The sequence below is a fragment of the Nyctereutes procyonoides genome, unplaced genomic scaffold (assembly GCF_905146905.1).
Source record: "Nyctereutes procyonoides isolate TBG_1078 unplaced genomic scaffold, NYPRO_anot_genome, whole genome shotgun sequence".
Taxonomy (NCBI): Eukaryota; Metazoa; Chordata; class Mammalia; order Carnivora; family Canidae; genus Nyctereutes; species Nyctereutes procyonoides.
In genome coordinates this window covers 32,853,300-32,979,314 of record NW_026575049.1, presented here as the reverse complement: position 1 = coordinate 32,979,314, position 126,015 = coordinate 32,853,300, and the positions used below count along the sequence as shown (strand labels likewise).

The window sequence follows — 126,015 nt, the reverse complement described above, 5'->3', positions numbered from 1 at the left end:
GTCTCCTGAAACAGAGTCAGACTTGGTCAAGAGCCTCAAGTATGCAAATCATCATCACTGGAAGCTTAAGAGGAAACGATGGACATCCTCACGGGCTTCAAAGTCAGGTGGCACTGACATTAAGTCTTGGTCTCACCAAAGATGTCACAGGAAGGGCATTCCTGCCCTAAGGACTAGACTTCCATGGTTCTCAACTCTGGCTGCCCAGTAGAGTAATCCCATCAACTTTAAATTGTAAATAATTGGCCAGGAATGTGCCCCCCTCCCCCCAATATCAGCAGCTTTCAAGCAAACAGGCAACTCTAACATGCAGCCAAAGTTGAGAAACAACCCCTTCTACTTTGAAGCTCTAAGATCCAGGGACGGCTCTTCCCTGAGTGTGCACCCCAAGTTCTTTGGGTCAGGGTTCTGGTCCAGCCAAGGTGGAGAGGAATGCCACTCCCCATAACCTCTGCTGTCCGGTTTCCCTGCAGCTGACAAAGCTTTCCCTAAGGGCCCTGTTTTGTTTGCCCTTCAGCCCAGCCCAGCTCCCTACCACTCTGCCGCCTGCCCTCCTAACCTGGACCTTCTCTGCTTCAGTTCGTTGGCAGCCTCCCAAGCTGAGCCAGCTTGGACACGGCCCCTGTGGTTTCCTCTTCTTCCAAGGAGGTCAGAACCTTTTGTGCTTCGTCAGCCTCCTCCCTGAAGCTCTTCCCCCATCCCTCCCCCTGCACATCACCTACCCCCCCCAGGCTTCTTCACCCCCATATTTTGCTGCTGCCAGTGTAGGTGAGACGGAAGATGTGGGCCCCAAGAGTTGAGAAAGGAGCTGTTGCTAGGAAAGGAGTGTGGGTGAAGAGAGGTGGTGGGCGGGAGAAATAGGGCTCCCCAGCCGGATTCCTCCCTTTGCCATCAAAAATGCCTCAAGAGCTAAAACCAGTTGTTTGAGAACTCTGACGAGAAATAATGAGGTCTGACCATGACAGCAGGGGTGAGAGAATCAGCCCCAGGAACAGCTGCAGTGCTGCCACTTGGTATTTATAATAGTCTCCTGAGAGGAGGGAAGAGCCGTGGAGAGTTGAGAAGAGTGAATTCTCCGGGAACTGCCAGACTGTGCTCCCACCAGGGCTGGCATCCAACATGTCCTGGCCCGCGCTACCCCTCGCAGACCCAAGGGCGAGAACCAAACGCAGTCAAGGCCGAGTGCCAGTCTGAATGCAGAGCCTGCAACAAGCTCACCTCCCCTCGCTCTCAGCGATAGGTGGCACATTTCTGGAATGGGCCTGCCTTCATTTATGGAGGTTCCCATTTCTTGGATTCTGCTCTGTGCCGGGCACATCATCAGATGCCCCATCTCCATTTCTCACAACTTCCTTTGCAACATCAGTGGCATAATCCTTGCGCTGAGCCCTGCCCCAAGTCACACACAGTGGAACGGCAGGGTTGGGGCTTGAAGACAGAACTGCCCTACTCCACAGTCCATGCTCTTCCTACAACAGCGCTCGGCCTTCTTCCTCCTTCCTCCTTTTGTCTCCACTCCGCCCCACCCCCACGCCTCTCTCCTAAGCGCCTTTGGCCGTTGCAGTTTTTAAATCAACCTTGACCATGGTAATAGAACCTACTGGGGTTGAAAAGAGTTTCAGAAGTTCTGGGAAATTCTTGTGCGCGCTAAACGAAGGCAGTTTCTAAGCTGGGCACCAGATCTTTCCCCCACACCCGAGGTGGCATTCCACTCCCTGTAAGTTAACAGCATACTAGCTTTCCCTCTGTCATTTCCCAGGGAACATACAAACCAGTACATTATCAAGGACCAAGATTTGGTCATTCTATACAAAAACAGGAACAAAGGAAAATCAGTAATAATGTAAAAAAAAAAAAATACCAGGTCACAGGAGGATTTTTATTACCAGGTTGAAAAAAGACTCTGCAGGGGAGGTGCAATGAGCCAAGTATTCACTCGAATGAAGTCATTTGAAGGGGGGGAGACGGGTGGGGGCGGGGGGGGGGGCTGGCTACCTCTTGCTGTTCGGGTCACTACCCTTTGACAGCGGTGGCCTCTGACCTCAACAACCCTACAATTCTGTTCTGACTGACCCTGAAACCCATGAAATTCAGATGTAGGCACTGCCCAAAAGTTGAGATAAAGCTGACTAATATGGGAAAAGCTCCCGGTATGTGCCCCCAGCTGAAAGGAGCTGGCAGTTCTTTGGCGGTAGATGCAATTTATTCTGTCCTCCTCCTTTCAGGGAAATGCTAATCCTTCATAGGCAACAGGAGGGGAAGACTAAAATGTGTTGATGATGAATGACAATAATCCTTTGTACACTCCTGCCTCCTCCTAGGGTTGAACCTTAAGAGTTTAATCAAATGTTGGTAAGTAAATTAATGCTTTACTGCATAAAGAGTTAAAAAGGAAGTAGTGGGAAGAAGGGCTGTGAGAATGTTTCTGACGTGTGACACTCTCAAACACTTAATTGCAAAGACACTGATATGAGGTGTGTGTGTGTTTAAACTCCTTATTTACACATCTAGTCAGTATCCCCACACTGTCCTATGTTAAAGCATGTCAGTGTTAAAGTCATTAACCTCAAGGTTTAAAGACCAAAGCAGTGTGCTGGAATTACTTTTGTGGTTACACATGAGCAACACCAAAATTCCTGTGCTCGTGCATCTATTGTGCATCTATAGGAATAACGTGACCTTTATCTTCGAATCTTTGCGTCATTGCGAGGGAGGTTGCATTTTTCATTTCAGTTCAGCTAACATTTCAGTGGCTACTCCACGCCAGGTCTGTTGTGCTGGCCACTTGGACAGCCATCTCTTTGGACCCTTCTGACATCCTCCAAAGGAAGTATTATGATGCTCATTACAGTTGAGAAAATCAATGTTCAAAGAGGGCGAGTGACTTGTCCCTGAACGACCAGGGACAGAGTTAAAAATTCAAACTAGTCTCTTGGCTTTCAAGTTTACAAGAAATTGGTTGCCAGAAGGCTTTTAAAGACAATTTGACAGATGATGGGCCTCTGTGAGATGTACACAGAGTCAGGACTCAAACCCAGGTTTCCCAATCCCCAGTTCTGGGGCCTTTTGCCATATTACAGCATTGCCACCCAAAGCGCTGGGTTTTCCCCGAGAGGTGTTTTGGATGGGATTCCCAGCCAGTGAGATGCAAATAGGTCTGACCCACATTCCAGCTCTTGGATAAATAAAAACTCCTAAAGGGCAGAGCCCATTTTGTGTGCTTAATTTGAGAGTCCCACTGTGGACAGTCAATATTAAACAACGATGGGTACGTTTGCCAAGGACTAGCAGCATGGGTTCAATTTTAGCAATTAAAATACTGTGAATATGACTGAGGAACCTAATGAAGGTGCCGAAAGGCTGGATCAAGTAATTATAGGCTTTTAGGAGTTTAAAAAAACAAAACAAAACTTCGAAGTCATCTGGTCCAACTCTAATTTTATAAATGAGATCCTGAGAAGTTAAAATAATGTGCATAAGGATCGGACACCAGCTGGCACAGAACTTCTCCTGTCTCCCGGTGCTATTTACCTTTATGTCATATGGCATAGGAAGAGAATGTTTTCAGGAATGTAACATGCCATAAACTGAAGTTGGATTGGCTGGTTATGGAGTCATCATTGATTATGAAATGTCTCTCAGATTTAACTTTTACTTATCCCACTGACCAACTGACCTCTACTAGATCTCCACTGATGGCTTTCAAGTTTAACCAAGTTGGTATTTCTCAGTAAGTGTCTCGTTGATTTTGGTCTCCTAAACTTCTCTCATGTCCTTCCTCCCACCCCACGACCCCTCCCCAATCTGCCAAGACTTTGAGCTCTCTTCACTATTCTCTATGATTCACCTTCTCTGAGAAGCCTCCTCTGCTTCCTTGTCTTCCCATCAATGTTTATCTTGCTTTGATTTGCCCAGTACTTATGTTCAATTCTTTCCTTCCTATCAGAAAAGATTCATTTATTGTCTGGCTGTTTCTTAGATCCCCAAAGGACAAGATAAGTTGTTTCTACTTTTTTTTTTTTAAGATTTTATTTATTTATTCATGAGAGACACACAGAGAGGCAGAAACACAGGCAGAGGGAAAAGCAGGCTCCCTGTGGGGAGGCTGATGTGGGACTCCAGTCCCAGGACCCTGGATCACACCCTGAGCCGAAGGCAGCCACTCAACCACTGAGCTACCCAGGCGTCCCTGTCCCTCTACTCACTTTTATTTTTTATGGTGCCTGAGATAATGCTATGTTCCACTAAACACCAAATATTTGTTAAAGGAACAAACCATGTTAATTAACTGCTACCAAAGAGAGATTTGTTGGTAGAGAATGAACTAAAAATCACCTTCATCTGTTAAATTATTCTGAATTCTCAAAGACTAACAAGTCACATGCACATGAGTTTGATAGTCTGTCAAAAAACTACTTCAGTGGTTTTACTTTATCAAAATATTGGTCCAGTGGTTCTTAACCCTGGCTGCTCACTCAAATTAACTTGGAAGCATTTACAGCTATCAATACCTCACCACAGATCAACTGAATCAAAATCTTTGCAGGTATGCCCAAGCAATGATGTGCATATACCACATTGGTATTTGATTTGCACATACTGATTTATACAACCCCACCCTTATTAATACATTTTTCTAAAGAATAAGCATGATCTAACATGGTTTTGTTCTTAGAATCACAGAATTCTAGAACTGAAAGGGAACTAAGATATTATTTGAACTAACCCCTTATTTTACAGCTAAAGACTCTGTGACTTAAGAGAGATTGAAAGAGTAGCCTGACACAGCGGCAAGTGACTATTGAGTGACAGGTCATATCCTGAATTCGTGGAATTCTCAGAACTCCAGTCCTAGAGCTATAGCAAGTACATCAAACTTTTCAGTTTTTAAATTTCCACTTTCTTCTATAGAAAATGTGTAAAAATTAGTGTGTAAGATTCGGATTTTAAAAGCTGTTAGTACCAGGTACTCCTTAAAGACCAGTCTGACACATTCCGTCTAGCCCATTGTCATGGCAGAGGAAATGCCACAGCAGGACATATCAAAGTCCAAAAGAAATAACTAGTATTATTTGCAGGTTTTTTTCATTGGCCCTGATCCATAACATTTTACGCTATCAGAGCCCAGAGCACTTCTAGCCCTTAACTATACCACTTATTAGCAGACTTATTGCTTGTGAGCAAGCTAATCAACACCCTGAACTTCCCTTTTCTCTGTAAAAAAGATCTCTATAAAAAGGAAGATAATGCCTGTCCTCTTGACCTTGCATTTTTCAGCTATTAGAAAGATTAAATCAGATGTTCTACGTGGAGATAGGTGAAAATAGTAAAGCATTGTGTATATATATGTATAGAATTACATTACAATCTTTCAGAGCAATGATTTGTGAATAATTATGTGTTGCTTTGATTACCTGGGCTCTAAATCCTAATTCCTGGGTACCGTGCCACCCAAGAATCAACAGGAACTGGAGTTAGTGCTAGACTAGAAGCTCTAGTCACTGAAAGGATCACATAACTAAATATTCAGGGAGGTAAAGTGACGTAGCAACCAGGGTTTAGCTAGTCTAGGCTTTAGTCCCAGAGTCTGCTTCTAACTATTGATTTTGGACAAGCTACTTAATTTTTCTGGGACCAGAGTCTCGTCAGTGGTCAAAGGATGACTTGAATTAGAGTCAAAGATCCTTTTGATTTATAAAATCAGAATATTAGTGCTTAATTAAAATCACTAAAGTGCAATTTCCCAAGTTGTTAATTGATGTGGTTTCATGTTTTGTTTTTTTTTTTTTTAATATATCTCTTTTTAGAAGTACAGGGTTGGAGCCTAAAAACATAAGCCTATTTCTGGTAAACAGACATTTTGACCACATTTGTTAAGACCCTACTTAAAAGAAACATCTCAACTCAGATACTTTATGTTTGTTAGTATCCTGTCCTGGTGCCCTTGCTCCAAAAATAAACACGTTTGCCCAAAAGGCATGTGATACACTACTGGACACAGAGTAGGCACCCAAATACTGTTACCTTACAGCTCTCCATCTGAGTCCTAGCTCTTGTTACTTAGCTCATCTGGGACTGTTTTCTTATCTATAAATGGGAACAGTACCTTCCTCGATGATCCACTCAGATAGTTCATAAAATATTAAAATATTTTGTAAACTGTTAAAAACAATTGCAAGATATTACTATTACCTAAGGAATGTAGTTTATTATACTGTGACCTCTCTAAGAAGTCTACTTTTTTAAAAGAGATAGATTAAAATCTTTCGGCAGGGCAGGCCTGGTGGCGCAGCCGTTTAGCCTGGGGTGTGATCCTGGGGCCCCTGGATCCAGTCCCACGTCGGGCTCCCTGCACGGAGCCTGCTTCTCCCTCTGCCTGTGTCTCTGCCTCTCTCTCTCAATCTGTGTGTCTCTCATGCATAAATAAATAAAATCTTTAAAAAAATAATAAAATAAAATCTTTCTGCATTAGTTATGGACACAGCACCTGCTCCAGGGCCTGGCTCAACCGACACAACACGCTCAGAAAGTGTCTGCGCATGGAAAGTATACCCCACAGAAAGACCCAAACTCCATAGATTCCATAATTCTTTTTTTTTATCTCCAGACTCCTAGAGCTAGCACAGAATCTCTCACACACACACACACACACACACACACACAGAAGAAATACAACAGTTGGGAGATGAGTGAATTTCTGTCCCCTCTAGTTCCTCTTCAGCTCAAGAGGTAGACATGGGCAGAAGAGGCATCCGGGACGCGCTTTGGTAAAGGCTGCTTGGCATGGAACTGGCAATTACTTGGAAAATTCACCCACTAACGCTTAGCTTGGGAGAGCAAAGAGTGCAGACTCGGAGTTCACCCTCAGTCTCCAAACTGCCGAATCTTGGCCACTTAATCTGTTTCCCCGTTTGAAACGAGGATAAAATGAGAACAGGGTTAAGCAGCAGGGTGTTAGCTCGCTGGGAGGGGCTTCTCGGGCTCACTGCGCGACCAGGGCGCGGCACAGCCCAGGCTCCCCGGCGCTCGCCGGCCGACTCGGTGGGCCACCGCCCGAGGCGGCGGCACGGGCGACGCACGGAGCACACGCGAGCCCTCCACGCCCGCCTCCCGCCCGCGCCACCCTCACCGCTGGGGCGGCAGCCCACCCCGGCCGGCGGCGGGCGGGCGGGCGGGCGGGGCGGCGGGCGCGGGCGGCGGCGGGCGGGCGCGGGGCGGCGGGCGGGGGCGGGCGGGCGCGGGGCGGCAGCTGCCTCTGGGCAAAAAGACCCGGACTTCAATCGAATTCCCCGTTTACCAGCCCTGTGACTTAGGACAAACTGCGCAACCTATCCGGGCTCCTCGGGTTCCACAAAAAATCTCCGTGTCGGGAGAATCCGGTAAGCTGCACGGCGACCACCTGCCGCGGAGTCGTGGCAGCGACTACTGCTAAGGCAGAAAAAAAAAAAAAAAAAACAAAACATTTATCCAGATAATTGCCTGCAATTTCCCACATTACTGCAGCTGAATACATAACACGACCGCAAACAAGGGGAGGAAGGAAAGAATTTCAAAGAGACCGAAACCGCTAAATGAGAAAAAGAGGGAATTAAAACAGTGCCCGGCAGTTCCCACCAAGGGTGCCAGTTTCCGCGACTGTCAACCTGCCTGACCAGCCAGGGGAGAGCAGGACCGTCAGCTCCGACCGGAGCACAAAGGAGGCAGGGCCGCCGCTTACACCCTCCCCCTAACGGTCTCCTGGCCGCTGGCCTTCGGCGGCCGCGGGACTCCCGTTTCCGGCCCTAGCTGGACCACAGCTCCCGGCATGCCTTTGGCGGGAAGTCTTTCCCGCTGGATGACTACTAATCCCGGCATGCCATTCGGCACTCCAGTGAATTAGATGGGAGAGAGGCAGGACCCCCGCGAACGCAGGGAATTGTAGTCCACGTAGCTGCCGGCTCTTAGAGGGGCGGGAAGAGCCGGGTCGCTCCCGTCAGCTGAGGAGAATGATTCATAGAGGAGGGTCAGGAGAGAACAGTTGTGTGTGCAAGAGCCCACTTAAAAGGCTGGACTCTTCTTCGAGGGAGGGAGAGGCAGGAGAGTAAGCGAGGCCTCGGGCCTGACCCCGCCTCAGGCCGCTCGTCCGGCCTCTCCCGAGTCCTGGGCCTTGTCGGGGGCGGCCGCGAGGCGCCGGTTGCTGGGGGACCGTGACGTCGCGGGGTGAAAGTTGAGGGGCGGTGACGTCGGCCCTGCCCGGGCGGAGGCTGGCGGGTTGGAGGCAGGAGGGAGGGAGGGAAGGAGGGAAGGAAGGAAGCTGGGAACGAGCGAGCGAGCGGGGGCGCGAGGCGTTTACCTGGAGGCAGCGGCTTGGGCGCGCAGAGCGGCCGCGGCTCCCCCGCACCTGCGGCCATGGATGAGGAGCGCGCCCTCTACATCGTCCGGGCCGGCGAAGCGGGGGCTATCGAGCGGGTCCTGAGGGATTACAGCGATAAGGTAAAGAGCCCTGGCCCTGGGCGTGCGGTAGAGCACCCCCGGGCCGCCCTCGGGGCTTGCACATCGCATCCCTCCCAGCCCCCTTCATTCCGGGGATGCGCGTTGCTCTCCCCCGAAAACGTTTCCGGCTTGGGCATGCGTGTTTGTGCCCCCAGCCTTTCGCGTCCGTGCATCCTGCATCCCCCTGCCCCCACTCTGGCGCCCACTCCTCTGATTCCGGCCCAGCAGCCTGTCCTGCGGTCCTCCTCCCAAGCGTGCAAGTCACACCCCCGGAATCCGTAGATGTGCGTCTGTGCCCTGTGCCCCGCTCGGGGATGCATACATGCACGCGAGGCTTCCTCACCTGTATAGCATGAAAATCCGTGTTTCCGTGCTTAAACACGGCCCTTGACGTGCATAAAACCTATCAGCCACGATGGCAGTTCTTTGTATACCTACAGCACTATACAATTTCCAAGGCTTGATGTCTCATGTATGGTCTAACTTGATTCTCAGAGTGTTTATAGGGTAGATGGTGTCATCCTCCCCATTTTATAGATGAGAAAACCGAGGCGCTAAGAACTGAAATCACGCCAAGGTCATGGACATACTGTGTTGTAAGTGGGGGGGGGGAGATTCTGACTCCTAATAATACCTATTATTTGTATCGCATTAACAGCTTTCCCTCCATTATCTCATTTAATCTGGACAGCAGCCCTGCGAGGTTTTATCTTCGTTTTGCAATTGAGATTCTATATCAGTTAAGTAACTTGCCCAAGGTCATACTTGTGAGCTGGGATTCCAGCCTAGGTCTTCAAACCATTCATTGTTCTTTCCACTTTACAACTCTCCAGTAAAAAGATACCTTGTTATAAATCCCAGTCACTTCTCTGAATGTTTCTCCAAGAACCGTTAGCTCTCCATCACTTTTCCTTCCAGGCATTTTACATGCTTACTTCAAAAGGTAGCATATCACAACTTTGTTCTTCCATTTAGAAGACTACTTAATAGGAATGACTGACGACTCACTTCTGTGAAAATACACTCAACACCAAGTCTCAGCCTAGATAAAGCATCTTTCTTCCTTTCACTTGCTTCCACTCATAGCTTCCCCTTCTGGGTTTGCTATGTGTTCAGCACTGCACTGTCTTATACTTTGTATGATTGAGCTGCCAGTGTGCCATTTCTGCCCTGGGGGGGAGAAGATCCAAAAATAAGACAGCTTGATTTCCATTTAATCTTCCCAATAACCCTGTGAGGAAAGTGGTGGTATTCCCCATTTCATGAACAATATTTAGGATAATGTTGGCCCAAGTCCACACATTCATTGAGAGATGGGGCTGAGATTTGAATCTAGGTTGTCTGACTGCACTATCTACAGTACTGTGCTGCTTTCTTTGGGAGGATGTATGGATGGATTCAATTCTGTCTGTATCTTAGCTCCTTCACTTTCTAATATGCTTTACTGTTGCATGTCTGCCTAATTTAGGAACAATTCTTTTAATGAATACGTGTACATATTGTGAAGATTATATTCATTTAATTTGATTTATAACCCCTTTCAAAAAAAAATGTGAGGCAACTACAAACTGATTTTCAAAAGAAAGAGTGTTGAATCAATCAGTATTTATTTTTGCAATTACTATATGCCAGATATCCAACAATAAATAAGAACTTTCTTCTCTAGTAAAGGGAGGAGTTGAAAAACCTCCAACTGGATCTTACCACTTTCTTCAATATTTCTCCTTCCTTTCATGGCTAAACTGATTAGAACTCCAGAGTTGCTCCCTTGAATTTATCTCTTCCTCTCCTTGATCTCCCTCTAGGTTGGTTTCTACTGGCCAAGTGCTGTCAGAGCTTAGTTTCTGGGTATCTCCAGCTCCCCTTTCACATTGGGAATGTTTCTAAAGTTGTAATGCCCAGTGTATATCATTTAAGGTGGTATTCCTGAAGTACTTTTGGGCTGCGCCTAAGAATGCTCTGACTTGACGTGAACCAGGTCAGTCTGCTCCTTCAGAAAAGAGCTGTCATGTTTAATGCTGATTATAGTAGGGCTACCATACAAAGAAAATAGCTGAGGTTCATGTAGTCCGTGGGGCTTTGCCCCTCAAGGCAAGAGAGATCTTGGAGGCAGATGAATAGGAAGGAGAAGTGTGATTGCAGTGATCTGGCAATAAAAATGGGGAGGTGGAATTAAATTGCCTGGCTCTATGGGATATGGAGTCTGAAACCTGTGTGCTTGATTTTCCTTATCTGGAAAAACAGATTTGAGAAATGTTTAGAATAAAAGGTGATTATGGGGCATTGAGACACTATCTAACCAAGAACAGAAATGAATGATGTACAAAAAAAGTGACTTGTTCATTATTTGGAGGAGGAATTTCTTTATGCTACCTTTATTTCTCTAGTAAAGCTAGAACTTGGGACAGTTCTAGAAAAAGTAGCTGAATACTGTGTGCTTGATTTTCCTTATCTGGAAAAACAGATTTGAGAAATGTTTAGAATAAAAGGTGATTATGGGGCATTGAGACACTATCTAACCAAGAACAGAAATGAATGATGTACAAAAAAAGTGACTTGTTCATTATTTGGAGGAGGAATTTCTTTATGCTACCTTTATTTCTCTAGTAAAGCTAGAACTTGGGACAGTTCTAGAAATACAGCGTACACATTTGAGTAGAGTATGTAAATATCCTGGACCATGTAAGAGGGCTTTTTGCTTTCCACTTTGAGGTTGAATTCTGACTCTTTGAATTCATTCCACAGATTTTTGCAGAGGAGCATGTTTAATGGGTTATTGCCTCTAAATAGTGGAAAGAAGGTAGAATTTAAAGTCAGATAAATCTTGGTTCAAATCTGCCTTTTGGGCAGCCCCGGTGGCTCAGTGGTTTGGCGCCGCCTTCAGCCCAGGGTGTGATCCTGGAGACCCAAGATCAAGTCCCACATCGGGCTCCCTGCATGGAGCCTGCTTCTCTCTCTACCTGTCTCTTCTCTCTCTCTCTCTCTCTCTCTCTCTCTCTCTCTCTGTCTCTCATGAATAAATAAATAAAATCTTAAAAAAAAAAAACAAATCTGCCTTTTACTGGCTTCATGACTGTGGATGTTATTTTAAGCCTGAGTCTTGGCTTCCTTATCTGTAAAATAGGGATAATATTACCGAAGTTATTATGCAGCTAAGTTAACCAAAGTTTAATGCTGTACACTGAGCAGAGTGCATCTAGGAGGCATTTACTCAGTGAGTTTTAGTTCTAATGAGCAACGTACTCAAGAGGTCCTGTGGCTCTGGAGCCATACTGCCTGGACTCTAATCTTCAACTTATCATTCATTTGGCCTAGGACAAGTTACATGACTTTGTTGTGCCTCAGTTTCTTCACTTGTCAAACAGGGACAATAATAGTACCTACAGCATAGGTTTGTTGTCAGGATTAAGTGAGTTATATGTCTAAAGCACTTGTAACAGTGCCTGTTACTGTAACTGTTAGTTTTGAACAAAAAAGGCAGGAATTAAACATGTAGCACTGAGTTGATGTGGCTTGGTAAAAAAAAAAAAGAAAAAAGAAAGAAAATTGAAGAATATATATAAAAAAAAGAAAAAAAAGAAAATTGAAGAATATACTTCTATCCTTTCTCTTTTCCCCTGACCCTTACATTTTCTAAAGCGTAGCAAAATACCTTGTACCATGTTTAGAGCCACAGTTACCTATCTGGCTCCAGGTAGCAACATCTAATTTCTACTGTGTTACAGAGACTTTAATTTTCAAGCCTTCTTCCTTCATATACTGACTCTTGTTATTCTGGGGAGAGGGAAGATCTATCTATCTCAGAAAAAAAAAAAAGAAAGAAAGAAAGAAACTTGTCTGTTTTTCAAGGGCATAATGCAAGTTGACCCAGCACAGGAAAGTATTAAAAAACAAATAGGAAGAGTGGTTGTTCTTTTTCATTTGTCTCAATTCACCTGTTAACCTGTATTGAGTGCTTGCTGTGTACAACATATTACCTATCCCAAGCCCTTTCATATGTCATCACATAGAATCCTCATATTAAAACTTACAAGGGAGATAGCAGTATTCTCTTTTAGTGGGGCATAGGAAATTGAGGTTCAGAAAGACAAAGTGACTATCTATGGGCTCAAGGGCACAGCTAGAAGTGGCAGACCTAGTCTTTAGATTCCATATCCAGCGCTTTTTTTTTTTTTTTTTTTGCAAGGTCAGGTTGTCTTTATCCTGTCTATTCTATGTTTTTGAGCATGGAAGAGAAAAAGGTTTTCAGGACCAGTACATTTTTTCCTTTGGTTACTGTTAGGTCCTAATCACCTCCACTCCAGTTATAGAATGAGTTATTAATTATGGGTGGTATGGATTGTGCTAGTGTAGGCTGTTCAGGCTCCTCCTCCATCAAGGCCTGTTCTGATAACAGATGTAGTAGAGAGATTAGTTGCCATCATTATGATTATCAGAACAAACAATGATCAAGGGCCCCAAGGTGTATAGTAGTATCTTAGTTCCTTGAATCACAGGATATTTAGACTAGAAGGAATTTCAAAGGTAACTGGATCTGTCCCCCCCCTTCAGTTAAGAGGTGAAGAAGCTGAGACCTAGAGTCATCAATTATGATGATAGCCAGATAAATGGCTTGGTGGCCTTAGAGGCTCCCTGGGCATATGATTACTCCATATCAAACTCCAGCAGGATTCCATTTTGTAAAAATGGCAAATTTATGACGAAATTAAAGATAAAGTTATTTAAGATACAAGCAGATAGGTAGGTCTCCAAGAGTAGTCCTCATAGAGAGGAAAATGACACTGATAGCAGTGAGGTCTTCATTTATGTCCTAGAACAATCTGATTAATAGGGACCTAATATTGACACAGTTCTAGAAATGCAGACTACACATTTGAATAGGGTATGTAAATATCCTGGACCATGTAAGAGGACTTTTTGCTTTCCACTTTGGGGATGAGATCTGACTCTGAGCTCATTCCACAAATTTTTGCAGAGGAGCATGTTTAGTGAGGTGTTCCTTTGTTATACCTTGTTCTTGTTTCCAGACTGGATTATATAATCTCAGTTACTGGAATTTAGTTCTAGGAGTAATCTCTTCGTGAAACACAGCACACAACACACACACACACACACACACACACACACACACACCGCACCCCCGTTAGGCTAATTCCCTTATATCAGTACTGTTTTAATGTATCTTCTAAAATGTGAAATAACTCCTCTTAATTCACTGATAGGTCAGTACTTGGCTAGATGCCACATCACAGGCCATGCTATAATAACAATAGTGGCCACTTAATGAACACCTGCTATGTGCAAGGTGCCATACATAAAAGATAAGGAAACTCTGACAGGTAGTAAAGTTGAATAACTTGACCAAGGTCACACTTGTAGTAAACAGCGGAACTGTACTCAAACCCAGTGCTTTCTGACTCCTGAGCTTTTTAGAGCCTACTCATAGGATATAAAATCTATGGGGAGGAGTCCTCTTAAGTCTGGTGTGTCACTCAGCTGTTTCTACTTTACTTGGTCTCTAAATTGAACAATGGTTTTACTCTTTAGTTTATATTTGACTTGCTGCTCCTGTTCATCTGGAAATTAAGCACATAAAGCTGAGGTGGTTGACTGTTGGTTAGCAGTTCTGTAAAGGTATTTACAGCCAGAAATGCTAGTTCCCCTTCCCTTCCCGCCTTAGAAAAGGGATAGAATAAGGGCTAGAAGTACTGAATAGATTAGGTACAATCTAAGTTGTATAAAAGAAACCAGCCTTAGAGAGGCCAACATCTTTGGATCCAAACAGTCTTAGAGGGCTGAACTTCTGAATAGATTGGCACATTCAAAATTCAATTTGTATTGCCTCACATGCCAGTATATTTTCTAATTGAATTAAGCCCTCATGCTAGTTAGGACTTTTGAAAGCTTTTCTTTCTTTCTTTTTTAATGTTGTGGTTTTATGACCGGATCAGCCTTGCATTTAAAGGCAACAGAAGATTTAGTCCTTGGTACTCTTCTAAATTATCACCTTAAAAGATAAATTCTATGTAGAATCTGTTTAATAGATATATTTATAACTTAATGCGGGTCTTTCTAAAAGATGATTTCTTTCTCTGTTCCTTTACCATAAATGCCAGAGAAAGTTTAGGAAACCATTATATTGGCAACTAGGTTCATTTATTCCAGATAACTTATGGAATTAATATTTCACATATAATGGCAAAAAAATAGCTTTCTTGGTTTCTAAGTACAGTTTATTTTCACTTGTATTGGACTTTTTCTCAGCTTCAGTTTACAACCTTAGCCTGATGTCTGCTGCTTCTTTATCTAAAGTTAGTTTTTACTAAACCTCCCCTATAAATTCCTGAGTTATCTAATTCAGATTTACAGCTTGTTTTCCTTTCTTCTCTTTTCTTTCTTTCCTTATTCATTCATTTGTTTATCTTTTATTTTTAAAATTTCCCTTTTAATTTTAAAAATAATATACCAACAGTAAGTTTTGTCAAAGACATCACCAGAAACTCTACCACCCCTATACAGTTGCTTTTATTTTTGCATTTTAACACTCAAGCCTTTGTTCGAATGCATCCATATACTTATGCAGGTACTGTCATCATAGACATTTAGCTTGGTGTTTTACTATTTTTCCACTTGATGCCATTATAAGTAATTTTCTATGTTGTTACAGAGATCTTTAGCTATTTTTTGTTTTAATTGCAATATATTTCATCAGGTGGATGCATGGCAGTTTATTTCATCAGTCTCCTGTTGTTAGATATTCAGATTCTCTCTTTCTACCATAATATTAGATAACATTGTAGTAAATATGCTTATATTTTTCTCTCCTTCTGGATGATCTCATTAGGATAAATTCCTAGGAGAAGTTCTGCGTCAAAGGATATGAATATTTTTATGTTTTCTAGTATATGTTACCAAACTACTTTCCCTTTTAGAGTTTATGTCAGTTTATACTGCTGCCAGCAATATCACACCTAGATTATTGATGCCCATTTCTTAGAAGGCTTTGTGTCCTCAGTCTTGCTCTCCTTTGATCTGGTCTGTAGGCAACTGTCCAAAATATTCTTCCAGAATGCTCTACTGTTCACACCTCTCTAAGAATCTTCCTCTGGTTGCCTGTCACCTATCTTCCAGTTCAGTTATAAATTTTTAAAATCAAGCCATTCTTACTATGTTACATCATCCATTTTAATTGTTTTGCAAACCACATGTGAGGCCGCCTCTCTTCAGTTTCTTCAAATGGCCCTTCTCTCTTACCTCTAAGTCTTCCCTCTGACCATTTCTTACATCCAGAACTGCTTCTCTGTCAGCATTTCTCCATCTCATTTAATTTCAAAAATTGCTTCTTCTACAAAGCGGACAACACAGAACCACCTGTAATGATGCTATCTTGAGTACTTTGTGTACTTCTGATGAGTTGCCAATAAATGTCAGTGTGGCCAATGAGAAAAATGCAAAAGAAAGGCAGAGGTGTTCGGTGGAGATTTTTTTTTTAAAGGAAAACGTAGGATTCATGAGAGCACTTGGTTCTCTTGAATAAACCTGGAGAAAAGAATGCGAAATTTTGTGCTTTGTTTTTGGGTATTATCGCTGTTTATGTGACACTGAGCAAGTCAACTTACTCCATCCTCTGTTTCAGCTACAGAGTGGAAAATACAGTGTTGCCAATCATTTGGAGAGCTGTAACACTGTTCTCTTCCAATTATTTTTTCATCAATATCATTGACCTCATCATCATTATAATCCTAATATTTACAGAATATTTACTCAGCGCCAGGCACTGAGGTGGTATGTTATATGCCTTAGCTGTTTAACCTTCATAGCAGTTCTGTGAATAGGTCCCCCTTCTTTTCATAGGAGGAATCCACTGATAGAGATTTTGTTACTTGCTCAACTAGTTAGTGGTGGAGCCATATTTAAACCTTAATTCTTAGAGAATTACTTCTCTGAAATACCAATCTATCTTCCCTGTCTACAATTCTCTGATCATTTCTTACTGCATATGAAAAAGAAAACAACATTGGGTCTTAGCAACACTGGAAGACCCTTCCAAATTTCTGTCCAATTTACTTTTCCATTCCCCTCTTTTTCTATTCCCCTGTCCCCTCACATTTGTCCTATATTTCACTTTGAAAGACCTATTTATTTCACAAATATATCATATTTTCACACATCTGAGCCTTTGTTTCTGTCCTTAGAATGCTTTCTATTTGTCTCCTCGCAAACTCCTGTTCATCCCCCAAGGTCCAGCTCAAATGGTCTATACTCTATGCAAATCATTCCAAAAAAAAAAAAAAAACAAAAAAAAAACCATTCCAGATTTTCTTAGGCAGAGTTAGTGACTTAGTACTCTGTTATTTTGTCTGTTTTTCTGCTCTAGTCTTTTACACTGCTTAATAATTATTTACTTACATGCCTTTCCTGCTTTAATATGAATGTTGAAATACAATATGGGAATGCAACATTTTTACAGACATGTTTTTAAACATAACCAAAATGAAAAATCTGTGTAATTAAAATGACATTGTTTCCCTTTTTTTCCCCCCTCAGCATAGGGCTACTTTCAAATTTGAATCAACAGATGAAGATAAAAGAAAGGTAAGCCTTGGTGTGTGTGTGTGTGTGTGTGTGTGTGTGTGTGTGTGTGTTTCATTCATGGACTCTCTAAACAGTGAACTTGTTTTCATCTGATGATTGTTTAGTTTTTGGTTTCCTTTCACTTTGCTTTTAGGAATGCTAAGAAGAAGACAAGTACCAGGGTTAGTATGGATTACACACACCTTTCTCCTCTTCCATCCCCATAGGACCATTATACTTGCATAAATCAGGGGAATGGGAAGGGTTCAGAGGGGACTGTCCCGTGTGTTCTCACCTCCAGAGATTGACTTTATTTGGTGGCAGAACTGTAAGCTGCCCAAAATGCATTGCTAATATTGTGAAGCTTGGCTTTGGGTTAAGTTTTGGGAAAGCAGCTGCTTGTGCTGTTGCTCCTCAACCACACATTGTTCCCCGTACTGGCAGTAATTTATATTGTTGTCAGCAATTGTCTTGGTCACTGACTTAACAGGCATAGAGAAAAATGGAGTCAAGAGCCTCACCAGTAGGGGAGTTATTATAAGAAAAGGTGAATCAGAGGGGCACCTGGGTGGCTCAGTCGGTTAAGTGTCTGCCTCTTGATTTTGGCTCAGACCATGATCTCAGAGTCTTAAGATTGAGTCCTGCATTGGGCTCTGCAGTAGGCTTAAAGCCTGCTTGAGGTTCTCTTTCCCCTTTTCCCTCTCTCTAAAAACAACCAAAAAATAAAAGTAAATAAATAAAAATTTAAAAAGATTTTATTTATTTATTCACTAGAGACACACAGAGAGGCAGAGACACAGGCAGAGGGAGAAACAGACTACCCGCAGGGAGCCCAGTGTGGGACTTGATTCTCGGACCCTGGGGATCATGCCCTGAGCTGAAGGCAGATGCTCAACCACTAAGCCACCTAGGCATCCCTAAATAAATAATTTTTTTAAAGGGTGCATCAGAGATATGACCATGTAGTTTATGTTTGCCTTTTGGGGTTGCCTGTGGTTGCTTTTATAGCTGATTAGAGCATGATGCTAAAGAAGAAGCTCACTAGCTTCCCTTGACCATTTTGCTGGGCAAAATGACTGGGCACCTGGGTGGCTCAGCAGTTGAGCGTTCACCTTTGGCTCAGGGCGTGATCCCAGAGTGCTGGGATCGAGTCCCACATCAGGCTTCCTGTATGGAGTCTGCTTCTCCCTCTGCCTATGTCTCTGCTTCTCTCATGAATAAATAAATAAAATATTTAAAAAATAATAATGTCAAGACCAAGTGAGAGAATATGTCTGAACCAGTGTAAACCTACCACTGCTGCTGAAAAAATAGCTTAAAACCAGTGCTTTGCTGGGAATAGTCTGATAATACCTTGAAATCATCCCTTTACCTCCACCCCTACCCCCACCTGATGTCTACATTTCACTCATTTTACCTCTTAAGATTCCTACCATCCATTCTCTCCTTAATCCCTGCCCTAATTCACACCTTCATCTGAGTTACTGTACCAGTTTCCTGACTGTTCTTTCTTTTTCCAGTTATGTGCCCTTTCAGTCTGTTGTCCATAATTCTAAAACAACAGTATAATCATATCACTCCCAACCTTAATACCCATGAGTGACTTTCTTTGCCTATAGAATAAAGTCAAGCGTCTTAACATGATATAATACATGTCCAGTGATCTGATGTCTGTCCACTTTTGCAGTCTATTAGATACTACTCTCTATTGTATTTTATGCTTTAACAATATAAAATATTTCCAGCTACATACATATCTGTATCCCTTCTGCTTTCTTTCTAACTTTCCACATGTTGTGTTCTACCTAGAATACCCTCTCCTTCTTTATATACTACTTCCTCTTTTCACCTGGTTAATTCCCACTCAGCTCTAGGAGCACCTCCTTTAGGAAGCCTCCTCTGGCATTCTATCAGGGTGAAGTAGGGTGAAGTATCCCTCTTCAATAGTCCCATAAAATTCTATGTAAATCTCTAACATTATGTTTGTACATTGTCTCTTCATTATATATTGAGGTCTCTCATTGATAGACCCTGCAAACTCCAATGATAGATACTATTGCTTATGTTTATATCCTCGACATCTAGAATGCCCAGCACATAGTAGGTTAGCCAAAAAGTATTTATTGAATGAGTGACATGGAGTATAAACTTTGAAGGGTAAAGGTTTAAGTCTGATTTTCTTTTGGATACTCTGGTTTCTCTTCAGATCACATAAATCTTTTGCCTTTTACTGATTTTCTTTTGGATTTGAATAATGTAAACAAGACTCAAGTACCTTGTAGAACTAATTTGCAACTACGGTTATGCTGTTTGAAGAGTCTGTTCAAGATAGGCCTGCTCAGGCCTGACCCCTTATCTACTGAGTCAGAATTTGCTGAGTGGAATCCAGGCATATGTATTTTTATAAATGGTCTTTGGGAAATAAGTACTCACACATTGGGTGGGAGTACAAAATGGCACAATTCCTATGGAACAGAAACTGGCACTATCTACCAAAATTACAAATGCATTTTGCCCTTTGACCGAGCAACATCACTTTTAGAAATCTATTCTGTGGATAGCTTCAACCCAAGTAAACATAGTTATTCATTGAAAATTGTAAATAATAGCAGAAGATTAGAAACTAACAAGTGTCCAGCAATTAGGGAGCATTTGAAGAAACTAGGGTACATCTACATAATGGAATACTGTGATGTAGTAAAGAGGGGGGCGGGGGAGAGGGAGAAAGATAGGTATGTGCTAATGGGAGAGTTAAATGAAAAAAAAGGAGTAAGGTGTTAAAAAGAACAATTTTGATACATTCATGATAGGTGTTCAGGCTAGGGAGGCAGCTGCTATTTTTATTTTATTTGAGAGAATTTATACTATATCTGTTGATTCACTGTACCTTGGGATTCTGACACTAGAATCTTTGATAGTGCGCTTTTACTGGTCAAAATAAGCACAATAAGACAGATTCTCCGTACTCCATATAAGTTTCAGTTGATGGAGAATAATTTCCCATTTAGTTTTAATTTAAGCATGTGTGTTTTCTGTAGGATAGTAGCAAAACCTAACATTTCAAAGTGTTGTCTTTTACTGCCTGCTAGATCTTTGGAGACAGTAGCTTCTGTGCTGGTATTATTTTCAGTGACTCTGTGTAGATTCCTGGGAGATCTGATATAAACATAAGCAGTTAGGGACCTAGTTAGCTGTCTTATTAATGGAAAAAGATGGGCAAACAAAATCATTTTAGTCTCTGAGGGTTAAAATCATTAGTGACTCTGTGTAAGGCCCTAAGACTATCGGAATACTCTAAAGGATCTACATCCTAACAGCTTTTTAGGTTCTCCGTGTAGAGAGACATAGAATAGTAGGCATGTCTCGACATTAAACCCAGTCTGAAATTAAGAGGAACTCAAGTTACTGTCTAATTTGTTTTGCTGCCCTAGTATTCTTCTCTTTCCTAAACGTGTCTCTGGAGCCTTCTGCCACCAGCTCCGTGGTAACAGCAGCGCCCCTTTTGATAAACTAACTACAGGTGCTGTCTTTCTGAAAAACATACCTTTCTTCTGAAAAGTTTTATGACCACTTAGAAGTAAATGTAAAGGAATAGACAGAACCTTTCAAAAAATAAAACATGATTGTACTGTGTTTTTTAGGAAATGGTTATAAATTAATGATCCTTAGGCCTAATTCCAAACACTTACGTAGTGTTTTGCATTTTTACAAAGATTTACTTTGCAACAGTAATGCAGCAATTCTGTAAGTCTGGTGAGAATATCACCAATCCTATTTTATAGATAAGAAAACTGAGGCTTATGTTAATGATAACTTGCTAACACTCACATAACTAGTAAATGGCAGATCCTCAAATAGAGAATGGATTTTCTGATTGTAAAGTGCAGTTCTGCCACTGCTCAGTGCTCCATAGCTGCCACTCATTCCGACTTGAGATATATTTTCAGAAGGTTTGAAATTGTGACCCACTACCTTGTTTTATCTCTTATTCTTGAGAAACCATTTAGGCAACCAGACTTAAATTGGAAAATAGCAAAGGAAATTACCAAAAAGGAGAGCTTAAGTTTTTCTAGAGAAGTAAAGTCAGATACAACTGTTATTTTGCATATAATGCAAATAGTTCCAGGTGCATATGAATCATTGTATAGTTAGATATAAGCACCTGTGCTTATTGAAGCATTTGCCTTATATCCTCTACCTCTAGGCTGTGATTGTTTACCTGCACAAAACAAATACACCATGCAAATCGGTAGGATGGAGGGAAGTAATCTGAAAATTTACATCTTGAGGAAATGAAAGCTCTTATATTTGGCTTCTAAAACACAACTGATCTCCACACCGATAAAGAGTACTAATTGCAATAAATGTTGAAACATACATGTCGTTTAATGAGTAAAAAAATTGCAGCTCTTTCACCTGTGAGATAAGAATACAGCCATATCAAATATAGAAAACCTCAGTTGTCTAAGATAAATCTTTGTGTACATAGTGATTTTCCTCAAAAGAATAAAGTAAAAAATAGCCAAATTTCAAGCATTTATCTCATTACCTTTAAACTCGTATAGATAAGCCCATTTTCTATAAAGGCAGAGGATAATTGCTGAGTTGAGAACTCTTAAGAACAAGAACTCTGGCTTAGTTTTCTTTACATATATATTTCAGCCTCCCAGATGGCAGAAAATAGGCACCTATAGTAAACACCTGTTAAATAAATGGAGGGACTTGTAGATTGAATGGGAGCCAGAATTACAACGACTTGTACATATTGTTTGACTTTGATATTTTCTTAATTACACAGAATCTCAGTGTAATGTTATTTACGGGAAAAAATGGATACAAAAGCATTCAAACAGTATGATCACAGTCATGTAAAAGTAATAACTATACAAAGAAAAATGATCATAAGGAAATTTACTAAATTTACTAAATGGTGGCTATCTGAATATTATTACTGTAGGTGATATTTTTCCCTTTTCTATATTTAAATAGAAAATTACAGTAGATGATAGTGATTTAAGAATGTGATAATTACATAACATGTTACATATGCTACTCTATAGTAGTGTGGTTAGAGGCATAAGCAAAGATCAGTACTTTTTAATCATTTTCCTTAAAATTGAGCCTTTTTGATTACCTTATATATACCTTTGGAGGGGAACTTTAAAAATGCTACTAGTTTGGAAATAATATTGCCTATGGAGTCAATTTATGGTGTGAAATAAATTTATATGAACATGAAAGTTCATTCTACCATTTGAAATTTTCTTCTTTTTACTTCCCCCTCCCCTCCCGCCAGATCTGAATGTGCTTGGCATATTAGTAGAGATCTCTGTAGTCCACAGATATTTTTTCAGTAATTCCTGTGTGCCAGGTCCTGTGTTAGACCTTGGTTGCTAAGTTGGCTATTTGCCTTGTGGTGTGTGGTTTGGTACATTCTCAGCTACAGATGCATACTGAAGATTGCCATTGTGGACTCTAGAAAATGAATGGATAAATTTCCATATTAGATTCTCCTCAGGAAATGTGCCAAGACAGAATCATCAATTCTATACTGTGAATCCATGCTTAGGAATAGCTCAAGGCATGATGCTTGCTCTGAAAGCCTTTTATGCTTATTTTAGTTACTTGAAATTTTAAACTCCAGTTTTCACTAAAACAGAATGAGCTTCATATGCCTTATAAATTTGACTCAAATTTTATTGTCTCACCTTAAGGAATACTTTGATACAAGTACATCTCTTATTTAGAAGATAATAACTTTAAAGATAATCATTTTCAACATCTTGATTTCTTTGAAACACATATACACACACAGTCACACACACACATATACAACCAAAAGCATCCTAAACCTTTTACTTTTTAAAGTTCCTGTGTCCAGCTGGGATCTGGCATAAAACTTGGTAGAAGGGCTGAATTGTATCATAGATCAAGGTGAATGCCTCATAGTAGTTTAATAATTTGGTATAAAATAATTTAAATTTCATTTCAGACTCCATTTTTTATTTTGGATGTTTGCAAAGGCATTGAGAGACTAAATGTAGGGAAAAAGGACAAAACAGCTCTTCTGACTTAGCAGGCCATAGATGTGGCAGCCCACATAAGGTCTTTGGATCACTTTTTAAGATTTCTTTCTCAGAATTATAAGAATAGATCTCCAGTTTGTACTTTAGAATTTCAGATTCATTTTCTCTTACAAGAAAACAAAAACAAAAAAACCTCAACAAGAAGTTCCACTTCCAGCCATGATAGTATGAGTAGTTCTACAGACCTGCTCCCCACTGAAACTGATAAAAATTATTTTTAAAAACAATCATTTAAAGTCTTGGAAGGAGCATCTGGGTGGTTCAGTCAGTTAAGTGTCTGCCTTCTACTCAGATCATAATCCCATGGTCCTGGAATTGAGCCCTGTATTGGGCTCTCTGCCTGCTCCTCTCTCTCCCTCTGCAGCTCTCCCTGCTTGTGCTTTTGCTCTCTCTCAAATAATTTTTTTAAAATCTTAAATATAAATAAATAAGTAAATAAATACATACATACATACATACATACAGTGTCTGGAAATACTCCTAAGAACATAGAGTCAATGAAGAAATACTTGTTCAAGAAAATCTACTAAAACTCAGTAAGAAAAGTGAAAATCTGTGGTATTAGAACTGAGACCTGCTCCCTCCTCCCATTAGTTGAGTGAGATGGAAACTGTTCTTCAAACTGATGAATTCACGAACATAGAGCTCTCTCTTTCCTCAGTTCTCAGGTGGAAGGCTCTCTTCCAGTAGAAAGGTAAGATCAGTGTTTCTCATCCTGCCCCACTTACCTGTTGCTGAGACTAAATTCTAGGTGAGTGCAGCTGAGAGGTGGGTCCTCCTCCTTTTACCCAGCCCCCACACAAGACAGAGGCTCTACCATGGATATGGCACCATGGAAAATAGAGGAGCCCCAATTGCCCTTGCCCTGGCCTGTGGGATGCAGATTCTACTCTGGGAGAGGCAAGTTGAGGATAGCTGGGACTGCTGTTCCTCTGTCCCCTCTTCAAGCTCTCCAGGAGATATCACCCAGGGAGAAGCATGACATTGTCTTTGCCCCCTAGCATCAGAACCAGAGCTCAGAAATTTTGTCTAGAGAACAAGCAGACCTAATAGCAGAGACCTGAATCTCTCCCAAAAGGAACCAACATCATTTGCAACGGAGTGTGAAGTGCATGCCTAAGGGGACAGGTTGTGGTGAAAGGAGGAGCTAGAGGGAGATTGATAGTCACTGGAGATGCAGGCTAACCAGAAGACTGGCTAATTTGCTAGAGAGAAAAGGGGAAAGAGGCAGCTGGGAGGAACCCTCCTGTGGTTAGAACAAATTCTAAATACTGACCTCAGGGACTATCCCTTCAAAGGAGCCCTAATAGATTGGTTCAGTTTGTGGAGCAATTTATGCCCAGGGTATTGTTGAAGACAATAGATCAATCAGCTGGTAGTTGTTGGAACTTAACAGCTGGGTGTGGTCAGAGAAAGAGAAGGTCAAGGAGGGGCCAGCCAAAGCCACTGTCATTTTAGGATGAGCCCCCTGAGGAGCAATATTTGCAGAGAGGGAGGGGGAAAATATACTTAACTAAAATAATTCATCCAGTCACTGAACAAGTAACAATAGCAAATCTTGGAGAGTAGATTCAGTATCCATTGTTGCTACTACTTATTACGTAAAATGTCCAGTTCCCCCCCCCAAAAGAAAATTATATATGAGACATGTGAAGAAACAGGGAAAGAATGACCTATATACAGTGGGGGAAAAGCAGGTGACAGAAACTGTCCTTGTGAGAATGACAAGATGCTGAGTTTAATGGACAAAGACTTCAAAGTAGCCATTATAATTATATTCAGAGAACTAAAGGAAGCCATGATTTAAAAAGTAATGCAAGGGGGATCCCTGGGTGGCGCAGCGGTTTGGCGCCTGCCTTTGGCTCAGGGCGCGATCCTGGAGACCCGGGATCGAATCCCGTATCGGGCTCCCGGTGCATGGAGCCTGCTTCTCCCTCTGCCTATGTCTCTGCCTCTCTCTCTCTCTGTGACTATCATAAATAAATAAATTTAAAAAAAAATTAAAAAAAAAAGTAATGCAAGGGTTGATGACAATGTCACATCAAATGAAGAATATCAGTATGAAGAGAGAAATTGTTAAAAGGAAAAAGAAGAACCAAATGGAAATTTTGATGTTGAAAGGTATAATAAAATATAATAACTGAGATAAAAATTCCCTAAAGGGGCTCAACATTAGGTTGAAACTGGCAGAAGAAAGAATAAACAAACCTGACAGTAGAACACTAGAGAGTGTACAAGATAAATAACAGAGAATAAAGAATAAAGAAAAGTAAAGAAAGACTTAGAAATATGGGGCAACATTAATGCCAACAGCTATATATAATGGGAGTCCCAGAAGGAGAGGAGAGGGAGAATGAAGAAAAAATATTGAAAGAAATGATGGCTAAAATTTTCCTAAATTTATTGGAAAACAACCTACACATCCAGGAAGCTTAATAATTCTGAGTAGGATAAAGTCAAAGAGATCCACAAACAGATACATCATTAGTAAAAACCCTAAAAGCCAAAGACAAGGAAAAAATCTTGAAAGCTGCAAGAGAAACATGACTCATCACAAGGGAAGCTCTATAAAACACAGCTGACTTCTCAAAAATGTAGGCCAGAGGCAGTGGAATAACATATTCAAATAGCAGAAAGAAAAAAACCTCAACCAAGAATCCTATTACCAGCAGAGTTATCTTAACAGTGCAAGGAAGATAAAGACATTTCCAGATAAGTGAAAAACTGAAAGACCTTGTTCCAGACCCACCTTATAAGAATTATACTAAAAGTTCTTTAGACTATAGTTTGAATTTACATGAAGAAATAAGAAGCACTGGAAAAGGTAATTTTGTAATTGTAAAAGACAATATAAATGCATATATTTCTCCCTTCTTAACTGATTTTAAAAGCATTTATATAAAACAATATGTATATAATGTATTATTGAGCCGATAACATATAGAAATGTAATATTTGCCGAACAGCACAAAGGTAGATAAGAGCAAAACTGTATTAGGCTAAGGAAATGACTCCAGATACTAATTCAGATCCTCAAAAACAAATCAAGAAAATCAGAAATGATAAATAAGAAGGCAAATATAACAAAATATCTAAGTAGATGCTTGATGTTTTCTTTTTCTCCTCAGGGTCTTTAAAAGACAAAATTATACAAAGTAATAGTTATGATATATTGTTGGGTTTGCAACATTCATAGATGTATATATAACAGTAATGCCACAAAAAGAGGAGAAGGGAATAGCATCATATAGAAATAATGTTTCTGTAGCTTGTTGGAACTAAGTTAATATAAATCTGGAGCTGATTCTGATAAGATGTATATGCTAAGTAAGCCCTTGAGCAACAACTAAGAAAACTCAGACTTAGGAAATAACTCAGTTTTTAGAAAAGCCACAAAACCTTGTTGAAAGAAATTAAATAAAATCTAAATAAATGGGAAGATATTTCATGCCCATGGATTGGGAAACTGACTTTCAATAAAATGTCAGTACTTCCCATATTGATCTACAGATTTAATGAATTACTTTTTAGAATCCCAGGTAACGTCTTTGTAGAAATTGACAAGCCAATTCTAAGATTCATGGAATTGAAAGGGATTCAGAATAGCCAGATTAATCTTGGCTCACAATTCCCAATTTCAAAATGTACTACCAAGCAACAATATTCAAGAGAGTGTGGTACTGGCATGAGGACAAAGTAAATATAAATATATGTGTATAGACATAGGTCAGTGAAATAATATCAAGAGTCTAGAAGTAAACACATGTCTCTGGTCAACTAATTTTTGACAAGGATGCCAAAACCATTCAATGGGGAAAGAACAGTTATTTAACAAATGGTGCTATGACACCTAGATAGTCTCATATAAAAAAATGAAGTTAAACCTTTACCTCACACTGTAGGCAAAAGTTAACTCAATGGATTAGACCCTAATGGATTAAGAGCTAAAACCATAAAATTCTTAGAAGAAAACAAAGATAAATATTCATGACCCAGGATTTGGCAATGGATTGTTAGATATGACCCCAAAAACACAAGCAACAAAAGAAAAAAACAGATAAATTGGACTTCATCAAAGTTAATTTGTTCTTCTAAGAACACTATTAAGAAAGTGAAAAGACTGCCCACAGGATAGGAGACAATATTTTCAAATCATGTATCTGGTAAGAGACTTGTATCTAGACTATATAGAGAACTCAATAAAGAGAAACCCAATTCAAAAATGGCAAAGAGGGATCCCCGGGTGGCTCAGGGGTTTGGAGCCTGCCTTTGGCCTGGGGTGTGATCCTGGAGTCCCGGGATCAGGTCCCACATCAGGCTCCCTGCATGGAGACTGCTTCTCCCTCTGCCTGTGTCTCTGCCTCTCTCTCTGTGTGTCTCATGAATAAATAAATAAAATCTTTTAAAAAACAAAAACAAAAAAAAACAAAACAAAAAATCAAAAATGGCAAAGGATCTACATAGACATTTTTCCAAAGATACACAATTGACCAGTGAACACATGATCAAAATGATAACTTGACATCATTAATCATCAGGGAAATGCAAATAAAAGCCACAGTGAGATTCTGGTTCACACTCACTGGTATGGCTAAAATAAAAATCAATAACAAGTGTGGGAAAGGATGTGGAGAATAAACCCTCATACCTTCCTAGTGAGAATATAAAATTGTGCAGCCACTTTAGAAAACAGTCTGGCAGTTTCTCAAAAGGTTAAACTCAACAATTCTACTCCTAGGTATAATTGCTGAGGTATAATAAGAAAAAGGTATAATCCTTTTCTTACACAAAAGAAATGAAGATATATATCCATGCAAAAACTTGTATGTGAATATTTACAGCAGCATCATTCATAATAGCCAAAAGGTAGAAACAACCTAAATGTCTTTCAGTTTGTAAATGAATAAACAAAACATGTTAACCATGCAATGAAATATTACTCAGCCAAGAAAAATAATAAAGTAATTGATAAGTGCTACAACATGAATATACCTTGAAAACATTATGCTAAGTGAAAGAAGCCAGACACAAGGGCTACGTAATGTATGATTCCATTTGTATGAAATGTCTAAAGTAGGCGGATCATAGTAACGAAGTTGATTAGATGTTGCATTGGGGCTAGAGAAAGAGGGGAGTGGGGAGTTATTTCTGACTTTGGATTTCTTTTTTTGATAATGAGAATATTCTAAAATGAGACAGTGATGATGATGATGGTCATACATATGTGAATATACTAAACCAATGCATTACATGCTTTTAGCAGGGTGAACTTTATGATATGTGAATTGTATCTCAATAAAGCTTGTTATTAAATACTAGTCAGTAACATACACTGTCCATCATCATTCTAAGCAGTATATGAATTGGATTGGACATGGATTAACATGTCTAATCCTCACAAGGCTATAAAGTAGGTGTTGTTTGGCTTTGCAGATAAGGAAACTAAGGCATACAGGAAATTACTTTTCCTAAACTAATGAAGTAGGAGGCCATGACCCAAGCCCAGACAGTCTGGCTTCACAGCCCAAGTGCTACACTGTACTGCCACTCATTAATAATTGAATTGACCTGTTGTATAGCTTAGGAATTGATTCTATTCATTTTCTGATTTTAGGCTTCTAAAATTTGAGACTTGATGCAGAACATAAACAAAGCTTTGATGCTGAGCTAATTATCAGCATTGACAGGAAACAGAAAAGTAGCATGCTTTGCAGTGTGACTGAATAGGATAGTATGTCGTGTACAATTTCTTTTTCTTAGGAGTTAGCTCTTCCTTACAAAGTCTGATCATGTACTAAGGAAAGGAGAGAACATGTATGTCTTTGACTAATTAAAAATTCTTAGGGATCTGAAAGAGTTACTGACTGAACAGACATCTCCACTTTCCCAGCTTCCCCATTTATAGATGAAAAATTGAGAAGTTGATTTATCCAATGTCACAGTTAACAAATGGAAGAGCTAAGACTCAAACCAGGTCCTCTGTCTCCTTTTCTGCCTTCAGTGATGATATTTACAGGCCTCTTTCTCAGAGAACTCACACCTAAAGTAAGGGACCCCAGAATATCTTCCAGTACTGTGATTCTTCTAAGGTATCCTGCACCAAGGGTCATTAGACTCTGAATACTTTCAGTAATGGGAAGCTCACAGCAGCCACTCTGCTGTCAGATAGCTTTAATTATTAGAAAGCTTTTACTTGTATGAACTCTAAATCTGCTTTGGTTGATCCCCCTACTTACCCATGTCCCTCTCTGCCTCTACCTTTGTTCACTGTTTGTTTTGTCTTCTTGCCTCCTTTCTGCCACACCATCTCTATCATTCCTCCGCCCCCCCTCCCCCCACTGACTGACTAACATTTATATTTATCAAAAAGCTTTCTTTGGCTGAATTCTGCATAACTTATCCCTTCAGTCTTTTAATACACAGCTTAAATCACTATACACTGAAATACATTTACATTCCTTATTCATTCATTATACATATGTTCAATCTTCCTAATATATAAACAACTTTGAGTTTTTTAGCTTTTAGCTCCCCAACCCAAAATAGACTTCTTGTCACTTAGAATTTATTTCTCTTGAATAATATGCATGTACTTGAATTTTAAGTGGGGAACATTTTGAGTTGTGTGCCTATATGGGGGCTGAGTACACAAGTGCTCAGTAATGGACACTACAGATTCTGAGTGAACACCATAGAATCTATAAAATTAATGCATAATTACAATGTTATGTTTTTAACATTGACATTTTCCTTTTTTAGGTAGCTTTGCTATGAAAAGACAAATACAGAAAAAAATTTCCTAGCCATATTGTGCCTGTGTAGAGTATTCCTGTTAATGTTTCTCAATCTCTTTGTCCATCTGGCCATCTTTATGATGTAAGGTGCATTAACCTCTCCTCTACCCCAGGCAAAAGATTTTTAAATATATAATCTCATTTAATATTTATAAGCCCTAGATGTTATTCCTAATTTTAGAAATGAGGAAATGAGGCACAAATGATTTCAAGAAATTTGCCCAAGATCACATAGCCACAAGGACAAAGCTAATGCTTGAAATCAAGAGCTTTCTTCACTTCAATTGTACTGTTTCCCAATAAATAACATATAAGGTGAATTATATCCTACAGTATGTTCTTTTAGATATTATCTGTATTGAGTAATTATAGCAACTCTGTGATAGATACATTTCTATATTACACATGAGGAAATTTAGTTTCAGATAGATGAACAAAATTGCTCCAGATCCAAGTTCAGAAAATAGTAGTACTAGGGACTAGAGAGAAACCAAATAGTCTGTTATGTGCTTTTTATGCTACATCACTAGTGTCTTCTTATGACTTTGAGGATCTCTGAAATCTCATAGCTATCTCTTTGGGACACCTTAACTTCCCTTTTGTCCCTCTTCTCAACTATCTTAGTCCACTCTGGTTGCCATTAACAAAATACCATAGACTGGGTTGCTTAAACAACAGAAATTTATTTCTCACAGTTTTGAGAGAAATAAACAAATTGTTTTTTGAAAATAAATATATTAAAACTCACAATATAATAAGTCACATGAATTTTTAAGATTAAAAAAAATAAGGTATGAAAGGAATATTGTAGCTAAGGCAGGATCTGTTGGATGGTACCTCCCTGGCCTCTCAAGGTACACCTCTCTCCTGAGGAAGGTCAGGATGCCAGCAATAGGTTTCATCCTGAGGCCTTTTCTCTTGGCTTGTAGGTGGCTGCCATCTCACTGTGTGCTAACATGACCTCTTTGTGCAGAGAGTGGGGGAGGGGATATGTAAGTGAGCTAGCTCTCTAATGTTTCTTCTTATAAAGACACTAACTCCATTGGACCAGGGCCCCTCCCTAATGACCCCATCTAACCCTAATTACCTCGCCAAAGCCCCATCTCTAAATACCAACACACTGGGGGTTAGGGCTTCAACATATGAATTTAATGGGGACACAAACATTCAGTCCATAACATCAGCTTACCATCAGAGCGCCCCTGACTGTCCTCTGTACATACCTGGGCCATTAGAGCTGAGAACCAGGGATTCAGAGTTAGATTAGTTAGTACAGAGCGAATAGTTGTGGGCTATAGGGTAGATGGCAATGGACGCAAAGCAAGGAAATCCTAAAGAGACTGTATAGGAAAGACCTTGATAAACTGAAAAAGGCAAAAAGGCAAAGGAGCTCTAGAGATCTGTGGAACCATAATCTATATTAGCCACTAAGATACAAGGTATATGTCATGACAGTGTCTGTCTTCCAGCCTTATTAGAACACTGCATAACCAGACTATAGCTTATGCTAAGAATTCACTGAAGGCTAAATGAGATAATGACCCTTATTTGGCAAGTTATAATAAGCAACAACTGATGATATGTTTGTATTTGCCAATATGTAAAACATACTTAAGTATTTTAATACAGGTAGTGGAGAAAAGGGCTTTCTGAAAAATAAAAAAACTCTTAAGTAGTAAGAGAAGCAGAGTTGGCTGGTACTGTATTTGAATAAAAATAAAAAGTTTGAAATGCCTATTTCTGCCCTCTGTCAGAAAAGGATGGGCAACTGATTGATTTTGTATTTCCATTTACATCTAAGTGGTCTTTCCTATCCCTTAATGAACTCTTGATGATGCAACATGTCTTTCTCAGGATTGCTAATTAGCAAAAAAACTTGAGCCAGACTTACATAATTATTGTTCCTCTGCACTCTCTTTTCAGCCTTTTTGGCAGGATTACCCTGGTATAGAACATAGCCAGAAGGATTGTCTTACTAAAAAATGTACATGTGCAGTAAGGGAGACTAGAGGTGAAATTTAGGAAGCGAGATAAACCTTACTCACAAGGACAGTATCCATGACATAAAAAATGAGAATTACTATCACTTCCCAAGTGTGTGTGGGGGAGACCACAAAAGTCCACAGATAAAATATTAAGCTAAATATCAAATGGACCCAACTGCATGAGTACTCATTTAAAAATTTTCATCTTTAGTTTTTTATAAAGAAATTCCAAATTTGACCTTCAGAATCCTTTCTTCAACTTTTATTAAAAGCACAGTTTAGAATTCTGGCAATGAGTCAGTGATTGTTTAATATTTTTGTAAAATACAAACTTTTAATAGGTCTGTCTTGTAGAACTGACAACATTGTTTCAACTGTTAATTATAGTAAGCTTATTTTAGAATTTAGTACCTCTCTTTCTCTGTCTTGCATGCATGCACGCACACACACACACTCACGTGTGCTGTACACAGAGGGCAAAAGTTTAGACCTATCAGATTTAGGTGGCTGACCTTCAACTCCAGTTACAAACTAAAATTAGATCCTTGTGGAATATATATCCAGTGACATCCATCAGAGGAGAGAATAGGTACAACCTTGAGAGGCCAGGGAGGTACCATCCAACAGATCCTGCCTAGCTACAATATTCCTTTCATACCTTATTTTTTTAATCTTAAAAATTCATGTGACTTATTATATTGTGAGTTTTATTATATTGTGAGTTTTAATATATTTGTTTATTTTCATGTAGAAATTCTTTCCCATCCTACCCCCGCTAAATCTTTTAGTAAACCAGTGGTTAAAGAGGATGTACTAGGATTGTCCTGTGACTTTAAGTATCCCTGGCATTGTGCCACATCTCCCAGATGAATGTGCATAGTTTATTTTAAGAGCAGGGTCCTATCCCACCACTATAGGAGCCCTGGTTGGAGCAAGAACATAAATTAAGCATGTGGTTAATGTTGTAGACATAAAAGACAAAAAGTGGGTGGGCGGGAGTCCATTCTTATTAAAGAGAAAGTAGCAGACTCTAAGAATAGGTATTCACTACTATGAAAATAGAAGAACAGAAGCATTAAATAATAATTAAAAAGTGATCACAAATGAGACCATGTTTAAAGACTTAAGTCTATTTAAGGAGGAAAAAAAAAAGTCCTCAAAATTCCTTTTACAGGCCTAGCTTAACCCAGAATTGCTTTGAATGTTGGAACACCCACTTTTGCTTTATTTCTTATACATCACCAGATAGCAGTAGAATGAGAAAAGAGGAGGACTGAGAGGTAAACAGCTGAGTCCCCTTTCCCACTGTAGCTTTCTGTGCTACATTTAGCAAATAATGCAGCCTCTCTTAGAGTCAGTTTCCATATCTGTAAAATAAAAGAAATATTCCCTAGTCCTGAGTGTATTATTAGGTATTTTTCAAAAGGATTCTGTGATCAAATAAAGGAAAAATCAGTTTTGAAAAATTAAACAGATTTATCTTCCATGGTACATCTGAGAATCTTTAATATTTTAGTAAGCTTTATAAGTTTCTCAGACTTATTCTCCCCAATAGCCACTTTTTTATAGAACCTTTTGTACTGCTAATGTATGTTAATATTAAATAATCACTTTAGCCCCTTCTAACTCTTAATATTCTGATTCTGTCAGTTACACTCATTTTGTTTGGCTCTTCAGCTGTTTTGTGGCCTGTAATTATCATAGGGTTACTGCCAAGTTGAACTCAGTGCTTGTGCTGTGTGTGTACCCTGCACCTCTTTCCAGCCTGAGCTGGAAGGTTATTACATTTTCCTGTTTCTTATAAATAAAACAGACATTAGTCTATGTCTTTGGCAATGTTCACTTTGTTCCCTGTTGTTTCATTTTGATTTAGTTATTCAATCACTGGCCTATTTTTATTCTAAATTAATCTATAAATTTTTACCTGAATTTTCCAACTAATAGTAAAGATTTTTGAAAATCTCAGTTCATTAAATCCTTTTGATAAGCACTGATGTTAGAAAATTACATGTCAAATCTACATATAGGCTTTTTATTTCAATCAGAAAAATGTGCCTCCTTCAAGATAACTGCTGTTGGCTGAGATCTTTAATTATAGGTCTTGTTCTTGGAAGTGTACAGTTTTAGCCCTTACTGTGTACTGTCATCTCGTTTACTAAAACAATACTATAATGCATATTATTCCCATTTTACACATAATGAAACTAAAGCTTGGAAAAAACAAATAACTTGCCTAGATCTCACAGGTTAAAAAAAAAAAAGGCAAAGTGAAGACTGACTCTGGATGTCTTAAGTCATGTTTTTGTTTGTTTTGTTTTTTTAAGAGAGTGCACCATGAGCAGGGGGAGGGTGGTGCAGAGGGATAAGGAGGAAGAGAGAATCTTAGGCAGGTTCCACCCCCAGGCTGGAGCCCAACATGGGGCTGGATCTCACGACCCTGAGGTCATGACATGAGCTGAAATAAAGAGTCAGATGCTTAACTGACTGAGCTGTCCATGCGCCCCTGAAAGTCATATTCTTTACAACATGTAGCCTCTTACTAAGCATATTATAATAGTACTATACTGTAATGCATGCATTACAGTAATAATATTAAATAACATTTATTATTTATTCTCTTGTAGGGCAGCACATACACACTGTCTGATTTAATTCCCCTGACAACCCTATGAAGTAGGTACTATCATACTCATTTTATAGATCAGGAAATTTTAAAAGTTGACCATTTTATTCAAAATCATACAAATAAATAAATGGCACCTAGGCCCAGAGCTTTAAAGATATATCTGGACATAATACTTTGTATCTAATACATAGTGCTTTGAAGGTCGCATTTAGTATGTATGTGTGTAAGTATATATTCAGCATATTTGACAGTATCTTTGTACCTGTGGAACAAAAAGAAATAATCTCAGACACATTCTGCCCCCTCAAAGTTGATAACAGAGATATGAAGTCTCCATAAAGTATAATTCAAGGTCAGAGATGTGTCAAGTGCCATAAAACTGGTAGAGGTAGAAGAGGTTACTTCCTAAAGATTACAAAAATGACATTTGCCTTGAAAATGCAAGGCAAAGTCCTGGGAAGGTCAGGGTTTAAGAAGACATTCCAAATATAGGAAATAACATGAGAAAAGGCACATATATTTACATAGGTAGTAGAGAGTAGGTTTCTCAGCCCAGATCAAGGATAATTGTGACAATAGATAGTTGAATATGAGTTTTGGAAAGGTGGACCTTGGGGGACTTATGATCTGACCCCTTCCTAGTTAATGAGTTTAGATGTATTTTATTTGAGGTATCCACTGTGGAGCAATTAGAGAGAAATGTCTACCAAGCAATATCATTTTGTTTTTGCTGCCAGCTTTAGGAAACGAGTCCCCTATCTCCTAAATGACTGATACCTCCATCAACCAATTTGTCCAAGTTAGAAATCTGAGAGGCTCCTTGTCTCCTCTCCTCTACACTTGACATCCAGTCATTCCACCAATCATTCAGTCAGTTTTACTTCCTTAAAATCTCTTTGATTTCATTTTTTTTTAAGTAGGCTCTATTCCCATTGTGGGGCTTGAACTCAGGACCCAAGATCAAGAGTCACATGCTCTACCAACTGAGCCAGCTAAGCATCCCTTAAAAATCTCGTAGCTTTCTATTTCTCTGCCTTAGTTCACACCACCATCATTTTTCACCTTATTTCTTTTTTTTTCTTTTTTTTAAAGATTATTTATTTATTTACTCGTAAGAGACACACAGAGAGAGAGGCAGAGACACAGGCAGAGGGAGAAGCAGGCTCCATGCAGGGAGCCTGATGCGGGACTCGATCCTGGGACCCCAGGATCATGCCCTGGACCAAAGGTAGACGCCAAACTGCTGAGCCACCCAGGGATCCCCTTTCACCTTATTTCTGATTCTGTTCCCTTTCTTGTGCATTCTCCATTATTACCATCAGGATGATAATCCAAAACACAGATCAGATATCATCCCCTTGCAAAAAGTTCCCCATTTCCCTCTGGATTAATTCCAACACTTCGTTCTCTTCGTCATACAGACATGGACTAGTATATCCTCTCTTTAAACAAAAAACAAACAAAAAAACCTCTCTTGATCTTACAATCCCTCTTATTACTGTCCTATTTATCTGTTTCCTATAGTCACATGTATTGAAAGGTATGTATTTCTCTCTGCACTCCTCATCTCCCAAATACTTTGCAGAAACTGTTTTTATGAAAAGTCATTGGTGATCTAGCATTGCCAAATCATTATGCTACTTGATCTTTCATCAGATTTGAAATAGTTAACTATCCCCTCTATAAAATACTGCCCTATCTTGTCTTCAGGATACCACACTCCTAAATTTCCTCTTCTAAGTACAACTCTGATCTCTCTTATCAGGTTCTCCTCCTCTGAGCCTCTCTCAGTGGTGGCATTTTTTTTAGCACTCTATCTTAGTCCCTCTATTTTCTATTTATTTTATTCTAAGTGATTTATTCCTATACTTCCAAGCACTTACTCCTAGAGAAGACAGAGCCCTGATGACTGCTTAAGGCTTCACCACATACATTCAGCTTTCTACTTGACATCTTTGTAGGCATTGCAAACTTAATGTATCTATACATAATTTTCTCCAAAACCTGTTCTTCCTCCAGTCATCTCATTCTCAGTAAATGACACTGGATTGCTCACACCAGAAACTTCCTTTTCCCCCACAAGCAGCGAGTTTTGTCACTTTTTTCTCAAAAATACATGTCAAACCTATCTACTTCTCTACTGCTTCCATTCTAGTTGAAGCTGCATTTGTTCCCCTCCATTTTCCACACAGCAGCCAGTGTGATTTCTTAAAAATTTTTAATTGAGTTGTATTTCTCTTTGCTTTAACTTCTCTAGGGACTTTTCATAGTGTTTAAAGTCCAATCTCCTTATCATAGCCTATAAAACTCCATGTAATCTGGTGCCAGTTTACTTTCCAGTTAGATCTCAGAGCACTATACCACTAACATCACCCACTCTGACTTTCAGGACCTTAAACACATGAGGCTCTTCCTGCAATACTTTCTTTACATATTTAGCACCATCTCACCATCAGAAATTGTCTTAAATGTCACTCTGAAGTAGATCCAGTTATTTTCTATCATACCATCCTGTCAATTTCTCATAACATGTAAATTTTTGTTCATTTATCTTGCTCATTAGACTGTCATCCCCATAACACATAACAGAATTATGTTTGTTTTGTTCACCGGTGTACACCTATCATATAACACAATGATATAGTAGACATTCAAGTATTTGTTAAATGACTGAATGGAAATTGAACGTGTATGTTTCAGATCTCACCTTAGATGCCACTTCGTTAGGGTGTCTTTCCCCGAATTGGTCTACTTCCCTCCCATAGGACTTAGATTTGTCCTGTCATAGTTTTTTACATTTAAATCAGTGATTCTCAGTAGGGGGTGATTTTGTTCCTCAGGATATATTTGGCAGTTTCTGGGGACATTTTTGATTGCTGTGATTGAGGAGTGGTAGTGTGAAGGTGTTACTGGCATCTAGTGGGTGGAGGCCAAAGATGCTATTAAATATCTTATAATATACATATCCTTGGAGAATTATCCAGTCCAAAATGTCAGTAGTGCTGAGGCTAAGAAATCCTGGCTTAGACCTATCAGAGCACTTACTACACTAATGTATGGCTTGTGTTTCTTTGTAATTCTCACCTATTTTAAGTTCCTTGGAAGTTTGCCTTTGTCTACCTAGTACCAAGGACATTGCCTTGGATTTATTCAATAGATACTTGGTGTATTCTTGATGAATGAATAACAAATGAACATACATTCATTTGATAACAAATGAAGATAAACAAATGAAGATGATAACAAATGATAACAAATGAAGATAAACAAATGAAGATACAGACCAACCATGGCACAACTAGGCCAACTTGGTCTAACTCTTGGTATTAGATATAGAGGATTGTTCCTTAGTCACTGAGGTGAAATGTAACTTCCGTTACTTATGGAATGATGGTGCGAGAGGTTCTGTATATGAGGTATTCATGAGACATTGTATTTGAAAGGTGCGTTTTATTTAAGTTTAAAGCTAAGCTTGTAAAAAAATAAATAAATATAGCTAAGCTTGTTGCAACAAAGGGACCCCAAGATAGAAGTGATTTAAGGAATAGTGGTGTTTTATTACCTTTTAAAGTAATAGTTCTGAGGTGATCAGTTCTAGTTAGGTAGGTGGGTGACTCTGCTCCATAAATTTATTTAGTTGCCCTATTTCCTTCTAAGCTGTCAAGTCATGCTTCACCATCTGAGCATCGTCTTAGTCTATACTGGGCTGCCACTTCCAAGATCTGGGCTACAGAATGGAAGAAGAAAATGGAGAAGATATGCCCACTGTCTTAGAGACCCAAACCTGAAAATGGCAGGCAACGTGTCCACATACATTCCATTGGCAAGTGTTCAGTCAAGTCATATGGCCACAAAGAGCAGCTGAGGAGTGTCATATGGCTAGGCAGTCGTGGGCCTTGCCACAGTTCTGTTACTATATAAGAAGGGAAGAATGGATTTTGGTGGACAATTATCAGTTATCAATACAATGCCCAGCAATTAAACTAAATCTTAGATAGGCATACTTATGAGACTTGTATTGTTCTCTCATTACTCTAGGCTCTGAGTTAGTTTTACTATTTTGGTTATAGAGTGGAAGAAAACTTATATAGTATAAAATGCATTCTCTGGAACAGTGCTTCTTAAATTAATTGTGGTCAAGGTTTTGTTATTTTTTCCCTAATTTGTAGTAGACCAGTGCTTTCATAAAATACAATAAAAATGAAACATTAAAAGAAATAATCATATCCTTTGATGGTCACAGCAAAGTCAGATTACTATAAATGTTTCTAAATGCAAACTCATTTTCTAATACCTATCTCTGTGTACCTTTCTCAACACAGTGTACTAACAAAGTTTGTGAATTGGCACCAATCTGTAGACACTTTTGAATAGCATTTACCTTTTGGTTTGCCAGAGTATAGTAAATTATGATGTCTGTATTTTAAACAAAGACCTTTTTTATGTATAAAATTTGATTTTTAGTTTTGAAATATTTTTAGAAATCACCTTTTAAAACTATGTAAATCATGATAGATCATTTGAATGCTCATATATGCTTTATAGCATGTTCTGCTTGTTTCATGGTTAAAGCCAAAGCTGATCTTAGTTTTAAAGATTCATAGTTCAGCTTACCATTTTAGAGCTAGAAGAAGATTGCCTTAGAGAGTCTTCCAATTTTAGTGTATGTGCTGCTGAAGCAAGCACTGCCTTAGAGAGTCTTAATGCATGTACAGATGAAGAAAGAGGCCTAATAGAGTGTCATGTCATGCTCAAGATTATAGTTAATAAATGAGAGACAGCTAACAGTACAACCATTGACTTGGAGTGGAAATCACATTGGAATCAGATGATCTAGATTAAGTTGTGGCCTTCTGCTTTTTTTTTTTTTTAAGATTTTATTTATTTATTCATGAGACACAGAGAGAGAGAGAGACAGAGACACAGGCAGAAGGAGAAGCAGGCTCCATGTAGGGAGCCTGACGTGCGACTCAATCCCAGGACTCCAGGATCAGGCCCTGGGCTGAAGGCGGTGCTAAACCCCTGAGCCACCCGGGCTGCCCCTGACCTTCTACTTCTTAGTTACGTGTCTGTAGGTTATAATTTAGTAAGTGTTTAATGAGCATTTCTTAGACTGAAGGATATGTATGAGAAGTTTTTTGTAAACCATACAGCACATAAGCAAGCAATATCACTATAATTATTAAAATTATGAGACCACCTCTTCTGATGGTAATAAGTCCAATACTCCTTCTGGATTCTGCTGTATATCATACTAGAGGCTTACTGAGAACAGAAGTCATTTAATAATGCATCAATTTAATACATTTTTTAAAGATTTTATTCATTTGAGAGAGAGAAAGAGCCAAGCAGGGGGAGGGGCAGAGGGAGAAGCAGACTTCCCACTGAGCAGGTAGACCAAGATGGGGCTCTATCCCAGGACCCTGAGATGGTGACCTGAGCCAAAGGCAGATGCTTAACTGAGTGAGTTACCCTGGTGCCCTAAAATTATTTTTATAAGTACTCTAGCATTGTGGGAAAATACTGATAATTAAGAATTAAAAAGTCAGGACACAGAGTGATAAACACATGATGATTGTAACTGTATTGAAGTAATATGCATATGTTACTGATAATCAAGTATATTGACTAAGGATAAATCCTTCTGTCTACTGTATATAAAATATACTAGCTAGTGTAATTATGAATATGTTTTATATTTTCTTAATTTTTTTAAAGATTTTATTTATTTACTCATGAGAGTCACAGAGAGGCAGAAACATAGGCAGAGGGAGAAGCAGGCTTCCTGTGGGGAATCCGATGCAGGACTGGATTCCAGAACCCCAGGATCATTCCCTGAGCCGAAGGCAGATGTTCAACCACTGAGCCACCCAGGCATCCCTTCTATTTTCTTTAATAGTTTAATAGTTTGGTGCATTTTACATATTAAAGAACACATATATAGGGGCGCCTGGGTGGCTCAGTTGAATGTCTGACTCTTGATTTCGGCTTAGGTCATGATCTCATGGGTCATGGGATCAAGCCCCTTAGCAGGCTCTGAACTTAGGGTGTCTGCTTGAGACCCTCTCCCTCTGCCTCTCCTTCTCCCTCATGTGCACGGGTGTGCATGTGCACTGTCTCTGTAAAATAAATAAATCTTAAAAAAAAAAACAATAAAGAACACACATACCTATATATGTATAAATTTTAAAAAACTTTATATGAAGACATGTGAGTTCTGCTCCTCACATAAAAGACTTTTTTACCCAAAAGGGCAAACCATCTTATTAGTCCAGTCACAAGAATAGCCTTTACTACTGCTCTTTCCTTCTTAGAAGACAACATTAATGGATCTCTACTAATTCTTTTGATTTGAAGAACTTAATCTAGCCCATTTATATTTTAGGTGCTAACTTGTGTGCAAGTTGCTCTGCTAAGGGCTACAATGATCATGAAGAAATAAAACATAATAATTACCATTTATAGAGCACTTACTACAATCCTAGAGTCTCTTTCACAATAGCCTTATCCACTATAGGTGATATTATTCCCATTTTAGAAATGAGAAAGCAAGGCTCAAAGAAGTTAAATAGCATGTCTGAATCACACAGTAACAAAGCCTGGTATTAAACCCAGCTCTTTCTGATTCAAAGGCACTGCAGTATATATTTTCTTTTGTCTTAAAAAAAAAAAAGCTTTCTGTCATCAGAGAGCTCTTAGTAGTTAACAGGAAGAATGTATTGAGTACCAAATGATTGCTACAAATTGTGGTTTGGGTATTTCTTGGACAGGAAGAATATTGGGGGCTGAAGTGGTTAGAAAAAAAATTATATCAAAAGTGAATTTTAAGGCTATCTTTGGAGAATCTTTAAAACTTGAATAGTCAAAGAGGAAGAAGAACTGATACAAAGAGGGAGGCAATAAGAAAGCAAAAGAGCTCAATGTGAGATAATTTGGAAAGGAATTTAGCTAGAGAAGAGGGTTTGATAGGGGCATAGCAATGAAAGAGAAACCTGAGAAAGCAGATTGGAGGATCTTACCTTTGAGATTTTATCTTATAATACTATGTAAAACCTGTACTGAACACTTATCACATGCCAGGCACTATTCAAAGTGCTATACATGTGGCTATCATTTAACTCTTATAGTAAATGAGGCCCAGGGAGGCCAGGTTTGCCACAGTCTCACTGTTAGAAGATGGTAGACAAGCCAAGGTTGGAATACAAGAAATTTAAATCCAGAACCTATGCCCTTAATCACAACACTGCTCTGGTTCTAGAGTCTATGGTAAGTTGAACAAGTTTTAAGCCCAGGACCACTGACCTTAAATAAGTAATATATTTCACACCTGGTGTAGTTTCTAATATTTAAGATAATTAAGGTTATGTGACCAGACAGTGACATCCCATTCCTATCCCTGCCACCCTATACATCATCAGGACAGTCAAGGAGAAGTTAAAGTATTGGCTAATGGCTTTCAACTCTACCTACTTATCTATGCTTATCTGGTGCATTGCTCTCAATTAACCCCTACCCTCTAACATCCAAGTTACGTGAGGCCATTGTTAACCATAGTTCAGTGGTTCTGAGTGTGGCTCCTGAATCATAAGCAGCAATTAGGAACTTGTTAAATATCCCAATTCTGGAGCCTCACTCAAGACCTACTGAATCAGAATTACTGGGGGCAAAGTTCAACAATGTGTTTTAATAATCCCTTTAGCTTATTATGATGCATGATGAAGTTTGAGAACCCACTGCTATAGTAAATTCCAGGGTTTCAGTTTAGGAGCAAACTTTTTTTGGCAGTACTAGTATTAATACTGAGGAACCATTTGGGATCTTACTCTTGAGTTTATGCTGGTGGGTGTGCAGTCTAACTTTATAGAAATAGCCATGACTTGCTAAGCTAGTGAGCATTTTAAAAGAGCATTTTAAAGCATTTTAATCTCAGACTCATTATTAGTCATTATACTTTGTAAGCATACCTAGTCTTAGCTTTATGATTTTAGTTCTTTATAGAGAACCAGACCTCTAAGTGAAAGTTATTAAATCAGAAATTATTTCCATTAATTTTGATGGAAAAAATTGGGTTCCATGATAATCTAATGTACCAAAATAATTTTCAAATTAAAATATGTATCAGTTGAACAATGAAAACAAGTTTGTATAAATAAATATTTTCAAAGTAAATAAAAACAGTCTGTACCTAACATATAATGTAGTGACAGTTTGTTGTACTTGCAAAAAGAAGAAAAGACTTGATAGTAAGTGGTGGCTGGTGGAGGAGAAATACAAAGAAGTCATTCTTTGGAAGATGCTGGAGAGTCAGGTGGTAGGTTTTAAGGTTGGGAATTTGTGGTTATCTTGCACTTAAAAATAGTTATAGCACACCTGAGCCAGCCACATGGCTACAAATGAAACATAGCTTCTGTTCTCAAGGAGCCTGGAAAAGGAGTGAAATGCCCTAACAACTTACTCTCCACAAAAAGCAAAAATTTCTTGTTGGAAGCACAAATAGCAAAAGATGGAGTGACTGGGGAAGCATATAAACCCCCTCAGTATTCAAACTAAACCTGAGAAAAAGAGTGGGCTCCTGACGGGTGGACATGGTAGCTGGACATGCCATGGAAGGAGCAGCAGGGGAGAGGTTCAGGACGAATGGTCAGATGCCTGGGAGTCAGTTTGGAACACTTGAAAAATCAGGGGAATGGTGGGTGACAGAGATAGCAATGGAAAAGGAAGCAGTAGACTCATTTCAACTGCATTCTGTGGGCAAGAAGGAGCTATGGAAAGTGAAGAGAGGAGAACATGTTTTAGGAAGAGTAAAATCAATTGAAAAAAATAGTTACAGCACAGAAAAATGCTGTTGGGGCAAAGTAAAGGTGAAACACAAGAGCACCTTTGAAACATAAAAGTAGAGCATGTACTCAGCAGATGGAGAAAGTGTAGAATGCTCCCTCTTCAGTTTTCTGGCTTGGTGTACCTAGGCAAAACAAAATTTCTCTGATTCACCCAGATGTACATGATTTATTAATTTGCTCTTTATAATGTTCTCTGAATAAAAATGATTATATTTAGTACAGCAATAAGTGTATATAAGTATCACTTTTGTTATATTTTGAATATGTCTTTATTTTTTTTTTTGAGTTATAATAAAAAAAAGCCAGGAAGGAAAGGGTCATTATCCAAAAAGTGGTTTAATTTTCAAGGTATGTTACAATTATAGCAAAAATCTACCTAATGGTCATTATGTAAGGCACATCTATAAAGAGAAATGGCATGTTTAAGAACAACTATGATTGAAAATGGTGCTTTAAAGCTAGAACTCTTGTCTTTGTTTGCCAGTTGATCTCCAGAAAGCCTAGAGATGAGATAGTTTTTAAGTTTAAATTTTGTAGACTCTCTAATCTCGTTCATGTAGCCTCTTATGTTTGAGAGTTTCAATCCTTTTGATTTATAGCCTTGTCTACTCCTGTTTGTAATGCATGCTTTGCTCTTTTTCTTTCTTGAGTCTGAAGGTGGAGCAAGAAAGGACCCATACTGTCTGTAGATTTGGGGGGATTTTATTGTTGCTGTTGTTATCTTTGGTTTAGAAAGGAAGTAAAGATGTCTTTTTAATTAGATACGTACAACTCCAAATTCACATATATAATATTTTATAATACCTTATTTATTACATGTTTCTTTTTTTAAGATTTTATTTATTTATTCATAGAGACAGAGAGAGAGGGAGAAGCAGGCCCAATGCAGGGAGCCTGATGTGGGACTCGATCCCGGGTCTCCGGGATCACACCCTGGACTGAAGGTGGCGCTAAATCGCTGAGCCACCTGGGCTGCCCTATTACATGTTTCTTAACTTAAACAGTAACACAGATGATTTCTCTCCTGAGTAAAGTTATGTGGGAGCAAAGGTTATCTGACTCCACTCCCAGAAATAGACTTCATTGAAAATAGTATATAGAATGTGGTTTTGTTTTGTTTTTTGTTTTTTGAGTCTTTTTTTGTCTTAGATGTGAAAGATCAGAAATTGGAGAAAACTTTCTGTTTTTTATATTTTTATAATGGGCACATTATATTTACCCGCAAACTTGTGTTCATTTTTTAAATGTTTTAATGATGATAATAAGATTAAATGAAAGTCCCTTGTAGTTATCAGAGATGGCAGGGATAGAGTTGACATTGTTATAAAATTTTTTCAGTTTGTAATGTTAATCTCCTTCCTACTTCCATCTAGAAAACATAGTGTAGTTGACCATTGAACAACATGGAGGTTAGGGGCACTAGCCTATAGCACAGTCAAAAAACTGCGTATAATTTTTAACTCCTTAAAAACTTAACTACTGATAGCCTACTATAACCAGAAGAAGGCTTACCAACATAGTCAATTAACACATATTTTATCTTATATATTATTGTATATTTTATTTTACAATAAAATAAACTAGAGAAAGGTGTTATTAGGAACATCATAAGGAAAATACAGTACTGTACTATATTTATCCAAAAAATCCATGCACTAGTGGATCCATGCAGTTCAAACCCATGTTGTTCAAGGATCAACTATACCTTTAAAGTTGGTACTTCCATACCTGTACAACTAGGATGTACAGAGACGGTATACACAGCATGGGATTTTTGCCTAGATCATAATGCTCGACCCACAGATAGCCTCTTTTTAGAGAGTTAAAGTCTGATGATTGGTTAATACAAACTTTGTAAAATATGATGTTAATCCTAGTTGTTGCTGTTGTTTTTATAAGGTGTAACAGGTACAGAAGTGGTCAGCAGTTGAACAGTTATTATACCTGCTAGCTTCACGTATAAGGTGTGAGCTTGAGAGACCCAGACCACAGTCTATGGATAAGAAAGCTGGACATTGAATTTTGAAAGAATCACCAGGTTCCTAAATTTAGCAATGATAGGAATAATTACTTTTTTAAAAATGCAAGATAGATATGTACACTTTGGGTCCATTATCTATAATTCAGATTAATTGCCTTCCATCCTAATATTATATGTAGTCTGATATTAAAAATCTGTTGAGAACAACGTTATATAAGACCTGACTGATTCATTATGGCCTCTCTAGCCTTCAATTTTCATATCTATAAGTGAAAGAAGTGCAGCAAATATAAGATCTCTTTCAGTTCTAACATTCTGTGACTTAAAAAAAAAAAAGTAAAAATCCTTTTTAGCCAGAATCTAACTGATATTACATACATTGGAAGAGAACTACTCTGTTTTAAATCATTTAAGCCAAATAATGATTTGTGCATACTTGTTCTTGTTTTTCAGAAACTCTGTGAGGGGATATTTAAAATCCTTGCAAAGGACATCCCAACAACATGTCAAGTGTCCTGCCTGGAAGTTCTCCGCATTCTCTCCAGAGACAAAAAGATTTTAGTTCCTGTAACAACCAAGGAAAATATGCAGATACTGCTGCGACTAGCCAAGCTAAATGAGTCGGATGATTCTTTGGAGAAGGTGTCAGAGTTCCCAGTTATTGTGGAGTCATTAAAATGTCTGTGTAACATAGTGTTCAACAGTCAGATGGCACAGCAGCTTAGTCTGGAACTTAACCTTGCTGCAAAGCTCTGTAACCTCCTGAGAAAGTGCAAGGACCGAAAGTTTATCAATGACATTAAGTGCTTTGACTTGCGCTTGCTCTTCCTCCTATCACTTTTGCACACCGACATCAGATCACAATTGCGCTATGAGCTCCAGGGACTACCGCTGCTGACCCAGATCTTGGAAAGTGCCTTTAGCATCAAGTGGACCGATGAATATGAATCGGCCATAGACCATAATGGACCTCCTCTCTCACCTCAGGAGACAGACTGTGCCATTGAGGCCCTCAAAGCTCTCTTCAATGTGACAGTAGACAGTTGGAAGGTGCATAAAGAGGTAAAGTTGAGAAGGATGTTCTTAATCTACCTGTAATTTAATTGGTCTGGGGCATCCCTAGAGCTGCCTGCAAGGGAGGAATGAATGCTCACTTTCCATTTGTGTAACACCAGAAAAATAGGATAAAAATTAGCTATTATTTCATTTTTTTTTGTTTTTCATAGATTTTTAAAATTTTAATTCCAATATAGTTAATTATGGATTATTATTTCATAAGGTGCTAAGTATAGTTACTTTTCTGAGTTGTACTATCACCTATCTTTTTTTTTTTTTAAGTGACTCTTTTAGGAACAAGGTCCTGAAGCAGATTTGATAGTTTATATCTAAGTACTCAAAAGAACAATACACTAAACAAGAAACTTAGTTCAAGGAAGGCAACAATTATAAGTGAAGTGCACATAAACTTTTTTCCTTTCTTCTAGAATGTTAACATTTAACATTACCCTCTTTCTTTAACCTTAAACAATGAGTGACTTTGAGCTCCTGCCTTAGAAAGAAAGAGCAAGAAAGAAACAAATGAGTGAATGAATGAATGAATGAAGTATTTTGATGCCAGAGTAAATAAATTATCTTTTCTGACAATTGACTTGAGGACTTAGACTAACATTTTGCTCTGTCCATTTGAAAGAGTGCTCACCATGAATACAGATCTGTTTTTGACAGCAGCCTACTTTGAAAGGATTATCTAAGTGCAGTGCTATAGTGAGAGTATGCAGGCATCTGAGTTTTAAAGTGCAAATAGGTCTATATTTGAAACCAAATATTTGAAGATCAGTCCTAACAGCTGTTTTAGATGACTGTAGTACGGTCAGTTTTTCCTGAGACTTGGCAGGAAAAGATGTGGAAAGCCCACATGCTCCATTTATGCTTTGAAACCAAATATTTGGAAGTATTTAAAATATTATGTCTCTATGCTTATTTGGTACCTTCTATGGTTATTTTTCTTACACAGTTTGTTTTGGTGTTTTTAAGTTCTCTATTTAGTTGCAAGAGCTCTTCTGAATCTGTTGGTTTGCCATTATTGGAGCCCCTGTTATTTAAATTGTGCCGAAAATAGTAGCTCACACTGTTCAGATTCCTGACCAAAAGGGTTTATAGTTCAATGGCTTCACATCAGTATATGTATAGAATGACATGTAATATGTATCAGTAAATTGAGATTAGCCTTCATTAGTCTAATAGCAGGGCTGGAAGAAGCCTTAGAAGATGTTGAAGCAGCAATTACTCATTCTGGGTTATAGAAAGTTTATTCTCCAAAAGATACATGAGAAAGGATCAGTAATCCTGAAGTAGGCAGCTCAGCGGACTGAGAGCTTCTTTTGAGTTGTGGATCAGTAAATAAAGCCATTATAAAATGTGCCCAGTTATTGTGACTCTGGGCTATTACTACTGAAGTCACCAGGAATTTAAACAGTACTGAATACAGGATCCTGCCAACCCATTTAGGCAAGAGTATGAGAAAGGTTTTTGTGGGTTTTTTTTTTTTTTAAGATTTATTTATTTCTTCATGAGAGGCAGAGACATAGGCAGAGGGTAAAGAAGGCTCCCTGCAGTGAGCCTTAATGCAGGACTCAATCCCAGGACCCCACCCCAGAAACCTAGGATCATGACCTGAGCCAAAGACAGATGCTCAACCACTGAGCCACCCAGGTGCCCCTGAGAAAGTTTTTTTTTTTTTTAAACTAGTTGAGTTTCCATGAGTCTCCAAATTCAAATTTTGTCAAACATTTGGTCAGTCAGTCAATAAATATTTTTGACCAATTGCTACATATTCCGGCATTGTTGCAAGTAATAGACATAGTCTCTGCCTTCAGTTTTGTTGGTAAGACAAGTAATAAGTAAACAAATATATAATTCAAATTGTGTTAAGTGCTAGGAGAGAAATAGTGCAATGATTGAGAATGCATAGCATAGTTAGGGAAAACCTGTGAAGTTATCTCCTGAGATAGAAAACTGAGAATGATGGAATAGTCATTTGAAGATTGGGGGATGGACATTTCTCAGAAATTGAACAACATGTGAAAAGACCCAGATATCAGAGCATAGGGAGGTAGGTACCCACAGCATAGCATAGGGAAAATCTAATAAGGATACGGATAAACTTGCTAATAAGAGACCATTTACTTGGATTTTAATAATGCCTTGATTGTCAGATGAATGGCATCTTTCTCCAACTAAGCAAGCGCCTCAAGAATTGTTAATTCTTTAAAATACCAATTTAAATAAAGAGATATTGAAAACTTATTGTACAGAAGAATCCAACTTTAAAGGTTAATTTTAAAAATAACTAATATTATTTTCCTTATACTGAAAATACATGCTCATCATAGAAGATCTAAGGAAAAAAGCATACAAGCAATAAAAAAGTACAAATCCCGTATAAACCTACTACTCAAAGATAAGCACTGTTTGCATTTGATGCATATCTTTCTAACCATTCTTCATTGTATAATATATAAACATATGTATAATTTCTTCTTACAAAAATGTAGTCATTTTATAATCTTGATTCTTTTTTCCACAGTAAATGTCCCTGAAGAGTAGTGGTTTACAAAATGTTCCTTGAAGCCATAAAGTTCCTAGGAGTAGGATAAGTTCCAGGTTCCCCACCCTCACTTTCAAAAAAGCATCTTTGTTGTTGTTCTTGTTTTTTCTTTTTAAATTTAGGTTGTAACTAGATATCATTTGAGGATAAAAAGAATTCTGCAACCAAAAATAACAGCTGATTTATTTTCCTCTTTGCCAAAGGTTGATAAATCCTTATGAAGAAAAAATCTCCAGAAGTCATTTTATTATACTTAGGGAATACTTGAATATTCCTTCATAAGGATCTGTCAACTTTTAACAAATTCCCTATGTGTAGGCATAGATTGTTTGCAGTTGTTTGCTATTTTACAAAGTAGTACAGTGAATTTTCTTATTGTAATATTTTGTAGATAAATTCCTGAAATTGTTGAGCTAGAGTATTTTTTAAAACTAAGCGTTTTTGATATATATTGCCAAATTGCCCTTCAGAAGAAAAGTGCTAGTTTATACCTTTGCAGACTCGGGGCATATCACCTCTATCTAACTGTTAACAGAGATAGAGATGTTTGGTTTTGGTTTTAACTGTTCTAGTAAGTATTATTTATCACTGTTCATTTATAATTCATCAAAAAGAGAAAATCAATGTCCATTTTAGGTTCATATCTCAGTGTTACATTCCTGCCTGCCTGCTGATATCATCAGCAGATTAATTTGGAGATTCCTTTCCATTCAGTAGGAAATGTAGATGGCCTTATTTCCACATGGTGCCCTTCTGTCTCCCTCACTTTCTCCTTCCCTCCCTGTCTCATTTTCTCTCTTTCCTAAAGGTAGTACAAAGTGTGAGAAGGTCAAAAAGCTACTTTAGCAGGACCTGAAGTCAATTCTAGAAAAGTTAACTGAAATGGTCTTGTCTTCCTCCTGCTTTAACAGTTTGCTAAATCTCTTTGTTGATGGAGGAAAGCACATCATTCTCGAAATCCCTTGCCTAGCACACATTCCCTTCTGCTTCCCAGGTTATCAGTGCAGTTTAATGAGAAAACACAAGGACCAACAGACATTTTAGAGTCAGACAACGAAGTGCGAACAGAGCAGTAAGTACAAGTTTCTGAGTAGTCAAAAGATGCATTTGAGTCAGATAAAAAAGTGAATATCCAATATGAGACATTAATTGGGAATGTCACAGTGTAACAGAAAAGGTTAGTTTCATAGTTTCATGATTATTTTAGATACATTAAAGGAAATGTGGGAAGAGGACATGGTATTAAACAAAAATAAATCTTCAAGCTGTGCCATGTTTTTTTGCTGAATCATCTTTTTAATAAGCATTGAGTGCCCAATATGTGCCAAGTTCTACATTAGACATACAAGATACAAGATGAAGAAAACATCACTGCCCTCAAAAAACAGTCTAATAGGAAAATCAGATATGTGAACACAGATAGATATACACGTTTGTTACATTATTTATTATTCTTCTCTATATATTCTATATCTTTAGAAATAAGAATCACCTCAGTAATGCATAGATTCTTTAAATACAATATGTTCTAGATCTTTAGGGGTATGTCTAACTTCACTGCATAGTCTTTCTGCTAAGCAGCAGAACCCAGGACAGAATAGACAATCAATAAATATTTGTTTAATGAAAAATAAAATGTTATATACAGAAATATATAGGAGAAAAAGTCCGAAGTTAGCAGAGAGGAAGGAAAAGTTTATGATACCTTTTAAAATGCCAAAGCTGTTGGGGCATGTGGGTGGCTAAGTTGGTTAAGCATCTGCCTTCATCTTAGGTCATAATCTCAGGGTCCTGGGATCAAGCCCTGAGTTTGGCTCCCCCCTCAGCAGGGAGTCTGCTTCTCCCTCTCCCTCTGCCCCTCCCCTCTCTTCTCATTCACTTTATTTCTTTCTGTCTCTCAGATAAATAAAAATCTTAAAAAAAAATTCAAAGCTATTAAAAAATTCTCTAGAAGCCTAAACCTTTAATAACACTGTTTAGAGCAGATTTCTAGCCATTTTAAAGTTATAGCACTCTACTTTATAACATTTATATCTCCCCTTGTAAATAATTCAAAAAGGCATTTATTACTCTCTGCCCAGAATCATGTTAGATGCAAAAGATGCAGAGGTAAAAGTATATTATCTTTGCCTCAAAGTAGGCAGAGGTTTTTGAACATAAACAATTTGGTAGGGCAAATAATCATGGTAAAGGTAAGCAAAAGGACCAGGGTGAAACATAGGATAAAATGCTACCCGAGATATAGCTGTATTTCTAGGTAATTGTGCATAAATTTGTGTGTATGTATATTTCTGTGTCTGAGTGTCTTTCACTTTATATAGAATTGAAATTACATTTTCATAAGACAAGTTTCCTAAACCTTCTTGAAGAAATTAGAACTACCCTGGGGTAACAATACCCTATTAGGACTCATTGCTGTGCAGTATTCTCCCTTCAGACTTTCTCAGGCATTGACACTTTGAATGAAAAGATGTGAGGAAATTGATACCTTTACCAAACAAAAGTGTAATCTTCCACAGTTTGCACAGGAGAAAAAAAGCAACAGGACAGTAGTAGATTTGTAATTAAGAAGTAAGGGCTAAATTGAACACCAATAAAAAATAAATTTATTATTAAAAAAAAGAAGTAAGGGCTATATATAAAGAGATCCCAAAGAATTTCCTTTTTTTTTTTTTAAAGATTTTATTTATTCATGAGAGACAGAGAGAGAGAGAGAGAGAGAGAGAGGCAGAGATACAGGCAGAGGGAGAAGCAGGCTCCATGCAGGGAGCCTGACATGGGACTCGATCCCGGGTCCCCAGGATCAGGCCCTGGGCTGAAGTCGACCCTAAACCGCTGTGCCACCGGGGCTGCCCGAGATCTCAAAGAATTTCCTGAGTTTTTAATCTCCGTTTTAATTGAATGTTCTCTCATTTTGGATTTCCACTGTCACAGCAAGCCTGTTTGCTTTCTCTTTCTCCTCCCTTCATCCTTGATGACTTTTTTTCTTCTCAACCTTTGGAGATAATATGATTTCAGAGGAGAGAATATTGATATCTTAAAGATATCAAAGCTAAGATGAAACAAGTAAATTATAGTTATATAAACTGTATTTATATAATGTTTTATGAAGAACAATTATATTTAATCTTTCCAGCATCCTTGTGCTACAAGAGCATTCACCCCATTTGACAAATGAGGATACGGAAGATCAGAAAGAATGAATTACTTATGGAAGGTCATACAGCAGAATAGCCAACGCTAGGAAATAGTATTCAGGCCAGACTTCTTGAATGGGAGCACTCATTCAACAAATTTTGACTGAGACATAGACTAGTAGACTAGAGTCGAGTCTAGAAATAAACCTATACATATATAGTCAACTGGATTATGCCACAGGTAGTGTGGGAATGCAGTTGGGAAAAAGTGGACTTTTTAATAAGTTGCACTGAATTAATTTTATGGCTGTATGGAAGAAAAATGAATTTGAATTCCTATCTTATACCATTTGCAAAAAATTAATTTGAGATGGATGAGAACCTAAATATGAAAGGTAAAACAATAAAGCTTTTAAAAGGAAACAGATTATCTTCATGACTTTAAGTTATACATTTCTTAAGTAGGCAAAGGTTTCTAAAACAGGACAGAATAAAAATCAAATCTTAAAAGGAAAAGTTGACAGCTTGGTCTTCATTAAAATATGCTCATCAAGAGAAGGAAGTAAAAAAGCAGACCACCAAATGGGAGAAGATTTTTTAAGACATCTATAAATAAATGACTGTATCCAGAATATTCTATCAAGAATATCCAGAAAAAGTTATAAAGTCAGCCAACCTAATAGAAGAATTGACAAAAGGCTTGAACAGGCAATTCACAAAAGAGGTATTCAAATGACCAGTAGTTGTATGAAACTTCATTACTCATCAGGAAAATAAATGCAAAATAAAACCAAGAGACCATTGCACACCCACAAGAATGACTAAATTTTAAAAGGCTGACAATACCAAGTGTTAACCACAACTGTAGAGCAAGTAGTGAGAGTATAAATTGGTATAAACACTTTGAAATGCTATTTGGGAATATATTCTAAAGCTTGGCATATGTATATGCCCTATGACACAGCAAATGAGATGTAAGAAAGTATACTCAACAGCAGTCTTCATGAATATAGCCCCAAACTGGAAACATCACAAGTAGGATAGATAAGTAAATTGTAATATATTCATTATATTCAGCAGTGCTTTCTTCACCTAACTAGAATTTTTTTGCATTAGCTATCAGAATAAAACTTTCATATAGTACAATATTACACACAGTGTCAAACTGGAAAAGTCTTTAAGTGTTCATGCACACCTTTGGCACTTGTGGCACTGCAGATCATTAGCAAATGGTATGGACCAGCCCAGCGCTGGTCCATAGACTGCACCTCGAATAGCACTGCTCTCAAGTGATGAAAATGAAGAGACTGTGGGTACACATAACAACCTGAATGAATCTCACAACCAGACACAAAAGAGTCTGTATTTTATTTCATTCAAGTAAAGTTCAATGACAACAAAAATCACTAATCTTCGATGTTAGAAGTTAGGATTACCCTTGAGGAGCAGGAGACTATCATTCTAAGAGGCCATGAAGAGATTTCTGGAGTTCTTGATCTTGGCTTTGGATCATTTTTATGCTGGTTATATGGATATGCTCATTTTTGTAAAAATGTATCTAACTGCCCACTGATGACTGGGTCACTTTTTGTTTTACTTATAATTTACATTAAAAATGATCAAACACGGGGGCACCTGAGTGGCTCTGTCAGTTCAGCGTTGGACTCTTGGCTTCTGTTGAGTCATGGTCTCAGGGCTGTGGGCTCCATGTGGACTCCACACTGGGTATGGAACCTACTTGGGATTCTCTTTCTCTCATTCTGTGTCTTTCTCTCTCTCGTTTCTCTCTCTCTCCCTCTCTAAAATAAAGAAATAAATAATTATTGAACACCTATTAAACACATGCACTCTAAACTTGTGAAGGTAATAGATCAGTACAGAAAACAATGGGTATGCAAGTATATAAATGAATGTGTCATTACAAATTACGGTTTTATGAAAGGAATGGTAGTAACAAGATACAGTGATAGAAAATAATGAAGGAAGAAACCTACTTAGATAAGGTGGTCAAGGAAGGGGCTTCTCTAATAAAATATTTTAGCTGGGACCTGAAAGATGAAAAGAAATTGGTGATTGCCAATAGTGGAGGAAACAATCCAGGGATTTTAGCAGTTGTTTTGGGTAGAAAAATAAAGAGAATTTAGTGGATTTATGGTAAAAGAGGGCATCACAGACATAGGTATAACTTGGGAATTGGTGTTATAAAAGTTGGGACAGAAGGAAGTAGGATTTTTGGTTTACAGCTGCAAGTAAAGAGAGCAAAATGGATAGTTTTGCTTGTCAATATCAGCATGAGAAGAGAACAATTGTGATATCTAGAATAAAGGAAAACCTAGGTTTTTGTTTTGTTTTGTTTTGAGAGAGAGCGTGTGCATGTGAGTGAGTACATGCAGATGGGAAGGGGCAGAGAGATGGCGAGAGAGAATACCAAACAGACTCCCTGCTCAGTGCAGAGCCCAACATAGGGCTCTGTCTCACGACCCTGAGGTTGTAACCTGAGGTAAAATCAAGAGTTGGCACTTAACTGAGCCACCCAGATGCCTCAGAAAAATCTAGTTTAAAAGGAAGTGCAAAAAAATAAAAAATAAAAAATAAAAGGAAGAGCATTACCACTTAATTTTCAAAACCAAGGAAAATATGATATTCTAAGAGTTAAGAAATTGAAGGAGTGCCTAGGTAACATAGTCAGTTGGGCATCAGACTCTTGGTTTCAACTGGGGCCGCGATCTCAGGGTCATGGATTGGGCCCCACCTGGGGCTCTGGCTGGGTGCAGCGTCTGCTTAGGTTTCTCTCTCCCTCTCCCTCTCCTTCTCCCTGTCCCCCTCTCCACTGTTAACACTTGCTCACTCTCTAAAATGAATGGATGAATCTTAAAAAAAAAAAAAAAAGGGTTGGGGGCCACCTGGGTGGCTCAGCAGTTGAGCATCTGCCTTCAGCTCAGGGCGTGATCCTGGGGTCCAGGATCGAGTCCTGTATTGGGCTCCTTGTGGGGAGCCTGCTTCTCCCTCTGCCTGTGTCTCTGCCTCTCTCTCTGTCTCTCATGAATAAATAAAATCTTTTTTTAAAAAAAGAATTAAGAAGTGGAAGAATTTCATATGTGTTTCAGTGTGCTTCATGTAGTTTGGGGAAAGTAAAAGTGTATTTGCATATTAGAGAATTTTGTTTCAGGCATTTAGAAATGGATGGCAAATGGGACGGTGTCCAGGTCAACCCTGCCAGTCTTTGTGTCTCTGGCATTCCACCGATTCCTTGTTCCCTTTCCTCTCTTCCTTCCACAACACTCGATTATTTCATTATCACTCATTTTAGCTCTATCTTCTGTTTCCTTCCTCCATCATCCTTCCTCCTCACCTTCAAATGTTCCATTGCAAGTGCTAAGCACTTCCTTGTATAGCATCCTCTTTAATTCTTCTATAACCCTAACAGTCATGTATGTGTGGAGATGCGTGGGGAAACTGGCTCAGAGTAGCTATATGACTTATCTAGGGTCACAACCTAGACTCTAGACTCCCAAGTGTGGTGCTTTTTCCATTATGCCACTGAGGCTTCTGTCTCTTCCAAATTGAACATATGATAGTTTTATGCTTAAAATACTGTCATCTGCATTATGAGTAATGAAATTAGGCTCTATTGTTTGTTAGATTTTATAAGACATATCTTCTCAGAGGACTGAGTTATATATGTGAATATAAGAACATCTATGAATATATGTATATGAGTATATTTTACTTTATACAGACTTGAGATAAATTATATGCTAAACTTTTTAAGTTTTTTATAAAGATTTTTAAATTTTCAAATAGTTTTTGAAGTAATTCGTGACTTCCTGAAGTATAGCATGTGCAGGATCTCTATTATAATGATCATTCATTTTATCTGTCTTAATTACTAAAAATCTGGAAGAAGAGAGATATGACCTTGATGCAGGTGATTAAGGAAATGCTAGTAGTGCAAGATCTCGCTAAAAAAGAGGAGGTAAACTAAGTGGTTATTCATAAGTTAGCTTATTTCCTACTGCTTGTGTTTGTCCCTCTGACTCTTTATGTGTCTTTAATACCAATGAGTAAACATTGGGAAATAGGAGATTAAACTCACATCATTATTTTTTCATCACTTGCTGCTAATTCTGAAAGAATTAACAAGATTTGGGGGACCTAGGAGATTAAGAAGACTCATTAAAATGAAGTTGATAGATTATAGATTTTAATTTATTGATTTTGAAAATCCAGAAATGAGGCATTAAGGATATACAACCCACTATTAAAATATCTGATAGCACTACATCTATTTGAACTTTTATAACAATTAATAGACTGGAACAGTATACTATCAAAAGAATCTAGGCTTTCTGGAAATGGCAAAGATCCTCAGGTGAATCAAATCTTAAGGTTAAACAATGGGAAATACCTAGATATTGATCATACATCTCTTTGCCTGACATGCCATAAGGAATGCTAGCTAGATCACCACCTTCTGTTTTTAACCATTTCTGGAGGTGACTGTAGCTCTTCATATGAGACAGTAACTATTCACTAAGTACTGAGAACTTTTTCTACAATACCCTGACTTCTATTACGTATGCTAGAAGAATGACTGTTTGGGGGACAGGTGGACCATATGATGACTCTCAGGGATGTAAGGGATGTAGTGATACCCCAAACTCCCTCATTAAGGCATTCAATCCCCAATTTTTCCTCTTTTTTATTTGCTGTAGAGTGATTCTCATCAGTTCCGTGTCATGGCAGCTGTCCTTCGCCATTGTTTACTAATCGTAGGTCCAACTGAAGACAAAACAGAAGAGCTGCACAGGTAGGTAACCTCTGTGTTGATACCTTAGTGAAGGACATCATCAATTCTTGTTTTTATGCATGTAATTTTAGTTGTCATAAGCACAAGAAAGTGAAAATATTATAGCAAATCAGGTAAATAGTGAGAAATCATTACTGTGTCCTCATGAGAAATTTTCATTCTATCCCTTTTGACTTTATTAAATTGAGTCCCAACAAAAGAAGACAATTTGGCATTTGTTGCATTCAACAATAAAACCCAGGGCAACAATAATAATAGCACAATTCAGTAGTTATTGAATACTGTGTAGTGACATGATGCTGAGTGCTTTATATTAACTTATTTTAATCAGCACATCCACTTTATGAGGTAAGTACTGCTATTTTCCCCTTTTGACAGGTGATGAAATTGGGGCACAGAAAGATGAAGCAATTTCTCTGAGATCACATAGCCCTAGTAAGTGACAGGGCTTGGATTTGAATCCTGCTTTTCATTACTACACTCAAACTAATACTGTCACTGATTTCATTTTGAGTATTTACCGGGATGCCTTAGTGTCTCAGCCGTTGAGCATCTGCCTTCAGCTCAGGGCAAGATCCCTGAGTCCCACATCTGGCTCTCTGTGGGGATTCTGCTTTTCCCTCTGCCCATGTCTCCACCTCTCTCTGTGTGTCTCTCATGAACAAATAAAATCTTTAAAAAAAAAATACTGAAAAGTATACCTTAAGCAATATATATTAATTAAATTTTTAAAACTTGCTATAAGAATTTGGTCAGTCTCAAGTATTAATATTTAAAAAGTAGTTCAGGTGTTGGTGACTTGCCTGTTGGAGCTCTTGATGAACTACTGTTGAAATATGTCATTCTCTGAGAACTGAGTTCATGCATTTTTCTAGTTCTCTTTCTATTCTAGATCAGACTTGCAGGAACAACAGTTAAGACTGCATATGGTGCTCTAGTCTCTTAAAATACAAATGGTATTTTTTAAAGATTTTATTTATTTATTTATTTATTTATTTATTTATTTATTTATTTGAGAGAGAGAGAGAGAGAGAGAGAGAGCCATGAGCAGGGGGATGGGCAGAGGGAGAGGGAGAAGCAGACTCCCCACTGAGCAGGGAGCCCCACTTGTGGGCTCAATCCCAGGGTCCTAGAATCTTTTTTTTAAGATATTATTTATTCATGAGAAATACAGAGAGACAAAGACACAGGCAAAGGGAGAAGCAGGCTCCCCACTGGGAGCCCAGTACAGGACTCAGTCTGGAACCCTGGAACCACACCTTGAGCTGAAGGCAGACTCTCAACCACTGAGCCACCCAGGCATCCCCCAAGGTCCTAGAATCTTGATCTGAGCTGACAGCAAACACTGAACCAAGTGAACCATCCAGGCACCCTAAATACAAATGGTATTTTAAACACTGCAAATAAATTCAAATCTTCAATTAACTTTGACATTAACTCTGCTTTACAAATAAAATTGGGTTCTTCTTAATAGTAGAAAGTGCCTTTTGAGCATTTATAATATTCTGTTTTCCAAAATATGGCTTATGTAAAACTTCATAGGAACACAACCAGAGTGTAAAATGAAACATAACCTTAATTGTTATTTTTCAATCAAATCCTTATTATTTTAGTTAGGATCAGCAATTTATTATTTGATACTGTACAGAGTTTGTTGGTAGGTTATCTTTACGTACTCTGGTAGGCAAACATTCAAAAATTATTTTCTTCACACGTAAAAAGTGTGACTTTTTTTCTTCAGCTACAGATCAAAAGTTCCTTTGATTTTCTTGAGACTGTCCCTTTAAAAAATAATCAGATTAAGTGCAATAAATTTTAGCCTCTAAAAAGACTTAAACATTTTGTTTTTGTTTTGTTTTGTTTTTTAATTTTTTATTTATTTATGATAGTCACAGAGAGAGAGAGGGGCAGAGACACAGGCAGAGGGAGAAGCAGGCTCCATGCACCGGAAGCCCGATGTGGGATTCGATCCCGGGTCTCCAGGATCGCGCCCTGGGCCAAAGGCAGGCGCCAAACCGCTGCGCCACCCAGGGATCCCAACATTTTGATTCACTGTAATTTTTTTCATAATCAAGAGACACTAGAAATACAGATACAAAAACTTTAAAAAAATGGATTCATAATAAGCCCAAGAGTAAATTGATGGCTTTTTTTGTTTGTTTGTTATTTTGGAAATCAGATATCATAAGTTAAATGGCATTCATACAAGAATGTAAGGAGAAAGTGTTTTGGGAATTGTTATACTAGTTACAAAAAACATTGCTAAGGATTTCTCTGATAAATTTAATATTTTTTTGTTTTGTTTTGTTTTATTTTTTTAATTTAATATTTTAACACAGCACCCAGTATTTATCACAAAGAGAATAAGAAGAGATGTTTTAAAAATCAGATTTTTAAAAAAGTAATCAGTTTTCTTTCTTTTCCTTCTGATATTTACTTTTTCTTAAATTTTAAAGATATTTTTCTTTAAATTTGCTTTTATCTTAAAAGTTGGTCTGATAAAATATCTATTAGCTACACTGTAAATAAGAAGGGATATCCCTAGAGCCACAAACAGGATATAGGCGTATTTCTCAAAGGCTTTCCTAGGAGATTGAGGTTGCTGCTGACTTGACAGTTTATCTGGAATGGCCCTGCATGTCCCTTTAATCAGAATTAAACTGATTAGTGCCATTTGAGAGTAGTGACACTAGGCTAAGCCATTTAAATACAGAGAAAACTGCATTAACTTCAAAGGGCTATATTAGGAAACTTACTAAAATTGTAACACCCATTAAATTCTGCATATTTATAGTGGCCTGAAAATCAGGTGTGTGTCTAAGGCAAAGTTAGAACAACAACAACAACAAAAAATCAGAATATTTTCAAAGTAACATTTTGTTCCATTTTTTTTAAATTATTTTCTAAGTTTTTTTTTTCTTCTTGACACTTTGATTTAGGGAAAATGTACTGAAATAGGTAAACCTGGATAGTGTATGATAATGCATTATCATCAAATTCAAAGAGTTGTAGTAATGATTAAATGAGACATTAATAAAACACTCTGTCTCTGGCACTGAGGAAACACTCAGCAACTGAGAGATCTGCCCCTGCTTCTGCCATCACACTACTGTCACCGCCACTTCTGTTATTCTTATTACAATAAGCACGCTGGCTTTTTGATCCAATACTGAGTTCCAGATCTCTTTTGAAAAGTTGTTTTTGATTTTGATATTTTGTGTAGGAACTTCTGCGTACATCCTATGATCATGTAGAGAAGTCTATTTTCCACTCATCTAAGTTTTTCTCAAGCTAGATATATTTTATGATACATGCATGACAGGAACATTCTAGACTCCTCCAGGAGATGAGTGAGTAAAAACATGGCTTGGCAACAGCTTTTGTTGATGTGCTGTCTTTGTACGACAGTGTCCTTTTGTCCCCGCCCCCAGAGCAATCAAGAGGACAGGGACGTAGAGATAAAATGAGTTAGCTCACATAGACAGCTGACCTTAACCTTTATTTCCACTAATCAGCATCTTAGATAGTTTTTAAAATCTATTTATTTCATTTCCTTTTGTCTGTACTTAAAGTAACAAGTAAAGTGTTGGTTTGAGCCACCTTTTTTGATACATTAAAGGACATCCTAAATCTGTTCATCTCTGCTGTCTTCCTGAAAGTATTTTCAGCCCTCTTGTCCATAATCAGTAAGCTTATGCATAAATAGCCATATGTGGATGTGGATGTGGTTGTGGTTTTGTTTTATTCTAGAGAGAAGGGGGAAGATGGGAATGGCCTAAATGCTGGAGAGGTGAGGGGAGAGATGGACCAGATCTGATTTAATTCCTTTTAGCCTCTCAGTCTAACTTCTTTCACTTAGCACATTGGCATCTACAAAACGCTTTCTCTTTTTTTTTTTTTTCCTGCACTCAAAGAGCCAGTATGTCTTTAAAAAGTACTTACCTCCTTGCCTTTTTTATTGTTTGCTTAGACGAACTTTTTTTTATCTTACGAGATGTACGTATTGAATGAGACAATTTAGTACTTAATAATACCTCATTACAGTCCTAAGAAATGTCTTTTTTTTCCAGCTTTATTGAGGTACAACAGATGTATATTGTTTCAGTTTAAGGTGTACAATGGTGTTGATTTGACAGACTTACATATTGCAAAATGATTACTACCACAGCATTAGGTAGGCATAATGTCTTAAACATGGCCGACTTTTAATTAATGTTTGAAAACTGAGGGGAGAAGAGATGGGGAAATGGGTAAAATAGATGAAGGAGAGTAAGAGTATGTATAAACTTTGTATCATAAAATAATTAAGTCATAGGAATGAAAAGTACAACATAGGGAATGAAGTCAATAATATTGTAATAATGTTTAGTGACAGTTGGTAACTACTCTTAACGTGGTGAAAACTTCAATAAAAATTTTTTTGCAGAAGTTTGGAAACTGGATGATTTCATTTGGCTTATATTTATTAACTGAGCACTTAACTATATATTAGGCACTATGCTGAGCTCAAGGACAACAAAGATGAATATAGTCCAATCTCTGTTCTCCAGGGCTCACCAGCTAAGGGACATAACAGACATGTGAATAAATAAGTGCAGTTATTTTGATGAGTATTGTTTCAGACACAAACAAGCTTATACAGGCATACAGAAAACAAGAGAGTTTACTTTGGAGAGATTGGAGAAAGGGAGTCTTATTTTATTTTTTGTTATCATTAAAGCTCCTAGCTCTTTAACCTGATTCTTATTGTGAGTAACAGTTATCTAGGTGAACAGATATTTTTTGAACTATCATTGAGCACCATACTAGGTCCTTGAAGGGCTCCACAGTACATACTCTACAGGAACATATCTAAATGAGGAGACAAGACATAAATTTTATGAAAAGTTAGAAACCAATTTAAGACCATAGTAGAAGATCTGTCAAAAGATAGTTTTTGAGTAGTTCCCCAGTGACTTAATTGTCCAAATAATAATTGCTAATAAAATTTAAAGGACAAGCTCACTGTGTTCTAACATGATGAGGAAAGTCTTTCTTACTCATATTACACCTGTTCTCCATCCTCATCCAGACCTCTGGTCTCCTGATGATTCCTGTTTCTCCTACCTATAAGCCCCCTATGGGTTTATATTCTTCCCTCTCTATTCTAAAGCACTGGTTCATGATTTCAACCTATGTATACACCCTCATTTGTTCTGTCCTGCCAGTTTTGAAGCACCCAACCCCAGAGCTGTCAGACCATCTTCCTTCTCCACTTCTAAACACTCAGGCTGCTCTGGCTTGTAGGACATTTTACCTAACACAACAGGTTGGTCCATCCTCTCCACTGCATGCATGCAGAGTTGTTTCTCAAAAAGCAGATCTCTGCCTAGAATCCTCATGGCTTCCCTCTGTCTTTATGTTTAAGAGTAAATTTCTGTTTTCCTTTTGCACTTATTAATAATCTGCAGCCTCATTGGGGAAATCTGTTTCCCTGGCTTCTGTACCTTCTTCTTTGCCAGAATAACTCTGGTTTAAGGACATCAGTAACCCATCTGCCCATAACCTACATCTCATCATAGCAATCCCCTTTGTAATACTCCTACCCCACTCCACACGCACATACATGTACTTTTTTGGTCTCATTGTCTACTAAGGCCCCTCCATTAGAGGCCTTGTCCTTTGCTTTATACTGTATACTTAGCACCTAGCACAAGGCAGAGTAAATATTTATTGAGAATGAAGTAAGGTTTAAGCTAGTCTTAAAGAATGAGAACATTCTAGGCAGGAGAACACATGGCTAAATACAGAAAAGAGTATGTGTGTATGGCACATTTAGAGAACAATGATCAGGTTGCTGTGGGTTAAAAAGATATGCTTTGCTGAGAGCAGCATTCAGCGGTCTTTCCATCCATATCTTATCCAAAGTTTTCGTGAAACTTCTCACCTGCAGCTCCTCCAGTCTTCTCTTGCTGTTTACAGAAAAATTCCTCTAGCTCTTGACTGGTTCTTCTGCTGTTCTCTCTTGAGTTTGATATGCTTGGGCTTTAGAGCCATTGCTGCACCAGAATGACTATTATTGAGGTCACAAGTGACTTCCATGTTGCTAAACCCAGTGGACATTTCTCACCTGTAACATGATTTACTTGATCTGTCCACATCATTTGACAAGGTGATCACTCCATTTTTGTGTATATACATTCTTCCAGGATACCATACTATCTTGGTTTTCCTCCTACTTCATAGTTGTAATTTCTTCTTCAGTTCCTCAGTCTCAAGACATAGAGTGCCTCAGGTTCAGCCTTCATAGTCTTTCAGTCCATCTCATTCCCTCACTGATCTAATCCAGTCTTTTTTTTTTCTAATCCAGTCTTTTATCTTCAAACACCATCTACATGCTAATGACTCCTCAGTTTTGTCTCTAATCCAGATTTCCCTCCCTGAACTCCAGACTCTTATAGTTAACTTCCTGCTAACATCTCCACTTAGAAATCTAATAGATGTCCCAAACTTACCATATTCAAAGTTAAGCTTTTAGTCTTCCCCTAAAAAGCTGCTTCTCCTGCAGCATTTCCCATTTCAGTTTATGGGAACTCTAGCTTTCAACTTGCTAAGGCTAGAACCTTGGTCTCACACGTCACAACTACCTATCAAGAAATATCCTTCAAAATGTATCCATCACTTCACTGTTACCATCATGATCAGTCACCTGAATTATTATAGTAACATCCTCATTCTTCTCACCTTTGATGTCTTACCATCAGTTCTCAATACAGTAGAGTGACCCTTTTAAAGTAAATTAGAGTCCACCATCTAGAACCCTACAGTGGCTCCCATTTCATTGAGATTAAAATTAAATTATAATAGCCTGCAAAACCAATCTGCCCCCCCCATACCTATCTGATATCCTATCCTACTCCTTTTTCTGTATTTGTGGTTCAGCAAGATTAACTTCTTTACAGTTCTTCAGTCATACCACTACTTCTACCTTGGAGTCTTTGCTCTTCCTCTTCTATGTGAAATGTTCTTTCCCCACTTAGGCACATGGTTCACTCCCTTACATCCTTTCAGACTTTGCTTAAAAGACACCATTTTAGTGAGGACTACCCTAACTACTCTATTCAAAATTATAACTCACATGTTCGGTCTTACCGTCCTGGGTTTCCTTGCCAGGCCATTTTACCACCTTCAATCGTGCTATTCAGTCATCTTATTTGTTTTTACTTTTCATTGACTGTTCTCTCCGTGCTGGAACATAAGTTCCATAAAGGCAGGGATTTGTCTCTTTTCTTCATAAAACAATGCCTGACACAAATAATTAATAAATAATCCCTGAATTGAGCTAGATTAAATTTAGGAATTTAATCTTCTAGAGATCTTAAGGTTTAAGTAAACTCAAGCCATAAAAAAAAAAAGATATGTGAGCCCCAAATATAAAGAAGATACATTTGAACCAGAAAGATTTGTTAATGGCTATAGGTCTACATGTACCATTATCATGTTCCTCATTGTTATTTGATATTAAGTTATGTTAGGCCAATGATACAGGACTAGATTTTAGATTGCCTTCCCTCTCTCACAAATAAAAAGGCTTTAATCAGAGCATTAAGGAGTTCTAAATAGGCATTGCTTTTGAATCTGCATATCAGGAGGGGGCTGGGAGCATGAGTGGGAGGATGTCATGTCCCAGTGATTAATGATCTCTAGGAAGCTGAAAAGGGGAGAGTAATATACACAGTATTTCTACCCCCTGGAGTAGGAATGCAAACACCATTGTGCGGATCTGTGCATAGTCACTGACTTCCTGGTAGCTGGAGAATTTCATACACCCTTCTACCACAAATAAAACTGTCAGAGAAGTGACAGAGCTCAAAAAGCGGGCCTTCCTTACTTAAAAAGAATAGCTCAAACACAGTGAGCCAGAAAATTAATTTTGCGTTGTTTGGAAACCTGGTTGTTTAATAAGAAATGAGAAAATGGGAACTTTTCTTGAAAAGTCTATAAAACCTCCAAACATTTGTTGAATCAAACTCTACATTTTGTTTCTTAAATGTACCAGATTCTTGGAAACTGCTTATTTTAAATGAATTTAACGGGAAACATTCCTTTATAATGAAATGCATTATCTTAAACTTTTCAGTATGGTCTCTATGGTAGATTTAGAGAATCATACTATCAATGGACTCCAGTGCCTATTGCCCTATGTCTTGAAAAAAACCTAACATTTCAAAATGGTTTATACAGTTTTAGAAAGTAATTTTATGGCAGGGTTCTTTCATTTTGTTTTCATCCTCAGTGAATCTATATTTAATAACGGTTTCCAAATGCTTAAATCAGAAGCAAAACATTTATAACTCTAGATAAGGAACTACAGATATTTGCAAAAATTTTTGAAAGAAAGTTTGTGGGAAAAGTGTTGTATTCAACCATTTGTGATTTTTTTTTAAATAATCAAAATTAAGACCTTTGTTTAACAGTAGCGAGTAGTAATCACAGCAGCAGCAACAGATTTTTCATGGGGACCACCAAATAACTTGTATTTTAACCAGAAACTGTATATTCATAGGACTTGTTATTTTTTTTCTTGGTTCAGATTTTTTAGATACCCTTTACATTACTATGCATTGTTCTGCCTTATCTAATTTTTAAACTTTGATCTCTTATGAATATTTTTTCCATAATATAAAAAAGAAGGAAGGAAATAATCTTGGGGAAATGAGAGCTACACTTCAGATTGAAAGAAAGAAAAAAATGTGTATTTTATTTCCGTTTTGTTGTTGTTTGCTTTATCTTTGAGAGTGTCACTATAATCTAAATTAAAAGGAATTACTATGTTCTAAATTAAGACAGCATGGGATAGATTAAGCCCTGAGTTTGGTTTCCAAGTGGTTAGACTTTCTGATTGCATTTGCAAGAGTTTATTTTTAGTCAGGATGTGGTTATTTTTAGATCTGCTTCTCTGTCACTAGGAAATGTAATGCCTGTCTTTCCATTGTTGTTTATCAGGAAGTTCTGAGACACAGGCTTAGAAGATCCAGTTAGCAGAGAATACTGCCTCCTTTTAGATGAAAGACTGTGAAATAATGCCTGAAGGAAAATCTGTTAATTGAGAACATGTCTAATTTTTAAATTATTAATGTCACTTTAATCTCTTATACACTAACAACAGAACAAGATTTTTATGTAATACCAAAAACACAAGGTTTGGGTTCCCCCTACTGGTGTGCATTCCAGGTGCGTGTATTCATTAATGCATAATAGAAGGACCTATGGGATAGAAATTTGAAATGGCTATGCTGGCTTCTTTAAAGAGACCTGGTGATGAAAAAAAGAGAAAAAGTACCATTACCCATTTTCTCCTAATGTCTTTTAAAAAATAGGATGATCTAAAAATTGTATTTTTTATGTCTAGAAAGAACAAAACTTAATCCTATAATATTTGGTTTTTAATGCTGTTGCCTCTGTGATAAGCTGCTTATATACAGCTTCTCAGATGCTTTATGTTATAATCTAAGGAATAATAAAATACCAGTGGCTCCACAAAAGGATTTAAAATCCCAAGGAAAAAATATAAAACTAGCATTGTGTCATAATAAAATTAAAGAGCTGTATTAAAGCTCACTAATTCCTATTTTAGCATTTCAGAATGTGACATGACATCATGTGATTGTGTCCATTTAACATCTGTTCTTTCTAATTTGTCATATGTGAACTTTAAACAGTTCTCTTTATTTTCTGTCTCTTAGTAAATGCCAGGTAATATTAAAGGCTTGTTTTGAAAAAGAAAAATTTTAATTGACTCCTGGAAGTCATTTCTGAACTTCTTATTATGTTTGCATTTTAAAGGACTATTCAGTAAAATTAAAATATTGTATTTTTAAATTGCTTTTCAGCAATGCAGTCAACCTTTTAAGCAATGTTCCGGTCTCTTGTTTGGATGTTCTCATTTGTCCATTAACCCACGAAGAAACGGCCCAAGAGGCAACGACACTAGATGAACTGCCCAGTGATAAAACGGCTGAGAAAGAAACTGTTTTGAAAAACAATACCATGGTATACAATGGTATGAATATGGAAGCCATTCATGTTTTACTCAGTTTTATGGAGAAGAGAATAGACAAGGTAAGGCTGATAAAATGGTGGCCTTGGAAAGATGTTTCTAATGTAAATGTGTGCCATATATGCAAACATCACAGGACATGATTTTTAAATTTCAGTTTTTTTTTAATAGTTGACATATTGCTTAATTGTACCCTGGAAATAATTTTATTACAATATATGATTAGTTACAAAAACCAAGTGAATTTAATTGTTTAAAGCCAAGAATTTTGTTGATGCAATACCAAAATTGTGACTCGTGCCTGAAGGTGAAGGAAAAATTAATTACTTATCCATGTAGTTATTTTATAAGACATAGAAATAAAAATTATCCTCCAAAACACTTGATGATAAACACTTTCCATAATACCTAAAAGCTATCTTTAAAAAAAAATCATCAATATTTGATTTGGTGTGAGCTGCTTATTTTCTTTTGTATGTCATTTGCTTTGTCAGGTATATTAAAAGGCAGCAAGGTAATGTGGGTGGGCCTTCAAAACCTTTGCCTCATTTATGCCCATGGGCTGAGCCATTGAGGACCCAACAAAATGTAGGAAGATCCAGGGAGAATAAAAACAGATATTATAAACATGAACATAATTGATGGAATGGAAACATTGTTAGGAAGATAACTTCTTAAGTAGTTTGTAAAGCTTTGGTAACATAAAATGTCTCTCCCTCAAAAAGGAGTATTAATATGCTCGGTTATATAGACGAAAATAATACTGTTAGAAACTAATATATATGTCTGGTTTTCTTTCTAGGGAAGTAGCTATAGAGAAGGTCTAACTCCAGTTCTCAGCTTACTAACAGAATGTTCCCGAGCCCATCGAAATATCAGAAAATTTCTCAAAGATCAGGTAAGTGCTTAATGCATATTATACCTCATAGTTAATCTTCTTATATGTCATTTTTAAAAATAAAATTAATAAGTGGTATTCTCTCATGATGGTTTTATTTCATAAAATCAGAAACTCGGAAAATTTGTCTGAATCTTTGAAATCTTCCTAATCCAGAAAAAAGTGACCCTCTGTATTTCTCTGAGTCATTCAATCATTTATTCAGCAAACAGTTGAGATCTACTTTGTGCTGTGTTCTAAGCACCGAAAGGTCAAGTCTTTACCTTGTGGAGTTTTCCTTATAGTGGGGAAACAAGAGTAAATGAATAAAGACATGTTATGATGGCAAGTAGTGATGTGCTCTAAAGAAAGACAGCAGGGGATGTGGAGGCTGAGGTGAATGGAGAGGGCCTCTCAGAGAAAGTGACATTGAGTAGAAACTTAGGTAAGTAAGAAAAAGATCTCTGAGAAAATCTGGAAGAGGAATGTGGAAAGAACAAGGTCAAAGTCCCTGAGATGACAGGATGCTTTGGTATGCTTATGGAAGAGCAAGGAGACTAGACCAAGTTAGTAAGAAGAAGAATGGTAGATGAAGTAAAAAAAAAAAAAAAGTAAGCAAGAACCAGATGGCCTAAGGTTGTATAGGACTTTTGATTCTCTTCTAAGTGAGATAGCATGGGACCATTTTGTGAGTTAAATTAAGGGGACCTCATTTATATTTTAAAATACTCTGGCTACTACATGTAGAATAGACTAGGGCAATCTGAGTAGATGCAAGGAGGCCAGCTGAAAAGAGGTCTGATGGTGAAGGTTTGGAGTAGGATGTTAGTAGAGTTCACGGGAAGAATTCTTTCTACCACTGGTCTTCTGTCCATTTGCCCCTATCATATATCCTTTGTGTCTCCCCTTCTATCATGATGGGTGGATTGTCACAACTTTCTTCTTTGGCCAGCCTCTACACTTGTTCCTGGATTCCTTTCCTTCTCATCTTCTCAGGAACTTTGCTCCTGAATTTATCTCCTCTCTTACATTAACCTTTTTATATATATATATTTTTTTTTCTATGTCATTTCTGTCTTCACTCAAAAACATCTTTCATCTTAAAAACAAAAACACGTTCCCTCAATTCCACTTCTCCAGCTGCCTCCCCATGACTCTGCTCTTAGTAGTGCACTCTTCCTCAGAAGAGTTTTCTGCACTCACTTTTTTCTATTTGCCTTACTCATCTTTTTCTCCTGAACCCACTATAATTAGGCTTTCATGCTTTCTACACCATCGCAAAGGTACTCATCAAAAGTCACCAACCCAACATTGCCTCATCTAATAGTTCTCAATCTTTTTTTTTTTTAATGTATTCCCCAGTGCATTTTAAGGTGACTGAGTATTCTGTCCTTCTTAAAATACTTTCTTCACTTGATTTCTAGGACACAATAGGGAACCTCTTTGCAATTTCTGAGTGCCCAGAGTCAATATCGCCTTTGACTCTACTCCCACTCTCCTGGTGATCTTATTCAGCAGTCATGGTTTTGAAAACCATGCCGGTGATTTAAATATGCCTATGGCTCCTGAATTTATATCTCTGGCCCTGACCTGTCCCCTCAGCATCAGACTGGTAACAAACTACCTACTCATCTCATCCCCTGGGATGTATAGTAGGTGTCTTAAGTTTAACATAACCTAAGCTCTTGATTTCCTGTCGCTTCATATTTCTTTCCTTCTTTCCACATTTTAATACATGGTACCACCATTCACCCCACTGCCTTTTTTTGCCATATAGTTTTCCTTATTAAGTGAACCAGCTTCATTTTCCCCCTTTATGTTTATGATCAAGATTTAGTAAGCACCTTACTACATGATGAAGCACATTAGTAGATATTGCTGCTAAGGAGAGATTAGATAGTAGAGACTCTGTCTTTGAGGAATTTATAGTCCATTGGAAGAAAAGAGTAGTACCATGAAAGCATGAATACACATTTAAATCAAATAAAATAGTTAATTAATGAATTAAGGTCATTTCCAACTTGATTATTTTAAGATATTCTACTTAAAATAATAGGACTTGGTGAAGAATAATAAATGAAAAATATTTTAAGTTTTCTATATTTTAGCTTTTTCACATAAGATTCAGTTTCAACTGAACTGTTTAGATTTTGCCATCTCTAAACGGGATAGCCAGAAAGCCTATTTGTTAAACAATATCTTATATGAAAGCCTTGGGTCACCTATCATGTGGATACAAAGATTATGAAACCTACTTTTTGTTTTTGTTTTTGTTTTTTAAAGATTGATTGATTGATTGATTCATGAGAAACACACACAGAGAGAGAGAGATAGGCAGAGACACAGAGGGAGAAGCAGGCTCCATGCAAGGAGCCCGGCATGGGACTCGATCCCGGGTCTCCAGGATCACACCCTGGGCTGCAGGCGGCGCTAAACCGCTGCGCCACCGGGCTGCCCTGAAACCCACTTTTTGTCCTTAAAGAAGCACTACAGTATAAAGAGATGAGACCTGACAAGTAAAGATGATTAAAGACACAAGACACACACAAAAAAATCAGTTTTCCTTCTGAGAAAGATGCAGTCTAAACTATGATGATTAAGAAAGGCAGAATATAAAGTAGCAGATGATTAGTTTTCATAATAGTATAAATGAAACAATGGCTAATTAATTATTATTATGCCCTGTAGTTAATATCTGATTAAATCCAACTCATGCATACCCAAAGGAAATTGGTATTTAGGCAGGTAGAAAGAGAACAGATGGTAGAAATTACTGACCAAGGTTGGGTTAGTCTGGAGAGACTTACAGGAGAGACAAGGATTCTGTGGATTGGACAGAATGAGGAAATGGACAAGATCTGTCAAGGAAAAGACAGATGGAGGGTGGTATTTGGGAAGAAATAGAATGAGTCCATACGAATACAATTTGTCTGGGAGTGATATATTACAATAAAAGCCACAAACTTCTGTTTTAAAAACTTGTTTTAAGAAACCCAAAACAGGGATCCCTGGGTGGCGCAGCGGTTTAGCGCCTGCCTTTGGCCCAGGGCGCAATCCTGGAGACTCAGGATCGAATCCCACGTCGGGCTCCCGGTGCATGGAGCCTGCTTCTCCCTCTGCCTGTGTCTCTGCCTCTCTCTCTCTCTCACTGTGTGCCTATCATAAATAAATAAAAATTAAAAAAAAAAAAAAAAGAAACCCAAAACATAGCTAACAAAATTTGGGGGTGATAACCTTTGTTTATAGAGTCTTCACTCTAGAACAGTAGGCACATACTACATGAAATTACTCGTTAGATGTCTCATTCTTCAATTCATTCAGTATATAGAGACCATATAAAACTCAGTATGGTTAGTGAATCAAATAATAAGGGATTTACTGTGCAATGACTTTGTGCCTATAGAGCACAGAAATTCTGGTGCTGTACACTATCAGAAATATTGAAATATGGCTTCTGTAAACACTTTGGGTAGATTATTCAATTTTCTGAGACTTAGTTACCCTTTGTATTCACAGCCATATCTCCAGTGCTTCCAGTATTTCCTGATACATGGTAGGAACTCAATATAGAAAGAGAAGGGAAAGAAGAAAGTCAGTTGAATAGATTAAATAAAATGATATACACATGAAGGGTCTAGCAGAGTTCATTATTATTTGACTTTGTTTTTATCCTCATTTCCTCCTATAGTGCCCAGCTTATAGAAGCCGTTTTTAAAAAGATATCTGAAGGGTGCCTGGCTGGCTCAGTTGGTAGAGCATATGACTCTTGACTTCAGGGTTGTAAACTGACCCCCATGTTGGGTATAGAAGATAACTTAAAAATAAAATCTTTTTTAAAAAAGAAAAAATAGGGACATCTGGGTGGCTCAGCGGTTGAGCGTCTGCCTTCGGCCCAGGGTCTGACCCTGGAGACCCAGGATCAAGTCCCACATTGGGCTCCCTGCATGGAGCCTGCTTCTCCCTCTGCCTGTGTCTCTGCCTCTCTCTCTGTGTGTCTCTCATGAATAAATAAATAAAATCTTAAAAAAAAAAAAAAGAAAAAAGAAATGAAATCTTTTTAAGAAAGATATTCAGATTAATTCATTCTTCCATCAGCAAATATTTATTGAACATCTGTAATATGCCACGCACTGAGAGCAGTAAATAAAACAGAAAGAAATCCCTGCCCCTATGGTTTTGACTCTTGTGGAAAAAGGCCAATAGTAAAGAAATAAATACATACCATATCAGGTGGTGATGAGTGCTGTGAGGAAGATTAAAGCGGTTGGGAGAGGGAGCACAAAAAAGAAAAAGAATGCTCAAGGTTAGTCATATAGAGTAATCAGGAAATGTCTTCCTATAAGCAACATTTGAACACAGATTCTGAAATAAGGGAAATGAGCCATGAAAGTTTCTAGAGAAAGGGTTTCTGGGCAGAGGGAACAACAAATGCAAAGACCATGAGACGGGAAAGTCCATGGTGTATATAAGGAGTTCCATGGAGGTCTGTGCAGCTATAGCAGTGTAGGCCAGGAGTACAGTAGAAATGAAGTTAGAAAAATAGCAGGAAGCTGGATTATGTTAAATCTATGTTGTGAGGACGTTTTCACTATGAGTAAAATGAGAAGCCCTAGGAACTGGAAGACATTGAGAACAAGAATGATGTGATCTGACTTTCAGAGGATCCCTAGCTGCTTTGTGGAGAATAAATCACAGAAGGACCAGGATGGAAGCAGAGGCCACTAGGAGATTGTGATAATAACCAGTTCAGGTGAGACGTACCAGTAACTTGGTACGTCTAATATTAGAGGATTTGGGGCAGCCCGGGTGGCTCAGCGTTTAGCGCCGCCTTTGGCCCAGGGCGTGATCCTGGAGACCCAAGATCGAGTCCCACATCAGGCTCCCTACAGGGAGCCTGCTTCTGCCTGTGTCTCTGCCTCTCTTTCTTTCTGTGTCTCTCATGAATAAATAAGTAACAAACAAATGAAGCAATTTAAAAAAATAAGTAGAAGTTCCAGCAAAGCTGATTTTAAAAATAATAATAATAATAATAATAATAATAGTAATATTAGAGGGGGTAGTAAGTTTGTCTGGATTATGGATATATTTCAGAGGTATAAACAATATAATTTGCTGGTAGATTGGATGTGGGATGTGAAAGAGAAGAGGCTATTTCTAAGGTGTTTGTACTAAGCAGTTGGAAAAATAGACTTACCATTTAATGAAGTGGATGGAAAACTAAGAAGAAACAGCTGTCATGGAAGCATCAAGAGTTCTGTTTAGGACATGCTAAATTTGAGAGGCCTAAAACTCTAGAAGTCAGTAAAGAAATTAAGATAGAAATATAATTTAGGGAGCTCTCAGTATATGGAGACCATATAAAGCTATAAAACTGGATGAGATCACCAGTAGATTAAATGAAAATAGTGAAGAATGTTGCCCAAGAGCTCAACCCTTGAATGTTCCAATACTTAGAAAACAAGAAGAAAAAAGAGAATTGACAAAAGAGGCTAGGGTGGAGCAACCAGTTGAGATAGGAGGAGACCCTGAAGAGGGAAGAGTCTGGGTGGATGAATAGGTGAGTGAGTGAGCAAACAGACAAACCAGGACATTTCCTAGGCCCTCTGCAAATCAATCAATAAAATAGGGATGGTGGTCATGTTACTACCTCCTTTGCAAGGTTATTGTGGAGATTGATTCTAGAAAATGTATGTATAGCCTCTATTATAGCATCTAGCACCTAGAAAGCATTCAGTAATTAATAGCCATTTTTATTATAAAATAGAACCTAAGTTCAGATTTTTTTTATTTTTTTATTTTTTTTTTTTTTAGTTAAATGCTGCAGGAATTACAGGAAGGGAAAAATCAGTAGGAGTCAGAGTATTTAGGAAGACCCTGTGGAAGAAAGAGAAACTTGAACCTGACTTTTTTTTAATTAATTAATTTATTTATTTATGATAGTCACACACACACACACACACAGAGAGAGAGAGAGAGAGGCAGAGACACAGGCAGAGGGAGAAAAGCAGGCTCCATGCATCGGGAGCCCGATGTGGGACTCGATCCCGGGTCTCCAGGATCGCGCCCTGGGCCAAAGGCAGGCGCTAAACCGCTGCGCCACCCAGGGATCCCTGAACCTGACTTTAAAATGGATTTTGACAGAGGCAGGCAAAGGCACCCCAGATGCTTAGATGATTAAAAACTCAGAAATGAATTAAAGTATTTCATGGTGGTACAGTGAGAGATGTTTCTCTTCAAATGAAGTTTCATTACAAGCATGAAATCATTTGAGGGGCTTTCTTTGTTTAGTTTTATTTGGAAGCAAACCTCTATTTTTTTTTTAAAGCTTTTTCCACTCTTAAAAAACTGAGCTCATAGACATCATAAGACTGACCAGTTGCATGGTACCATCCTCACTCTAGTATCCACAACTGATGATGGTTTTTGCATTTCTGCCATTAGGTATTACCACCATTGAGGGATGTGACAAATCGACCTGAAGTTGGCTCAACTGTGAGAAATAAGCTGGTGCGCCTCATGACACATGTTGACCTTGGAGTCAAGCAAATTGCTGCTGAATTCCTTTTTGTGCTTTGCAAAGAGAGAGGTAGGTTAAACTCTCTTTGCTCTCTACTTTTTTATTTTTTCAGAGGGAATTTAAGAAATCTTTGTGTTAGTAGTGGCCACCTCATTCCACTCTTTTCAGAGCTTACTCCTATCTTCTATTAAAGGGCCTGAGGAGATATTAAAAATAATTTGAACACATTTTCTATGTGCTTCTGAATTCATTGAGATGTGTAAACATACTCAAATTGAACTTTGCCTTCTGTATCCTTAACCCACACTTCTTACTTAATCTTGATGAGTCAGGACCTAGAGCCATTATGAAAAATCTGTTTAAGTAATTTAGGTGCTACTTTTTTTTTTTAAGATTTTATTTTTTTAAGTAATCTCATCACTCTTCGAGAAAAAATCTCTTCGAGTTTGGGGCTCGAAGTCACAATCCTGAGACCGAGAGTTGCAAGCTCTAGTGATTGAACCAGCCAGGTCCCTCAAGGTGCTACTATTTTGATAACCAGATGAAGGCATGGGTTAATTCTCCTTTTTAATTCCTCTTAGAATTAAAGCTATAGGAGTCTTGGTTTCTTCACTAAGTTATTTTATCAATAAATAATAATTCAGTGTGAGCTACGTAGCATACTATGGAAGTATAAAATAGAAAATGGAAAGTACAAAAAAATGCCTGATATACCCCTTACTCTTAAAGAAGATAGAGGTAGAGAGAAATTTTAAAATAACTATACTACAATGTAATAAACACCATTCTGTAAGTATATATAAAGTGATTGTCTTCTGAGGTAACAGCTAATAATTTTATTTTATTTTTTTAATAATTTATTTTTTATTGGTGTTCAATTTTCCAACATACAGAATAACACCCGGTGCTCATCCCGTCAAGTGCCCCCGCCCCCGTGCCTGCCACCCAGTCACTCCCACCCCCCACCCTCCTCCCCTTCCACCACCCCTAGTTCGTTTCCCAGAGTTAGGAGTCTTCCATGTTCTGTCTCCATTTCTGCTATTTCCTGCCCATTTCTTCTCCCTTCCCCTCTATTCCCATTCACTATTATTTATATTCCCCGAATGAATTAGACCATATGATGTTTGTCCTTCTCCGATTGACTTATTTCACTCAGCATAATACCCTCCAGTTCCATCCACATCGAAGCAAATGGTGGGTATTTATCATTTCTAATGGCTGAGTAATATTCCATTGTATACATAGACCACATCTTCTTTATCCATTCCTCTTTTGATGGACACCGAGGCTCCTTCCCCAGTTTGGCTATTGTGGACATTGCTGCTAGAAACATTGGGGTGCAGATGTCCCGGCGTTTCAAATATTTCCTAAAATTATATGGATTATTTGCTCTTCAAAAGCAAGTTCCTCAAACAAAGAACTTTAAGATATCCAGATTTTTTACCTATTTCTTTCTTTAGCTCCTGGTTTTATAAATATGCTAGTATAAAATTCCCATCTAAGCTGATTTTATATTCCACTTTTATAAAGTATTTCAGTTTTGTAAGATATAATTTGAAGATAGAAAACTTAACTCGCTTCTCTCAAAATCTTTAGTTCAATCCTTTTTTATTACCCAGCTTTACTGAGGTATAATTGACAAGTAAAGTTGTATATATTTAAAGTATATTATACAACATGATGATTTGGTACATATATACATTGTGCAGTGATTTATGTTTTATTTTTTTATTGGAACATTGTGAAGTGATTAACACGGGTTAATTAAAATATCTGCCACCTCACATAGTTACTTTTTGGGGTTTTGTGTGTGGTGAGAATGCTTAAGACTTAGTCTTTTATTAAAAAAAGACTCTTTTAGCAAATTTCAAGTGTACAATACAATAGTATTAACTGTAGTCACCATGCTGTATATTGGATCCTCAGAACTTATAATTGAAGGCTTATAGCCTTTTATCAGCATCTCATTTCCCCTATCCCCAACTACCATTCTACTCTCTGCTTCTAGGAGTTTGATTTTTTTTTTTTTTTAAGATTCTCCATATAAGTAAGATCATACAGTATTTGTCTTTCTCTGACTTATTCACTTAGTATAATGTTCTCTAGATTCATATTGTCACAAATAGGATTTCATTCTTTATCACAGCTGAAATAAATACATACACACACATAATCTCCTTTATCCATTCATCTGTCAATGGACACCACTTGTTTCCATATCTTAGCTATTGTGAATAATGCTGCAGTGAACTTGGGAGTGTAGATATCTCTTGGGGATAATAATTTCATTTGCTTCAGGTATAAAAGTGAGTGACGGATCATGTGGTAGTTCGTTTATTGTTGTTGTTTTTTTGTTTGTTTTTTGTTTTTAATTTTTTGAATAACCTCTGTACTATTCTCCATAGCAGCTGCACCAATTTGCATTCCCACCAGTAGTGTGTAAGGGTTCCCTTTTTGCCACATTCTTGCCAATATTTATCATCTCTTACTTTTTGGTAAAAGCCATCCTAACAAATATGAGATGATCTTTCATTGTAGTTTTGATTTGTATTTTCCTAATGATTAGTAATGTTGAGTATCTTTTCACAAAAATACCTGTTGGCCATTTGTATGTCTTTTTTGGAAAAATGTCTTTACAGGCTTTTTGCCCATTTTTTAATATAATTATTTGGGGTTTTGCTTGTTGAGTTGTATCCATTGACTTTTTAAACTTTATTTCTGACTGACCCAGCCACCTTTAGTTCCTGTTAAGATGGTATATTAATAACATAATTTGATCAATATAATAATGATAATAAACATAACTATTATGTATGGGGGTATCATGTTCCAAATATTCTATGCCATAATCTCATCTAATTCTCATAAGAACCCTCCAGTGTCATAAATGAGTTAACCTGGCACTTGCAGTAATTTTTTCAAGGCCACACAGTTGCTGAGTGCTAAAGCAAATTTGAGTCCTCTTTCCATTCTGCCACATTTCCTCTTATAGTAATTATCTTCAACTTTCTCACATCTGCTCTTTTAAACAATTCAGTCCCTTCATGACTTTGAAAAAAGATTGATGTAGCATCTTGGAATTAAGTGACTGGTATAGTGCCTTGCATATGGTAGTCTGTAAATACTGGCTGAATTGAATCAGTTTTTCCAAAATCAGAAATGAGCTGTTTTTTAAAGTATAATTATGTATGTATACGTAAATCTAAATCACACATCTGTATCTCAATCAAAAGAGGTTTACCACAATATAACATTTTATGCATTGTTACCTCTGAGTAGTAGGATGACTGGTGACTTTTTTTTAGTTCTGTGTATATTATAATTTTTCTGCACTGAGCATGCATTTCTTATTTACTTTTAAAAATTTTTTAAAGAGGAAGCTGAAGTTTTATTCTATAATTACATATCTAAATACATAAATTATAGATTTAAATATAATCACCTTACTAATGTGTTAGTGTGATAGCAGATATGGTATATGCATTTATAAATGAATTTGTTCAGTGTTTTTAATTTGAAAGGATTAACTTTGAAAAGCCAACCCATATTAGCAAAAGTGTATCATTTTCATTTGACTTTTAACAAGTCCAGATATAACCATCACCTTTTCCTTCCAATTTGATTTTATATTTAGTAGATATATTCTTCTGGAATAAAAATTTACCTGTTCAAAAAAAACCTTTTCAGCTAGAGCCAGGAAATACAGAGGTATAAAGATAAACAAAATCTCTGCTTTCATGTTACTTACTTTCTTACCAAGGGTTACAAACTCGCATGTCTGCAAGTGCCAGGCTGGTAATAAACATGGACTGGACATAAGATGATAAATGAAAACTGACAATTCATTGCTTGGAAGGCAGTGGGTTGGGAATAGGGGAACAAGGGGATGGTGCAGAATTGGAGAGAGGACACTGCTGCTACTTAGCTCCATCTCATTGTTACCATGAAGGAACATATGGCTAACGTTACCACATCTTCCAGATTTTTCAAGAGAAGCCAGGACTCTGGATTTTTACATAAAATCTCCCAGTTTTTAAGTGCTGTCAACTAATTCTAATTTAAAAGCATCTAGCCAAAAAAAAAGTTTGTAATCTGCATTCAACTTGTAAGTCATCAGATTTTGGAGTTTGGATTGGGAATGGAGGCATACTATATTAAAGTGAGATAAATTTCAAATAATTCATCAGTGTTTAGCATTCTTCTTAAGGACATTCAAAGCTAAGTTTGAAGGTGAACGTACAACAATTAAGGCTCAAAAGTCACACCGCTAAGTGGAAACAGCAAGCAGCAAGCAGTCAAATTGGGTTAGGAACACAGAGACTAAATTAAGAATGAAGATTGAAATGGGAGAGACACAAAGGGCAGGCTTGCCACAGAAAGAGTCATCCCAGTGTCTTAAATACCCATCGGTGCCAGTCTAAAACTGTGTCCCCAGTGGACAGTGGCCCATAGGTTAACTTGTGCTCCTTCCTACCAACTTCAGTTAAGCCAAATCTAAACTTGTATTACCTGCTCTGCAAATTGTGTACTTTATCCAGGGGACTAAAGAGAGGCCTTTAATATCATATATTAAAAGAAAATAATTTATAATACAACCCTCCCCCTGTTAACACATTCATTAATTCCCAGTGTGTGCTAGGCACTGTGGGCTGCATTACACAGAGAAATAAGGCTGGGACACCCTCAGCACATAGTGCCACAACTACAAGCTTGCTTTGATCTCCTTTATTTCAGTCTCTGAGGAAGAAATCTGTTTAGCTTGAAGCTGAATCTCCCTTTCCTGCTGATCTTTTTGTCTTCTTGGAAAGTAGTTACCCTCTATTTTTTAATTGTCTCTAGGTGTTGTACTCAACCTATACACATCTGCATGTCACTGTCCTTCACATCTTAGCATCTTGAAAGACTAATCTGTTTTTCCTCTTAGTATCCTTACTATCCACTCAGGCTTCAACTTTCTGCAAGGTAGGCTTCCCATTGCCATTCCCTACCTCCCAGATTCCATTGGAAATGTTCTCAACAAACTCATAAGATAACTTAAGTTCAAAAGCAGTGGATATTTTTTAGCCTTTATCTTACTATTGACCACTCTCTGCCTCTGTGCTCCCATACACTCCTAGATTTCCTCTGACCTTTCTTTTCAGTCTTGACAACTGTCTTGGCCTGCACTTAATTGCCAGTGTTCCCTAGAGTTCTCTTCTGATCCCTGTTCTCACTTAACATTGCTTCCTGAATGATCTCATCCTCTCCCTTGACATTCAGCCTGTTTGCTGGGGATTCCCAATCTGTATGTCTCTTAAACTATTGAAATTGTCATATCCCTCTGTTTCTGGTCAAGTTTTCTTCAATCTGTGTTCCACATGGCTAACAGAATGATTCTTCTAAAATATAATCTTGTCATTACTACCTTGTAAAACTTTCTAATTTAAAAGCATCTAGATAAATACATACATACATCTAGCTGACACCGAGTAAAATCCAAATTTTATTAGATGCCTCCATGGCCTAACATATATTCTAAATTCAGTTTGCTATTATCTTATACTTTCTGCTTAGTCGTGCTAAATTTTTTATTCTTGCCTGATTATACTGTACTGTTTCTTGGCATTATCATCATGACTTGGCAGATACCGTTCCCTTTGCATGGAATGTCTTTGCTAGCATGGTGAGCTTTATTTATCCTAGAAGATCAGTTTAAGTATCATCTCTGTGAAGACTTGTCTGATCATGGAGGCAGAGTTAATCATTCTCTCTTCTTTACCATTTTTACTTTCTTCTGTTTTTAGTACTTTTGATATTTGCTATGTTCTCTTAATTTGTTGAACTTACATTCTAGACATTGAGTTTCTTTAGGTCAGAGATCATGTTTTCTTCATCTCTGGATCCCCAGTTTTAACATAGTACCTTACAGATAGTTATAAGAGTAAACATTGCTGCTGTCTGAATGCAGTGTAGTGAATATGGTCCTGTGGCTCTCTCCATATAAAGAAATAATTTCAGTACACTAAGAGAGAGGCATTGTGACAGCCTGAAAGAGGGAATGATAGGATAGTGTGGAGACAGAGAAAATCTTTGCAGAGAAATGGGAAACAGCCTTGGTATGTTTATGAAAGAGACTAGTTCAAGATGTGAGGAATGCACGATGTGCAGGAATAATAGGAGACAAGTTTGGAAAAGAAGGCAGGGGCCAGAAAATGAAGAACGCTTAGCCTTTATGGCAGATCTTAGAGGTTTTATCCAGGAAAGTGACAACACCATATTTTTGCTTTACAAATATCTATGAGGCAATTGTATGGAACAAGAATAGAGGGATATGAGGTTGGAAATAGAGAGAATAGTTAGAGGAAGCTACTAGTCTAAAATTTCTAGAAGCTGCAGCATTTGGAAGGAAAAGGATTATAAAACCTTCTCTACATAACAGAGAAGGGGAGAATGGTCTCTGGGTAGAATCTGGCTCTGCTATTCTTCCTCCTCAGAAAGAGCAGGACTTTTTGATTTCATGATAGAGTGTGATAAAGCCCACATTTGTATAAGCAATGATGTCATTACCACCAGTGCAGGTCTAACTGCAGGGTGCTACTGTCAGTTTTCCTCTGTTTATAGTGCCCTCTAACATCTTGATAAAATAATGGTGAAATATTTTTTGCAACTTTCTGACTGAATGCTGATTTGTCTCATTTCTGCAGCAGTTTTACCTAATGATGTCATTGATTACTAGGACAAAAAAAATATTTTTATATTGTTCCTTTTTATTTTAAGGGCCACACAAAAAAAATCTTTCCTTGCCCTTAGCAGCTCACTTTTTCCTTTTACTACCTTCCCAGTACTGAATAGGTTATTATTACAATGTATTTGAAAATAGCTCGAAACACTCCACCAAATAATGTCAATCAGAACTTCACAAAGAAAATGTTTCTCGGGATTCCTGGGTGGCGCAGCGGTTTGGCGCCTGCCTTTGGCCCAGGGCGCGATCCTGGAGACCCGGGATTGAATCCCACATCGGGCTCCCGGTGCATGGAGCCTGCTTCTCCCTCTGCCTGTGTCTCTGCCTCTCTCTCTCTCTCTCTGTGACTATCATAAATAAATAATAAAAAAAAAGAGAAAGATTTTATAGTCCATTTGTCTCCCTTCCCCAACCCTCATTTTTAAAGTATTTTATCCTAGTAACAAAAGTTCATTTGATTTTAAAACTATTGACTATAGCCTTATCTGTTTTGAAGGCAAGGTGTGTCTTAAGTACCCTTTGTAACCCAAACTGTCACAGAGTTGACGCATTTGTTGCCATGAATGAACAGTAAGCAGCATTTTCATAAAAGTGCTAGGTGTTTTTTACTACCAACTAGCTTCCAGGAGGATTTTCTGCTTAAGAAAGCAGATTAATGTTCTGTTTACTTCTTTTTAACCTATTTTGGCCTTTCATAAATTCTGCATTCTTAAACTGTTTTAATGTTTAGTCATTGTAGGTGGTTATCTATATTTTAAATATGTCTTTTCTATTGTTATTTTTTTAAGTATATTCATATCTCAACTTAGACTTTTACAATTTTAGTGATTTTTTTTTTCCTGGAACTACTAAACCTCTTTGTTAAAAAATAAGCCTTGTCAAAAACGCTTCCAGTGAGAGTATTAGGGCCATGTGGGTTCAGATTTATGATCCTTCACCTCATTGACCTTGAGTCTGACCGTGTCATTAAAGTCATGTCTGACCTCCATGAATATTAAGAATATCTGTATGCGCTGAATATTCACTTCCCTAATAATCTATTAAGAATTAATTAACTTATCTAAACCATCCCAGTCTCGTAGAGGCACTGATAGCAAGAGGGAGCATGTTCAGATTTATTCAGAGGGCTTTCAAATTAAAACACCATTATAAATTCTAATATGATTCTATTTAGAACTTATTGAGAATTATTACCAAAGAGACAACAATTACCAATAGGTTTTAAGACAAAAAATGGTTGAAAGAGAATAGTGTAAACTTTAATCTACTTATATTTTTTTTCTACTTATTAATCCATGGTTCCTTTTGCACAGATGTCACCAGTTTAATAAATCCTGTGATGTTGTAGGACTTTCTTTTGTCCCCAAAGTACCTATTTTCAGTGTGAAGGAAGGCATCCTCTAGCTAAAACATTTGAAAATTTAATGAGCCCATTCTGGACTATTCATCCTATCCATCCATGTCTTTAATGATTTCATACTCTGATCACATATAGTCCTTTCCTTACCTACATACTTGCTATCCACTGCCCCTTTCAGATCCCAAAGTCATTTTAATTCCTCTTCTCTGAATCTTCTCCAGCTTTATTTTGTCTTTTTTGAGGTAAGTAATCTGAATTACAATAGTATTTCAGAGGTAGGTTTTACTAAAGCTTTGTATGTGAAAAAGATAGTGTTGGGTTTGTTTCCTATAGTTGTCTTTAGTATTACACTTTATTGAAAACCTTAAATAAAATTTTTATCTTTAATTTGAATTTTTCTTAAAAGATTTATTTATTTCAGAGAGAGAGAGAGAGAGAGAGAGAAAGAGCAAGGGGTGGAGGGACACAGAGGGAGAGATTATGCTGGAGCCAACTCCCTCACTAAACTCGGAGCTGAGCCTGACATGGGGCTTGCTTCCAGGACCTGAGATCATGACCTGAGCTGAAACCAAGAGCCAGCCACTTAACTGACTGAGCCACCCACATGCCCCAAGAGTGAATATTTTAGTGTTCATTTTAAAATTATATGTGAATGGGGATCCCTGGGTGGCTCGGCGGTTTAGCGCCTGCCTTTGGCCCAGGGTGTGGTCCTGGAGTCCCGGGATTGAGTCCCAGGTCAGGCTCCCTGCATGAAGCCTGCTTCTCCCTCTGCCTGTGTCTCTACCTCTCTCTCTCTTTCTCTATGTCTATCATGAGTAAATAAATAAAATCTTTTAAAAAATAAAATAAAATTATACGTGAAGAAAAGAAAGTACTATTAAGGGACACCTGGGTGGCTCAGTGGTTGAGCGTCTGCCTTCCATTCAGGTCATGATACCAGGGTCCTAGGATCGAGTCCTGCATTGGGCTCCCCACAGGGAGCCTTCTCCCTCTGCCTATGTCTGCCTCTTTCTGTGTCTCTCTCATGAATAAATAAATAAAAATCTTTTTTTTTTTTAAAAAAAGGGGGGCTGCTAAATAAAGCTGCTAATGATTGTTTAGTATCTTTGTTAAAGGTTCTTATAAATTACCAAAAAAAAAAAAAAATCCTTGAACTGTGGTTCAAGGTTCCCTGCAAAAGTTTTATGTGTCTGTTTATCTTAAAGTTATCACCTTGCACTGATGACAAGGTAATACTGACCTGCACCCAGTGGTTCATTGAGCCGTTGCTGCTGTGGTTCACTAAGAGAAGCCTAACATGCTCATTGTACCTGATATTACCAGGGGAAAAGAAAGAGTATTGACTTTGTGCCAGATACTTTTCTAAGCACTTTGCATGTATTAACCTGTGAAGTAGATTATTATTCCAGTTCTCCAGATTAGAAAAAGTAGGGTACACGGCTATAGGATATCTTTCCCCTAAGTCAACCAGCTAGTAAGTGGTAGAGCCATTATTAAAATCCAGCCAGTGCTCGCTTAGGCAGCATATATACTAAAATCCAGCCAGTCTAGCCCCTGGGCCTATCTTCTCAGGGCATATCATGTGCTTATGTATTGTCACTGACTTTTTGAAAAAATAGTAACTTAGCTATCCTTTTTGCAAACATCCTTAAGTTTTGTGATTTCTTTTACTCTTTACCCACCATTCCCCATAAAGAGTACGCAAAAGATTTTAGATAATGACTGTGTTGGTAAAATTCTAATCTGGCTTTCATTAATTCTAGTTTCTAGTCATTGTTTTCTAAAACTGGATAAATAATAAGATTTGTGACCAGAAATTTAAAACACCACCCTTACCGATGACCCTGTGGTCACAGAGGCTCCACTTTTGCCACAAAGTATATTCTAAACAGCTCCACTTGAATTTCTGATACCTTGAAAAAGGCTTTTGGCATTCAGAGCATGTCAGAGAATTTGTAGGTAGTCAGTATAACCACTACCACACTTTGAAAATCTCTCAATTTTAAGGTTTAGTGCTGAGATACATATCTCCAGCTTCCCTGTGCTGGTGAATAGTCGGCAATGACAGTGAGCACCCACGGATTCCTGTCTAAAAACCTCTTCTGTTTTTGCAGTGGATAGCCTGCTGAAATACACTGGCTATGGGAATGCTGCAGGACTGTTGGCGGCCAGGGGCCTTTTGGCTGGAGGAAGAGGAGATAATTGGTACTCAGAGGACGAGGACACAGACACTGAAGAATACAAAAATGCAAAACCAAAGTATAGTATCAAGTTTCTTTTCACCTAACTATGTCTGTGCCTTTGATTTGGTTAGTTGCCTTTCACTTCCGTCGTCTCTCATTTTCCAAGTGTTTCTTTTCTTTTGTGGATTTGGAAGCTTTCCATTTAATAGTGTTTTTAGATGTGATTTAATAGCTAGTGGCTTACAGAGTGACTTCAAGTAATTGAGGAAGGATTATATTGTAAGAAATGTTCTGCTGCATGCTCATTACCCTCTCCTAAGTATTTGGAGATGCGGTATTTAGACACCTACCGTCATATACTTAAAAATTATTATTGCCTAGTTTTTGCTTTCTTTTCCATAAGGTTGAGTAAGGTATAATCAAGACGAAGTATATAAGTTGATTATTTGATGCTTCAGTCTTTCTCAGAAATCTAAACATAGGTTCAGTTCCATGAATTCTGATCTTCCTTCTTGCACAAAAGCCATTATGAGTCAATAAAATGGTACATTACTAGCAAAAGGAAAGGATAGCGCTGCAGCAAATTTTAGTAAAAAATTTGGGTAATTGTCTTTTAACAGATGTATTATTGCACTGAGTAGGCAAACCAGAGAATCTGTCAAGTCTTCCCTGAATCAGTGCTTAGAAATCAAAGACACTAATTCTTCTTTTATCCCAGAACAGACCACCTCTACTTCCTTCTGTTTCTTCCCCATCCTGTTCATCCCTTTCTTAACCCACATCCCAGGTAAATTTCTTAATTCCACTTATTAGAAGTTATTTGAGCTCAATTTTCTGGTTTCTATTATTGAATATTAAAAGGGTATGCCCTACCTTTTTGGCATTATCAATGATGTTGACGTTCTAGGTTTTCTACTGACAGTTTCTAGAATGTAATGAGGATCATGTGGTAGTTGATAAAGGATAGAAAATCATTATCTGTAAAGTTAGGTGCTTTTTTTAAGGGATAGATTGTGCCCTGTTAACATGAAAGTACTACGTTATCAGAAGGTAAAAGTAAAGATCATTCCCTCATTAGACAAGACTTATATGACATGTATTCCTTGGCAAATCAGGCCTGGGTAGGTAGCATTATTAGTATCTCCAGTGCTTTCAGCCTCAGGAGGATCTTATAGAGTGTGACCTAGAAAAAAAGACTTTTGGGGAAGCTAGCAGTGACTCTAAGCAGTACATTCTTAAGACTGCCACCATTTAGATGTTATAAATCGGGCATCTCCATTGTGTAATTGAAGCTTAGATAGAGGAATCATACTTTAATCTTTCCCTAATTATAGAAGTCATCATTCTAAATTAGTCCTGCTAGCTCTTGATTTTTCTATTCCATAAACTGTGCTTTCATATTTAATCTCTCTCCATTTTAATATTTATCTCCCTCCATTTGAGACATTATTTACTACTTGAGGTACACTTTCATATTTTTAAATGAAAGTAGAAGTTATGCTAGGCATTCATTGTGTCCCAAATTATGTGGACAAGTCAACTAAGATTTAAAAAAACTTTTAAATGCTCACAGATGGTTGATGTCATTATATCACAGAGTATATTGCTGATTTTGTTTGGTAGATGACTTCTGTAATGGTGATGATCACATGTCTCACAAGCACTAGAATGCTTGGAGAAAATATAAGAACTCTGGGTCTCTCCTAATAGAATGGGAAATAGAGATGTGTTAGATTATGAAAATGATTTTAGATTTCAGGGGAACACCTCTTTAAATCAAGGACCATCATGATGTTTGGTATTGTTATTGTCTTGGCTAGGAAGATTCTATACTTAGGCCTTATTACATCCCTAGTTGGAATCTTCTTCAACTTTTGGACCTGGCCGATACTATTCATAGGAATGTTGCGTTAATGTGATCAGAATAGGTCACCATTGTGAAATCTTGTGTTTCTTAAACATTGCTTGTTTATAAATATAAATAGGCATTTCTCACCTAGCATTACATCTTTCCCCTTCAGATAGATTTGCATCTGCTTTTTTTCTTACATCTTCCCTCTTATAGGTAAAACACTGTGGTACGAATTTTGTTCATTTAAAATATTTATTCATGGGGCACCTGGCTGGTTAAGTTGGTAGAGCATGTGACTCTTGATTTCGGGGTTGTGAGTTCAAGCCCCATGTTGGGCGTGGAGCCTACCTAAAAACAAATAAAATACTTATTCGAATGATCTTTGTGAAACAAAGTACTGTGCAAGTAAGAGAACCCTCTATACTCTGGAAAGTGATCTACAGTGCTCAAAGAACCTAAAAATTATGAAAACTTATTACCAATCTAGTCAAGCTTATAAAGTCAGCCTCTAAAAAGATTGCTCTCTCCCCTACACTCTGATTACCCTTCACCAATCAGTATTCCCAAGAACACAGTGTGCTTTCCTTATGATGCATTTATTCACAACAGTTGCTAGTATTGGCAGAAGCAGAGAAATTACCCTTTATCCAGTTGGCCCTAGTCCTGTTGTCAAAAATATAAGTGGATTCTGATTGTTGCACCAAGGTAACCTATAATCCTTTAATGGAATCTGAAACCAAGAATTGTGTGGAGCTTACATTCAGGCTATGGGACACCATTAATTTCACAACAATCTTTTTTTGTGTCAAAGTAAGTGTATTTAATGGACTGGAAATGGCTTTCTGCAATTAGCAGAAATATACTCATAGAATCAAGTTACATGCCACACAGGTTTTTGGTATATGTCTAGCCATGTTTGTTATAAGTTTTCAGATAAACTTTGGTCCTGTATCGAAGAGAAAAATTTCTAAATTCTAAATTTTATACCTGTTTCTTTTATGTCTCTGAAGATAGAGACCCCTTGACTCTACAGGTGGCATAAGAAACTGACTAATGTGGTTTGTACATCATTACAAATGTCAATTCAAAGATGTGTTCCTAGTGACATTTGGCTCATTTTAGACCAGTGGCTTTCAAGCTGGATATATAGGAGCCTGGGGGTCGTTAAAGGGCTGCTAAATGGAGGGCAGAAGGAAGGGCTGGCCAAAGTGGGTAGAACTCTAAGATACTTCCTTATACTCTTCGTACCCTACACTACTTCAAAATCACATCCAGAAGCTTAAAATCATTGTACTAAGCAACTGAGGGGTGTTTCCTTCTTGACTATATTTCTCTCAGAAGTAGCTGTGGTAGCAGCTGTATAATTTCTCCAGCATGAAACGAGAGACTTTTTTTCTTTGTCAAGATTTGTTTTGTTGCTTTAAGTCCCATTGTAATTGTCACCATATATTGAGGCTATACCAAAAAAACAAAAAAAACAAAAAAACCACAAAACTTTATTTTTACTATTTACTGAAGGATATAGTAAATTTCCACTCTGTTCTTTTTATTATTTTGTTGGGGGGGGCAAGTATTCTGAGGAGTTTTTCCTGGAAAGACATGTCTAGCCTTATTTGCATATTATTTCTCCTTTCTCACCCCATCTCCCCCTCCTTTCCTGCTCTGGGCTTGCAAATGCCTTTTCCTGAAAACCCTGATCCCTTTTCTAGAGGTTGCAAATTCTCTGTGGATAGGCTCGTTTAGCCCAAAGTTAGGTTCTGCTTGCCTCCTTGATGTTGCATTCACTGGTTATTTAATTTTGTGTTTTTATTTTCTGTTTCACATAGTGCTTCTTAATTCCTTGCCAACATTTAGAATTCAGATATTTCAGATGGAAATTTGGATTTCTGACTTCTTTTGAATAAGTTCTAATAACAACATTAAGCCTGCATTTTCACACAGCAACTGGCTGATGGAGTTGCATGGTGGTAGTCCCCATCATACCAGGCATTAGCTCCTCTGGTTTAACGGCAGATCCTTTTCATTCATCTTACCTGCTTAGCCCCTGTAAGGATTTGTCCTTAAAGCCCCTTTTTTTTACCAGAATACTTTGAGTAAAATTTAATCCCCCACTTTTTAGAGATTGAAGATAACTTTCATATAGCTCAGAGAAATTTTAATGGCTTTTTTGTTAAATGACCTAGTACTATTGATGTTAGCCAGATGTAGCAACAAATCAAAAGCAAAAGTCTTGAAATATATTTCAGCTTTTACATATATATTCATATGCTCTTACCTTTTTATGTCTTAATTCCTTTATCACCAGGCCCATAACTGGTTAGTTCATATAATGACTTTATATGATACAAAATGCTCAATAATATACTACAAGTGAGTTTAAATAATTCTTGTCACCTAATTGAAAGACATATATAATCATAGAATTGGAGTACTGGGGGAAGCCTGAGTGGCTCAATGGTTGAGCATCTGCCTTCAGCTCAGGTCCAGAATCCTGGGATCAAGGCCACATCAGGCTCCCTGCTCAACAGAGTCCTTCTTCTCCCTCTGCCTGCCACTCCCCCTGCTTGTACTCTCTATCAAATAAAAGTATATAAAATCTTAAAAAAAAAAATCGGAGTACTGGAAAGATGGGGGAGGGGAACAGACAACGTAGAACAAAATCATATCATAAAATTACCCAATACATATCTACCACAGTTAGTGTACTTATAGCATCTTAAGACTCAGAGTCTTTTTTTTTAAGGTTATTTATTTATTTATTTATTTACTTATTTATTTATGAGAGAGAGAGAGAGAGAGAGGCAAGAGACACAGGCAGAGGGAGAAGCAGGCTCCATGCCAGGAGCCTGATGCAGGACCCGATCCTGGGACTCCAGGATCACACCCTGGGCCAAAGGCAGGTGCCAAACTGCTGAGCCATCCAGGGATCCCCAAGACTCAGAGTCTTAGAACAAGATAAAAACTAACCCCAGAATTTCAGTGTTAAGATCCTGAAACCTAGAATGTTAAGTCTTAAACTATACTATTTGAGGTTATAAAGGTGGCAAGTGATTTTTTAAATGAAAATAATCTATTTTATGAAATCTCACTTTGTTGTTACAGTGACTATTTGTTTTCTTTTCCTCTCTGGGTAGGGAAACCACAGGAGTCTGTTTTGAAGTGGGGAGCAAGAGGGCGGACAGTGTCCACGTCTGCCTCCTGACCCCAAGTACATTGGCATTTTTCCCATAGGAGAGGGGCACAGTTTGATGCCTCAACTTGTGTTTTATGTGATATAGTGTACATTCTTCTGGGGACTGGAGGTACTGCATGAGTAAAGGATGGTAAATTCTCACTCTGTAAAAATGAATTTCTGGCCACTGCTTTTATGCTTAGTGAGCAAAGGATTTTGTGACTTTTGTAGCTAATTTCAGAGCAAGCCATCAAATCATTTTAGCAGCAGGGGACTTGAGGTCAGCTTGTGGAAAATGGACATCATTTCTATTAAGCCTTTAAAGAACCAAGAAGAGAATCCAATGTGCCCTGATTTAGGAATTCATGTCCTGACTTTATATTGTGGATACTACAGTGCTTACTAGTATATCCTCCTAACACATTTTTCCCCTGAAAATGATGGATCTGATTTCTTAAGTCACCCCTCCATTGAACTTGAGAATAAAAGCCTTCTCTCAAGAGGCAAATCAAACATGTTTTACATAGTTAATATATCTGTCTTCCCTTGTACTTTCTTCTAAGACCTGATTTCCCTTGTCTGCTTGGGAAGTAGTATGTGCCTATAATAAGTACCTTCACTAATTTATTTATAAGACTCATTGTTTTTCTGATTTAGAAGGTGGCAGAAAGGAAACCAGTGAAAACATTCTGTTGTTACAAGCCTAAGCACATAATAAATGGGTGGTGGAATTACATTTTCATTGTGGCATCTGGATACATCTTAAAAACACTGTAGTTCTCTGAAACCTTGTCTGGGGCCCGTTTGTCCTTGACTTTAGGGACTATGATGACCCCATTTAGTATTTTTTCCCATTTATTATGAGATCAGAAAAAAAAAAAAAAAGAATAGTAGCAAACAATGAGTGTCTGAAGTGGGCATCCTAACTCTGTGGTTCTTAATCTCATTGTGTATCAGAATCACCAGGAAAATAAAACTCATAGATTTAGTTGGTCTCAGGTGAGCCCTAAGCCTTTTCTTTAAAGTTGATTATAATGTGCAGCCAAAACTAAGACTCACTGACAGGCTACAGTTTTCAGACTATCTCCCAGAGATCCTAAAAGTGCCTCAGGGGCAACCTTAAGGGGAAGCAAGTAAGTATAGACAAACAGAAGTGGCTTTAGGCCTCCACTCTGCTTGACAACCCCAACCCTCTTCTGCCTGAGCAGTTCCACTTTGTCTATTTTATATATGGGCTTTCTGTGTTGATATCATTTGTTTAAAAAAAGGCGGGGAGGTGGGTGGTCGATCCACTGCTTTGAAGGAAAAAAAAACTTTTTTTTTTTAATTTATTTATGATAGTCACACAGAGAGAAAGAGAGAGAGGCAGAGACACAGGCAGAGGGAGAAGCAGGCTCCATGCACCAGGAGCCCGATGTGGGATTCGATCCCGGGTCTCCAGGATCGCGCCCTGGGCCAAAGGCAGGCGCCAAACTGCTGCGCCACCCAGGGATCCCCCAAAAAAACTTTTTTAATCATGGCTATAGACATAGGTCTTACAAGACCATTTAAAAAAAAATGTTTTAGATCTGGTTTGTGAGGATACTGAGCTCAGAGTCCTTCCCAAGAATCTGAATATCATGTACCCTCCAAGGAATGTCTAAGAAGAGTAGGAAATCTTTTAGTAATGGATAATACCTAGTGACCTAACCCTTTTATTACTCAGATGAGAAATCCCTGGTCAGTAAAGAAACTTAACCTGCTCAAGTCAAAGTCTAAAGCAGGGCTTGCAAGGTAGTCTCCAGAGGATCCGATTGATCACAGGGTCTTTGATTTGGCCCACAGGATTCTATCTCCTGCCATATTAGACTAGCACTGCCCTCAAATTTATCCCAGTCCCCAGCATTCCACACTATTTACAGTTGACATTCATTTGCTTATCCTGCAGACCTGCCCACTGAAAGCATTTGTGTTAGTAGACCCTAGAAAGCACCTTATTAGCAATTTGCTGTTTGATTTTAATGATCAAATGAAATATCCCTGCAAACTGTCCATACATGGCTGAAACAAAAATGCCGTAACCTCATCTGCTTTTCCAGAAAGATGTTTACATTATAGACGTTTAGCAGCCACTGAAGAATTTTCTTTCATCTCCTTTCTAAAAAAAAAAGTGTGGCTTTCATCTAAGAGGATAGCTTGTTTGGTATTAGAACTTCATACAAAGTTTATGGAACATATTCGTTTTAAGTACTTTATTAAATTATTTCCAGAAAGCCAGATGGTATACCTGTCTCTTGGTAGGCTAGATTTCATTCCTTTTTTTTTTTAATCTAGGTCAGATCAAATCTAATTAAAATTGTTCTTCTGCTTTATCTTTTATTATTTGAACACTCACTGCCTTCTGTGGTCTCACTAATGGACTAATTTCCTGAGATGATAAATTGGCATGCTTTCATTTTCAGATTTCAGCCTCTCTGCCATCATTTTTCCAGTTATTTTGACACATTTATTTTATGCTGTATCACAAAATGGATTTCTCCTACTCTGAAATCATTTGTCCCCTTAAATTAATAAACTATGCATCCAAGGATATTTATCCTAACGGCACCAACCAAATTTCATATTTTTAAAAAGCAGCCATCCCTTAAAAAAAAAGTTGGCAAGTTAGCTATTTTTTTTAAAAAAGCAAAACTATCACCCATTTCCCAAAGCAAATTAGTAGAAAAAGTAAATTTTTAAAAATTGCTATAGCAGTTCTATACTACAAAATTGCTATTATTGCCAATTTTTGGCTATTATACTCTTTCTTATTATAACTTACAACTTGGACCAGAAAGTATAGAAAGAGCATAATTTTAAAACATACAGCATAACTTTTTTTTCTTTTTGTAGCATTAATCTTATCACTGGTCATTTAGAGGAACCAATGCCAAACCCCATAGATGAAATGACAGAAGAACAAAAAGAATATGAAGCCATGAAACTTGTCAACATGCTTGATAAACTTTCCAGGTATTGTATTCCCATCCATTTTCTGCTTGGTTTCTAAAAATGTTCTATTTCTTTGTCTCTCTTACTGAGAGTTATCATGGAACAGCAACTCTGGAAATCCATGTTAATTGGAACAGGGTGGCCCGGGCAGCAGTAGTTCAGATCTCTCTTGGCTACCATGGTTTTTCTACATGTGCCGCTTCTGGATGTGCATTCTTAAACATTTAAACTCTCAAAGCTAGGATAGTAACAACTAGATCACTGTGATATTTAACCAACTAACCTCCCTGTCTTCAAAAAGATGCTGTGAGTTAGGTTCAATGATTTTGCTGCTTCTTGTATTTTTTGTTTTAGTCTGTTTTGGTTTTTGTTCCAAATCATTATGCTTTTTTTTCCCCTCATTTTTGATGTGCAAGTTGGCAATTCTGTCTTTTTGGGTTGCTGCTGAAACCAAGAATTCTAAAATGTCATGTACCCAACAGGAAAAAGTGAAAAGGAATAGCTCAAATTAAGGGTTTTCTGAAAGCAAGTGCTTGTATTAATTAGGGGTTCTAAAGACAATCTCCCCTTCCTTTCTTGCTTCACACTGCCTTCCCTTCCCAAAATAGCCAGTTTTGAAAATACCTAAGTCAAATATATGCTAATCAGCAACTCATCATCTTAGAAGTTACTAGAAAATATTAATTCCTTTCACACTTGCCTAAATTGCTCTGTTTTCTAGTCATACATTGAGTCACTGTCTCTTTTAAGCCATCTTGAGTGAGTGCTTCTGTGTGTTGTTGGCAGCTGCCACTAAAGGTGTATTTCTTCTGATCATCTCCTTTTTCACAGTAACTATGTAAAGGCTAGTATCCCTCAGTCATGAGAAGTAGCAGCTGGAATCCAAGGAAAGCCAGAAAGCCAACCATTATAGAGAAAGGTGTAACAAAGAAACAAGTAGAGGCTAAAAGCACAGCAGGAGGCTGACTCACATGGGGAGTGTGACAAGTATGTGGACACTGCAGAGTCTAAGCTTGTTTCAAATGATGCTGGTCGTGTGGTACAAGTTATATAGAAATAAACAGCTTCTTCATCTACAAAGCTCGTATGACTAGAATTTAGTGACTTCCAGCCAGTCCTTTTAAATTTTTATCTTTTTCCAAAAAGGTTAGAATATGCTCATAGTCTTCAAATGACCTTTGTTTGCAGACAACATTCTCCATACCTTTATATAGAACTGACATGTTCCTTTACTGAAGGAATTCTGGTCAAAGAGAAGATACTTATAGGGTAAACTTACAAGAAGCAGACAATGAGCTCTGAATGAATATAGAAATATAAGAATTGTGCTTGGCTACTTCTGAAAGGACCTGATGTAGCGAGTGAAACAGTGATATAAGTACAGAAGTGAGGATGAGAACCAGCAGAGTCCATATAGTAGAAGCTGGAAAGGGAAGTGTTAAAAGGACCTATGTGGAGCATATCAGTGTGTCAGGATAGTAAACAAGTTTCATAATTTTCACTCCAATAATACAAGTTCTTAAAAGAGAAACCAGATGCTGTTCAACTACCGATACCCTAGATGAGTAAACTTCAAATTAGGAAAGTGGGAGATGGGGAAAAGACTGCCTAAAATAATACAGTATAATTAAGGTACTTGACTTACTAAAAGAGATAAGACCCTTTCACAAGGCATCCTTGTACAAGGGACAGAATATGGTGCTAGGTCCTTCTCCTTTTAATCCCAGGGGAATCCACATATTCTAGAAGCTGCCAACAAATAAATACAAAAATGACAAGTCTGAAATATCCAAGCTTCCACTTGATTTAAACTATGCCTCAAAGAAGATGCCTACTCACCCAGAAACACCCAGCAGATGCCCAACTCAATCTAAAGGTGATACTGATTTTTGCATGTATAAAACAGAGCAAATATGTCTTGTGTTGGCTTTGATGGTACCAATTTTGCCATTAAAATTGAAGCTAAAGGCAACTTTAAAAACAGTCCTAAATCACAGACTTTTTGCATGACGTGTGATGGGTTTTTTATATTGTCTGCCTTTGTGTGCTTTCTAACATTTGCTCTCACTAATAATCAATGACAAAACTGTATGGAGATCAGTAGTGGGCATTCCAAAGCAGGAATGCAAAGAATGAACCCATTCTTTATGCATCTTTTATGTTTGTCTTAAGTTTCTTCTCTCTCTTCACTGTTGATTTTTGGTTTTTGGCTTTTTGAGGTAGAAGAGACGGCATAGATCCAAAGTAAACTAAGTTCAGTACAATTCAGGGAACATTTATTAAGCAGCTACTCTGTGCAAGGCACTGTGCTAGGAAGATGAGGGAGATTCAGAGAACGTGACAGGCTCTGCCTTTGGAATGCACATTCTAGTGAGAGTAATGGCTATAATCTGTTCTAAAATACAAGGTAGATGGAAATAATGACAAAATAGGGTCTATGTTGAACTGTAAACACCCAGGAAAAGGAGCAGTTCATTCTGTCTGGATGAATCAAGGACGATTTCACAGGGAAGATAGCATTTGTGCTGATTCTTAAAGTTAAAAGGTATTTAATAGATAAGTGGAGAAATGACCATTCATTCCAGGTAGAGGGAAATCTATTCTTGTCAATAATAGAAACCTTTGGTATTCACAGACTGCATCTTTCTTCCACAAAGCTCAGGTTGTTTTATTATTATTTGATTAATATAATCTGTTATCAGATTTATAACTGGGGGAAGCAAGAACCCAAAGAATTGCCCAGAATATTTCCAAGCTACTGATGTGATAATCCATTTCCTTTTAATAGTTACAAAACACTTCTACACACATTCTCTTTCTAGCTTCGTGACAAAGTGAGGCTAGGAACTTCATTTTCCAGAACTCAAGGCCTTTGCTCTGTCCACTGTGCTACTGTGTCTGTCTGTTAGAGTCAGTGTTTGCCAGAACACTTCTTAATCATCCTCTTCAGCATCGTGCTACTGGTTCCCTCAACTGTCACTCTGAGGATGTTCTTCATCCCACCAAGTCTTTATTGTGCTAAGAGTGTACTGTAGCTTTGTCTGATTAACTTTCCTTCTCAAAAATGAAATCATTTTCTCCTGGGCCTGAATTGAAAGGCATGTGAGTAAAGGCTAGGTTGGAGGTGACGTGGCCAATGAATGGACACTAGACACTTCCTTTTTTCCATCCATAGGAGAGCAGATGTGAAGGACCTGCACCAGGATGGTGGTTAGCAACAGTGGCCCGTGCCAAAGCACTTACCAAAGTGATGACTAAGGTTGGTCATGCCAAGTACTGTTACTGAGCCTGGTGTAGGGTATAGATGTCATCCACTACCAAAACTATAAAACCACCAATGCAAAAATTAAAGTTAATTTCCACTTTTGTGCCCCGCCACACCCCCACCACCCACCCGGGTCGAACACCCCCACAAAAAAATTATAAAAAAAAAAAAAAAAAAAAATGGGGGGGGGTTTAAAAAAAAAAAAAAAAAAAAAAAAAAAAAATTGGGTAAAAAAATATATATAAAATTGGGGGGGGGTTGGATATTGTTAGAATATTTAGATAAAAATTATAGGTGATGTAGGTGGGAATTTATTGTTGATGAGATTTATGGGGAGGAAATATGGTAATTATGGTGTGTTGAAGAGTGGGGGGGGTGTGTTTTGGTGGGATTATTGGTGTAAGGATGTTAAGTTGATGTTTGTGGTATTGTTGAGTTAAAAGGTTTTAAATATTTATTAGTGTATTGAAGGGTAAATTTTCCCATATTTTTATAATAATGAAAAAATTTTAAACTATAGATTAAAGTTTTTTGCTATTAAAATATCCTATGTGTTAAACTTATACCTTTTCAGTTCCATTTTCTTAGCCAATATATAAAATTCACTGGAAAGAATTCCATAAAGCTCCGCCATCAGCAATCCAAATACCACAATTCCCCATCCATCCACCAGAACCCACAATTTTACCACACCAAAACAAACCCCATCAACCAATAGCCGATGACACACCCCCCCCCCTCCCAGCGCATGTACAATCACCACCATTCCCCCATCCGCTACAAAGAGACCGCCCTCGACCACCCCTTGAACCCCAACCCAACACATCCTATACCACAAAAAACCCCTGCAATGTAAGTGGGAGATCAGTATGAGGACTGTGTGGTTAAGCAAGTCCAGTGCAGCTAATACAATTGCATTCACCTTAGCTACAGCACACAGCTCATGTATAATAACACAGCCTCCTCCAGAAGAAGGGAGAGAGGATTGATTGGCTTAAGCTTAAACTAACCAAAGGAAATAATATTTCAAGTTTAAGCTTTGTTTTGACTTTTCTAATCCCCTTTAGTTCCTTAATTGGAACCAGGCACTGATTAATCACCACCACCACCCCACACCACCCCACCCCACCCAGGTCACATTTAACAAGGTACATTGCCATTTTGCTTATATATTCTATCAAAATCTAAATTTTACATTTAAATCATTGTTTCCCATTTCTTCCATATCTATTCCTTATTTTATATGTATGTAAATAATGTGTGTAGTATTTGGGACATGGCTTTCTTAGTAAATGCAGATTCCAAGTATGGGACTAGCTCCCTTTAATCCAGAGATTATTTTTAGACTTATTAAAGCTGGGATTATTTTTAGACTTATTAAAGCTGGCTGACTGAAAAGTAATATGTAATTTTTTTCCCTATGAATAAGTTACTGTGCTTAATCAACAACTGTTGATTACACCCACCTTTATGATAAGTTAGTCAAGGACATGTTTTTCAGGTATGTTTCTGAAACATCCAATTTTTGAAGCATCATGAGATCTATTGTGGGTACAAAAGTATAAAGATTTTAAATGTGAAGGGGCAATTAATTTGAGAAACTTGATATTGTGTGTATTTAGGTCATCAAGGGCCCTTCCACTGGCTAGACATCTCTAAGTAGGATGTCCTGCTACCTTTGTATTGTCTGTTGGTAGTCATTGTCCTTTAACCTCTGTGGTACGAATGACTACTTTGAGCTCTTAGCTTAAGCACTAGCTGAAATGGCTTCTATTAGAGAAACATCAAATAAGAATAATGTCCCCTGGCTGTTTGTGCTCTTAGATACCCTCCTTCAACTTTTACATCTTTCTAATTGGGGAGAGCATGTAGGAACTTCTATATCTACTGTTTTACTCAACAGTGTCACTGGGCAGGCTGACCCCCTTATTGATAATTATTTTGCTAATTTGAACAACAGGATAGAAACATTCTGTAGAGAAATTGCCAAGAAATAAGATGACTTCCACTTTAGGATAAAACTGAATTTGATTCTTAGCACTGTCTCTAACCTCTTTCTCCATATTTTTTTTAACCATGCTGTTTAATGTGAGGTAGGTAACAAATTTTTAGAAGCTTTGCATGTGATCTTCTAACAGAAATGAGGATACAAGACTAATATTTCTACAGTGCTTTAAAGTTGAAAAAGTGCTTCCATATATATGATCTCCAATGATCAGTAAAACAACCATCTGAATTAGATAGGGCAAGGAGTATTTCACTGAGAAATAAGTGGGACCAATCATTAAGTGACTGACCCAAGATTGGGCATCTGGTTAATGACATAGCCAAGTTCAGTTCTTAGTGTTAAGACCCCAGATCTTACATTATTTTGAAAAATGACCAACAGCTCTCAAAAATGTGTCAGTCTGATTTTAAATATAAGATGGTCTAAATTTTAAGTAAATGCAAAGCACAAAGATAGATAGTAAGCATATTTACCTGAGAAGAGAATTAAGATCTGGAAGACACATATTCCTGCTTTTTCATTCCATAGCAGAGGTCTTCTCAAAGATCAGGTGAGATGTTAAAATAGTTTATATCAAACATACACACACACATACCTTTATATGAAGGAAACCAGTGAAATTGCTATGACTCTATGTTAATATAAGTTCTTTTAATTACTTTAAAAAGACAATAATTATAAGTATTCTAACAAATTCTTAAATTTAATGCAATCACATTAAGAAAATCTAACTTTAAAAAAGCTTCCCAGTGGGACTGTTTAGTCAACTCCCAATTACCTTTACAAAGTAGAAAGTAGACCAAAGTAGTGGACAATATGCTATATCCGTTTGTCATGGAAATGATATTTTTATGCTACATATTTACCTTCCTAATTGTACCCAGTCCCAAAACACAATGGTGAGGTCTGAGGGAAGATCTCAGAATTGCTTTGGAAGAGGCAGGTTAAAGACCTTAAATTTGCTATGGAAAAGCCACCATACCTCTCCAGATATACTGGGTTAGCGGCTTAAAGATCAGTGTACCTAGTCAGCACTAGGAGGCCATTAGGTGGAAAATCATGAAGGATAAAGGGTTAGGGTCCAAGCCCAAAGGACATTCTTGCCCAGTATGTAACTGAACATGTTAAGCAATGGCCAAGGTTATAATACTTTTCTATGAGAAAAAGGGGTTATAAACACTTATAAGCAAATCAACAAGTTATTAGGCAGTCCACTGTACTTCAGTGTATTATGGACTGTTCCAGCGATGCCAAAATCTTGAAATAAGATGCACTTTCAGACTTGGAATTAGAGCAAAGATTACAGAGCTGCTTTCTCTGGGCTAGCACCAGCTCCATTCTAGCAGGCATTTTTGGAAAAGCTCTGTGTTCATTAAAAATGTTTTATTTACTTACCAGCTTCTCATCCTATCTTTCAAATGTGAAAAGGAATTAAATATGAAATGGCTAATTTAAAATGTCAGGGTTCTTTTTTTCCAAGCCAACCTTACATTAAGAGCAGGAATCCCTGTGCCACAGAAATGGTTCCCAATTATCCCGTCTTGGGTTTTGTTATACATTGTACAGAAGTCAACAAAACAAGTATGTAACAGAACCTGCCTAAATAGCAGCCACCCTCATTAGAAACAGAGAATTAATCAGGGGGCGATTGAAGGAAGCAGCCTCACAGGTTTCCCCCTTTCTTCCTTTCTAATCATAGAACAAAATATATTACATAAAAGGAACGGAACTATTATGCAGTACTCAATTAGAGGGAGGTGAATAGGTCTCTAACATGCTGTTTTATCAAAAGAGCAGACTGGTGTTTGCATGACTGTTGTTTCATTACAGACCCTGTCATTAATTCCATGTGTCAATACTGCCCTGTAGTACACAGAGCAGACAAGAAAGAAGAGCCCTTGAAAACAAGGGAATGATTTTTGAGTCGTTATCAAGCTAAGTGGCAAGCGGGAAGCTGAAACTCGTATAGGTAAATTCGAAGGGACTCTTGGGAGATCTGCAAGTGGGAAACAAGAATGCATTTTACCAACTGCTTAATTATGTCCTGTTTTTCAACAAGTACTCTTGAATTGAATGCTTTGTTTGTATTGCACAAAAACATGTGCTGTGGGCAAGAGTATTCTCTTGCTTCCAGGTCAAGTAAAGTGTTTTATACACACATACATCTGGCCTATTCTATAATGTGCGATTGGGTATGTTAGTTTCTGAGCCCCAATATTGCACTGTCATTTCTGCCCCAATATTGCACTTACATAGGAACCAGAAGCCCTAAGAAATGGAACCTTATCTAAGGTTCTGAGAAATTATAAGCCCAGGCATCCCAGAGGACCATCCTTACAGGAAAATGGTGGCTCAGGAAAATGTTAAAATATATCTGGGGGCAAAAAAAGAAAAAAAAAGACCATAAAATTTTAAATATGGTATAAATCCCATAATCTCCCACCCCCTAAATCTTTAAGAAAGTATTTTTTGGTTTCCATTAGTAGTCCCAAGGGTTAGGCTGGGGCAAAATAGGGTTTCCTTTCTTGGACGTGCTTTATCTATGTCCTCGTGCCTGGCCAAGCCCTTATAGATTATGGTTCCTTATCGTTTAGTAAGATCAAATTTCTAAATGATGTTTCGTTCCAGTTGAACATTCTTGGAGGCTTATCTCTTCCCTGGCCAGATGCCTGATCAGATGAGAAGCCCGCCATGATACTGTCACAGTGCCTAGAATGGGCTCTTTATCCAGTAGACATCACTGTACTTTTTGATGATAACGAGGGCAGTCTTAACTTGTGTTAAGGCCTGTGTATAGCATTGAAGGTAAGTATGAAGGAGTTGTTGCTATGTGAATATCTTAATCCTGATGCACATTTCAATATACAGTATATCCGTTTAACTATGATGTACATATTACCTGACACCTAGCCATCCTTTTTAGATATGACCTTCATATTTAGGGCAATAACTCTTCATGAAATGACCTATTTTTTGAGGGCCATGATTGAATTTAGATCCTTTCTTGTAACACTTGCCATTGCTTTGATTTACTTTTGTAACCATTCTAATCATCTGCCAGTAGTTTTGCAGAAAGGATTTCTGGTCTTGGTGGTCAGTCAGTTATAGGTAGGATGCTGTGTTTGACTCCTAGGCTTTGAATATATATCTTGATTAGAAACAAAGGCTCAGCATTATTGGATTTTAGTGTCTTAAAAACCTTGCAGCTCTATAAAGGATGGAAATTATTTAGTAGCCTAATATTTAGACTCGTAGAATAGAATCTTGGGGATCATCTTGTCCAACCCCTTCATTTTATAGATGGGTAGACTCAAGCCCAGAGAAGAAAATGACTTGCCCAAGGACACCCAGCAAGTTAGAGGAAGATCTGAGTCTAGAATCTAGACCTCCCAATGTCTGGATGTAAGAAGCTGAGTCTACACAGTTAGTGGTTGAGAATTCCAGGCTGTGTGGTACAAAGGGGGCCTGATTTCTGCTGCATTGTCAGAATGTCTAATGACATTGACTTATCAGGGAAATAATAATTAAAAATAATATGAGAAGGATTCTTGACAAATGGTTCTCTACCATTCTCCATTTATGTCACGACCCCTATAATATAGCCTCTTAACAAACATTTACTGAGCACCTACTATGTGCCCCCAGCCTATACTAGATACTGCAGATCATAGCCAGATAAGACATGGACTCTGCCCTCAAGTTGCTCACGTCTACCAGAGAACAAGAAATCCCTGGAAAGCATTATTCAGAATTTCCTATAGAATGCTAATACCTTTCCTCACTCTGTAGATCTTGATGATGAAAGTGAATCTTCCACTCAAAGATGTGGCTTTTCTCTTGATCATGGTTTATTTATTGAGTCCCATAAAACACTATACCTTCCCTTTTTGTGAAAGTACAAGATAATATCAACGGCAACTCAATTTAGGTCATAAACACTGAGAACCTGTTGTTGGCAAGGCGCCTGCGCTAGACACATAGAGATATGAAAATTGAATACGTAAAGCATAGAACAGTTTCTTTTTAATGTCAGGGTAATACTGTTTCATATCTTTCAAACTTTGTAATGAGAATTATTTTTAATAAATATTCTTAGATAGGGGACCCTTGAAATAGAAGACCAAAATAAAATACCTCTATAACTATAATCTAGACTTGTCAGCCTAGGATTTCAAAGTCTCCATTCAGATCCTGTTTTGTACCCCATATCTGTTTTGAGCTTTCTTTTTCCTTTATCTCAGCCAAACCAGCCTGCTTGCCAGTCTCTGCACACAACTAACCCTTGCTTCTGTGCCTTTGCTTGACTAATTCTTCTGTTCCTAGGATGCCTTTATCCCCATGAATCCATGTCCATCCCTGCCATTACAGTCTGGCCCTGAGTTGTCTCCTGCGAGGAGCCTGTGATCAGCATCCCCACCTCCTCCTGTGTCCCTCCCACATGTACATAGCCCAGTTGATGGTGCAATAACATTTCTGTGGTATTCATTACTGCTTCCCATTCTCCATCCACATCTTGCTGATCTAGATATAATATCTTATTAAATAAAACAGTCTAGTATAACCAGGTCATTCATCAGACCTTTTAGGAGTGAGTGTCTATATCAAAGATTTCATTTGGGTATTTGTGGGCTGTTGTATGATAGAGAGCAAGATCAGAAACATTGAGATGGGAATGTGACAAGCCTGGAGTCCAGCAGAAAACACAGTCATAAAGCTGTGAGAGATCCTCTCTCTTTCCACTCCCAAACAGGACAAATTTCCTTTAAACATATTTTGATTACAATAAGAGTATATTATTGGTGAACTGTCAAGTTAGGGAAAGCAGGGCTCTGCCTGTTAATCATCTCAAGCTTGTTGATCTGCTGTTCTGTAATTCTTTTAATATTGTTTAATGTGTGTGTGTTTTATCTTCTGAACTGACTAAAAGCTTCTTGAGGACAGGGACCATGTCTTTTATTTGCTTCTGCATTTTCATCCCCCCACTTACTCCCAGAGTGCCCTATCAAGCTTGGGGAGGCCTCCCATAAGCACATAAAGACAGGAAATGCAACTTGTGGTTCCAGCTTCATTCCAGCCATTACACTACAGTTTATGTGTATAGTGGCCTTTTGCCTTCATGACAACTCGATGAGGTAGGTATTTCTATCCCAATTCTACAGATAAGGAAATTGAAATTCAGAGAGTTCAAGGTCTTACTGTTAGTGACTGGTGGACTCAGGGTTAGAACCTAGATCTGTCTGACTCTAAAACCTGTATGTGCTTTTCACTGTACCACAATAATAACTAATATTTAGGACCTTTGCAGTTCATAGAACTCTTTGATCTACATCATTGTTGTTATTGCTACCACCACTGGTTCTGTCATAGTTACTCCTTACATCATCACTAGGAAGTAGGTAGAGCTAGTATTAGCATTATCCCGATTTCACAGATAGGGAAACTGAGACTCAGACTTGCCCAAGATCACACAACTGGTAAGTGGAAGAGCCAAGGCTCCAAAAAGACTTCCTAACTCCAGATATTTTTGTTTTTTACACTGTATCACATTGATACCTTAATTAATTTGTATAAATGCATGATTTATGGCCAGTTACCACTGGCATCTCTCCAACCGAGGTGTCCTTAATAAGGCCAGGCATTCCATGGAGCCCTCAGAGGAGCTTTCATGTTAGTGGAAGGGTGATAAAAAGGACCTAAAAAATGAATGCTTGAGAAGCATACTTCACAATTGAGAATTAAAATATGGGGCCCATTATCTCATAGACAAGTTCCTATAATCAGGCCATGAAACTAATGTTAATTATTTCCATCATGAAATTGGAATAGGGATGAAACTGATGGACTTGATTTGAAAATATTACTCCTACATTTGGAGAAGGTGCTAACTGCTCTGTTACAGCCAGTAGCTTGCCCAGCATCATCCTGTTGTCACAGAAGTAGAGTCATGTTGATAGTGGGGGCAGACGGGTGGGCAGGGGCCTATCTACCCAGCATCTTATCACCAATCTCAGTAGAATTCCTCTAGTCCCATCCAGGGTCCTGCTTCTACCTATCCCGATCCTTGATTCCCTACCCTCATCCACTGGGTTCCTTTAGACCTTTCAACTTTCTTACCCTCACTCAGTGTTTTAGTCCCAGCCGATTATCCCTTTTTCCTTTTATGTCATTAGTAAGTAGTGTCCAGTGTCACAAAATCCTTTAACATGAGCAGTTAGAACTAGGGAACTAGGTTGTAAAACTATAGGTATGTGGACTATATCAGTGCTAGATGGAAGTTTTCATGGAACCAGATTGTCTAGCTGGTTTTCATGCAAAGGCCTCAAGCTCTTCATGTCCTGAAAGGTGTCAGCATCTCCCCTCCAAAATCTGCTTCATCTGCTGTGTTCTTGCTCCAGTGAATTCTATCACCATCCTCTTAGTCATCTGAGCTGGAAGCCATAGGGACAGTCTATTCCCTACTCTATCCTTTACCAGCCCTCTCCCCTTCCAGCAGGCCACAACCCACATACACTGTACAGTAACATCCTTATGACTGGTCTCTCTGCCGTCAGGATCCCCCTGGTCCAGTGCGCCTTCCACACTGCTGCCAGAGACACTGCCCTATGCAACAGATGGGATGTCCCTTACAGGGCAAAACCTAAGCTCCTTACCATAATATTTTAGACACTTACCCACTCGACCTCAGACTACCTTTGAGCCTTTCCTCCTGCTACTCCTTCATTAACCCTCACCACTCTCCAAACACTGGGCCCTTCCGAGCTTCATGGAAGCAAAGAGATAGAAAAGAAATGGACACAATCCAAAGAGGGATACAAAACACACAAGTAGATGGGACCATACAGAGCCCTTTACACAGTCTCCTATGCCTTCTTTGCCTGGCATTAGATAACTTACTTGAGATGCCATGCCTACCTTCCCCAGGCAGTACAGTCTGTGCTTCGTCTTACGAGCTACCATGCTGTCAGATTCTGTGACAGCATTTGCCCCATTATGTACAGAGTTATTTTTCATATGGTTTCACCTGCTCCTTAAGGACTGTTGTGCCCACTCTTCCTTTCCCTGCCTGGCCTATGACCTAGCTCCTGGCCTGTAGGTGTTGAACAGACGTTAAACAGATGAACTTAGTCTGCTCCTGCAGTGCCATTAGGGCAGTTAATCCAGGTGTGGTATACTGCAAAGAGCACAAGCCCAAGGTTCAGAAGACCTGTGTCCCAGGTCGAGCTTGGCACTAGGTGTGTGACCTTGGGTAAGTCACTCAGTCTTATTTAATAAACAAGGGGGTTGGACTAAATGATCTCTGAGGCCCCTTCAATTATAAGTTCTATGATTCTGACCCCATTTCTTGGACTAGGAACATCTCCTTTATAACTCAGGAGCCTTGGCATAGCCTTGCAGCCCCCCATTACTCGGATCATCTTCTTGCGCTAGCCAGAGCTGCTTGATTAGGCTCCTGTTGTCTGATCCAGGGAACTCTGAGCTGTTCTTACCTCTCCCCAGGAGTTTCACTGTGCCTCTAACACCTCACAGTGCTGTGTGGCTGGCCCTCCCCAGGAGGGAGCCCTTCTTTGTGCTGTCCTCAAGGACAACAGCAAGGAGGCAGAGGGAAAGCAGCTTTTATTGTTCCCCTTCACTCCAGATCCTGCCAACATTGCAGCTGCTGCCATGTGGGTTCTTGGTTATAGACATGTTTTTAGGGGGTGATGCCCATTTCCTTGAGAAATAAATTTTATTTCTCATGTGCCTCTTTGAGGCTACTCTTAAAGTGCACTGCTGACATTTTTGGGGTGGGAGGAGGGCTAGAGTTAGTAACTCAACAGGTACATTTGCCATAATCTCCATGTAATAAATAAGAGCCTATGAAAAGATTAAATAAATCTTTCCTAATGCTTTTTGATTGACTTAATCAATAATTAATCATCTTTAGATGAGGCTGTAACTTGTGGAGTAGATATAATTGGATTAGCTGAAAAGAGGCAGTTGGGGAGCTTTGAAGAGATTAAAATGGCTGTCAATCCTATAATTAAACTACCACAAACAAAAGCAATGGTGTTTAAAAAAAAAAAAGAGGAAAGAGAGAGAGAAGGAAATAAAAGGGAGGGAGAAAGTTGGGGAAGGCCAGTTGACTTGGATTGAATCAAGAAGTACTTATGTCTCGCTAGAGATTGGAGAGGCAAAATCAAATGTGACAGATTTATTCCGTTGAACGAAATCCATACGTATCAAATCATCCACTTGATTGTCTGCCTGGCCCACTGGGACCCGTGAAATTTTGGCAGCTTCAACTTCACTAAAACAATGAATCCACAAAAGGAAAAAAAGTTAATTATTAAAAACAGAAGAGACCTGCTCCTTGTCCTGAGCCCATTTAGACCTTGACTTTTCATACTTTTAATTGGCTTAGTAGGTTTGGCCTGTGTGAATGAAGTCTTTTATCTCCCTCTTTTTCTTTCCATGCCCCTTTCATCTTTCCTGTTACAAACACACAGAGAGCTTGAGGAAAAATACTTTGGTTTTTAAAGACTCTTCTTTTTAAAAGGATGTGGATTGGGGTGGAGGGAAGGGGTGTGTGTGTGATGCTGGTGAATACTTTTTTTTTTTTTTCTCTCTTTTCTCTTGTTTTTCCAGAGAGGAGTTGCTTAAACCAATGGGACTGAAGCCCGATGGGACAATCACGCCTTTGGAGGAGGCCCTCAGCCAGTACTCTGTCATCGAAGAGACCAGCTCGGACACAGACTGAGAACGTCATTTGCCCAGCACTCAGTACTGCTTTTATTAGCATCTTTTCTCTGTAGCTCCAGGGGAGTCTTTTCTCTAAAACATTTATGCCCTTGCTTTGGCTAGAAACACATTAACTGGTTTACTCGTTGAGAATCCAGCATATTTAAGAGGTGATCCTGTGTTTTTGCGATACCGAGGCATTCGTCCAGAGCTGCAGGTAGATGGAGTGGCAAGGGCTAACCACAGGAAAGAGGAATTCCGTTTCATCAGGATGGAACTGCAGGACTTCATCCTGTAAAGCAGCCCCAGTTGAATCTGGCCGTTCTGTTTGCAAAGGTTCTTAGAAGATTGAGTCGTGGCCTTCCTCTCGCTTGTGAAAGCTGCCCCTTCTGAATCTCTCCAGCAGACGGAGGCGCGTCGGCAGCAGAGCGAGCTGCTAAGGGCTGAGGCAAGTGACCTGTTAGATCAGGACCGACTACATGGAAGCCAAGCAGCTGCTCCATAAACCTAGCCCCACTCTTCATTTCAATTTTGTACAAATATGTGGAAATGCACACACAACATGCACACACACAGCCCCAGACTTACAAACAGATTACATTCTAAAAGTTTGTAGGTCCCTTATCGAGAACTTCAGAATACATTTCTCCCTATAAAGGGTTATAAATGATGGTTTAGTTCTGAGGCAGCTACAGATGCCTATTTATTCCCTTATGTACCTTAACACTAGTAGCATAGAACTGAACCCCCATCTGTATCATTGCATGGGAGCATGCATTCTGAGGTCTAACTCGGGGTGCCAGGAACACACATCCTCCAACCCAGCAGAGGGGATGGGGTCTCCCGGCACACTGGGAGTTCTCTCGTGGCCTCCGCCAGGGATGGAGGAAGTCAGCAGCACCCATTTGTACATATAGGTCATTCATATGTCACAGGTTTTAAATTGGGGACTGTGTGTGCGCTTGTGTGTGTGTTCTACTTTCTATCGTATGTGATCAGTTTAATGGTAACTTTATTTATTTAAAAAAAAGAAACACAGATAGTTACTGTTAAACTGATTAAGGCTGTTTATTTTTACTTTTAGAATTGGTCATATGAAGAAGTAGAATATGAATCCTGCAATAGACAGTGGGCCTAGCTAATCAGTGGCTAAAGCTGAAAGGGGTTGGTTTCCTTTTATTATATATGTATGTATGTATACATATACATACATATATACATATATACACATAGATAATGTGCTTAACCACTGCCTTTTAAAACTTTAAATTAAATAAAACATTGGGGTTGATTCAATTTAGCCATCTGTGTGTGTTTCTTTATAGATACATGGGGTAAACAATATTTCAGAGTTTATGCTTTTCTAAAGTGCTTTCACATCCATTACCTCCCTTACCACAGTAGCCCTTTTAAGGATAGGTAACATACACAGAGTATTAGTGGAAAATGTCATTTATTCAGAGATCCCTTCTCTGACAAAACAACAGTTCAAAAATGGACTTTTTAAAGGCCTTTGAGCTGCCAAAAGAGATCACCAGAGTCTCTTGCTCATAGGAGAGATCCTCAAGAATCTCTCTTTTCACCTCTTTACTAAAATTTGCATGTTTCTAGCAGGTTATCTGGCTTTCAAGCCCATAAAAAAAAAAAAATGGCAGAGGAGACGGCTGCTTGATAGAAGGCAGGTCTACCAAGAGCCACTGAAGGCCAGCTGAAAACCAGATAGGAAGGTAGGGAGGAGGAGGAGATCTACACCAGGCATCGCAAGTCTGGGACAGCCTGGTTCCCAGAGGACACTGGTTGGCCCAGAAGGATCTGTACCTACAATATGGCCCATTGACAAATTCTCACAGAGAGGACCCAGAGTTTATTTTTAAAAACCTAAGTAAATCCAAAATACTCCAGAATAAAAGGCTAGAAAGAATACAATACACTCCCTTTAGGATCTTCATCCAGATAGTTGGAAAAGTGGTAGGTGGCCCATTTTTAACACTAAATAAAATGAAATTTGGCAATTCATAAATTTAGATTATGTGAAAAAAAGTTTAGACAAAGTATTTTTGTTACTTCATTCTACAAATGAATTTTAAAGTATTTTTATAATTTCTACAGTCCAATAGCTTTCTCGTAAGTGTCAGCTTCCCTAAATGAAGATCTGTTTACTGGAATAGCATCTTGCCAGCTTATGCAGGCTAAGTGTTTGAACAGTCCTGGTTAAGTAGCTGTGCTCTTGTGCTTTCAAGGAGTTAGTTTCACTTTGAGTTTCCCCTGCACTGGGTACTAAGCACTAAGCTTTGTTTTTGAAGAGACCATTTGCAGGGGGAGTGGAAGGACCTCATTTTGCCCCTGGAAAGAGAATGAACATCTGCTAAGTGCTTTCTACCTGCTGGGCTTTTCAGGTCTCTTATGACATGTAACCTCATCTCATCTCTTGTTAGAGATCTTCTCTGGCAGGCCTCAGTTTCCCAGTGTCCTAGCAAACAGGAGTCCAAGTCTGGCACCTCCCTCCCTCCCCTCACCACCCTGACCACCTGGGTCCTCACCGTGCCTCCTAGGACCCTGGAGTGCTGGAGGGCAGGCATTCTCAGGCCATTTTAAGCAATAACCACGTCAGAAGAACCAGTTTAAGGAACTTTGTAAGCAGGGAGGTAACCTGGAATTGATCTGTGAGTGAAAGAGTTGCTCAGGGCTGGATTTCAAACAAGGACCTGGAATTCTTTAGGTGAGAGACCAGGACTGCAGACTTCCCCCAGACAGATGCTTGCCGAGGTGGCCCACAGTAGGGATGAGGAGGGTACAGTGGCCATCCGTGCTCTGTGGTCCCTCATGTCCACAGCCCTGCTGCTCCGGGGCATGCGAGCATGTACTAAAATAAGCTACTAGAGCTGCTGCTGTAGAGTAACAACTGCCAGATGCTTGGGGCCCCTTTCCCATACCCAGTGGTCCTGGGAGGGGGGAGACAGGTGTTTACTTCCCTCCTTTATAAACAGTGACACTGCCCGAGGCGGTACAAGTACAGTGTATCCCCTTACCACATCAGTCTCACTGCCTCCCAGTACTAGGTGTAAGGTGTCACCTGTATGGACTTCTCCCCACCACCACCTCTCCCATTATGAAAGTAATATATGTTCATTATGAAAAGTTTGGAAAATGCAGAAAATTAAAGTTAATTCACCCAAATCCCACCACCAAGATAATCACTGTTAATGTTTTAGTGTATTTCTGTCCTGTATATTTTCTATGCATATATAATTTATTTTATTACAAGACTGGGATCATACTGTATTTACAGATTTGTATCCTGCTTTCTTCTTTAACATATTGTGAGCATTTTCCCATGTCAATAAATATTCTTCAAAAAGCAATGGCTATATGATATTCCATTATATGCATTGTGGTAGACACTGCTAACTGCCTACCCAATATTATTCCTCCTTGCTAACACACAAGATATCATGGCCCTCACCCCCCAAAAAGGTGCATGGTGCCTTCCTGGGAGATAGCATGAGCCCTGTCAACAGGAAATAGGAAGGACTCCAAGTGAGGCAGATTTGCTCAGCCCTACAGCACCCATTTATAGAAGCCTCAGCAGCACAAATCATGACATGCTTAGATTAAGTGCCCAGATAATTCTAGGGTTTTTGTCAAGGAGAGGCATTTGGCAGTTGCAAGGGACCCAGAGGACTTTTAGAGGTCCGCATGTGAAAGAAAAAATGTCAAGGTTTACTGCTATAGAATCCTGTTAGGGACCTGTGTTTCTTGGCGATGCACTTCACAGCGATCCCAGAGGAAACGGGCACACAAGTTTCAGGAGACACGAGCTATCCGTTCAAGAGAAGATGACACCTGTCAGAACTACTGGGTGTGTGTCGGCACAATGTGGAGTAGGAACAGATGAATGGTGTTCCAGGAACAAATATGGGTGAGGGAGGGAGAGATTTTTATCAGCTGTCCTTAGAAGGCTGGGGAAAATGAGCTTTCCAGGGAAGACAGGCAGCATTGTGCCAAGCCCAGCCCCAGGTCTTCCAAGAGGGGTTGGGGTGGGGAGAGGCCGAAGCCTCAGCATCCTCAATCAAGCACTGTGTGTAGTCTGTCAACCCTCCTGTGCATCTAGAATAGTGCTAGTTATGTAGCATCCTCAGGGGCAAAAAAGAGTCACTGTGGCCATTTTGTGAGTTTTGTGGTTCACGTGAGCCACAGTTGAGAAAGGCTGTCCTGAAAAAAAGATTGAGACTCTTATCCATGGCTTCTGGAGTCAGATTTAAGTTTTCTTCTAATGCAACGCAGTGAAGGTCCTGAGCCCAAGGCTCCAGCTGTATCCCTGGTCTCACAGAACTTTACCTTTTCCGCATGGACCGTAATTTCAGCTGTGCACATTTATGGAGCAACTGTGTGCCGGATACTGCGCTAACCACTTTACATACACTTTCTAATGTCCTCTTCATGACACTCTTAGGGAGAACTATTCCAATGATCTCCATATTCAGGTGAGAGAACTAAGGTATACAGAGAGCAAGTACTGTGTACAAGCAACACAGCCACTGAGTAGCAAAATCTGACCTCAAGCCTGTGTGACATACATGTAAATCTTAGGCCATGTGTTGCTTTTGCAATCAGAAAGAGGAAATAAAGTCTCACTTATTTGGGAGAAAAAAAATGTCGAGACTAAAATGGGAAAAAAAACAATCAGGAAAATAATTTTCACATATTTTTCTTGTTCCATTTCCATGGCTTTATAATAAAATACTTTGAATCCTACTCAGGAACTAGTCTTCAAGACTACTCATAAACAGACCAATCCACATCAATCTGTTCAGTAGACATTGATTGGGCCTCTAGCATGTACCAGGCCCTGTCTAAGGTGCTTGGAGAGATACAAATGTTCCTTTCCCGGGATCCCTGGGTGGCGCAGCAGTTTAGCGCCTGCCTTTGGCCCAGGGCGTGATCCTGGAGACCCAGGATCGAATCCCACGTCGGGCTTCCGGTGCATGGAGCCTGCTTCTCCCTCTGCCTGTGTCTCTGCCTCTCTCCCTCTCTCTCTCTGTGACTATCATAAATAAATTTAAAAAAAAAATTAACAAATGTTCCTTTCCCCATGGTGTCCACAGTGTGATGTCCATCACCAACGTCTGCATCAAAGCGCTTACAGAAGACCAGGAACAGGTGCAGCTACCACTGAGCAGGAGGCTCGTGGGGATTGCTTAAAATCTCGTAGGTCATCTCTGAGTGGGGCATGAGCTTGCCATGTATAGGGAAAGCCAAAAGAACTGGTTCAAACAAAAGCTCATAAGCAAAAGGCACAGGACATGTTTGCAGGACACAAACAGGTAAGTAGGACTGAAACAAAGGTATCCCAGCTGTTATGACGGGACACAGGAGTGGCAGCCTGCTGGCAAGGGAAGGACACAATATGAAAAACCTGCCCTACCGAGTACATATCGGAGGGGAACAGACAGTAGAAGAGACCAGACAGACCGTCTGTTGCATCGGGGTCCGGGAGGGCAAGCAGGGCCTGGACAGGTGCCGTGGCAGTAGGTGTAGAAGAGCAGGATGGAGTTAAGAGGTCCTTAGAAGCTGGAATAAATTTAATGTGGTCTTGGAGAAAGGCAAGAAGGAGCTCATTTCAGCTCCAGTGGGAAGGGTTTTGGGGAGAAGGTAATCTAAAGCAGTGGTTGCCAACCCGCGAAGCGTCTTTGGGTCTGGCAACAGGCAGGTGAAGCTCGGAGTTATTTCAAAGAATCTAAAAATTTGTATGGTCCCCAAGCATCATTTATACACTGAATAAACAGTGGCTTAATCATGCAGGCACTCCTATTGTACAAATACTGTATATATACATGTTGATGCAATGAATAAAGTTCATTCATAAGCATTACTGAATTCATTATATCTTTTTGCCCATCTAGCTATTAAGCTAGATTTTTCTCAGTCAAGATACTGCTAATAAAACAGCTATCCTGTGGAACGGAGACCCACAACGTTTAGGCTTTAAAAAAAAATTATCATAGCTGAAAAGACTTAGAACTCTTAGAAACAAGTAACAAATTCAAACTAGACTCTTAATTCTGGAAAACAAACTGAGGGTCGCTGGAGGGGAGGTAGGCGGGGGATGGAGTAGCTGGGTGACGGGCATGAAGGAGGGTGGGTGATGGGATGAGCACTGGGTGTTATACTATCTATTGGCAAATTGAATTAAAAAAAAAAAAAAAAAAAAAAAAAAAAAAAAAACTCGGGCAGCCCTGGTAGCTCAGCGGTTTAGCGCCTCCTTCAGCCCAGGGCCAGATCCTGGAGACCCGGGATGGGATCAAGTCCCATGTCCGGCTCCCTGCATGGAGCCTGCTTCTCCCTCTGCCTGTGTCTCTGCCTCTCTCTCTCTCCCTCTGTGTGTGTCTGTCATGAATAAATAAATAAAATCTTTAAAAAATAAAAAAATAAATAATAAAAAGAAAACTCAAACTAGTTTAGTAGTGGAAGAACATGGGTATTTTTCTGTTAAAGGAAACAGGACATGAACAACCAAGCTGTGGAGAGGATGGAGATGTAATAGGGTCTCAATTACAATCGAAGTCCAAGTCTTGTTATAGTGCAGGAGGAGATAAAGGAATTGATGAAATCCTTTTTTCACAGTAAGTGACTTTTAAGCCTATTATTTTGTCTTCAAAGTGAAAAAAACCTCAACACGAATTTCCTTCTTTGCTGCTGTAACAATTCTAATTCCCTCCTCCTCTACCCTCTGCCTCAAGACAGATAAACTCACTGGGAATAAAGACAAACTCAGGAAAATAAAACACATACGGATAGATTTTAAAAACCACGACCTCATTTTACCTAAAACACAGACCCTTGAAACTAAAACTTGACAATGGTTTAAGGTGTGGCTTCTAGGCAGCTAAAAGAAAAGAGTTACTCCTGTGGTGTTAAAATGAAACCATTCTCACACCAAAACCACAGTAAAGCAATGAAAATTAATGAATTAAATTTCATACTAAAAGTTCACATGAGCCATATGAGGTTACCAACTGTTTAACAGTCAACAAAAAAGAGAGAAACCATATAAGCCAAAGAATATAGTCAAAAGGTACATTTTTAAGTATGTGTGTCCAAGAAGTTCAAAGTGATTCTAACTGCAGACACTTCTAGTTAAACAGAACACTTTGCACACCTGCATTTACCTTGACCATCTTCTGGAAACCCATCAAAATGGAAGTAAATGGATGTTTTTCAAGAAGGCTTAAGCCTAACAGGACAGTGAGAACAGGAAAAGCGGGAAAGAGCCATCAACAAAACTTTAGAAACTGGAAATTAGAATAAGCAGGGATAACTGACGTAGAAAGAAAATACCAGATACCTAAAAATGAAAGCCTGCAAGAGTAAGGGAATCCAACAGCGAGAGGACACATGCTAGAACCGGCTGATAGCAGCCCACAAGAGCTGACGGTCAAATTTTTAGGAAAATTCCAAGCTGGTTAAAAAGAACCATTATTAAAAATTAGGTTAGCTTTGCGCAGTGGCAATATCATAGCCAATGAGGTTTATCTGAGGTACGATTATTGCTAATTGAAAAATTAGGTAAACCTCAATTAACTCGTATTTAATAAAGCTAATAGCTGTCCAAAAGTCTTCACCTCCCTATTATGTAACTAGGTCTTATTATCTATGCTCTTGAAGTCAGTCACGTCTATTGCGTCCAGAAGGTGGAACACCAGGGGCCTCCTGCTCATTTCTTCCCAAGTCCTGTTCAGAGACGTCATGAGGACAGCTTAAGCTCGGCTCCGGTGGGAGGACTTCCACCCCGGGAATGAGCCAACACTGCAAATCAGGGCTTTTCTCCCTGGCGAGCCAATTAAACTGTTACCAGCACATCCTTGTGATAAACTCTGCAGAACCCCAGAGGGCTCAGGAGGCAGAGGTGCAGGGTCCTTCTGAGCATAAGGCTGTGGGTGGGGTGACTGGCAGTCACCTGGTCTCCCCAGCCTGCTCTGCCTCCACAACCAGGCGATTGCTGGTCTACTCCCGGGATGAGTTCATCCAAAGGTCTCAGGCACAGAAGACAGGGCTACTTTGCTGCATCCAAGAGAATCAGATAAAATACCTTCTCCCAGTCAATTCCAAGAACACTGGCAGCCAGGACTCCGTGGTTGAGGCAACTAACCCAAACGAAGGATCTAGACAGGCTGAAGGTTAGGGATCTGCCAATGAAGAGGCCAGATGCTGGCCCTTCCCTGCCCAGTGAAGCCACCGCTCCTTTCTCCCTTCCTTCATCGAGCTTGCATTTAACACTAACGTGCCAGGCCTCAGGTACAGCAGGCGCATAGTGAGCAAAATAAAGACCCTGCTCACATGGCGCTGGGACTGCTCTGGATAAAGACAGACACACGCACAGCACAGCGGTGGACGGGACAGCATGCCCTGCGAGACGCCTGTCAGGGGACCCACAGGCACTGAAGCCGAGGTGGGCTGGGGAGAAGCTTTACCGAGGGCACCAGGGAGGCCTCCATGGCCAAGTGTTATTTGAGCAGAGACATGAAAGAGGTGAAGGAGCAAAGGGAACCCCTGGGGCGGATTCTCTCCAGGCCAAGGGAAGTGGGAAACCCAAGTGCAAAGCGGGGAAACAACAGACCCGGAGAGCCCCGGGGGTGGTAGAGTCCAGGGGGTAGGAAGGAGACGGGACAGAGTGGGTGCGGGAGGTCAGAGGGGCCACCAGGCTGGAACCGGCGGCCCGACACCATACACAAGCAGCTCCCACAGAGCTTGCAGTTTGGGGGAGGGGGGTCACTGACTCGCTCCGAAATAGGAAGAGACACTCCAGGGTCAATAGATATTTGAGGAAACCCACACATGAAAACCACAATCCAAAACGAACAGAGAAGCAAAGAGCCAAAGAAATGGCCTACAGAACTGCGCTGAATTACAGACTTCAACTCCTTTATCAGAATAGAGAGGAAGCAAGAACCTAAAAGAAATCCATCCAGAGCAGAACAATACAATGCAGTAAAACCACCTGATGGCGGGATCTTGGTCACCAGACGCTTTGTTTTTAAGTATACGTGGGTTACTCAAAAGCCGAGGACACACGGTATCGGACCCAGGGTATAAATATGACAAATCCTGCGGGAGCCCGAGGAGGAAGCCCAGGCCTTTGGGCTTCCCGCACTTCCCGGGCCTGTTTACGCGTGCTTTTCCCTGGTTTTTCAATACGTGGTTGTTGTTGTTGTTGTTGTTGTTGTTGTTTTTAACTTCTCACCAGTCTTCACTGTACTAGGGGATCTCAGGAAGGGGATTTCCAAAGCTTGTGTAAAAATTCGGGTGAGCAGGAAAGCCCAGCCCTCCCCCTGCGACGCCTTCACCCCCAGCACCGCCACACCCTGGCCAGGCCCCACAGTCTGTGCTCCGCAGGTGAGGCCACCTGCAGGGGAAGGGCTCCGACCTCAGGCTGCCCCACCCCCACTTTGTCACAATGCTGGGTTGTCACCCGTGCAACCTCCCGGGCCCTCCGATGACCCTGTCCCCTTGGGTGCTAGGAAGACCCTAGAGCAGCTCACAGAACCGAGAACTGTTTTACTTACTAGATCACCGGCCTGTTGGGAAAGGACACAAGTCACCACCAGCCAGGGGGAGGCGATGCGGGGCAAGGTGTGGGGCCCCGAGCTTCCACGCTCCCCCAGCCTCCATGTGGTCACCAACCCCATCCTGGTGGGGTTTATGGAGGCTTCAGGCCACAGGCAGGATTCCATTGGTGGCCATGGGTGACCAATTCAACCTGAGGCCCCTCCCTGGAGGTCAGGGAGGTGGTGGGTCTGAAAGCTCCAACCCTCTAATCTTCAGGAAGGAGCCTCCTCTGTCCACCAGTCACCCCCTTAACATAACAAGAGACACCCCCAACTCTCATCTCTTAGGAAATTCCAAGGGTTTTAGGAGCTCTGTGAGCCAGGAACTGGGACAAAGGCCAAATATATATTTATCATAGATTATATTATCACAGCTGCCATTGTCCTCAGCATCCTTATCATCAAGCAAAATGGTAACAGCAGGAACCACCGTGTGAGAAACACCGGGAAGGTCAGACCCGGCACAGCCTTCAGGCTCTTCAGCGGGCCTTCCTCCCGGGAGCCCCCCCTCCCCAGTGGTCTTACATTCCAGGCCTTCCCCGCCCTCACCCCTACCTCCCCTCAGAATCCCCCTATGTTCTCCACAGACACCTTCTCCAGGGTGAAATGCAAGGCAGGAAGGCCCCAAGGCCCCGGGAACGAAGGCAGAAGGACACATTACACGCTTCACCTCAACATACCAGCAAGTCGGGATTCGCACACCTTTTCGCTGATGAGAAAAATGAGGCTCCGAAAGATGAGGCAACGTGGCCAATGTCACAAAGCTGCAATCGGCACCCCAGGGATTTCGTGTGTATGTGTGTGAGCCCCAGGTCATGTTTTACATTACACCACCACAACTGCGGCACAGGTGACCCCGAAACCTGCGTGGAACACTGGCTCTCTTCCCCGTGTCTGGGAGGCAGGAAGGAAGCAAAGAAGAGAGGGGAGGGAAGCGATCATTTACCAGGCTCCGCTTGTCCCCTCAAAATGCTCAGGAATGATTAGACTAAGTGTAGTGTGTACTCACTTGATGACACTAAGGGCTTTGTATGATCACGCCAACGAACCAAACGAGAGTTTGCACACCCCGTGTGCAGCAAGCCAATGAGAACAGACACCCAGCTTTTGCAGTGAAGAAAGACAGGCTAGGGATCCCTGGGTGGCGCAGCGGTTTGGCGCCTGCCTTTGGCCCAGGGCGCGATCCTGGAGACCCGGGATCGAATCCCACGTCGGGCTCCCGGTGCATGGGGCCTGCTTCTCCCTCTGCCTGTGTCTCTGCCTCTCTCTCTCTCTCTGTGACTATCATAAGTAAATTAAAAAAAAAAAAGAAAAAGAAAAAAGAAAGACAGGCTATTCACTGGTGGGCGCCGCCCAGGAGAACACGGGGTGCTAATGCTCAAAAGTCCCCAACTCCCTGATGGCTTGCAAAGGCTTTTAAGGGCAAAATTTAGGGCAGGGGTCTCCTGAGAGGGTGTTCCTCCTTGACTGGAGGCCAGGCGCTCTGATGCCACTTGGTCTGGTCCCCCAGAGGTCTTTTCCATCTCAAGACGCTTGGAATCTGAAAAATATCTTCACTTGCAAGCTAGTGGGGTTGCATCCTACAGGGTCCTCCGTTGGTCCAGAATTGGGGGTGGGGTGGGGGTGGGGGCACATGACCTCTAGTGTTCATCTGAGCTGACCAAGACGGAGCTGACTTCAATCATTCTCCCTGCGGTCCTCGGGGCACCCATCGCATAGCCGCTGTTATTTTTCCTAATTTACAGACAGGAAACGGGGATCAGACGGTTAGTCCCTTAGCGGGTTGGCCGCGGGCGGCGCGGCGCGGACCCCGGCCACGCGCCCCGCGGGGCGGCCTCTCCCCACGCCGCCTCTCACCCGGGGCCGCTCCCTGAGCTCCCCGGCTTCCGAAGGTCTTGGGCAACCGTCCGGCCACCGTGCGCAGCCCACCCCGGGCCGGGCGGGGACCCGGGCGCCACGTGGGGTGTCGGCGACGCGTGCCCGCGGGGACTGGCGAGGCGCCCCCTGCGCCCCCTCGGCCCCGGCGCGCGGCGCCCCGGGCGCCCCCAGCTCCCACCCGCCGTCCCCGCAGGGCCGCGCCTCCGAGGCTGCACCCGCGCCCGCAGCCCTGCACGCCCCCCCCCGCCGCCCTGCGCGCGCACCTCCGCGAGGCTCCCCGCCCCCCCCCCCCGATCCTAGTACCTCCCCAAACAGGAGCAAAACGTGGAGAGGCGCCCCCGGCCCGTGGGCCGCCACCCCCGGCCCGGCAAACACTTCCACGCTCCCCGCCCGGGGGGAGGAGGGGGCTGCGGGTGGGGGCCGGGGGCACACACACCCCGCCCCGCCCCGCCCCGCCCCGGTTTTCTTGGGGTCAAGTCACATAATCTAAGAGGGAGAAAACCCCCGCAGATCTGTGTGACGGCTTTGGGGCTTTGAACCTCTCCATCCTCTAGGGCTGATTCTGGCCAAGTGACACTTATTTAAAAAGCATCTAGAATAAAATGATGCACTTTCTTTGTGCCATCGGCTTGCCTGACTTAAAGCAAAAATGTCTGAAACTTGTCCCCTTTTTGCTGCAGGTCAGCCCGTCCCGCGGCGGGCACCGAAAGGGCGGGGCGCCGGGGCGCAGCTGGGGACTCTCTAGGGCCCGTGTGGGGGAGGGGCGGGAGGCCCGAAGCGGATTGACCGTGTCAACAATCGTCGCTGGGAAAGAGAGAGCTCTTGGAGACCTCCGCGACGTGAAGTCCAAGATAAATGATGTTCCTGTTTGGAAAGGAAACAAAATGGAGGTGAAACTGCTGGAAAGAGAGAGGCTCCAAAGGCCTTCTCAGCACAGCGCCCAGAGAAATGAGCAAGGGTGGCCGGAGGCGACGGTGCTGTGCGACCCAACAAAGGCCCCCCGCGCCACCGGCCACCGCCCTGCACAGGGCCAGGGGAGCTGGGCTCCAGGGAGGGGAGGGGGGCGGGGGGGTGGGGGGAGAGGTGGAGGGGTTGGGGGGAGGGGTGGAGGTGGGGTGGGGAGAAGTGGAGGGGAGGGGGGCGGCGTGGGGGTAGGGGGGAGAGGTGCAGGGGTTGGGGGGAGGCTAGTTGAGAGAAATGCCCCAGGAAACAATGACCCAGTTCTACTCCAGGACCCTCTTAAGCCTCGCCTTTAGGGAAGAGGCAAAACGCATGAGTCGCCCCCTCGGGGAGGGGAGGGGCTGAGTCACCGAGGCCTCCCTCCAGTGCACCGGGGGTCCGGAGGCCTGCCGGCGCCCCCCGCTGGCGCCCCCCGCTGGCGCCCCAGCTAGCCTCAGCCAGGGGCAGGTCTACCCGGAGTGGCAGCCCTGGCCTGTGCAGCCCCTGACTGCCTAGGACAGCTTTCCCTTCAAGAAGCTCCTTCCAACCCACACCCTGGGAGGCAAGCTGGGATTCCCAGTTCCTGATTTACCGACAAAAAAAAAAAAAAAAAAAAAAAGAACCCAAAACCAGAAACTAAGGTTCATGGGGGTGAAGGCCTGGCAGAGGGTGCCGCTCCAGCAAGTGGAAGGAGCTTCAGCTCTGGGCCTCCGCAGCTCAGCCGGTCCTGTGTCCCTTCCTCTGCCCCCATCCCTCCGGAGCCACTTGCCTCAGTGGCTGCAGACACTTTCCCTGGAGGGAATTCCTATGGACGCCTCCCAGAAGAAGTAGCAGGGTTCTCAGCCCCAGCTCTGCACAGATGTCGGTGGGCACTAGCCTGAAAATAAGTTGTATTGACTCAATGTACAGAAACTTTTACCCAACCTGGCTTGAATAAGAAGGGATCAACCTTAAAAATGAATTAACCAGTTATTTTACTAACAAAACAAGTTTATTTGAGAAAAGCGGAGGAATTGCTTTTGGGACAAGCAAGCTACAGTGACCCGCAGGCTATTCGGAAGAGAGGGAGAGAAGGTCAGCTTTTAGGTAGGAGGAAACCTGGTTGGGGGGAGACGTTGAATAAAAGTTCGTGGGAGAAGAGTCGGAGGTTGTGATTTCTCACTGGCTGCGAGCAGGTGGGTGATGTACTGTTCCAGTGCAGGGAGGCATCTTCCCTCTTTTTCTTAAAAAGCACAAGATGGGGGCGCCTGGGGGCTCAGTCTGTTAAGCATCTGCCTTCAGCTCAGGTCGTGATCTCAGGGTCCTAGGATGGAGCCCCTGAATTGGGTTCCCTCCTCAGCAGGGAGTCAGCTTCTCCCTCTTCTGCTCCTGCTCCTCTTGCTTGTGCTCGCTCTCGAACGAACGAACGAACGAACGAATAAATAAATAAATAAATAAATAAATAAATAAATAAATAAATAAATAAAATCTTTAAAAAAAAAAAAGCAGAAGATGAAATCCCTATGTGAAAAATGTCCTCCCTTGTCAAAACAATTCTCATCTTCCTTCTTCCAGCTGGTGATGCAGGCTCTGCGGGGAGTATCTGCCTGCGAGCGCCCCCTTCAGGGCTCCGGCTCCATTTTAAATGAGGTTTCCTTTATTTTCACAAAGGGAATATTTTCTCGCACCCAAACTGAGGCCCAAAGTGTGTGATTCAACAGCTCCATGATGTTAAAAAGCACATCGCTTCACCTCAAAGTTAGTAGCAAGATGACAGAAGTCGCAGACGTCACACCCAGACCCGACAGTATCTAAGATCATCTATCCCTGTGCCTCCCTCTTAAGGGTAAGGGGACTTCCCAAATCCTAATAAACCTGAAGATTCTTTAAATGGAATTGAATCACTTGTGCATCCCTGAACTGACATTATTAAGGGGAGAATAATTACTCTTCATTAAATAAAGCCTGCACATGTAACCAGGGCTGAGATCAGCTTCCCCTGAAGTCCAGGGTAAGAAGGGGAGACATGAGGGGGAAAAAATCAGATTCTGTTGGAAAGAAGGGGATAAAAGTGAATTCTGAGTAGGCAACCAGGAGTGACCACGAAACAAATGCATCCACTAAAGAGGTGTAAGAAATACATGGACTTTGGCTATAAAGCCACAAGAATGACTAAAATGAAAAAAGATGAACTGTGCCAAATTGTGACCAAGTGAGTTGGCAAAGGAGTAAAGCCACCAGAGCTCTTATATGCAGCTGATTCGAGCTAAAGAGCTAATCCACTCCAGGATCTACGGAAGCTGAATATACATGCTCTGTGTTATCTACCAATGCTACTCCTAGGAATGTACCCATATGTTCACCCTAAGACGTGTGCTAGAATGTTCACGTATTCATAAGTGCCTGAAACTGGGAAGGCACCCAAATGCCCATCCACACTAGATCAGGTAAGTAATTGTGGTATATTCACACAGCAATCAGAACAGACAATCTACACCACACGCAACAATATGCATGAATCTCAAAACATAATGTGGAACAAGAGAAGCTAGGGAAGGTAGCACATTATAAAAATGGGAAGTCCAAGAGGCTTGATTCAGCAGTTGTACTATGACAAAGAGAATATCTTGTGTTATATTCCCTTTATATAAAGTACAAACCCAGACAACTAATCTCTCCGTGTAGACATGAAGCAGTGAGGCTAGAAATTACTCTTGCAGGGTTAGTGAATGGAAGGGAGCATGAAAAGGGCTGGAGCAGCAGTTGTACGATGATGAGAAGTGCGCCTGCCTGTGTGTACATTGTATTCTCATGATTTCAAGACAAAGACTCTAGGGCAGCCCGGGTGGCTCAGCGGTTTGGCACTGCCTTCAGCCCATGTGTGATCCTGGAGGCCTAGAATCAAGTCCCACGCCGGGCTCCTTGCATGGAGCCTGCTTCTCCCTCTGCCTGTGTCTCTACCTCTCTCTCTGTGTGTGTCTCTCATGAATAAATAAATAAAATCTTAAAAAAAAAAAAAAGATAAAGACTCTAGAGTCATACAAGCTTGGAACTGAATCCTTGATGCATCAGTTATTCGCAGTGTGACTTTGGGCAAGTGCTTTCACGTCTTGAACCTCATTTTTTCACCTAGTATATGGAGATAATTATGATACTCATGCCATGGGGCTTGAGAACATGAAATGAGGTTGAGCATATAAAATGCATAGCACTGGGGTGCCTGGGGGGCTCAGTTGGTTGGGCACCTGAGTCTTGATCCTAGCTCAGATCTTGATCTCAGGGTCATGAGTTCAAGCCCTGTGTTGGGGCCCAGCATGGAGCCTACTTTAAAAAATAAAATGCATAGGACAATACCAGGCACATAGTAATCAATAGATAGTATCTATTATTATCATCATCATCATTAATAACAACAAAGACGGGGCCTCCTCAGGCACAGTATTGACTCTGAAGGGCCTCAGCGGTAAAGTGAACAGTTTTAGGGCCATTTAGTGATAGGAATTCATTGCAATGAACCGGAGCACGCAGAAAGGAAACATCAAGCTCCACAAAGTAACCCAGACTGGTGCTTTTCAAATGTTACTGGACATACAAATGCCCTAGGAACCCAGCTAAAATGCAGATTCTGATTCAGCGGGACTGGGTGAACTGACAGTGTGCATTTCTAACAAAGTCCCAGGTGAAGCCAATCAATGATACTGGTCCACAGACCAACTTTGAGTAGCAAAGCTCTAGGTCTTGGAGAATGAAAGAGTTGGAGGAATGTGAGAGACATGGCGGTTGGGGTTGGGGGTGCTGTGCACGGGAGGTAGTTTTCCCACATGGGGCGGGGACAGATCTAGAGTTATAATGTGGTGCAGCCTCTATAATAAATCCTGTCTCGTGTGACGTACCCAGTGCTTCTGCTCCCCCATTCAACTCTGCCATATCTGCCATGAAGAAGTGTCTTCTTTTTTGTTTTGTTTTGTTTTCTTTTTAAATTGAATATATGAGACAGGCAAATTGTCTAAGAAAAGAAGGCAATTAGAAACTTCAGGAAATGAACAGCCATGCACAAAAGGAAATGTAATCACAAAAAAAAAAAAAAAGGAAATGTAATCACAGGCAATGACTTGACTCAGATGAGGAATAGTTATTGATCCTAAATTTTTAGAATCAACACATAGACAAAGTAGAGAAGATGTGTCATTACCCAACAGAATTTAGATGTATCAATCTTGACAATATAAAAATAAAAGTTTGAAACGTGGAAGTGAGGAGAAAAGAGCTGAAGGGAAGGCGGGATCACTTAAAAACTCATTTTAAGAAGTGATGAGTCAAAACATCCTGCTTCGATTCTATTATGGTTTAGAGTTTACTAGAAAGAGGACAGACATTTGCCTTGTTCCCTATTTATCCCCAGTCTCCGGAATAGTGTTTGGCACAGAGAAAGTGCTCAACGAGTACTTGTTAAACGAAAGGGGAGCTGGGCGGGGGTGGGGGTGACTGGGTGGTGGGCACTGAGGTGGGCACTTGACAGGATGAGCACTGGGTGTTATTCTGTATGTTGACAAATTGAACACCAATAAAAAATAAATTTATTTAAAAAAAAATGAAAGGCGAGCAGAGTGTCAAAGCCTAAAGTTACCTTGGAGACCACCTCAGTCCACTCCCTTTATTTTACAGATGATGAAACCAAGGTGAAGAGAGCTACAGGAAGTTGCCCAGATCCCACTGCTATTTTGTGGACAAGTCAGGGATTAAATTTAGATTCTCTAACTCCCAAGTGCTGTGCCCTCTCCCTCAGGCTGCCATCCTTAGCCTGAGCCTTCGTCTCGAAGAATCACACTGAGGTTTGGCAGAAGTCCCCTCCAGTCTCAAGAGTGCACCTGAGAGCTGACACACCGGCTACCCTGGGCCGTCTGAACTACACCATGGAGCCAAGACCAGGGATGGGAACATCGGTGGGCTGACCCGAGTGTCGCTGACCTACCCACCAAAGATAATCACAGCTAAGAGTTTAGTGTCTTCCGCGTCTTTTTTTTTTTAAACACATATTTTACAATTGTGATATTACATAGAATTTTATCTACTTTTTCCACTTATTATTAATAACATGATCCTCTTCTCTGTGATACTATATTCTGAAACACTTGTTTTTTTTTAGTTATTTGCATTGTATTGCTTCACATGGTTGTACTGCCCTTAAGCATTCCTCCATTGCTGGCTGATTAGGTTGCTTACTATTTAAGTTTTTATTATTTGGGCCTCATAGTCATGGCATCTGTAAGAAAATCTTTGTATCTCTTATTACTTACTTAGTGTGGATTCCTAGAAGTGGAGTTACTTACTGGAAATGAGGAATAAGCATTCTTAAGGCTTTTGTTACATCCAGCGAAACTGCTTTCCAGTAAGTAACCCTATATTTTCTAAGGGACAGTTTGGTGCATCACATTTCTATGTGACTGCATTTGAGGCTCTGACAATTTATTTCATCAAAAAATACCAGTCCTTTGATCCCATGGCCATTTCCCTACTGTGTCTTTCTCCTGTGTCTATACATGGTATCATTCAGGTCATACATGCATTGGCTTGACATTGAATAAAAACTCCATAGTGTCTGTACTATGCACTAGATAGTCTAGGTACTAGTGTCTCATATATGGATATACTTATATTCTTTAATCCAACTAACAACTTTACGAAACAGTATTGTTCTTTTCCTCACTTTATAGCTGAGGAAACTAAATACTTAGAGAAGCTGAGGATATTATCTAAGGTCCTACTACTGTAAGTGATAGAACTGGACTTCAAACCCAGGTCCATCGGACTTTTCACCATTAGCCAACAGTTACCGACCGCATGTGTGGCTGCCAGGGGGGCCCTGGGGCACTGACCCAGAGTGTCTCTGTCCCCATCTCCCAATATCTGTTTAGCCTGATCTCTCATTACTCCCAGTGTGGATCCCACTCCATCCAATCCACCTCCTAAACCGTTTATCAAGCAAATGCATTTTGAGCACTTACTGTATGCCAGGTCTTGGGCATAGAGTGGTAAACAAGAGACATGGTGCTGTCTCCATGGAGCTGACAGTCTAGCTGTCGGGAGGAGACAGACAGTACTTGCAAGTGAACAACTGCATCATCACAGATTGGAATAGCACCAGGGAGAGAAGAATCGGGCGGAGGGGTGGGAGGTAGAAGTAGAAAGGCTGGTATGGGACAGCCTGTCACATGCAGAAGTAAGACTGAAGCTATGAATTTCAGTCCCTACCCTCTTGGCCCAAGGCTTATTTTCTTCAAGAAAATTAGAGAGCTATAAGATCCCTTTTGATTTTCAGATTTGATTTTCAGATGTTTTAAATTCTGAGACATTTCTGCCTAATCCCTTAGAGCTACACCAACTTTGCGGTTTTTCAGTACTTGGTTCCAGCTCTACATTTAATTCTGCTCTCTGGACCAATGGTCTGTACACGGTTTTGATTGCATGTGCCACCAGTAACAACCTGAGCTGTACCTTTATGTTTTCTCATTTATGTATCAAATTAGGCACATAAACCCCAGTATTAATGCACACTAGAACCCTCACCATTCGACATAGTCGTCACTGACTACATGTGGCTATTTACACTTAGGGTACTTTAAATTTTTAAAAAATTAAAAGTTCAGTTCCTTGGTCGTACACACTTCAAGTGCTGATGTAACACATCTCCATCATCACGCAGAGTTCTATTGGACAGTGCTGTTCTCAACTTTTTACCAAAATAGAAATGTTTAAAGGGTAAGATAAAAAATTAAAATAGAAATTCCAATATTTTCTTCCCACACCTCCTGAGATCATCTAGCACATCCCTGGGAGGCACGCAAACCACCCTCTTCCTGAGAGATCACTGCTCTAGATGCCTGATGTATAGAGTGGATTAAAAAACAAAAGCAAAAAACAAAACCCCAAAACTGCCTTCTTAACAAGAATGCCTTATATCCAAGTAAGTGTTCCAATCCTAATATTTCTGTCCCGTCCTCACCTCCCACACATGCAGCC

General features: G+C 39.5%; 1 protein-coding gene and 1 pseudogene across 5 annotated transcripts; both read left to right on the top strand.

The window, feature by feature from the left end:
* The first annotated feature begins 8,299 nt into the window (after positions 1-8,299).
* Positions 8,300-109,911, top strand: RIC8B (RIC8 guanine nucleotide exchange factor B). 5 transcript variants are annotated; one of them, XR_008664899.1, is made up of 13 exons: positions 8,300-8,472; positions 17,020-17,067; positions 45,812-46,420; positions 56,818-56,912; positions 66,785-67,013; positions 67,754-67,849; positions 74,270-74,414; positions 84,541-84,685; positions 92,505-92,624; positions 95,779-95,862; positions 99,707-99,845; positions 100,505-100,681; positions 106,502-106,624. XR_008664899.1 is itself a non-coding variant. In XM_055328764.1 (10 exons), the coding sequence occupies exons 1-10, from the start codon at positions 8,389-8,391 to the stop codon at positions 106,611-106,613; spliced, it is 1,683 nt and encodes a 560-aa protein (XP_055184739.1). In that variant the 5' UTR covers positions 8,300-8,388; the 3' UTR covers positions 106,614-109,911. The 5 variants fall into 5 exon arrangements, 3 of the variants coding, with proteins under 3 accessions (XP_055184739.1, XP_055184740.1, XP_055184741.1); XR_008664900.1 differs by lacking the exon at positions 95,779-95,862; XM_055328764.1 differs by lacking the exons at positions 95,779-95,862; positions 99,707-99,845; positions 100,505-100,681 and having other exon boundaries at positions 106,502-109,911.
* Positions 109,912-114,087: 4,176 nt separating this feature from the next.
* LOC129512251 (U4 spliceosomal RNA) lies at positions 114,088-114,200 on the top strand (annotated as a pseudogene).
* Positions 114,201-126,015: the final 11,815 nt, after the last annotated feature.

What these genes read in the sequence shown, in the direction of transcription:
- RIC8B (XM_055328764.1), top strand. Translation starts at nt 8,389, where the DNA reads ATGGATGAGGAGCGCGCCCTCTACATCGTCCGGGCCGGCGAAGCGGGG. An exon ending in TGAGGGATTACAGCGATAAG is followed by an intron (nt 8,473 to 17,019) that starts GTAAAGAGCCCT and finishes TTCCCCCCTCAG; the next exon opens with CATAGGGCTACTTTCAAATT. An exon ending in TGTGCTTTGCAAAGAGAGAG is followed by an intron (nt 74,415 to 84,540) that starts GTAGGTTAAACT and finishes CTGTTTTTGCAG; the next exon opens with TGGATAGCCTGCTGAAATAC.